Source organism: Paramormyrops kingsleyae, chromosome 14, assembly GCF_048594095.1.
Source record: "Paramormyrops kingsleyae isolate MSU_618 chromosome 14, PKINGS_0.4, whole genome shotgun sequence".
NCBI classification, from domain to species: Eukaryota; Metazoa; Chordata; class Actinopteri; order Osteoglossiformes; family Mormyridae; genus Paramormyrops; species Paramormyrops kingsleyae.
In genome coordinates, this window is record NC_132810.1 from 1,687,979 (window position 1) to 1,832,157 (window position 144,179).

Sequence of the window (144,179 nt, forward strand, 5' to 3'; positions counted from 1 at the left end):
TGTCCATTTCACAACTCACTACGTCATTTAACTGAAAAACTGAAGGTTGAACAAATATGTTTCATAATGAAAGAAAGAGGGTTAGGATAATAGGTTCACAGTGCCCTCTAGTGCAGAAACACCTTATATTACACTGTTAGTATTGAAAGGTTATCGTTAAGGCTTCTTAATTCCATGCACTGAGATGGTCAGCAATTAACTAATGCTGTCAGGGTTGGACTAGGTTTGAAAATCTGCCATAGACTGTGTCCCCCACAATGCATTTTGCCACCCGACGTACTCATTACCCCCCCAGCATGCCAGATGGCCAGTCCAGCCCTGAACACAGCTTAAGCCTTGATAAATAATGGTTACCATCCATAGCTGACAATGATATGTTTAATTAATAAATGACAACTGAAATGAGAATGCGGTTTTTAAAAATGAGATTTGGGGTTTTGAATTGAATAAAGATAAAGATGCTTTATTGTCCTTGTAAGTACAATGAGATATAGTTTGGAACGCGCCAGCAGATGCATAGTTAAACTTGTAATTAAATAAAATCCGAGGCATAAAACAGAATCCGAGAATAACATATGTACACACTATATATATATATATATATATATATATATATATATATATATATATATATAGAGAGAGAGAGAGAGAGAGAGAGAGAGAGAGAGAGAGAGAGAGAGAGCTTGGTGGGTGAGCAATTCCACAGAGGTACAGTTTATCGAGTGGTATAAACACACATTAGGGTATAGGGTATACATTTGTGTGGTCTAATTTAAAAATATTATTGCTTACGACCCAGTTTTGTGGTAAAACATCCATTTTCCAAAAAATCCGAAAGACCAGGAACTCGTAATCTTATCTCTTTTTCCTGGTCCTCGTTGAAAGAAACCCTCCACATCATTGATGACAGAAGAATCTGTTCTCATCTAAAAGACAATCCTGGGGGAAAAGAAGAAAAAAAAATAACATTTTAAATTGTACTTTAGCCCTGAGATGCAGGAGATGTTGAGCTGGTCTTTTGCCATCTGAATACCAGTGACTTACTGTACATCTATCAATATTTCAATAGCCTGGACATGGAAGAGTCACATGGATGGGGAGCCTGGAGCCAATCACAGCCTCATATTAAGGGCAATTTAGGGATGCTAGTTTCCCTACTTGCAGGTCTCTGGACTGCGGGGGGAAGCTGGACTATGGGATGGATATTGGGACAGGAGGAAACATGCAAACTACACAGCAGGGTAGAGACAGGACGCCACTCCCCAGCCCCAGCTAGTGCAATGTGACAGGACTGCTCTCAACGTGCTGCCCCTTCTGGCAAATTGGCCGACTTAATCTTTAGCATACAAATGATATTGTTTTGCTTCAAATTGATAAAAAGCAAATATCTAAAATGTTTGTTTTTTTACTTTATGAATGATTACTGACTGGGTTGTTAAACTGATATAAACTGCATCCAAATCAGAGTAGGGAATAACCCAGGGTGGCGTGCTAACTCATTACCCCAGCTTTCCAATTACCACAAATTTCTACACATATATTTCTACACATAAATCTATACATAATCTATACATATTTTTCACATAAATATTAAATGATATATAACACAAGACACAAAAGAAGATATTAACCATTTTATTCTGTTTTGTTTTTGTTTGTATTGAGAACAACCCAGTATGGAAAAGGCGTTTGATATTATATATTATTAGACATTATATTTCATGTACAAAAACTCTGCTTATTAGAATGGTACATCTGCATTGCACAAATATATATATCATATTATTTAAAGATTGTGGAAGGTATGTATCAGGTGTTCTAAGGATAATAATCCATGCAGCATTTGTATTTTCGCTCAGTTTTCCTGGCTCTGCAGTGTATAAAATCTAAGAGCAATCAGATAAAATTTGTGCATTACTGTAGAAAGTGCAATAGTGCTTAGTAGATTCAGTGCCGGTTAACCGCGTAGCCAATGCGCCGAGTTAGCAATCCAAATTCATTTTGTCTCAGGCGGGGGAGGCCGGGTGTTTTGACGATTTGAGCTACCTATCGAGACATGCTATCGAGCCTTTCTGCGCATGTGCTGTTCCACCGTTTTAAGATTAGGGTTAGGTTTTAGGGGTTAGGGTTAAGGTAAGGGTTTTCGGGGTTTTTTTGGGGGTGGGGTATCGATTAGCACTACGGTAGCCTAACTCGACAGAAAACCGGCAGTGAAACTCGCCGAGGACGCTTCATGGGCTTCGGCCTGTGCCTAGTAGACTTTCTTTTTGAACGACTCTTAAGGGAACGAGGTGATCTCGCTCACTGGCATAATAATCTACAGATGCCTGAAAGATTCAGTATGGTTAATGTAATATGTAACACGTAGGCCTAATATGCCCCCCCGCCCACAACCCCACATTTATGCATGGGATGTATGTACGGTATTTTAATTATACATATAAACCTCATGCCCCCCCTCCATGTTTGACCCAAAGTTACGCCCTTATAAATACTGATTATGATTTATAACTTCTAACGTATAATCTGAGTACCGAAATTTAATGGAGTGTACGTGTAATTAATTTTAATGCATGTTTATTAGACTGTTTGAAAGATAAAAACCAAAAATTGAACAATTCTTTTAGTTGAACGAACTCAAAATAACCAATCCACTGGAAATAAACCTCCTTTCCATACGTTGACCTCACCAACATGCCGATGAACCCGCCCTGCGTTGCGCGACCTTCTTCCCCGGAGGAGGCGGCGCGAGGTTATTCTAGGTTAGCTGTAGTGACCGGTAGGCATATTCGGGCAAATTAAACAGGTGGATTTGTTTTTTAAGTCGGACAGTTCGAAGAAAAACTATAAAACTGAAAAAAAACCGGAAACAACTTTTATCCGGATCGGAAAGAGGCGTAAAGGAAGCTGACAAGATGGACGTTGTCGCCGGCGCGTTTGCTCGCTGAAGGGGGACGCGTAACTGAAGGCGTCCAGTTAGCCATCTTCCAGGGTTACAGCAGCTCGCTGTCGGCGGGGAGCGCAGGAAAGCCCGAAAGTTAGCGGTAACTGACAAACTGCGCGTACTTTTTAATCGTCTAAATCAGTCTCGTTTCTCTGGGGTTCAGAGCGGGGGTCCCTCTGGCGCTTCGTGACACGTTGAGAGTCCGTATCCTGCTTAGTTAGCCGGTTAGTTAGCGCATCCGTAGTCCGCTAGTTAATCACTTGATTTAGAATGACAATCTAGGTTGACAAGCGTAGAGCTCGATAACAGCATGTCAGGCTTAATTACAACTAAACAAAAGTTAAAACTCGGAATAAGGACCGAAGCGCGAAGTATTATTTAATTTGCTAGTCGGACCAGCCCCCGGAGACAGGCGTACGCATAGTTTTAGTAGCAAGTTGTTGTATATATGGTAAATTCGCATGGAGTCGTTATTTTAATGAACAGATAGAGAATAAATTTAAGAATCAAGAAGTTAATACAATGCGAATTTAGAATTGTCGGGTAGCAGGATACGCTATATAATATATTTAACTGATGCAACTTGCAAAGCCACTACATCTGAAATAATCAGCAACTTTTTAGTTACGTTATGGGCACGCCATTAATGCACAGTGGCAGAATCTGAAAGCTTATTGCTGCCTGTGTTTTTTTTAGGTCGAAGAACGAAATAGGTGTTAAATATTTATTTCCTTTTTCGTGGGTACAGTCGGAGACAAGCTCTACCTCTATTCATAAAACTGCTAAAAAAAAACATATTATCGGGACGAACACAAGAAGATAAGCTTTAAAGTTAAATGTCCTAGATTTGAATGAGAAGAGTGACAGGGGTCAGATCATTCCCAGCGTATCACGACTGACTCAGGACACCATGGGGGAGTCCCACCAGCCTGACTCCAATGTGAAGGTCGCCGTCCGAGTCCGGCCCATGAACCGGAGAGGTGAGTGAGCTGGGACGCCGCTTCTCAACGGCCAACCTCCCTTTATTGCCTCCTGTAACCAAAAATAATTTTATAAGTAACTTTATGCATATATTAAGGCCATAATTGTTTTTATGCATAACAAGCTGTCGGATTTCTGTAATACCAGCCACCTGTAATCACTATAATCACAGTCCAATGAAAGTATTTACAACTTGGATTGCAAATTCATTAAAAAAAAGAGCCCCTCTTTATGTCAAATATGCATTGTAAATAGTATTTTTTGATGTTTCACTTTAATTTTTTTTTTTTGAAGAGTTTATGTAAATATTTTGTGTTGAGAATCAAAGTGGAACTTCCTACTGTGCCCCATACAACAGAACAGTTAATTTATTGCTCATTTTAATGTTGGGTATAAACAGGACCGAGGGAACTGAAATTTCATTTGTTTCATAATGAACACAGGAGCATGCAAACATTAATCTGATACTTCATTAATGATCATACTATAAAGAGACATGGCTGTAGATCTGACTGGAAAATATTAAAACAATTTAACATTTTATTTATGTTACACTGTACTTTGGTTTAACAAGTCTGACATAAGGGTTCAATCACAATATCAGAAAACAGAAGTGACATTTAAAATTCATTGCTACCTGTTACAAAATGAACCATACAAGTGTAAGGAAGACCAAAGATTGTCTAAAGGGTTTCTACCATTTCCTTGGTTAATGTCATAATTTATGGAGAGAGTCACCAGATTCCGTTAGTAATTAAATATGAGTTACTATTTTAGACTGTCATGTGCTTTCAGAATGTAAACAAATGTGTTACCCTGTGATGTGCCTTACAGTGCATTCATAGAAACAGAGTGTTGTAGTAGCATTAAACTTCTGGTGTTACTTTGTTTGCTAATGTTTAATGGCCTCTGTTGGAGCTGGTCTGCCCTGTGCAGACAAAGGCAGGAAGGGAGACGGAGAGCTAAGGGCTAACATTGCATAACTGAGCGTTTTCCCATGTCCACAAAGCTGTGGAAAGGCAGCCCTTCGGCTAGCTGTCTTCTTCCCTCAGCCCTTCGTTCCTCTTGTTCTTCAGCTTAATGCCACTGTCAGCTTTGCAAGGTGTATTTCTCTGATTCTGTGTGTGGGATTTTCCAAAATCGTCATGTGTATATGGATATTAAATTGAAAATCATAGTGGGTGGGGGGGGGATACATTTGCTTTAGCTGCTGTTTATAGAAATGGACGTAATTCAAGTTATGAAATGAAAGCATGGTGGCCTTTGCCCCCCTATATTTTTGACTTGTAAATAAGGGAGTTCTTTGGCTTCGTGGTGTATGGAGGAAGCCTGTGTTTCCTCCGGCAGCCAGATTCGCTGCAGTGGCAACTCACCCTGGTCACATGACACGTCCTCTTGAGGGGGTCATGATTCAGTCTTGTTTCCCTTCAGCTAAATTCTCTTTGTCACCGGATTTGTAATGTGGAGAAATCATCACAGGCACTTATTGAAGTGATAGTTATTGGTCTATGCACCATCTATATGTTTTATCATTATAGTCAACTAAGGTGAAGACACAGCTGCACTCAGACCCTCAAATGTATGTGGAATACAGTAAAGCTGTCATAAATTAAGACATCGTTTATTACAGTAATATTTTTCCATTTAGCAACAAAATACAAAGTCTTTTTGGGTGGAAAAAATGTATTAATTATGCTTCAGAAGTAGGGCACTTCACGCCATATTCTAAAAGAAGAGTTTGTATCTAGATTGATTCCCCCTGTACCCATCGTTAGGCTGTTGGTAAATTGTTCTAAATTGCATCCAAATCAGAGCTGGACAGAAATGTATCATAGTTTATTAATGTATTAAATTTAGCTTTGTCTTGCTTAATACATATTTTTTTTTATAAGCTTATATTGAAAAAGTGATCATATAGGTTAGCACTGTGTGCCAGGTAGAGGTGTAACGGGATATAAATCTCACAGTTCAGGACAAACCTCAGTTTTGTGTTCATGCTTCAGTGCAGTTTCAGTTCTGCAGTAAAAACAGAATTTGTTTTGAAATGATTTATTATTCAAACTGCAAACACAAACACAATTAGGAACAATTGTAAACCAAAGGCAATGCATCCGTCAATGTAATTGAATAACAAAATGCAATAGACACTTATTTGTACATTTTAAAAATAAATATGTAAAGCAAAAATTCAAAAATAAGTCTGCATCTTAACAGTCATAATCTTTAAAAGCTTGAAGCTTTCGTTGTCTGACTGAAGAGATTTTCCTCAGAGCGAGTCTCCCGCCGTTAGGATGGCACATAGGCTGACGACATGTGACCTGACAACCCTTGTGTCTGCATTTTCCTAACACGTTCTTTGGGGTTCCTTTATGTCAAGGCATAGCTCTGGTGGCTACGCCTTGACATAAAGCAAATAGAGCAGTGTGGCGCTTTTTCTCTAAAATGATGCATTTTGTCTGCTCCCTTAACACAGAGAAGGACCTGAATACGAAATGTGTGGTGGAGATGGAGGGAAACCAGACCATGCTGTACGCAGCCAACATCAGCAAAGGAGACAAGTAAGCAGCGTGCTGGGAAGCTCGGACAAGCGGGTCGCTACTTAATAAATGCTAATAGCAAAATCATCTTGACAAATATATACAGTCATCGGCGACGATTGTATGATTCTGACTGCGGACTTTGTTTTCCTTTCCTGTTTTTAAGTTCGATTTCTATGACAATTAAAAAGTGCATCTGCTCTAGTGCTACTATTAACCAGTGGAGGGAATTCTCCTTTTGGCCTCCGGTTTGAGCTCATTCTCACCTGCTGAGTGTGAGACAAGGGAAGGTGGCTGTGGGACAGTGATGCGTTTAATTGTCCACCCAATTGCCTGCCTGCTGTTTTCCCGCCCCTTCCCCCATGCTGTGTGTCGGGCGTAATACTTCTTCGTCTGCCCCCAAACCTCCCCAGCAGACTTCAGTTGCCATAGAAACAAGGAGGTTAGTTCTAGGTCATCAAGAGCTATAGGACCCTGGTCTATATATTTAAAAAAAAAAAATAAAATGTATCATCGCTGCACGAAGAAAGCACTGGTGCAGTTTCATATGTAGACCTGCCATATTTGGGTTAGGCTGATGTGTAGATGTGTTTAACATGCTGACAGTAGCATAGTTGACTAATAGGAGGCTGACTGATATTCTTGTATGTGTGTGTGGCGATCCGTTATCACACAACTAGCGTTGTTTTTATAGCACATTCTGTAGTTCTGGATGATCATTTATAGGATCATGCTGTGACATGCCTCTTGTTAACCCCAGACAAACATCCATTTTGTGGTCCTGTGTGACCTACACTGGTTAAATTCCTAAGGAACTACTGTTCTAATCTTAAGCCAAGTGCTAAACCCAAATTATTTTGATCAGTTGTCTATTGTATGTGTGTAAAAGTGTAGTCTTGTGGCTGTTTTGCATTTACATTAGTAGTGAAAGATAATGCATATATTTGTGCTTCTACTGCAGATATCAGGTAGAATGCCTTTGTTAATGGTGCAGTGTCAGAGTCGTGCATTCAGAAAAGACATTCTGCACACTGCTGTTGTGCTGAGCTGTTATTTTTCCACTTGTGTTTACATTATGAGCTGCCCAAAAGCCACAGCTCGCTATTATGCTTTCAGTGATTTTTATATGTAGAACTGTACCTTAGTAGGTGCATTGGAATAAAGTGTTTGCTGAGAAAAATGATATGGGGAGGAAAAAAAGAATCCATCTTTTCAAGGCACCTCATAGAAGTGCAATGGGCTGAGCAGGAAATCTGGGGGTAAAGGAGTCTTATCTGTTGTGGAAGCCACAGCTAAATAGGCAGAACGGGGATGAATGTTGTCATGGTCCAAGCTTTCAAGAAAGTGAAACCACAAAGGCGTAAGGTAGATAATCTCCATGGAGAAAGAACTCGGAATGTTAACCAGATGCGACAACTGCATGGCCCATTGTGATTCCTGTAAATGCATCTAGTTTTAGAATATTTGTTGTTTTATTACACTGAACTTGTAATATATATCTTTTCTAATGGCCAGTTTCTTGTTTTGTGTGTGTTTGTCTACATTTTCAGTTTGATTATAAGATTCAAGATTTTTTTATTATCAGTACAACAATATACACAGTATACAGTGTATTGAAATGTCGTTCCACACAGGTCCCCCATGGTCTGTTATAAATATTAAAAATACATACAAATAATAAATTCTAGCTAAATTTTTATGAATAGAATACAAAGTGGTCATGTGCAATTACAGTGCAAATGAAAAAAACAAAGATGTGCCAATTATAAAAAGTGCAAATTTGGCATGAGGTGGACATGTTTGGCAGATATTCAATTGAGGTGTGCAAATAGGCATAGTGTGAACATCCAGAATAAGAATAATATTTTGGGAAAATGAATAGGTAGGACAGAAACTGTTTTGTACAATTGCAGCTATATACTGGAACAACAACTAATCTGGTAATTACCTTTAACATGATTGTGTTCATGGAAATCAAAACATTGGTGCTTCATGTTTTAACCAAACACACCTTGGTTAGGTTTGTGAATAATGCTCTGATGTTGATTTGTTAGTGTGGTTTGACACACAGAAGAGGGAGCTTGTCTGTTCCCCCCAAACCTTACAAAAATGTTGCAGATCTTGAAGTCAAACAATTCCAATTTTTTATTTTTTTTTTTTAAAAAAGATTAACATTTTAAAATATCTGTTTGGTTGGCCAGACCTTGACCTAACAAACTCTCCTTCCAGCCCGTGCTGCTTATCTTTGTCTTTGGCTTGCTAAGGGTGTTTCTGTTTGCTTGCGTAAATGTGTCATGCTTGCTAATTCATTGTGAGTGCTTACAGCATATTTATTTCGTCCCTCTCGCTGCAGTAGAGAAACAGCTGCCTGTTAAAGATTTAGCCGTTTCTTCTTGTGGCGTCAGAACTACTGTATCTCGTGGCTCAGTTTTCCGGAACTTAATGAAAGCATGAATTATAGATGAACTATAGAAACTGTTTTGAGCTCAGTGTTGGTAGGAGAAGCAGACTCAGATATGCGTTTGGCAGTCCCTAATATCATGCATTTACTTCATGAATAAGTTCTGATAAAGCATTTTATATCATTCGTCAGCAGCCTCTGATTCATACCAAATATATCCTAAAGGGAACATCATAGAACCTTTTTTTTTTTTTAGTTTAAATGCCTTTAAAAAAGGCAGATGTAACATGAAGGATAAAATATTTATTGGGGGGCATTAGTTCCAGAGTCCCAAATTTGCCACTGGTGATCAATAATGATGCTTTTTTGGGGTTTGATCTTACCCATGTAGGATCATAGTATTACAGTCACACCTTGTGTGCCTCTCTCTCGTGCTTATGAGTCAATTAAGTATGATATACCCAGTACTTTAATATAGGCCATGGTTTGGAACATAGCATTGTTATTTGTATTGCCTAGTCATTGATGCAGAAAATATATATTTTTAACTGTTTTGTCCAATTGTCCAACTTTAATCTTGATCCCCTTTGTTTCCGTTGGTTGCTTTGTGGCCCATGTATCATATGGACAGGTAGGAATTTTATGGGTACTACATCACTATTCGTTAGAGATGCAGCGATGCGATATTTGGATGGGTATTGGTGCCGATCCGGGCCTATTTGACGGATCGGGTATCGGCTATATGTGACCGATCCACGTCCGATACTTACTTATTTAGGTTTTGCAGTCTCTACAAAGATAGCTCTGATTTCCTGTACAATCAATCGCACGACAAGTCTTTCCCGTTTTAGATGTGATTTTGTGGCATTCAAGCTGAACGTTAATGCTGCCCCTCAGTTTTTCTGCCTCTCAGTGGGTATAAGTGCAGTGACGTCCGTCTGCTGTGATGTCATGCGCATACCCTTCGCAGTAGGGGGAGTGTAAGAACATCAGATAAAAGGGTGACAATCTGGGGGTATTATATGCTTTTAGCAGCAACTAGTAGCACAGCGATTTGCAATCTTTCCAGTACCGTTTACTGGAAAATCCCACTAAACAAAGCACGAGACAATGCGATTAATATGAAAAATGCAGTGGAAGATTTGGGAGTCGTTAGGTTAGCCAGTTGTTTTTCTGCCTGAAAGTTCTACTGTGACACTCTTGATATAACTAGGTATGTACCAAGTACAGCTGTGGATCAGTCAGGGTGTAAACTGGCATGCACTGATATGTTTTGTTATGAGTGTCGCTAATTGTTTAAAAACCAAAATGCTTGATATGGTGATGCTGTGAGTTCTCAACACAGGCTTTAGAATCTATGGCTGAGTGTCATAGGGATCAGTGCAGTGTGCCCTTGAATTAATGGGGGCCTTCATGCAGATTAACACAAACACTTTAGGCTCAGATGTTACAGTATTTGTCAGGAAAATCAGTCATGCTTAGTCCTTTCGTAAATAAAGCCTTTTGTTTCTAACTTTTAACTAGAACCGAAATAGGGTTATGGTTTTACACTCTTAAGTATGAAAGGGTCTTGTGAGAGTATCTAGCTTATAGTCCGAGAGTGTAGCATTATGGAGGGAGGACAGATCCGGCGGCGTGTGGCAGAGAGCAGAAATGGCTTTTGATTTGCACTAGTGCCCCTTTATTGTGGCAGTTCACAGCAAGGAAGAGTTTGCCGGCATTTCCTTGTGCCTGCGGTGTCAAAGATTTTCAAACACATCAACCTTCTCTACCGTTACATTCCAAGTCATGCTAGAATCAATAAAACCCAAAACTTCATAGGACATCTCATTATGTTGCTGTAAGAACTAGGTTTTGTGAAATAAAGTCAACAAATTGAGAAAATAGACTTTCTCTGCCTTGGGAGGGAACATAACGTCCTGCCCCAGGTCACCTCGCCTATGAAAAGCGTGGATATCTAACAGAAACCAAGAAGTCGTGTCCAACATGGTTTCAGAGGGACACTTATACTTGCCTTCAAAACCATCGAAATTCAGTGTGGTTTTTGTGCCCATTTTTTTTTTCACCCTTGAACTAGTGTAAATTATGAAATTGAGATGTTGGCAGCTTTCTGAAACCTTTCAAGTTGGAACTAATTGTATATGTTTTTGTGTTTTTGTCTGTGTCTTGTGCTTATGCATAAGTTTCAAATTCTGTCTCTCACCCGCAAACTTGACCCCCCATGCAGACACCCCCTGACTGAAGTTCGCCCAGACAAATGCCACAGGGGGCTAAATATCTCTGTTATTTCTGGAATGTGACTGCAGGAGACCCCATAGCTCCATTACTATACACTGAACACTTTGTTTGCTGCTCCCCGACTTTTAGTTGAGAGGATGGGATTTGCTGGAACAGAATGGACATATTTTTCCTGGTCCTTTTTCTCTGCTGTTCACAGTAGCGTCATGAGGTTACGGCCACTTTTCTGTGTCTGCGCTTTTGTCATCTGTGCAATATTTGCCCTCGGGCTAGTCGTCACAGACGCTGAATGTGACATGTTTATAAAGCATAAATAAAATTGCTATAATTAGAATTCACAGGGGATGTGATGGAGGGGAGAGAGTGGTCTTTTATAAGAGCACTATGGCTGATTGACTAAGGTGAAAGAACACAAAGGAGTATATTTTAGTGCACTTTCTTTTAAAAAATGGGGCTTTTTATAATTTTGTCTTAAAGAAAATATCCCTATTCTTCAAGATGGTTTTGATAGAAATAAGAATATGATTATGACTATTGTCCATTATGTATTATATGAATCTGGTATTCAGGGAAAAAACTGCATATAGGAGAATTGTTCTGCAATTGCTAGTTTGTGTCACTGGAGGCTCATCTTTGCATTAGCTTTGTTCTTTAGGGAAATACTTATTCATATCAAACTGTACAGTTTAACTAAATCATTAAAAGTCACTTCTTTTTTGCCCATAATTCATATGGAATTAGGTAGGTTTTTGATTGTACATTGAAAATTTGGTGCTTTATAGAGCAATTGTAATAAAAAATAAATTAAAATGCAGCAGTCTTGTTTAAAAGCTTTTCAAAAGTTTATACTGAAGGTCACCTTCAGGAAAAACACAATTACAATTATAACAAATCAGTATTCATAAATAAAGAAAAGCAAAACATGAGCCATTCCTGCATAAGTTTAAATCTGAACTGTAATTATGATTACCACTTTTACACGTAAGGGGTGATGTGTGAAAGGGAGGGTTTTATTGTGAGGGAAGGGGAGACAGTTTCCAGTTTCTGGCAATGAGTAGCGTAATGCAGAGCTCCCAAGTAACACATTATTTTATCAAGCTACTGGCAGAGGATAGATGCGTGCCGTTTATTCCTCCGGTGTACTAGAAAGCTCTAGTTACACATTATTGCTTACAGCACAATTACATTTCCTAACACTAGGTTGAATCTTGAATAATTATTTACCGTGTCATCCGAGCAATTGAGCAAGCTCTTCTTATTGACTAATCGCTTGTTTGTGTTCAGATTCGGCAAACAAAGTACAGTTGATGACATGGAGTTGGATGGCCCGTTACAGGGTCCTGGTTTCTACTTCAGCACATCCTTCCTGATTAATTCTCATTGCAATTTCGAACAGCAATTCCACACAATGCATTGGCGTGCTCACAGACAATGGAATCTGATTGTTAATGAACCATATTAAATGCATGTATTTCTGAGGACATTCATTTTAATTTAATGTAATGTTTTGGATATCTTGTATAACATTTGAAAATGTATGTATTTAATTCTGAGGTGAAAAATGCATTAAATTTCCCCCTCCCCTTTTCCCCCCATTGTGTGCCCTCCTTCCCAACCACACCAGGGGCCAGCCTAAGGTGAGGCCTTAATATTTGCAATTTGAAGTAATGCATACTGTAATTTTTAAAAACAGGCTTTGGTTATAAAACTTGCATGCATTTTATGAAGCTGCTAATATTTGTGCTTTAGTTAAACATGTCAGTTTTGCTTTAATCAGCCTGTCCTTGCATGCATTTGGTTAACATATCCTGCTATAACCTTGTGTTTCTTCTCTGTAGGTTTTTGCATACGACCACTGTTTCTGGTCTATGGATGAGACAGACACAGATAAATTTGCAGGTCAGCTTTAACACACCATTTGTGTTTTATATTGAGAGGGGATGCATTACATTTTAGTTTTTTTCCCCCTCTGGTATTCTCTTCAAAAAATATGGCTTGCACTGTTTTTGGTGCTGTAGCTAGTGGGTAATAATTAACCAGAACCTTACCTGGAAAGGCTGTAAAATGTTATATATGCTTAACTATTAAGGTTATATATTAAAGTTGCATAAACATACAGCCAATGTGGAACATCTTTCGAATAATGTATTTCTTCACAAAAACAGTTCATGATTTAGTTTTGCCTAGGGGTGGTGTTACACAGTGAAATGCATACTGCACATCACCTTGGCTTGCTTAAATATAACCAGTGTACGATCTCTGCTTTAACATTGGCATTTGCCTTATTTTGCAGGGCAGGATGTGGTTTTTCAGTGCCTTGGGGAGAGTCTCTTGGACAATGCCTTTCAGGGCTACAATGCTTGCATCTTTGCATATGGACAGACTGGTATGGCATGATCGGTGGTGGTGGTAACCTCTGTAGATCTGGTGAAAAGGCTGTATATGAGAACGTTTGCATGCACACTAAGAAAATCGAATTATTGTGTTAGTCTGACTAAAACCTGACTTTTAAGTACTTATAAATATGTTAGTCCAACTGAATTGGAACTAAAGGGCGCTTTTCCACCGCACCATTGTACTTCAAGGTCTTCCAGTGGCGTAAAAACTAGTACATCACAATAAGAGCCGGGGTTGTTTTGTAGAGATGCACCGGTCCGATTCTATGATCTGTATCGGCACTGATCCAGACCGATTTGACGGCTCGGTATCGGTGCCGATCCAGACCTATTTGGCGGATCGGGTATCGGCCATGCATGACCGATTCACGTCCTATACTTATTTAGTTTTTGCAATCTCTAAAAAGATAGCTCCTATTTCATGTTAAATCTATTTGCACATTCAATCGTAGGACAGCTCTTTCCCATTTTACATGTTTCTTGCGGCATTCAAATGGAACGCTATCGCTGCCCCTCAGTCTTTTTTGCTACTCAGTGGGTGTGAGTACAGTGACTTCCGCCTGCTGTGACGTCATGCGCATACCCTTCGCAGTACGAGGAGCGTAAGATGACACGTGACGATCTGGGAGTATTTTACGGTTTTAACAGAAACCAGTAGCACAGCGATTCGCAATCTTTGTAAAATAAAGTTTTGAGAAGTGGGAATAGCGTTTAATGGACAATCCAACTTAACAAAGCGCACGCAACTGCGACACAAAAAAAGCAATGGATGATTTTGAAGTCGCTAACCTGGACTGTCTTGCGAACTCGCAGCAACTTGATACATGAGGGGCTGCCATCGCAACAAAGTGTAACTCAGCTGATGCCAATGGGAGAAAAAATGTTAAAATTTTAAGCATTCGCCACTTGTGTATACTTGTTTTGAAGATATTTATATTGAACTGAAAATGCCTCAAAAACGCTTAAAACAAGATGTACAAACAAGGTGGAACAGTACGTTATATATGTTTGTAGTAGCGTAATTAAATATTTTTTGTCATACATTTTTTCCATCTGTATTTACTAGCTTAAAAAATTTAATATATAAAGTATAACAAAGTAAAAAGTGTTCTTTTATCGGAATCTGTATCAGTATTGGCAGTATCGGAATCGAATCGGAACTGAAAAAATGTAAATCGGCCCATCCCTAGTATTTTGTACTGAATTCGAAAAATGCCTACAGTATATTATAGGGCTGGATGACGTGTGATATTAATGTCATCATCGCATGCTGTACACATCCAATTCTTACATCGCTAGTCAACTAGATTAAGATCAAGCTTTTTCTTACCTTCAGTTTGGTACAGATATTATAGTGCAGGGAGTTTGTCTCGCTAAAATATTTTTACTCTGTCATAGGAACAAAAACAGCAAGTTTTGCTATTTTAATGATTATTCCTGTTCAGGATTATCCAATATATGTTTAAAAATCAGTTTAAAGTTTACCTCCGCTGCTTTTGCATGAGACAATCATAATCATTTTTATCCTCGATATTTAAGTCACTAGATGGGTTCGTGAAAAATATGCTGAACTCCTTTTTTTGTTTCATAAATACCCCAATATTTGTTACATCAATATCTCATTGCCATATTTGAAAAATGACGAATACTGTGCTCTCATAGCATATTATACAAAATACTTATTTCTTGTTATGCTATCCAGATTTTGTTGTATCCGTTCTTCCGAACAGATCGCAATTAAAGCTCGTGTCACTTCATTTGTCCATGCACCCATTATTATTAATGTTTTTTTTTTTTTTTTTTTTTACGTGACGTAATAGGTCAACCAGAAAAAGCCCAGTACTAACAAGCTGAAAGGAGCCATATCGCCACCTATTGTAGCAGAATCAAACATACTCCAGTCAATAAATCGATTCCCCTCCCATGCATGTATACTGCGGCAAGGACAGTAGTCCTATTAAATGGCATAGTTAAGCTATAACCGTGACTCGACTTAGCTGTGCATGTAAACGTGCTGTATGTTACAGATTCTGTATTTCAGTGTAATCCCTGGATTTCCTTCAGGTTCTGGGAAGTCTTTCACAATGATGGGCTCTGCAGACCAGCCAGGCCTGATCCCGCGCCTCTGCAGCTCGCTGTTTGAGCGCACGTTGCAGGAGCAGCGGGACGGCGAGAGCTTCACCATCGAAGTGTCCTACATGGAGATCTACAATGAGAAGGTCCGCGATCTACTGGATCCCAAAGGGTATGAACTTTGTGCTGGTAGGACAGACCTGTCATGATCAGAAGACAAATATCTCCAGGAATAAGTAAATCTATTTTAAGGCCTACAAATGTAGTGAATGTAATGACCTGGCTTAGTCTTCTGGTTTGGGTTTGCCTGTTTGTGGCTTGAACTATGAACTATCCATCCGTTATGTGCATGCTAATCGGTGTAGGAAAGATTTACAGAAGGTGTGCATGAGTTTTGTAACCAGACAATTAAATCTTAGACAAGAATATATTATGTATTAGTTTGTATTTGCCTAAATATAGCTTCTTTCATAGCTATGAATAATGGAAGGAATTAACCTAAATAATTGCATAGGGAATGTATGATGATGATGTTTAATGTGGGTGCTAACAGCTGAATTTAGGTGCATCCATCTTCTAACCATGCATCCTGGTCTGGGTCATGAGGGGACCTGGAGCTCATCCCAGGCAGCAGAAGGCACCAGGCCTGGGGTCCATCCTAGACAGGGTGCTTGTGCCTCACAGAGCACATACACACTCATTTGGAGACCACAGATAGCCTAACTGCATGGCTTTGGACCGTGGGAGGAAACACGGACCATACTGGCCGAACATGTAAACACCACACGCACGCGGCGGAGGTGGGATTTGAACCCACAAGCTAGGATATATTAACAATGCTGCTCTATGAGCTTTAAATGTTTGTTATGCAAACTGCTAAATACAGTGAGTGTTCCACTGCACATATATTAAAAGATTTTAGCACATTGTATGGTAAGTGGAAATAAAATATTGCAGAATTATTTATAATGCTTTGCTTCTGGAATCATAGGTCATAATAGGGGAATAGACAGCTGACTCCGCATTTGCTATACAATCTATCAAATTTTGTACTGTTTAGTATTTGGCCTGATGATAACGTTATCTCTAACCTTAATGTGTTTCCTGTGCTTAGTTTTCCTGCAAAGGTGATAAAAGGGGTACATTGCCATTTGTTTTCATTTAATTGTAGGGTACTATGGCAACAGTTTGCTCAGCAGGAAGGACTTAGGCCTCTTCCCCAACAAGATGGGTTTGATTTCTCTCCAAGCTGCGTCTGCAGAGTTTGCATGTTCTCTTTGAGTTCTTCTGAGTTTCCACTCCACTCTCCCATCACAGTCCAAAGCATGTAATATACGGTGTATAGGGTGTTTCCCTTCATAAGCTCCCGGCTCATTGCGATCCTGTGCCTGACAAGCGGTTATCAATGATGTACGGATGAACAGCTAGCTGTAAATATCGTCAGTGGCGTCTTAGCTACGGTAATATGGCAGCTACTTTTGTCACTGTTTAAAGATCTCTACATACACGCTGCTGGCAGTGGTCATAGACATCCTGATTGTGGCTTTTTGTGAAGTTGGTTTCCAAACTTCATGGACCGTCGAAGGTCAGTAATTTCTTGAGCACTTGAGGGCAAATTTCACAAATTAACCTTCCTTGTTTCCCGCTCTCTTGCCCCTTCGTAGAAGCCGACAGGCACTGAGGGTGAGAGAGCACAAGGTCCTGGGGCCGTACGTGGATGGCCTTTCCCGTCTGGCAGTGGCCTGCTTCAAGGTACCGTGGTCTGGTAACCGTGCTGAACTGCTGGCTTTATGCTCCTGCTTGCTGTTCGATCCAAAGTCATGCTGGAATGCTTTGGTGTGGGTTAGGGAGGGTTAGGGTTAGGGAGGGGTGGCATTTCTGTTAGTACACATGCTCAGGAACCAGCCTTTTCAATTACCCATGAATGTAATTCTAATTTCGCAAATGTTATTTTTCCTCAATCAGGTTCCTGTTTTTCATTGCAGACAAAACTATAGAACTGACTTCAGTGTAATTGATAGGCTTGAAATACTCCGTAAAAATATTGTCGGAACGAACTCGTTAATTATGATCATGAAGTAATTAACTTGTTGGTCATATAACATGCCCTATAATAGTATAATTGAATGGTATTGTAATTGAGTTAGCATTATTAGTAGTAGCAATAGTAGCAACATGGTATATTAAGAGTTGCATTGTTCTTGATTGTAATTACACAGCTAAATATCAAATTTGGACCAAGTTTCAGAGTTTCACCTGTTCCCCACTGGCCCACTCTCGTTTCCTCGCTGGTAGGACATCGAGTCGCTGATGTCAGAAGGGAACAAGTCGCGCACAGTGGCCGCCACCAACATGAACGAAGAGAGCAGCCGCTCGCATGCTGTCTTCATAATCATCCTCACTCACACGCTCAAGGACCTGCGCTCTGGGGTGAGCAACAAAATGGGCTAACAGACCAGTCCTCGGGGCACACTGGACAAATCCACATTTTTGTTTTATCCCAGTTCCCAGAACACCTGGCCCAAGCAGTCAGGAGCTTTAAACTGGGATAAAACAAAAATGTGGATCCATCCAGTGTGCCCCAAGGACTGTTTTGAGAAACACTGGCCTAACGTAAAATTGTTACATATCTGAAATGATAATAATAATGAATAATAATGTAACTAATACACTCATGGTAGAGACACTCAATGGGTGGCATTGCAGTGTTGCTTTCTTGAGAGTTTGATTCCAACCCCTAGGTCTGTGCATGTGCATGTGGAGTCCTTTCTGCAGGTTCTCAATTTTGCAAGGGCTTTTATTTCCCCATTTTTCTCCCCAGTTTCCCCAGTAGTCCATCAAACATACAGTTGAGTGAACTGGCATTTCTAAATTGCCCTGAGTACATGATTGTGTGCGTGACTGCGTGTTCGGTAGTAGATTTTAGTATATGATTGTGTGCGTGACTGCGTGTTCGGTAGTAGATTTTAGTATATGATTGTGTGCGTGACTGCGTGTTCGGTAGTAGATTTTAGTATATGATTGTGTGCGTGACTGCGTGTTCGGTAGTAGATTTCAGTATATGATTGTGTGCGTGACTGCGTGTTCGGTAGTAGATTTTAGTATATGATTGTCTGCGTGACTGCGTGTTCGGTAGTAGATTTCAGTATATGATTGTCTGCGTGACTGCGTGTTCGGTAGTAGATTTCAGTATATGATTGACTGCGTGTTCGGTAGTAGATTTCGGTATATGATTGTCTGCGTGACTGCGTGTTCGGTAGTAGATTTCGGTATATGATTGTCTGCGTGACTGCGTGTTCGGTAGTAGATTTCGGTATATGATTGTCTGCGTGACTGCGTGTTCGGTAGTAGATTTCGGTATATGATTGTCTGCGTGACTGCGTGTTCGGTAGTAGATTTCGGTATATGATTGTCTGCGTGACTGCGTGTTCGGTAGTAGATTTCGGTATATCATTGTCTGCGTGACTGCGTGTTCGGTAGTAGATTTCGGTATATGATTGTCTGCGTGACTGCGTGTTCGGTAGTAGATTTCGGTATATGATTGTCTGCGTGACTGCGTGTTCGGTAGTAGATTTCGGTATATGATTGTCTGCGTGACTGCGTGTTCGGCAGTAGATCTGCATCTCATCCGCAGTGTCCCCTTCCCTGTGTTCTGTGCTTCCTGCGATAAACTCTTCGCTTTTCATGTCAGCTCCTGGATAAGCATTTATGCAAAACAGGTGGGTGAATGGCTGCTTTAACATGCTTAACTGCAGCTCAATATTCACTGGCACTTGCTGATATATTATTATTTTTCTCATTTATTTATTTTTGTTGCCCTTTGACATTTGAGAAAATAAAGGTTTGAATCCATTTTCTGGACATTTTGTGTGAATATGTAGACCATGATGCAGCTGCCTGAAGAACAGCAAGGTTAATTAATAAGTTATATCTTCTCTCTTTCCGCTCAGGTGATTGGCCTCCTTTGTTTCTGTGTTCCATTTCCATCCTGCCCCATTGAGTCACCTGTTACCAAAACCCGTCTCGCTTAGCTCGACCTGGAGCTCATTCTTGTAAATAATTAAAGAGGCCGGGTTAATTTCTTGCGTGCGGCAAGGGCTTTTAAACCTCCTGAAAAGCGTCAGACAAGCTGTGATCATTTAAGCTGGAAAGCTGTGGAACTCGGCTTAAGTTTGGAAGGAAGTTTTTTTTTTTCTTTCCCCCTGTGACTGGAAGCCCTATCAGCTACGGCTTAATCCCGAAGGCTGTTCTTTCCTGCACGATTAGGGCTCAATGCCCTTAAGACTTAAATGCTGGGAAGACAAATGCATTCTTTGTTGGCACAAACCCTGCAAGGCCCTCGATCCTCGCTGTCATTTTCTCCCCATTTGGCTGCTTAACTCCCAGGGAGCATTTATCCGCATGTCTGTGTTTACAGCCTTTTATATGTAAATGAAAAGAAGCTCATAGTAAATCATGTCTGATCTATATCCAACTAAATCAGTCTGTATTACTTCAAATGCTCCATGTTTACCCCACCCCGTAAAATTTCAGCAATAAATCTGATCTTAGAAAACCAGCGTGGCTTGTTTGCCTAGGTTGGAGTCATTAAAATGGCTGCTGTTCTTGTTCTTTATTGGATCTATATCACTAAATTCATCTTAAACAATACATCTTCATACATATGCTGGATTTTTCCCCTCATGGGATGAATAATATTTGTTTTTGCGTTAATAGCACCAGGGTTTACATTTGCATTTACAAACCCTGGTGGTACAATCCTTCATGGTCCTCTCCTTCCTCCTCTTTGTTTCCTCTACAGACCAGTGGAGAGAAGGTGAGCAAGCTGAGCCTTGTGGATCTGGCTGGGAGCGAGAGAGCGGCCAAGACGGGTGCTGCCGGCGAGAGGCTGAAAGAGGGCAGCAACATAAACAAGTGAGCGCCGGACTGCTGTTGCGATTCTTTTGACTGTCCTGATTTTCACAAAGTTGAATCTTGAACATCATGTAGGTGCCCCCCACCGATTGGTGGGCATGTGGCCAATGAGAGTGCTTTGGGGTGGTTCCTGTCAATCATAGAATGCTTAACATATTTTTCCTAAAATCATGTTTGTGAGGCAAGCATCATTTTAATAGCTCCCAGAATTTTATAAATTGACATGCACGTTAACTTTTTCATGACTGGAGGCTTGGTGACTCCATTGATGCAGGTGGCTCATTTGAAGTTAGTTCACCGATATGTAGCTAGCTAGCTCCTAGATAAAAGCTCTCCAATGAGAGCCATCTCGAGGCAGGTTCATACTTCTACGCATGCGTACTGGAGAACGCGTCCGCGCAAACTTTTACGACATATTTGACATCGTCGTGTGTCTCCGCAGACGAATGTGCGCTGCACTTCAGATCGGTGCCGTGTGCCGGTGTGCGTGCAACTCTGGACACGCTGTGCACGATTGATTTCCTAGCATCCACTTTAAATACCAATGGATGCTTTTGACGAGCGTTGGGGTAGTTTACAAACTATACAGACTATTTGCAAGGTAATAAAAGTGTTACATACATGTAAATGCATGTGCGTGTGAGTGCAAACTTGTCTCAAATTGAAAATCTCATGCCACCCAGCTGACCAGAGAAGGAAAACTTACAGTATGAGCTGGCTCCGGGAATTTGTAGAACATAGAGAAACGGACACAGAGTTCGTACCACAGTGGCTGTGGTGCGTGTGCAGGGAATATCAGAATAATAATCGATATTATTATTATTAATATAAATACGACATGCTGTATGCATGTGCAAAGTATGCGGCTTGACCGGAGAAATATGAATGTTTCCGTTTCTGCATATGTGGTGTGGATGTGCGAGTTGTGCTTGTGCAGAGAAGTATGAACCAACCTTCAGGCGAACCTTCCAATCAGGGCCATGTCAGGCAAGCCTGAAACTTGTTGTTTTTTACTGCTTCTTATAAGTGTCATGAAAACATTTCTAAAAAATTTTGTGCAGTCTTGTGATCTAAGTTAATAATAATGTTGCAAGTAATTGCTTGCTTTTTAGTTTGTCTCTGGTATTCCACTGTTTTCATTATTCTGGTATCAAATTTTAACCCTGGTCAATAAAGTGATTGCGTTTAACTCAGACATGAATTAAGTTTTGCAGAATGATTGTGACTTGGTACTTGTGTGGAGAAAGGACAAAAGAAGACATTAACACAAGTGCTGTTTAGTAGCTGGCATGGAAATAAGACAGCAAATCCTGATTATTGTGCTGTATGCAGATTAATAAGAGTGCAATGTGTATTGGGAAAATAAAATTTTGAGGTCATAAACGTCTAATTTGTTTTAGGCCTGGACGATATGGGAAAAATTTATATCACGATATATTTCTTAATTTTGGTCGATACGATATAATTCCGATATCGATATGGGTAATATTAAAAAGCCTCAGGAAAAAACTGCCGAGGACACGCACAATGGTTGTCTGCAAACTGAATTTGCAAAGTCTATAATACCTCCAGGCTCCTCCTATTAAAATTATATAATTTTTTTTTAAAATAAAAACAGTACAAAAAAAAAAGGTTCACTTTTTTTTTGTATTTAGCCTTTACAAACAAGAAATGTGAAATAAACTATCAAATAAATAAAACTCTCAGACTCAGCTTATTAACAATAATATATTTCCATTTAAACTAGAACAGGCTGATTATTCATATACAGTCGAACCCGGTTATGTCGCCGGCCTAGGGGGTTGCCAAAAAGCGTCGAGATAACCGATGATCGAGATAACCGAAAACCAATATGGCAGCAATATATTAGCATGTGCTTGAAATGTATTTATGTGCGTTAATAACTGAGAATGTACATGCACGGGTTTTTGGCATTGCCGCGATTTGTTTTACGCGATCGGCATGCTATAAATATGTACATACATCGGGGCCGGTTCTAGACATGCATATATGAGGGGGCAGACAGAAATGTGAAGGGGGCACATGGTGGCGACAAAGGCGGGAAAGGGGTGGGGTGGTGCTCTGGATAACTGTTTTTGTCATGTAATTGGATTGCACTTTGTCAGGCCTCTGCCCTAAGACCTGTCCAACTTGGGTGTCCCACCTGAAGGCTAAGCTTCTGCTGGTGTAGCTCTTAGGGTCACTGAGGCACGCAAAGCCCCTGACCACAGTAAGGTGGCAATCCCACAGGGGGAAAACTGAAAAGTAAAACAAAAAATAAAATAAAATATTCCTCATCAGATTAAAAACAAGACATTTACCTTAATTGGATGGCCTATATCAAACATATTTGAACCCAACAAAACACTTTTCACTATTGCCAATATTACCAAAACTAAAAAGGGTAGGCTAAGTTATGAAAAAGAAAAAATCAATTCACCGAGTCTTGAAATATAAAACTGAAAAATAGGATCGGTCAGGGTTCATTTCACTACATGTTGTACTTGTTATAACTATGTATGTGACGAATAAAGAATCTTGAAATCACAACGAACAAGTCGCTCAATGAGAATGAATGACGTAACCGACTGGCTAAGCTGCTTCTAGCGCCAAGGTGGTTCAAATGGTACGATCCACACTAGGGGTGTCTAAAATCGTTTTACATAAAATTTTCCTACAAGGTGAGGTTCTTTCTTAACATTTTTCTTGTTGTTTTTTTTTTTTTTAATACCCCCCCCCCCCCAAAACTGCTATTTTTGTCTATTTGGGGGGGGTCTTGATCGGGGGGTACTGGGGGGTACAGTACCCCCCGATCAAGACCCCCCCCAAACAGACAAAAATAATTCGAACCATGATCTCACTAATCACTATGATTTTGACGAGAGAGATTGCTGTTTCCTCCAAACCTTCCGCAATCACGCAGCTCATTTCGCTTTGCCCTGCCTACTGAGAAACTGGCTCATTTGCATACTAACAGTGATTGGATGTTTAGCTGGGGGGAGGGTGAGTGGGGGATCTGCCGAGTGCTGCGTGAGCCCGCGCACAAACAGAACGCGGAGGGAAAGAGCGAACAAGAAGTGAAACTTATCATCTCGTTTGTGCCTTTTTCAGTGGATTTTTCAGCTACTGTAGTAAATCTTGTCCATATTCAGTTTGTGGGTAATTATTATTTTCTTCCTCAACTTCTAAAAGTTTGATTTAAGGGGGCAGGACGTTTGCTTAAGGGGGCGTTGCCCCAGCGTAGAGCCGGCCCCGACATACATGTTGGCTAACAAAAGGCATACCACCAACTAACAGCAGAGATTTACCAGTAAACAATAAAAACCACCGTCGTTTCTTGATACAAACCTTTAATTATATTCTCCAACATTGAAAACACAAAGATCGCTCACAAAATCACAAAAAACCTGCGGGGTGTACTGTAGTTCGTTTTCACAAAAAGCTAACCAGTGTCAAAATTAAATTCACGAGTCATTTCCCTCTGACGCAGCTCTGAAAAGTATCATACACGTGGTTACTATGGTTTCTTTACAAAGTCTAAAATGCTTTGTTGCTTTTGCTTTTAACAGTCTGCTTAAACAAATGCTTCAATATTATTTATGCTGTCTAAAAAAGTTTTACCTGGATCACGTTTCACAGCTGCGTTGTTCAGCAAATTACCATGCAAATGCGATTTGAATACGCGCTGTTTAGCACTTGTGATACATGTAAATGTATATCGAAATATCGGAAATGTGTTTAAAAATCGTATCACCGTTATCGAAAAAAAATATATCGCGATATATATTGATATCGAATTATTGTCCAGCCCTAATTTGTTTTAGTCAAAGGTTAGAAGAAAATAGCAGAATTTTCTGCTGGACCTGTGATCAGGTGGCAGTTAGAATTCTGTGGTCGGAAGAATAATCACATCACCAATGATCCTTTGAGAATGACCCTTAACCCCCTAAAAAAATGCTCTTGGAGCACCAGCTGAGCCTTTGTTCTGATTCTGGACTTGCAGAGGTGGATAGTTGAGGTCCAGAAAGTAAAAATCCAGACCAAGATCATGTTTCAACCAAGCAGTTGAGTATAAAATCACAGGCTGTTTTTGAAACTGCAAACTATACTTATATTTACTGATGTACACCAAAAAAGTAGTATGTCGTATGCAATACGTGAAAAATATTAAATTTGCAATATCCAGATGTCATAGTGAATTAGAAAATTTCCCGCAGTGCAGCAGAACGTGACAGCGTCGTTTAGGCTGTTTAGTTTGTGGGAAAATTGCTGGACCTGAGAACACCAGGAACGGCTCAGCCTCAGAATATGAATAATTTGAAACTTTTATTCCTTTTTTCTTTTTTTATTTTTATTTCCAGTTTTAAATGGGAGGGCGAAGAACAACAAACAAGTCGGACTATTTGGACCATACAAGTTAGCAATTCTGCATGTATCAGCTAACCAGCTAATGTTAGCTGCTAACATTTCCCTATTACATTTCCCATAGGAAAGGCACAGGCTATTTAGCTGTCAGCTATGCACACAGGACATGGGTGTTGGGATTTAACACCAAATACTGCCCTCTAATCGCTGACTGCAAGACGATGACCTAAATGTTACTGTCTTTTTGATTAATGTATCTAGGTCTAATTATAATGTATAGCCTACTTTCAATTTATAATGTATTTATTAAAGTATTGCATTCTTTCATAGTTTGTCTATTCATAGTTGTTTGCCCTGATGGCCTTTGTAATTCTATTCAGTCATGTAAATGACTGCACATCTCAATTTACCTGTTCTTTCAATACGCGTGGGGTTTAATAGGTGTGACGCCTTAGGTAAGCTAACTGTTTAGTTATTTAAATGATTGTATTTGTAATAAGCTTTTTTGGCAGAATTTGATCATTTTCCTGGGCACACCTGACGAGTTATTGCAGTATACCAGTTGAAAAACTGTTTTAAACGATGCCTTGTCTGTGAGTTGTTATGGATTTAAGAGGTCGCAGGGAACAAGACGTACCTAAAAACGTGGCATTCCACAAAACTCATACGAAAAAGTTAGCATACTGAATGCTTCACTGAGTTACAGTATGCAGTATACAGTATATACTGTTTACAGTACGCAATACGTGGTTGAAACAAAATCTGGATTTTTACTTTCTGGACCTAAAGTATCCTTCTCTGCAGGCTTCGCTCACACCTGTATACGTGTGATTATGTCTCCAAGTAGAGCAAGATGGGATACGTGAAAACTAAAAGATTGCAATGTACATGTGCTTGTACAAATAACATGTTTCATTTCAAAATTGTGTAATTTCATTAAATAATGTTTATGCATATAATAGAAAAAAGTCAGTGACAGTCTCCGTATTTATTTCTTTGGATGGCACTGCTATTCTGCTTTTTCCTCAAACCGCTTCTCTGAGAATGTTCTGGAGTCTCCCCTGCCTGCCGCTCAGTCCATCAAGCTGCGGGTGTGATTCCCAATCCGGTCCTCGGGGACCTACAGTCGGTCCATATTTTTGCTCCCTCCCAGCTCCCTGACTGTATGTGGGTCCCCATGGACCGGACTGGAAAACACTGCTCTATCCCATTGCATGACAGCGCTTTGGCCTGACTGTGATTACTGCTTCTCTCCCACCTGCACAGGTCACTCACTACGCTCGGCCTGGTCATCTCTGCGCTGGCAGACCATGGCGCAGGCAAGAACAAGAGCAAGTTTGTGCCCTACAGAGACTCTGTGCTCACCTGGCTGCTCAAGGTGATTGACTCTGACACATGCTTTGCAAGTTGGGTGTTATTTTCATTCAGAATTATCAGCCAGTTATGTTTCATTATTTGATCTGCCCGGCAGAATGGTGGCTTAGTCGTTGGCACTAAGCCTCAGCGCTTTAGGGTTAGGGATGGAGTTCCTGCCTGTGTGGGCGTGTATGAGGTATTAACATGTTGTCTTCGTGCTGTTGACTTTTCTCTTGCAGTTCAAAGATATGTAGTTCAGATTAGGGGTTCCCAGCCCCCGATCCACGGAATGCTGGAGGGCGTAGTCGCCACCCGTTCCATACTTTACGGGATCATTTCATACTGAAAAAGAATAAGTTGTGATTTATGGAAAAAACGTGATTTGTTCTGTATTTCCATACATATTTCGTACCCGAATAACTCTGCAAAAGTTTGGGTACCCATAGTTTAGATGAACTAGTGTCTGAATGTATCTGAATGTATATGTCCCATGCGATGGACTGGCATCCTGTCTAAAGTGTTCCCGGTCTTGTAGCCGTTTCCTGATATAGGCTCTAGGTTCACCGTGACCCTGTACTAGATAAATAGTATGGAATTAGGATGGAAATCTTCTGTCTTTCTCTTTCAGGACAGCCTTGGTGGAAACAGCCGGACAGCAATGGTAGCCACCATTAGCCCAGCGGCTGACAATTACGACGAGACCTTGTCCACTCTACGCTATGCTGATCGGGCGAAAAACATAGTCAACCATGCCGTTGTCAATGAAGACCCCAATGCCAAGATTATACGAGAGCTCCGTGTGGAGGTGGAGAAGCTGCGGGTGCAGCTCACTCAGGCTGAGGTAGGCGATTTGAATCTCTGGGCAAGACATTTAAAACGTTCTTTGTAGAGAACAAAAACAGGTAAAGTTTTATGTTCAATGTCCCATGCATAATCTCAAATACAATTGCTGCTTCCATGCAAGCATGCAGAAATTAGCCTGTCAAAAAATAGAACAAGTCTTCTATTGTAGCTTTCATGGAGCATAATAATTATTTAAGAATGGCCCTTGCTGACATGGTGAAGCTCAGATTTGGCCCTTCGCAGAAGATAAATGCCCCGGCCTGCTGTATTTAATATCTAAATTATCATCTTCAGTAAACTAAATTGTAAATCAGTGGAACATCTTCAGCCCTCGTCGTCTCAGCCCTCATTTTTTATTTCTCTCCTTTTTCTCTTTGTTGATTTCAGTCCCTGAAGGCTCCTGAGCTCAAAGACAGGCTGGAGGAATCTGAGAAGCTGATCCAGGAGATGACGGTGACGTGGGAGGAGAAACTGAGGAAGACTGAAGAGATAGCACAGGTAGTCACTGTCTCACTCACCTACTTTATTCTGTGAGCCTGTTCTTCATTAGCCGTTTGGAATTAACTATATTTTTGCAATAGAATGTCCTCTGATTAAGTCGTCTTAATAGAGAAAGAGATCGTTAGAGACATCTACTTTTTCCATGCCTTTGTTGAAATTATCCCAGCATTTACTGTCTATTGGCAAACAATAATTTCGCCTCATAATCGAAAGCTGGCGCTTATTTCAGCAGCAATGACTCAAACCAGACATTTTCTATAGCATTTGATCAGTCCTGCTGATTTGGCTTGGAGGTATTTAGCCTATTCTTTTTTAGAAAGCTGCATTGACTCATTGGTCTTTTTGGCTGTCTTATCTCAAGACTTTCCTTTAGGTCATACCATGACGTTTGAATTAAGGTCTGGACTCGGCCATTCCAGAGCACAGAATTCCGTCGGATTCAGCCATTCCGTTGATTTACTTCTGTGTTTAGTTTCAGTTTAAGGAGAGATCCCCTGACATTCCTGTATAATTTACTGGTACAATTTGGAATTTAGTGTGTTTTTAGCTTATTTAGTGTCAGTTTGTGGAATTTAGTCTCTGCTGGTAGTAAAATAGCTGCAACATTTAACAGGTTGGTTGGAGACTGTTGGTCACTTGCAGTGTACATTTTTTTTTTACTTTTCTTCCTTTGCCTTTTAGCATAAACATCTTGTTGAAGAAATTAATCTATTTTTATGAAAATAATAATTATTACTATAATTTTGTGTGAACAGCTACTCCTAAAAAGAGTCACGGTTTGAATGATGAAGCCATGTTTCCGACACGATTCTGCAAACTTTAGTGTCAAAGCACAGATTATAAACACTAAGGTTATTGCACCCCCCCCCCCCCCCTCCACGGGGGTGGGTCCGTTTATTGTCCTGTTATGGAATGTAAAATGTGACTCAAATCATTATTATACTTTACTTCAGAGGACATCGCTCCAAGTATGAAGAATTTTAGATGTTAGCTTTCTCATTAAAATGACGAGGTCATACAGATGGACTTTGCTCAAATTTAGACGCATGGTTTTATATATCTGAGTGATGAGTGACCACCAGTCTTGCCAATATGTGTTGATTATGAGCTACTGAAAAGATGCTGTAAAGATGCTTGTGTGGTGAAGGTTGGTTGCATTTTGGCTTTTTAGGAGCGACAGAAGCAGCTGGAGAGTCTTGGTATCTCCTTGCAGTCTTCTGGCATCAGGGTTGGAGAGGACAAGTGCTTCTTGGTTAACCTCAATGCTGACCCTGCCCTCAATGAGCTGCTGGTTTATTACTTAAAGGTACAGTACCTATATACAGGGTATCATGTTGTTGATTGTGTGATGTGCTTTCTACTGTGAAACCCAAAAACGCTTGAAAATGTGTATATAGATATGTAACAAATCTTAACATCTGCAAAATTGTAAAAAAGAATGTCATTGGACAAACATTGAATAGTCATGTGCATTCTTAAAGGAATATACTTCTGCACTTGGCAAATAAAATACCTCCTTGTTCTTTTATTGGGAAATGAATGTAACCCCCCCCCCCCCCCCCCCCCCTTTATTGTTACTACCATACATGGTTGCAGGAACACACCCTAATAGGCGCAGCCAACACTCAGGACATCCAGCTGTGTGGAATGGGTATCCAGGCAGAACACTGCATCATGGACATCACAGCCGATGGCGGTGTGATCCTCACCCCATACCCGAAGTCCCGGTAGGGCTGCATGTAGATCCACACACTATGAGTTACATTTCAGCAACTTGAGTGAACCTTTATAATGATCTCTGTACTGGGCCTCTCTGCTGACATCTGTCTCCAGTACGTGCGTGAATGGCTCCCCAGTGACAAGCCCACTCCAGCTTCACCATGGAGATCGCATCCTCTGGGGGAACAACCATTTTTTCAGGTCAGCATCTGTCTGGGAGGGGTTAGGGAGCAGGTCCCTGTGGCTGTGTGTCACGGAAGATTAATTTGAAAGATTTTATAGGAATATGGGGATAAATGTCTATTTCCTCCGCAGGATCAACTTGCCTAAGCGACGGGCGCGTGGTGAAGTTGAAGATGAGGAAGGTGACGGCAGTGTCATGAAGAACAGCAACAGTGGCGAGCCACTGGATGGCGACGGGGACACTGGAAGTGAAGTGTCCAGTGAAGTCAGCTTCAGTTATGAGTTCGCTCAAACGGAAGTGATGATGAAGGCCTTGAGCAGCAATGGTGAGTAAGAGCAGATGTCAGGAGGAAGTCGGGGTGGGGGGGCTGGGGGGGATGGGGGTAGGGATGTGGTAATGGCATTTAAACCTGCAGCCGTTTTGTATTTGTGTTAGATATACACTACATTTGAATTTACCTTAAGGGGATGGCAACCCAGACATTACATTCATTTCTTTAGCATGTATTTTATTTACATTTTTTTTGGCAAAACCCGGTCTGTACTGGGCACCGCTTTACATTAACTTCCCCTTCACAATGCATTCATTAAACATTCATTGCACTTTCGTAATGCATTCATAGAACGTTCAGTGCACTTTCGTAATGCATTCATAGAACGTTCAGTGCACTTTCGTAATGCATTCATAGAACGTTCAGTGCACTTTCGTAATGCATTCATAGAACGTTCAGTGCACTTTCGTAATGCATTCATAGAACGTTCCTCCTCCACACCAGGTATGATACTTTTGAAAGTGCCAAAAATATTGTACTTCAAGGTGTTGATTTTCCACTGGTGTAAAAACTGGTATTGGTGCGGAATGACACCACAACTGGGCTATTTTGTACTGAATTTGAAAAATGGTTGTAGTACATTTTAGGGCTGGACGATGTATGATATTAATGCCAACATTGCATGTTATGCACATGCAATTCTCACATCACTAGTCAGCTAGATTAAGATCAGGCTTTTTCATACCCTCATAAGGACATTATAGCGCAGGCAGTCTGTTTCGCTTAATCATTTAATCTTAGGTGACTTTGCAGTTTTACTTATTGTTCCTTTTACAGATGATCTAATGTATGTTTTAAAATCAGTTTAAAGTTTACGTCCACTGCTTTTGCAAAGTGCTGCATGTGTTCTCTCAGACAATCATAATCATTTTCATCCTTGCTGTTTAAATCATTCCTAGACGGGTTTGTGAGAAATTAATGAATTCCTTTTGGTTTTATAAATACCCCAATATATTTTTTACAGCAAAATCACATTGCTGGGACAGCATGCTATATGCAATATCTGTGCTGTCCTAGTATATTAAACCAAATACTTCTTAAATTTCCTGTCATGCCATTCTGATCTTTTTGTTGTACTATAAATATTAATTATACTATTTTAATGTTTATCATATAATGTTTGTTATTAATGTATATTAAAGTTAAGGTATGTTAGAAAGTTAAGGTATACTTATATGCTGCTTCTGAATGTTCACTGAAGGCATTATGACTGTATTATGAAGGGGCAGTTAATGTAAAGCGTCATCCTGCATTCTGGTTTTCGTAATAAATCGGGTGATTTCCCCGCCATTTTTGGCTGTGTTGGTTATTTCTCATGCATCGATAGCTCATGAAAAGGTCAGAGAGGACTCCAGGTACAGTAACAGATAATTGCTAAATGTTATCTGAGAGTTTAAGATTAGTTTTATGTCATACTACCACTAACCTCAAAACAGCAGAAAAAGTACTAATTAATATCTGAGGAAGCAATGGACTATTGTGTACTGTCATACTGTAATTAATAAGAGGAATAAGATATGAAATGATTGGGTTTTGGTGGAATTGTTGCCTGTTTGTGTAGAGCCTGGCTTTAGTGTGACCAGCTTCCTGTCTTGAACGGCACCACTTCCTGTGAACCCTGCAGACCCCATGCAAGCCGTGCTGCAGGGCCTGGAGCGACAGCACGAGGAGGAGAAACGCTCCGCCCTGGAACGGCAGCGGCAGATGTACGAGCAGGAGCTGCAGCAGCTGCGCAGGCGCCTGACGCCCGACAAGCAGTCGCTGCTGAGCCCGCAGTGGTCGCAGCAGCACTACCGCAGCATGGAGAGGCTGAGCCTGGGTGGGGCTTCCTCTGCGTCATCCAGTGCACAGCAGCGCCTGCGCCAGTGGGGCGAGGAGAGGTCAGAGGTCGTGCTGGGCGCCACTGACGGACAGGGCAGCATACTGACGTGACGTGGGTGACGTTGACCCTGTGATTTGTGCCCAAACCCCTCCAGAGAGGCGGTGTTGACACGCAGCCTGAGGAAGTTGCGGGAGCAGATCGTGAAGGCCAACCTGCTAGTGCAGGAGGCCGGCTTCATCGCCGAGGAACTGGACAAGAAGACCGAGTACCGCGTCACTTTGCAGATCCCGGCAGCCAACCTCAACGCCAACCGCAAGGTCTGTTCCTGCTCCTCCAGCTCCCACGCAGCATGGAGCAAGCCTGTCTGACAGTCCAATCAATATGTGTCTGATCTTCTTCATCCCAAAACATATTGAACTTTACTTAGTACCTGTAATGTTTTCTGACATTTCTCTGTTTCTCCATGATACTGTCTGACATGCAGTTTGGATACACCTGCTTTTAATGCATTTGTCTCTCTTAGGTATGTTATTCACAATACAGGAAAAGGCCTAGAAGCAATTAAGTACATATCAAATATTGCAACAACATCTTCAATATCTCAAAATTTTCACAATTTTTACATTCCTCTAAATAGCCCCCCTTAGCTTCGATGACAGCGTTGCAGGCTCTCTTTCAGACAGCTTACAGATGTAGCCACCTGGAATGCTTCTCCAACAGTCCTGAAGGAGTTTCCACAAGTTCTAAGCACAAGTTGGCTACCTTGCTCTTACTCTTCAATCTGACTCATCCCAAAGTAGCTCTATAGGGTTTAGGTTGGGGGATTGTGGGGGATTGTGGGGGGGGGGCAGGTCATCTGTCACAGCACTCCATCTCTTTGCTTATTCACAAGATACTTACTACATAACCACAAGGTGTCATTAGGGTCATTATCTTCTTGAAAACAAAATGATGTTCACTAGATGTGTCCAGGCTTTTAACTGGTACGAACTGTGTGAGTGTGTGTGTGTGTGTGTGTGTGTGTGTGTGTGTGTGTGAATATAATTTAAACAATAGTCCACCGCATATCTGGTGGTGATACGTTCCATGGATAAGATAGATAAATAAATATAACAATTTAAAACTTGTTATGGATGGGTCAAGCTTACATAATCTGAATAAAATCCTGAGTTAAGCTTGTATGTCGTGTGTGTGGCAGGTGTGTGTGTGTGGCAGGTGTGTGTGTGTGGCACCCCTGCCTTTGGCACACATTTGTATCCTTTATTTACATATATTTCCAGCTTTACTTACCACAGTCCATCCAATTTCCCCGCCCCCTTTTCCTCTGGCAGCGTGACGCGGTCTTGAGCGAGCCAGCGGTCCAGGTGCGACGGAAGGGCAAGGGAAAGCAGATCTGGACCCTGGAGAAGGTGGAGAACCGTCTGGTGGACATGCGGGAGCTGTACCAGGAATGGAAGGACTTGGATGAGGACAATCCTGTCAGTTCTGTTTTTTTGAGTATATTAAATTGATTTCTGGTCTGTTTATGACCCTTAAAGAGAACGAAAACTCTCCTAACTACAGTGAAGTTGGCATTCTTGGGATGAGAATTCAGAAGCTATCTGGTGATTTTATTTAATTTCTGTCATAGGCTTGTATAGGCTTTCAAATTAATAACATTTTGAAATAAGATTATCAACTTGTAATAAGCTGTCATCTACTTTAATTTAATCCCCCCATTATGGCTGAGATGATCTGTGCTATTACTTGATCTCTTGCTCTCTTCTTTCCCGTTCTGCCTACAGGTGATGCGTTCTTACTTCAAACGAGCGGACCCTTTCTTCGATGAACAGGAGAATCACAGCTTGATTGGTGTAGCCAATGTCTTCCTCTCCTGCCTCTTCTATGATGTCAAACTGCAATACGCTGTGCCCATTATCAACCAGAAAGGGGAGGTAGGGACAGACAGAATGTTGGACTTGTGTGTGAAATGTGTTAGAACTGTTGGATAAAATCCTTTGGGCTCTATAATACATTTTTTTTATTCAGGTTTAAAAATTAGTATTTTACCTATTTTTACAAATTGATCTTTGGTTCCTGGGTCTTTTCCCTAAAAGCTGCCCATTTTGTTCTTGTTGCTGGGCTCACAATATATATATTTATGTCAGTTAAGATGGTGTTCTTCGTAGTCTGTGAAATGTGACCATATTGTAGAATTACACATGTATCCTCTGTTCCCTGAGGTAATCTCACATCCGCGTTAATAGAACGTAATTTTGGAAGTATAAATTCAGTGCGATTAATTTTATACAGTGTAGCTAATAGGAGAGGAACCCCTGGCCAAATTTAACAGGCAGTAAACCACACAGCAGACTGGGTGATGCTAATGAAAATGCTAAGGCTGGTTAGGTAGCCTTGTTTGTCACCTTCCATGGGCTCGCCAGCAAAAGCAGAAATTAGCCCATTAAGTCAAAGGCATGTGTTCAGCAAGAATATCGGACTTAATTTTTAAATAAAATGACATCATACAAATAATAACTGCTAATTTTGCAAGTTTGTTATTCACGTGTCACAAAAATGCCAACTTATTGGCACAACCCCTTTTTATCTGTGGAAAAAAATCTGTATTTGCATTGGTATGAATGTGGCATGTATGACTTCTGGCTTCTGGTAGGCTGTATTGTAAAAGGGGAGTGGCACCTTTAAGCGAAGACCATGGTGACTGACATTTTGGATACAGTTTTGGGCAATGATGGTGCAAAAAGTGAGGGAATATGTGGAGGATATTTCAGTTTTTATGTATTCATAGAAGTTTTCTTTGTTCCGTGTCAGCCCATAGAAGAGTAACTTTAAAGAGGGTCATGGAGCTCTGCTGCTTTTGTAAAGAGTGCCTGTTAAAAATAAATGAATTAATTTTGTGCAGGTTGTTTACCATGTGCATAATATGGTCCTTATGACTGGCGAGTGCTTAGGATCTGCCCCTTTAATTCTGCGTGTGCTTCAGTACAACCTTCAGTCTAGACGCCCCTAGCTGATAGTGTTCACAATATTCGTAACGTGGGTTGAGTGTGGCTGAATCTCATTTCACTGGCATGCTATTAAGGAATTGCGTTTCTATAATTTCCAGTTCAGTTTTAGAATATACATGTTCATTATGTGAGAGAAATTGAGTCCTAAAAGGTTCTTTCACAAGTAACACTTAAGTAGATCCACTTCTCAGAAGCATAAAATGTAACCAGTTGAAGCTCTATAAAGTTACAGTTATATAGAAGAGTTAGTTATTTACGGACTCTAGACTGTAAAATGAGTTTGAAGTTAGACTGAGTAAAATGTTTGGCATTCAAGCTATTTATTTTGCTAGAAAAATACTTAACTTTCATAATTTATCATCTTAATTTATCCATCTATCACTCTTCCATGATTGCTTTGCCAGTACAGAATTACAGTGAACCTGGAACTCATCTAGGTTATATATAATATATAGTTGTACGCTTAATTTATACTTGTTTATAAAGTCACAGCTGTTAGGAGAGAATAATTCCTGTGGATGTTCAAATTGAGCAACGATTGCAGTTGATTAAATGAAGCTGTGAATTGAGAAGATATGATTTTGCAGAGTGCAAATGCTTTTGCAGAGATATGACTTTGCACAATGTAAATGAGTTTCCTTTGTGTAATAGTCTTATTCTCTTTAGCTGTCTAGTACCACTGTGTGTACAGGTTTGGTAGTGGAGGACTGATTTCGATTAGCTAGGTAATATCTTGACTAGTAGCGGCTTGTTTCTTGCATACTTTACAGTGATTTTTTGCTCTGTGTGTGTTGTGGCATTGGAGTGACAAGCTGATCACTTGCCTTGTCAGGTGGCAGGGCGCCTCCATGTGGAAGTTTTGCGCGTCAGCGGCAGCTTCCAGGATGATGGCGAGGACTATGTGGAGAACCCTGAGGGGGAGATGCTGGAGCGCAAGCTAGTCTGCATGGTGAGTGCTATTTGGGGGGGGGGGGGCATTCCTTTGCAGCAAAAGTTCATGTGTTTTGGTGTAGGTTTACATAGATGAAATCTGTTGTCCAGGCTTATTCCCGTTTATGGAATTGTGAAAACCAAGGTAATCTGGGTTAGGAACATTGGCAGATTAATTGAAGAGACTGGCTGACTGGACTGTTAAGCCATGCCTGAGTTTGTGTGCTGCAGTGGTCTGATCGCCCTGTCTGTTTGCCCCTATGACAGATAAAGATCTTGCAGGCTACGGGGCTGCCCTGGCACCTCTCCAACTTTGTCTTCTGCCAGTACTCCTTCTGGGACCACTCCGAGCCTATTGTTGTGGGGCCAGAGATGGACCCCTGCTCGTCCCCCAGCATCAAGGACCCCCACTTCATGGTGGTGTTTGACAGCTGCAAGGTGTGTAGTCATAGACGGACTGGCAGGAAGTCAGCTGACAGGCTTAAGCGGCGCTAATTTGTGCCAGATGTGCGATCTGTAATGCTTTCTCTTCAAGCCGTGTGGAGTCCAGAAAGAAAGACTGATATGGTGTGTTTATCTGTACGCAAACTTGACCTTTGTTGTGCTCTCGCGTACTTGTATGACGTCATCTTCCATTGCCGAAGTACAGTTCCAATACTGAAGGACAGTGATAATCCCCAGATGGTGTCCTTGCCCTGCCCCAAATACCAAGTATGCATCGGTTACATCCTCGCCCACAAGAACTATCTCATTATTCATTGCGTCCCGAGTTCGATCTTGGGAGGCAAGTTAGCAAGACCTCTCTTGCCAACAGCGCAAGTACATTCTTTGCGTTCTTGGTATTGATAAACACCCTTGCGTATTTGTCTGTGTGCATCAATACCTGATTCATTTGTCAGTTCTCAGTCCTGTGTTCCTCTGCCTGCGGCGGCTGGCTTCCTGCAGGAACTGTCTGTGTCGGTAACTGAGGACTTCATTGAGTACCTGACAGAAGGCGCGGTGGCTATTGAGGTCTATGGACACAAGAAGAATGACCCGTGCAGGAACGCGGCTCTTTGGGACCTTGGCGTCATCCAGGCCAAGACCCGCACGCTGAGGGACAGGTATGCCCTCACAGGAAGCGCTGGACGCACTCTATCTACAAATGCATGGAGGATATTGTGCCATGTGAAAGTTAATGGTACTTTTTTAGTTTTATTTATTTTCAGTATTCTGCCAAGGTAATCAGTGTAAAGTGATCTTATACAGCAGCAGCTAGTTGTTTTGTGAAACTCCAACTGCAGTTCACCCTGTTGCCCCGTATAAGTGATTCTGGACCATTACGAGTCAGATTGTGTTTGCAGGTGGAGCGAAGTGACCCGGAGGCTGGAGATGTGGGTGCAGCTGCTGGAGCTGAATGAAAACGGCGAGTACATCCCGGTAGAGGTGGTGGCCGCCCCGGATGTGTGCACCGGCGGCATCTTCCAGCTCAAACAGGTCGGCGCGCGGGTCGACACGCTTGCCCGCCCCCCGAGGGCTCTCTCTGGGAAGCTCGCAGCATGACACCCCCCCTCTCCTCCCCCACAGGGCCAGTCCCGGCGCATCCAGGTGGAGATCGTCTCTGTGCAGGATTCGGGCACCATGCCCCTGGTGGTGGAGACGATCCAGGCCGTGTCCGTGGGCTGTGTGGAGATTCGCCAGGCTCACACCTCCAAGGTGTGGGGGGGCATGTCTTTGGGGAGTTATTTACCCTGTCAGATATTTCTCTGCTATAATATATTCAGTATGAAAACCTGGACACAATTTTTCATTTGCTTTTGCCAGTACAAAAGGATTGTGCTTTTCTTTAAACCTGACATGAGATTTTCTTTCCATTGAAGGGTGACGGTGATGACATGGACAGCTATCAGGTATAGGAAGTTTATATGATGAATTATTGTCATGACCGCTGAATAGCAGTCTTCTTTATAAATTTTAGCTTTTGTCTTTTTGTTTTTAATTTTTGTGAAATGAATTGTTCTCATGATGGATTTATCAGTGCTTAAAGGCTGGTGTGTTTGTTTCTGTGGTTCCTGTAAGGAGCGCGGTTAATGACCTTTGCCTTCTGCAGGAACGGGACTTGGAGCGACTTCGACAGCAGTGGTTAGCGGCCCTAACCAAGCGACAGGAGTACCTGGACCAGCACCTCCAGAAACTAGTCAGCAAACCAGGTAGAGTTTGATCAGAACCTTTTTCAATTGAACACATTCAGAAGTAGAAGTACATCGTCCAATCTGGTTGAGTGCTTTTCTTCTTACAGTCCTGGCAAATATCTATAAAGCTTTTAATTGTGAGTTGTCTTACTCCTGTTTTATCGTAAGCAGAATATCTATGAAGTATCTATGAACACATTCCTAACACATTATAATGCATTCATAAAGCATTATGAACATGGCTATAAATATTTATAAAATGTGGCGCACATTATACCCATGTTTATTATGCAATATGAATGCTTTATATGAAGCTCTCATCTGTAATGCACTAGAGATTCCTTCATAATGCATATAATATATATGATTGTCAATAGAGGATGCTCTAATGCTTTATTAGGTCTTATACTGACTTATAATGCATTATGAAGGCATAAGCTATAATGCATTATAGATGACAGCTTCAAGCAGTGTTGCCGAATATTTTTGGTGAAGTTATCCAGGTTTTAGATTACATTAAGGTCTAGAGGGATGTGTCACAAAGTTTTCTCTTGTGCTTGTCCAGCTGTCGAGCACTATCACAGCTGCAGCTTCACTTCGGGTTAGATATATTAGCTTTCTATGTCTGTGGGGTACTAGTGCATTTTTCCTGTCTCTTGAGGAAAATGAATGCCATAGGTTGCTGTAGTGGGAAAGATGGATTGTTACTGATATGTGAGGAACCACTGACTGCTTCAGCTGATGGTTCTGGTAGCGTTCAGCATTTCAGTGCGTATGAGTCATGATGGAAATTGCCATGAAATGTGCAGTGATTTGAGGTTATGCAGAAGTTCCAGGTTTGTACTTGAATCATTGCATTTTTCTATTAATATTCTCTTTAATCCATTGAATTTTAATGGCTTACATTTTTGGCATGTCTTGTGAGGACTGGCCAGTGGAATAGCTGCCTTTGATTCATGATCTCACTCTTTCACATATGACGATTGTCACATTTTGAATATTTGTAGGTAGAATTAGTTTTTCCTTTTAGTTGATGTATAAATGGAATAAAAGAATCGGCATGATTTTTTGCATTTTAATAGTGTAATGGGATGCTATAAATAGTGTCATATTTATCTTATTTGTTCCTTTTAGGCCTTCATGGGGTAAGTTTGCTATGCAGGAATGAGATGAGCTCATAGAGTTCAGCTGTCTAAATTGGGTGAATCTCCATGTACACAGACAAGACCGAGGATGACGTCGACCAAGAGGCCCAGCTGCTGGAGTGCCGTCTCACCCTGACAGAGGAGCGAAACGCCGTCCTGGTGCCCTCCGCTGGTAGTGGCATCCCTGGCGCCCCTGCAGAGTGGTGAGTTTGCCCTGGGATTACGGTCGTCCCAACTTTCCTTGCCAGGACACTTTGAGTGGAGAGCACCCTTACATATGCGGGCCACCTTTTAGAGCTATGGTGTGTGTGTGTGTGTCTGTATGTGTGTGTGTCTGTCTGTCTGTCTGTCTGTCTGTCTGTCTGTCTGTCTGTCTTTCTGTGTCTCTGTGTGTGTGTGTGTGTGTCTGTGTGTGTGTCTCTGTGTGTTATTGGTTCATGAGTTTTGAGGTGGAATCGCTCTGTGGATCTTGGGTCCCCAAGGTGCTGACAAGCCGGCTCCTGTTCCCACAGGGTTCCTGTGGCTGGGATGGAGAAACACAGCCCGGTCCTCTTCTTAGATCTCAATGGTTCGTTTCCTCCTCTGTTTATCCAGCGTGCGCCGTATGTACATTACCGGAAACAGATGGCTTATGTCCTTGCAAAGGAGACTGTGTGTGGTGATTCTGTCAGCGTGACTTTGGAGTGATGCAAACCCCCACCTCCTTCTCTCCCTGTGTCCAGCGGAAGACTTCAGTTCCCAGGACAATCTGGACATGGCGGAAGCGGGAGGCTGGGACGCCACGCTCAGCGGAGAGGACGAGGATTATTTCTTCGACCTACAGATTGTGAAGCACGATGACAACGAGGTGAGGGGGGCAGTTCTGGTGAGCGAGGGGCAGCCCGACTTTTCTCGGCTCTGCCGACCCATTCCACTGTATACTGCCCCCTCCAGGTGAAGGCCGAGGCTTCCTGGGACTCGGCCGTGCACGAGTGTCCCCAGCTGAGCCGGGGGGGCGCGGCACAGGAGCAGCGCGTCTACCTGATCGTGCGCGCAGTGGTGCAGCTCAGCCACCCGGAGGAGATGCAGCTGGTCTTGCGCAAGCGCATCTGCGTCAGCGTCGTCGGCCGCCAGGTCCGTCCGCCCCTAACCGTGCTGCGAATCACTGATTCTATGTTTGCATCTCTTCATAGACATTTTTAAGATTATTTAGTCTAACAGCATGGGAGAGAGTTTGATATCGAGGGGGGGGGGGGGTTGCAAATTAATAAGATAAATGTAATATAGAGGAATATTTTATATTTATTATATAATTATAATATATTTATATTATATTTAGCCAAATTAAATATCAGGGGTTACACATCCTCCCTGGTTCATTCGCTTCACTGCTTATTCTATCCCACTAAAATGTTCTAATGGATTTTTTTTAACCCCCCCTTCCCCCCCCACAAAATTGCTGGCCATTTGCATTTGTTATACAAGCCAGATTTAAGACCTAGTTACATCCCAGGGCTCTTTGTCGTTTTGTATAGAGAAGCAAAACCTTCACCAATTAGTGGATCTTGTAAATGAATCTTATTCCCAGTGTGGTGTGTGTGTCCATAAAGGGTCTTTGGGCCTTAATTAGCAGCCTAGCGACCTGTTGAGAGTTGCCTCAAAAGCTGGAGAGTAGCTGTGAGACCCTGGGGCGGGGGGGTTTGGTCCATGAAAAGCGGTTCACTTTTTCACTTTTATGGCTGCGGACACGGTTCTGTGATTGCAGGGTTTTGCCCAGAACTTTCTGCGGCGGAAGTCCCAGCGGAGCACCATCCCTGGCTGCGGGGTCACCTTCGAGATCGTCTCGAACATCCCCAGGGTGAGGGGGGGGGGGGGGGGGGCGCAGCACACGACAGCCGCAAGACCGTCAGCTTACCGTTGGGATGCCGCTGCAGATGTACAGGGGATGGTTAGCTATTCATAGCCTTATTTTGGCCTTTGGCAGCTTGATATGGTGATGTCACATTAATTTCCCCGCCTCATCCTTTACAATCCCCACTTCTTATCAAATGGACTTTATTGTCATAACATCCATATACAGCGGCTTGAGATAGTGCCAGCAGACTCTCAGTAAATCAACGGTAAAGTGACCAGGGCCATTGAGGGGGTATTTATAGGTTTACCGCTTAACGATGCATATACATGTCAGGATGCCCAGAGCTCCGAAGACCGGGAGATGCTGGCCCGGCTCGCCGCCAACACGGAGAACCCCAAATCTGCCGACAGCGAGGCAGCCATTGAGAAGTACCTGCGCAGCGTGTTGGCCGTGGAGAACATCCTCACGCTGGACCGCATGCGGCAGGTGGGCCCTGTCGGGCGTCCCGATGCGTTCATTAGCATCCCCCATCGGCCTGCTCCCCTTCCCTGCTGTTCGTCACTCTGCATATTGATGTTCATGTCCCTGTGTCTCTGCTTGTGTGCGTGTATGTGTACAGGAAGTAGCTGTGCGGGAGCAGTTTGCAGTGAAAGGGAAGGGGAACAGACGCAGCCTGAGCTCCCCCAACGTAAACAGGGTAAATGCACATGAATGCGCGGTTATAATGCTTTATGAATGCATTATAATGAACACCCCCTTATGCACAGGATCATCCGTAATATAAACACGGTCAAATGTCAACGCTCAACAATTATACCAGTTGAAGCAAAACAGCAGTATCTTGGCTTCGTAGTGTGCTACATGTTAGCTACATGTTCTGTGTTCTACATATGTTCTATGCTCTATTTAGGAACAGCTTTGGTTGCACACACACTTGGATGATGTCGTTTCAAATGAGTTAGCACGTTCAATGTGTTTCTAGCAGCATATCGGAGTTCGGTATCACACAGCCGACAGAGTGTCTTGGTCTCACCAGCTTCTCTCTCTCCAATGCGGTATAATTTATTGGGAAACAAAAATGTTCCAAAATGGGCAATTATGACTGGCAGTAAGCAGCTCACAGCCACAATTAGCATAATGTTTTCCATCTTGAATATCTACTTGTGAATTTAGGTTCCGCCCGTGTCAATAAATGTATTCATTTGTTTCATTGTGCATACCGAACCGAAAATAATGTATCGAACAGTACACGACAAATACGTGTACCATTACAGCCCTAATCCTGATGATATATTGTGTGTGGCAAACCTTTAGTGGCATGTATTCCTGAATAGAACATGATGTTCTTAGCTTGTCAGCTGAAAGTCATCTAGTTAAAAGCATTGATCTTGAGTGTGTGAAGCTGGAGATGCTGTAATTATGCAGAGTGCTTTTTTTTCTTAACAAGGACTGCCAAGGAGACTTGCTTTAAAAAAGGGATATGCACTTGTTCTTGATGTTTATTGGTCGAAAAGTTCTCAGCCGTATGAATTGGTGTCTAAGTTAAGAGAACACACTAGAATATAATGGTCCCCTTCCCACCTCATCTTTCCATCTTATAGTTGACTGGGAGCAGACAAGATCTTTCCACAAGTTGCTTGCTGGATGACAAGGTAAGACCGCTACCTTTTTTTTTAAGCCTCCCCACAGTCAGGTTTCAGTACCAGTGATCCAGTAGTTTTTAACAAGTCATCTGTATCGCTGGTCTTTCCTTCAAACCATCCATTCAGGGCCGCTGGGAGAGTCAGCAGGACATTTTCAGGGCTTCCCCTCAGCTAAGCCGCCCCCCTCCGCAGCCCTCCCCTGCAGAAAGCCAGGAGCCAGAATCAGGTTCGCATCTTATCTAAACCACCTGTGTATCCCCATGGTGACCTATTCAGCCAAACTCCTACCGAAGCCTCACCATCGTTTGTCCTCCTTTTACTTTCCTCGGCGTCATTTGCAAATATCTCATGCCACGATTATGTCTCAACCACATATTTTTTTTCTTAACTGTAAATGATTGCTGCCATCTCTTTATTTGGATTTATACATGCATAGCTCCTTATTCAAGTGCTAATAGTTTTGTTGCATCTGTGAATTATATGCACTTGTGTGGTCTTTTTCTATTCAGTCTCACGACTGTCCCAGTATTGTAATTTGTTCTTATTTACCAATGCTGTCAAATTCTGCTCTTCATTCCTTGCCAGTAATGTTCCATAAATGCAAGACTCGGAATTATTCAGCTTTAAAATTCAGAGGATTTTATGGTCTTGCACTGTTGAGCAGCAGATGAGACGTCAGGATATAGAATATAATACACGCCCAGACACCGTTTAAATATTTATGTAATATCAGGTCCTGCTCTTTATCTTATTGTCCTTCATCCAGCATTTTGCTCAAGTCAGAACACCCAAAAGCTACTGAAATGTTGTTTGCTATTAATGATCATGTTCTTTAACAAAGAACAAATGCAACTCAATAAGAACAAACGGCAAGTAAAGTCCATGTAAGCTTTGGCTGGTAATAGACAAATGGGTTTAGCTAGGCATCTGTATTGTTCAGCTTATATACACTGCAGGAAAAGCGCATCCTACTATTCCACTCCAGAAGGACACTGCAATGGAAAGCTGTGATATATATTGTTTCAGCTGTTTCTAACACCTGCTCGCTATGCTTTATTACTCGGTCTCGCTGAAAAGTGGGCCGAGTCCGTAAAAAGGGCTGATCCAATTTTCTTAAAACATGCCCAGGGTTGGTGAGCTGAGGGTAGAGTTGGTGAGCTGAGGGGAGAGTTGGTGAGCTGAGGGGAGAGTTGTTGGTGAGCTGAGGGGAGAGTTGTTGAGTTGGTGAGCTGAGGGGAGAGTTGTTGAGTTGGTGAGCTGAGGGGAGAGTTGTTGAGTTGGTGAGCTGAGGGGAGAGTTGGTGAGCTGAGGGGAGAGTTGGTGAGCTGAGGGGAGAGTTGGTGAGCTGAGGGGAGAGTTGGTGAGCTGAGGGGAGAGTTGGTGAGCTGAGGGGAGAGTTGTCCCTGCCCCCTTGTCAACATCCGGAGATAAGAGCTTGATTGAGTAAATCCTAACCCATTGCTGCTTATTTAAGCTGTGGTTTTTCTACACAGTTTATTTTCTTACCCTGTTAGTTTTAGGATTGCAGCCTTTATAGGGGTGTGCGAGGGAATCCTCTGAATTTTACTTTGAAAGGCTTTTGATAGTGCCTCCTTCATCTAGCAACGTCTTTCTGTATTTTCTCTCATGTCCTCTCCTCTCCTGTCTTCTTTCTCTTCCCCTCTGCTTCTTCCACCTTCCTTCTCTTCTTCTTCCTCCTTTTCTTCCTCTACCCCCCCCTCTTAGGTATCTCAAGACTGGCTGCCTCTTGTCTTTCCCCAGTGAAGGCTCTGGCTCCTCAGATGCCTAAACTACTGAAGTCCCTCTTCCCTGCCCGGGATGAAAAAAAAGACCTTCGCCCATCACCTCAAGCCCAGCAGGTGGGAGTGCCCCCCCCCCCGACTCTCCACAAGACCCTGCGGGCCCCTCTTTATAGTAACACCCCTGCTTTTTCAAACATACTTTTTGTGCATCACTTCCGTGAGGATGTTTCTGAAAGAATTGGAATGAGAAACGACTGAGATGGAGTCGTCTGAGGCAGTTTGCATGCACAGGAGTGAAAGCCTGCAAGTGTAGGCTGTAATAGCCTGCCATGCCCCGAGCAGTGGGAGATCTTCTGAAAGGGATAAATTAGCTTATCACACTTTTAAAAAGGCAGAAAGAAAATGCAATCGGCATCAGCCTTGGGATTCTGTAGCTATGGCTGCAGAAGTTTTGGTAGGAAGAGAAAACTCAAATTCTAGGTCATGGTTGGAGCTTTTGTGTTGCCAGTGATTGCCCTTCAAACAGCCGTAATCCTTCTCGAGCGAGCTATCCATATATAATATTCATTTATATCAGGATTTGGTATTCATAATTGTGAAGAGAACCTTAAAATATAAACTCACGTACAAGTGTTCGCAAAGCTAATTCTGTGTTTGTCATCGAGCTGGTGCGTTTTGCGTAGATTCGTTCTGTAAACTCTTGCCTTGTACGATGAAAGCTTCTGTTCATTCTCTTTAGCCTGTTCCTCGCATCATGGTACAGTCCATTCATGAAGGCCCCATTAAGCCAGAACTGGTAAGTCTTCTACATTAAACAAGGCAGAAATCTGAGAACAGCCATGAATATTCCATTGTCACTGCTTGCAGAGCTACGGCTGGGGCTTCTGTTTGGCTCCCAAGAGCCTGACGGTCTAAAAAAAATCCCTGCGTGCCTGATTGTAACATAATGTTTTGTTTTAACCTGTCTGCCTGGTTAGTAATGTATCTTTAATTATTTAATCCATATGGACTTTGGTGTAGTAAAATGGAGTTTTACTTACTGTAACTCTTTTCTGTTGTTATTAAGGCAGGGCGATTAATCGAATTTTAATTGCAATTATGATTTTGGCTTCCAACTATTATCAAAATTGAGAGAAAACTATTATTGTTCTGCATTTTGTTTTGCAAAAATGCTTCCATTATAAATCCCGTTAAGTCTAGCACATCCATTTCCAGCTATTTTTTTCCCTCAGTTGAATTATTTTCAAGTAAATTATTCTTTCTTTTAATTTCAATAAATGTGCGGTACTTCTCAAGTCAATGAGTAGTCGTCTTAAATAATCGTGGTTATGATTTTTACTATAATCGAGCAGCCATAATTCTGAAATTTTTTGATCTTTGAGTGAAGTATCATGTTGATTAAAAATAAAAATAAAATTGTTGGTTTAAATATTCTGTTCATTTATGGGGTCTCGCGTGTTTTTATGAGAAAAGCCTGTGTTTCCGGTTTTTGTGATGCACTGCGGTTGCTATGGCGAAAAGTAATGATCCTGCCATGTGCATGTCTGCAGGTCGCCACATCGGGTCACAGTCCTTCATTGGAGAGATTCTCGGACATGCCAGATTCTCCACCTCTATCTAAGCACGAAACGCATGATGACACGCTGCTCAGCCCTACCAGTGAGGTGTCAAGCGGTTATTTCTCTACCAGTGTCTCCATGGCAACCCTGTCCGAGGTGTATTCCACTGGTGGAGAGCCTGGCGCCTGCCCGGGTACAGCTAGCATAGCTACTACGCCTAGCATTGACAGTGAGGACACCGCAGTGAGATCGCTTAACTCCACCGCTGTAGTGGATGGGGGGAAAGATGGATTTCGAGGCACTGCTGAGAAAGGAAAAGGCCATCTAAGAGCAGTGACCCCCGTGGAGCTGAAAGCTGCTGACAGGAACGGTCTTGTGTCGTCTCAGCTAGACACAAAGCCTGTCCTTCCTACAGCAAGCCCCCTTCCAGCATTACTATCTGCTGATGGCTCGACGAGGGCCGGCGATTCCCACAAAGCCAAGATGACAGCGACCCCTGATGTTAAGCCCTTGAAGAAGTTTATGGACGAGGTGGAGAAAACAGCTTGGCCTGAAACAGGCCAGTCAGGGAGCCTGGAGAAGCTGGAGATCACTTCGGACTCGGATGAAGCGCTGGACACCACGTTGCCAAACTGGTTGAAGGGCGGAGCGCGGGTGACTGTGGGCGGGGGCAAGTGCGGGACAGTTCGCTACGTTGGGACCACGGATTTCGCAGACGGCATCTGGGTGGGGGTTGAGTTGGACAGTCCGTCAGGTACGTTTTCATTCCTCTAGCTACTATTAGCTACTAGCTACTATTCATTTATAATTTACAGTTTTCATCTTTTCTTAGCATCCTCCTGAGGTCTGTGGGGGTTTATAATTTTATGATCTATTTTTTTTACTTAAATTGTGTTGGGATGGTTAAGAGCACACCCCCATACATGTGATGTCATCTTAAACCCCTAATTGTCCTCCTTAATGAACAAAAGGACTTAATAGACTGGCTTGTGCAGTACGAGAGATATGAGCAAAAGCACAATGTCCTCTACAGAGGACAATGATGAATAGCTGGATCTCATGAGGATATTAGATTAGTCCTCAAAATAGTCGTAATTTATCAAACATCATTACCAGCTTAACTGAAATTCAACATATCAGTAGCTGATTGGCAAATGCCTGATATTGGTTCATTCTTGCAGGAAGGACACTCAGTTATGTACCGTCACTGTCCTATCTGTCCTCTGCAGGTAAAAATGACGGCTCTGTAGCCGGTCGTCAGTATTTCTGCTGTAACCCTGGTTACGGGGTCCTCGTGCGGCCGGAGAGGGTGGGTCCTGGAGCAGGTGCCAAGTGTCCTACACAGGACCGGCGACGCAGTGGCTTGTCTCGAGGGGAGAACCGCAAGTCTTGGACCAGCTAAAGGAGGCTGTGTCGACACCCCCTCCCCCCACACTGGCTCACACATCTCCTGTGGTGTTGATATGTGTAGAGCAGCTCCACCTTTCCTGACAGACACTGCCCGGTGGGTTGGCTCCCGCTATCTGCCTGTGAGGATGTACGGGCGACACGTGATGCGCGGCATGACATCAAGAGCTGGTTTATCCGCAATTAAATCGCTTTGCCCAGGGAAGCGTGCTCGCGTGTTTAGAGAAGTGGCAGAATCGCTGCTTTTGCTGCTGAATCAGAAAGTGATTTGCGTCTGATTGATTTTCCTACCCCCTAACACTATTTAACAGAATGCAGTATTCTACAGCAATATTTTCCAAAAGCCTCTGAGTGCAGCTGCTCTCCTTTCGGCTGAAATTATCCTAAATGGTATAAGAACTAAACAGATCTTGTTACTGACAAAATGTTGCAGTAGTGTTGGTTTTATTTATATAGCTAAAAATCCAGATTCGTGCCTTTAAGAATCAAGGAGGGAAAGGAAAAGTCTTCTATCTGCACAGAATGCCTTTTTAAAGACAGAGTCTGTCTCAGGGATGGTTCTGCAGTGCCTTTCCGGACCTACATGACAGCCTAAGCACACTGGAAGAACAACAATTCCCCTTCCACTATCAGCTTCCTGCAAAAAAGCTGTTCCTGTTTTTATGACATTTCTGAAGGCATATTTATGCATACACATAGATATACTTTTATTTTGAGGATGCGCAAAGACAACCGCGCTTTTGATTTTACTGAAATCGTGGATTAAGATAAATCAAAGTCCTGTACCGCTGATTTTAAGCACATATGCCATCCTACTGGGATGGATTTTAATATATACATTATGGTAGAGAGACAGTCGGCGTGTGTCCTGGACCTTTGGGCATTCGTTTACAGTCCCCATTTCCCCTTAAACTGTGATTATTATCTATGTCATCTCATATTGAGTCTGACTGTAGAAGCTGTATAGATGCAGAAGACTATAGGTCACCTTGTCCCAGAAATAGACACAAAGTGCAGATTATCATTAAAATGTTTGTTTGAAATCAAAATTAGAAGTGGCCCTTTAAAAGGGTTAATATATTTACTTCCTTCTTGTGTGAGGGTCTCTGCGACTAACGCGTGCTGCGAATTTGAAATACTAGCCTTGATTCTAGCCCTTGATTCTCTCTAGCCTTAACTTTTGCACAGGTCGCGATTGCGGAGCATCGACAGCAATCCTTTGTTTTTTTGAAAAACGGCCCGCGCGGAATAAAAAAAAAAGTCAGCATTTCAAAAATATGCAGCATTCTCACAGTGTGGCGAGGGGCCGCGTTCATCCCCACTGCCCTTTCAAATAGCTGTCTACAGAGCATTTTAAATACTATCATGCCTCGCTTCCAAATAAGAATTTCATAGCTTCAGTATTGCATTCTGTTAACACAAGCAAAATGTATCATTTTAATCTGTTTTTTTTTTTTCTGTGCTGAAGTCTAAAATAAACACAAACCATACAGACTTAGACTGTACATATGAGGTGGTAGTTTTGCTGATAGAAATTTTTACCTATTAACCCTGCTTTTATAAACTCAAGTCCTGTTTCATCGTTCCATCATCATATGTGTTGTGTATATACTACTTTTTTTCAAGGCATGGATTTTTATTTTGATTTAATGGCACTATAATTCTATTAATGCATCCAGTATCGTAATGTATAGGAATGACATTAAGGACAACAAATAGGTTCCAGACAAACGTGCTTGTTTAACACTGAATCCAACTTGTGCTGCATAGTATTTTGATACAGCAGCTCTTACTATAAACGTACAGTCAGACACCCAGATCAAAGAACCTGCACTGCTGCTGTACTGCACGGTATGTAGGTGCATTTTGCTGAGGGATCACAGCATGCTGCTCTACGGAATGCACAAAGGGCCAAAGCACCTTTTCTGTTTTGAAACCATCCATATGATGATTACCCGTAGCTGGACAGTGTTTGTATCCATGTTGTCATTCCCTGTTTCCGTATGTATTCTTGTGGGACCTTTTAATTACCAGTTGCAATCTGCAATGAAATGTGTGCAATATAGGGCTCCCTACCTCTGACTGTTCATGTAATGACTAAACCGATTCACGTGTAGGTTAATGTCCTTTTTTGTAAAAAATACTTTTGGGAAACGAAAAAAAAATAAATCTTTTTAACTCCTAAAATTAATATTCTTATCTAAAACATGTTCACTAAACATATGATTCCTACTGCCTGTTTATACTTATTAACACTCAGGTTGTAAATATTTGGTGTAAGTACTGTATGTAAACATCTATTATATGTAAACAGCCCTGGAATGCCAAGCAGTAGGTTAAGGACAATGTCACATTGTCACAGAGGAAGTGGAAGTGGCCTTGAATTGAGTTGCTCTGACTAGAATGAGCTTTTTCATGCCGAAGGTGCTGTGATACTTACCTTAGACGTTTACCATGTGACCCAGACAGCGGGAGTAAAACGGTTCTGAACGGATCGCAGAAGAGGTCGTGCTTTTTAAGCTGTTGCCTGCTTGATCCTTGAGTGAATGGTCTGTTCTGAAGACCTGATGCAAATTCCGGCAACCACCCCTATCCTTGTCACGGCCCCCATGTCATGCTGCCTCCCTGACTGCACTGATGTCCCTGCTGAAATTACTTTCCATCTGTGCCTCATTTCATAATCGTGTTGCTGTGCAGCCAGTTGTGTGATGTGTACTATAGCTGTACCTACTGTACATCAGCCATTAGACAAAACATAGGTTTAATATTATTGTATACATATGCTTCATATTAAGTGTATAATAATCTGATGTTCCCATTTAACACAATTTGTTGTAAACTGCGGATGCTTTTTGTCTGTATATGTACATGGGAGTGCATGTACATATGCACAGAGTCACAAGTGAAAGGCCCTAGTCTGCTAACTGAACTGTTAACTGATTATTCTGTGCTGAGACCCAAAGAATACAATCGTGTAATACTGTGCATTTTTAAGAAATCAGTTCTTCTGGTCACAGGTTAATAAAATTTGTTTTTACAGAATCTCTCGAATTGATTGTCCTGATTTATGACTGTCTTGGGCTGCTGCTGTTAAATCATTTTTTTGTGACAGAACTGTGAACATGTGAAACGAAATTTTCTTCTTTTGTCAACATGAATTGATAGTTTAGGGAAAAAAAGTTGCATAATTAGTAATATACTGGTTAGGGCTCTACAATTAATCATTTTTAAATCACAATCTTGATTCATTCCCCTATGCAATCTTATTCTAGGGCTGCGCAATTAATTATCAATGCATACCCCGGTCTCATTCTTACATGACACCGATTTTGCTGGGTTTGCATTAGCAGAGAGATCTGTCACTTCAAACCAAGCACTTCCTTTTTCTGCCGCAGCATCATCACCATGCAGCAGGGAGAGGGGGTAGAAAGACGGGTCTGAAATCACATGCTTAGACATCTCATGCTGAATCTCATTAGAGGCAGTCTACTTGACTGTTAATGTAGCATGTACTGTACTGCATGCATATTCTTGTATGTAGTGATGTCGCCATCTCACAAATTACCTGATTCGGTAGTTTACGAATGACGTAGCTTTCCCCCCATAGAAGTTTAAAATCATTGAAAACTATTAATGAAATGATGCACCAATTAGCCATAACATTAAAACCACCTGCCTAATATTGCGTAGGTCCCCCTTGTGCCGTCAAAACAGCTCTGGGGTGAGTTTCCCGAAGCTTTCTTAACACTACGTTGTTCGTAAGTTCCATGTTAAAAGATAGAACTCTTAGGGAAACTCACCTCTGATCTGTTGAGGCATGGACTCCACAGGACCTCCGAAGGTCTCCAGTTCTATCTGGCAGCAAGACGTTAGCAGCAGATCCTTCAAGTCCTGTGTTGCAAGGTGGGGCCTCCATGGGATGGACTTGTTAATCCAGCACTCATGTCCTTCAAACTGTTCTTGAACATTTTTTGCAGTGTGATAAGGTGCACCATCCTGCTGAAGGAGGCCACTGCCATTGGGGAAAACCACTGCCATGAAGGGGTGTACTTGATCTGCAACAATGTTTAGGTAAGTGGTCAAAATAACATGAGTGCCAGGACCCAAGGTTTTCCAGCAGAACACTTCCCAGAGCATCACACTGTCTCCACCAACTTCCCTTCTTCTCATAGTGCATCCTGGTTCCATCTCTTTCCCAGCTAAACTAAGCAAATGCATCCGACTGTCCACATAATGTAAGAGAAAATGTAACTTATTAGACCAAGCCACCTTCTTTCATTGCTCATTGGTCCAGTTCTGATGTTCATGTGTCCATTGTAGATACTTTTGGCAGTAGACAGGGCAGCATCCCATCTCCCGTGGACCGGACCAGACGGGCTTAGCCATTACGCCCCAGACGCATCAATGAGCCTTGGGCAATCATGAACCCATCACTGGATCATCAGTTCGCCTTCCTTGGGCCATTTTTGGTAGGTATTGACCACTTTATACCAGAAACATAAGACCTGCAGTTTAGGAGATGCTCTGACCCAGTCGTCTAGCCCAGTGGTTCTCAGTCTTGTTCCTTCAAAACCTTGTCCCAAAATGTTTTCATTCCAACCCAGTCTGCAACCTGCTGCTTTCATTATTAGCCTATTAACAACCATCTGAGCCTTTTCCTGTTTCCAACACATCACCTTCAAGAACTGACTGTTCCATTGGCCTAATATATAATGGCACCCATCACATGTGCCGTTGTAACAAGATAATTAATTACATGTCATTGGTTATAATGCTATGGCTGATCGGTGTACGTATGAGTCAACTTATGAAACTGGGTATTGTTTTCTACTTAAACTTACACGGACGGGACTTCCTGTGCCATCAAGTTGTAGCTTCACTTGCCTTGTGAGGTGCCGTAGCATCCGTCGGCTGTACACTTGGGAATTTTGAAGAAAGTAGTATGTCATCTGGGTGCCATTTGCCTAGTGCCTCATCCATACTGAGCGTTCAGATATGCCTGGGGTTTCAGTTTTTTTAGTATGTCTTGCATTTGTAAATGAGTGGAGTGTGCCCTTTATGTTCTGGAAAGTTGTGATTATGTAATTAAATAAATACATAGCCAAAAATTATATTGGTTTTATATCACCAATACCGATAACTGGCTAAACTTAACCCTGTAAGAACTAAGAGAAAATCACAATCTTAATTCTGAGTGGAAAAAATGTGACTGGTGCTGCCCTAATACATTTTCTGTTTTTTAAATTCAGAAACCCATTTAAGGATATAAATATATATCTACAAAGGCCAAATATAATGTAAAAAGTATGAATGTAAAATTATGTAGTTTGGTCTAGGTGAGATTCTCTTAAGTATTGTGAAGTATAACAGAAATGCAATGGTAACATTCAAAAAAGACAGTCATTGTGGCTTAGTTTATCATTGATATAGTATTTTTTAATTCTATAATAGGTACAATACTAAAATAAACACAAGTTAAATTTCAAAAACAAAAGTAACAAAAGCATATATACCGTATACTACATTTTAATTACAGAACAGTCTACTGTCCAAAAAAGGCACTAAATTCTGAAATAGGAGATACAGAACTTTTTAAAACTATTTTAAATTGATACAACAATGATTCATTTGATCTTTTTTTTGTTATATTTTTATATATTTACGTTTCCTTACACATATTCAACAAGGACAAATGGCAGGGACAGGAGAAGTCTGAACCCTGGGACATTAACGACGACGTAACCCTTCAGAGGTCAGGGGTTTCCATACCTTCCATTTCCCATCCCCCCTCCCAGAAAAAAAAACAGCCCTTGACCTTGATCACAGAACATCAACCCCTGAGCCAAGAAAGACCCCAGTGACTTGCTTACTCTCCTTGTCACACATTTTAAATACACACAAAAGGTCTCATTTGGCGCAAGTGTAATGGCATCTATCCTATCATTCTCTGAAGCATTACAAGGGGGACGCTTTATGTGTTCATTTATTCAAAGCTATCCTCAAAACCTCCAGCCTTCTAAATGGGTTTCTTGTGATTTGATTGCATTTCTATTTTTGTACAAGGGCCTGTGGACTGCATGCCTAAGAAGCAGTTTTTTTTCCCCCAAGAGAAGGGGAAAAAATGTTCTTGTAATTCACAGACTGAAAGCAAAACAGTCCTTTAGCTAGACTAAGCACAAAGGGTGGGATGTGCTGTCTTAGTGAAGAGGGATGAAGCACATGTGTCAAAGGAAAGCCTTAAGTATACAAGAAGCTCCAAGTACTGAATTTCTGCACAAAATAGACACCACCTTGTGCTGCATCCCAGCCACAACACACTTCTTGGCAATCATGTTCAAGCAGATCTCACTGCATGCATTCTGTAGTATCAGTCACATGAACCAGAAGAGCTTTAGTGTAGCTTGGCTTTTGGGCACTTTCGGAATCTCCGGTCCGCTTCCAAACACCCATCCAACTGCGACTCTCGTATTGTATGTGCCAGACAAAAATGAAAACCTTATCAATATGGCTTGCTTGACACCAGAAACAGTACAGGGAACTGGCCCAAGTCGGTGGGTCGTGTAGCGATGTGTAAGAATTAAAGTGCAGAACAACATTAGTATTTAAAAATAGTCTTTAAGCACCCTTGATCTTTTTCATGGACGTGTCTCCCCTCATTAGCTTAACAGTGGGAAGGGACGCCACACGTGTCAGCGTTTCCGTACCTGGAGTAAACCAATGCATGAGCCTTATACACGGCAGTTTAAAACTGCATACACACTGCTGCACTGGGAGGACTGCTACTTTTAAAAACTGAGGTTCCCCCCAACCACCTCTTGAGCTAGGTGGGTTCTACACTAAGTCTGGTCAGGGTCAGGCGTTCTCCTGTGCGCTGAACCGGATGCTTTATCATTAAGCAATCAATTACAATTAAAAACACAGATGGATTGCCATTACATTAAAATGGCCGACAAACAGATAGGAACCAAGGCAAAACAAAATTAATCGTAAACAAAAAAGTGAAAAACAAAACTTTAAAAACATACTAAAACATAACAAAAATAGAATCGAGAAAAGTGTGTCATTTCATTCTATACATTTCTGCTTAGCAGAATTTTACACAGGAAGAAAAAAAATTAAATACACTTTGTCAGGTTATGTTCTGGAACAGTCTTTTTTTTCAGAGGATACATGATTGATATAGAACCAAGCGCTAGATTAGTCAATAGCAGAGCTTCAAAGATTCCCAAGCCCTGAAGCAGCAGAGAAGATTTACTAGTCAGCTTAGCTGTCATTCAATAGCTAAAACATTAGGTTAGAAAAATCAGTTAATTTACATTAAAAGCAGCATCCTAAGAGCTAAAGGATCACGGTTTGTGGGGGTATGGGCATTTTTAGAGGGTCTGCTCCCCTGAATCTAGAGAAAGCTGGTCATCCGCAGTCTGTCTCAGCTAGTCTACCTCATGCCCTTACATCTACCTAACAGCTCAAGGGGGCCAAACTCGACTATGGAGGCGCTAATCTAGGTAATTTTTGTTTTATTTTTTCATTTTTAATCACCCTTAACCTATTTCCACAGAACATTCAAAACCATGTAGAATATTCTTAGCTATATTTGACACATTTTCAATAACAGTCACTGATTCACAGATGACAGTTCAAAAAAGGCCACCCAAGGTGACATGCTACATGTTAATTGGCCTCTTCAAGGATTCAATCTGGCCCCCCAGAGCCTACGTCCATTAATGAATCCAAGTGACCAATAAGCTTTGAGGGGAGGGATTTTGAGCACTTTGGCGTGAGATTTCTTCTTGACTAATACCTTGGCAAAAAAAACATGGCGTGTAATCTAACACTCCATTTTAGTGACACAAGCATCAGTCTGATGACAGCGGATGCAGCCCCACACTGAAGTTCTGTGTACGTCTTTAAAAAGCTGGTCAGAGAGAGTGTGTGGCTTAAGGTCAGAGGCATCCACCGGGGAACACACCGTCTGCGGTCGCCTCAGCCTGATGGAGTACACAGCGCTCCTCCTCGGCCTGACTGAGTACACAGCGCTCCTCCTCGGCCTGACGGAGTACACAGCGCTCCTCCTCGGCCTGACTGAGTACACAGCGCTCCTCCTCGGCCTGACGGAGTATACACAGCGCTCCTCCTCGGCCTGACGGAGTATACACAGCGCTCCTCCTCGGCCTGACGGAGTACACAGCGCTCCTCCTCGGCCTGACTGAGTACACAGCGCTCCTCCTCGGCCTGACTGAGTACACAGCGCTCCTCCTCGGCCTGACTGAGTACACAGCGCTCCTCCTCGGCCTGACGGAGTACACAGCGCTCCTCCTCGGTCTGACGCAGTATACACAGCGCTCCTCCTCGGTCTGACGCAGTATACACAGCGCTCCTCCTCGGCCTGACGGAGTATACACAGCGCTCCTCCTCGGCCTGACGGAGTTTACACAGCGCTCCTCCTCGGCCTGCTGGAGTACACAGCGCTGCTCCTCCTGCCGCTGTTGCTGCAGTGGCTGTGACAGATGCAGTCGCCTCCCTGCCCAGTGGCTTCACTGGTCACACCATTATCTCTCAGTTGGTGGACTCTGCCCTACCAACCTGACCTGATATTCTCTCACAAACCCACAGATCCTCCTCCCTGCCCTTTCACCATTTCACACCAGGACCTTGCTGTTTCTTTAAAATACACTAATTTGGGGATTGGAGTAATGGTGAACAGCTCTAGTCTGTATTTTGGCAAATCAGCCCTGTAGTATTTCACAGGTTTTGCTGGATAATGGAATGCAAAATAGGGCATAAAAAGAAATGTTAAAGATTTATAGTGCTCACGTTGTTTCCTTACAGACAGTCGACTAAAAACGCATTAATACACGAATGTGTCCCTAACCTCTGTACCAGGCTATTCTCCTTCCCCCTTTGGAGACCATCTGAGATAAAGGCTGCCCCACACGCACCACACCGTACCGCGTCCTGTTGAGATATGACGGTTGCCATCTTGTGTCTAGTATAGCTAGCACAGCACTGAGGGGAGGAACGACAACAAATAATACTGCTGCTCTGAGAACAGGAAGAGAGGTAGAGAGAAGGGGCGTTCTCCCTTAGCCCCTCCCACGCAATGGGGGGGATGGGGGAGTGGAATGGGTTTTGGGGACAGTGACAGGGGTGCGGGGGGGGGTCCACAGTTGTTTGTTACGCCAGGCATTTGGGTAAGGAGAGAAGAATGAAGAAGGCATACAACCCATTGCCTAGGGGAGGTACGGAGGAATTCGTAAAAACCTAATATTCGTTTAGTTAAAACGCACACAAGCATATATGTTTCTGTTTTACAGACATTTAACCTGCAGAGGGTGCCTGCCATGGGCAACTAGGGGCACCTTTGACATAAAACAGGGGGGGTTAATTAAGGATTGACAGCTTCTAACATTTAAGGATTACGCATAGTCATTTGGTCATTACAGAATGCGTCTGCCGTGAGGCGACATTGCACGCTCGCTCGACCTCGGACACTGTCGCACGCACACATCCACACCACACCCCTCCCCACCCTGCCCACTCCACTGCCGGGGCCCCTTCAGTCATCATCCAGGACCTCTGTCTTAATGTCGCCAGCGCCGCCGCCGCTGCCCCCCCCCTGCCGGGACAGCGCCAGGATGCTGTGGTTGACGGCAGCCATCTCCACGGCGAGCGTGATGGGGTCCTGGTGGTCGCTGTGGCTGGTGCTGTCATCCTGGGGGAGGGGGGAGACCAGGAGAGAGCGGTCAGTCTGGGGACTTCCGCCTGCCCTGCACCCCCATCACGGTGACCCTGTGAGGCTCCCCCTTGCGCGTCCACTAGGCCAGGCCCGACCAAGCCGGCAGCCAACTGGGGGGCAAAGCAGACACCTACAATTGCAAGAAGGGTGGTTTGTTTAGACTGATTTCCTTCCTGTGATGCCGTGGCTGTTCACTTGAGGTCTACGTAGCATTACACTAAAACACATTTCCCGTTACGGCCTTTGGACATTCACACAAACGCCAGGTGGCAGCTCTGTACTGTACAGCTGGGATGAACATGCCAAGATTCAGGGAGCAGAAACTCCAAAGTTTCTGAGCGTCGGCCTAATTAACAACTTGTCCCGCTCACCTAATAAACAAGTCAGGAAATATAGACCAGAAGCCCTGGAAAACTGCTAATAAAATGATTCAAACCTCAGTTCATTTGACTATTGTTCTCATTTAATTAAAATACATGAAGAGCTATATGAAATGATTTAGTTTCCCCAAATGCAATGCAACAAAAACTTACAAAAATGAATGAATGCGCGTTCATAGTTATGTTATTTCAATATCCACCCCAAACGGCTTCTTGCAGGCAAGAGAGAAAAAATTCCAGATACCATATCGTACAATTAATTTAAACTTGGGAAATTACTGAAAAGAATAAAATAATCCTAAAACCTAGTGGTGCGATGTCAAAGCCCACAAAGGTATGCAGTAGTCAAACTCAGTTAAGAGTCCAGTCTTAAATAGTTAACCGACATTCAATTATTAGTCAGCATTTTCCGTGTTAATTTTGTGATGTTTCATTTTCGGTTTTGGCTTTATGCAGTGATTAGCACAGTGTGCGACGACGGCTCTTATGGGTTAAGTGTTTATCTAGCATACCTGTGTGGGTGATGACAGGTCAATTCTGTTGAAACCAAAGGATCTGGGGGCTGGTCTCTTTTCAAAATAGGTGACATCGCAGCCCTGCAATAGTTTCATGAAAGTCACATTTGTTTTCCCGCAGTTGTCAGGAATCACACCTGTGGGTACACACCCCCCAGGCCATCTTGGGATCCCCGCCCCGCCCCCCAGTACCAGTGTCCTCCACCCCCCTCTCAAAGCAAAGACTCCAGGGACTGATCTGCGGGCTTTGGGTTTTCAAGAGGGGGAAAATGTGAAAGGTTAGGCTTCCGTGTGGTGGACACTGTTATAATCAGTACATGTTTTGACCCCACCCAGCTCTACCCCCACCAACACCTTGCTGAACCCTTGTAGCCATAGCTACCTGTTCGGAGTAGTCGTTGCCATCGATGTCATCGCTATTAGAGTGACCGCCTGGACTCTGCATATCTATCCCATGGCTCTCCAGGATTGCTGCTTCTTCGAAAAAAACAGACCTCGCCATAACATATCTGAGGCAGCATGCAACATCGCAGACTCACTGCCGGACGACTTGCTCAATTCTGCTGGCGATCTGACGTCTCCGATTCTAAATTGCGTCACGTCTACTTCCAGATGCCAGAGTCCTTCACTAGAGAACCCTCGAGGTTATAATGGAACGCAAAAGCAAACTTAGCTGTGGTACACTCAAAACACGAGGAGTACTTTGCACAATCAAGGAAACAAAACAGTCCAGTGCACTCTGTATTCCAAAAATAATATCTGCCTTGGGCCTATATATAAGGACAGATGTTACTGTATCAGATCAAGCTCTCTGTCTTCCACAGGCAGCCCCTCCCCCAACCTGAAACATTACCAATATTGGCTCTCCTCTTGATCTCCTTTCGCCGATTGGCAAACCAGTTGTAGACCTTGAGGGAAGTGACTCTCTCCAGGTCAGACAGCTTCTTCCCTGGGGCAAGAACAGATTCAGTCAAAAACATGCATTTATGAACATAATTTTATGGTGAAAGGGGTACTATTACTACTGCTGCTGCTGCTACTACTACTACTGCTACTACTACTACAAGACGTGGTTTAGTCTATGTAATATGAACTGGACAGAATATAAAACAGGCCTGTTAAATCTGACTTTTGCATTTTGGTACAGGAAAGCGAAGAAATTGCTGAGCACTGACAAAAAACGGCTCAGCTTGCACAAATTCCCTGACAGATATTCATATTTTCTCTCTTTCTCTGTCACCCCCCGCCCACCACCAGACACACACAGATACAAAAACCCCTCGTTCATTTATTCCCATCATTGTGGGGGGACTCCATTTCTATGGGCATAACCCAAATCCTAACTACAGTATAGTACCCCTAACCCAGAACTAATTTAACGATAAGTAACCCAACAAAATACAAGACTTTTGGTTATTGTGATATGCAATAATGGGACGCAGTAAAGAGGTGTTTATAAAACCTTGTATGGCTAAAACATTTGTACTTCAAAGAACTATTTTGCTGACCATTTTGAAGCAACACTTATAAACAACGGCTCAGACACAGTTGTTATAGCTACGATTTCAGAAACACTTTTATAATCCTTACCTGGTTTCTGAATGACGGCATTGCAAGCGTTGGCGATCTCCTCCCTCTTCGCTTCATCGGGGTACTGATTCTCGTTGAAGTAGCTTGGTGACAGATGAAAGGCCAGGGATAATGTATCATCACAAGTTGCAGACCGGAATAGCAAGCATCAATCTTATATGTGTTGGGTGGCTGGCTGCATCTGTGCCTGCACCCCAAGTGGAACAATGCTCACAGTGGCAAGAACTGAGCTTGAAAGCAATCAGGCCACTGAATACCCAGAAGTCAAGGTCGCAGCTGGTGCTACAGGCTCCCCTTTTAGTCAGAACTATCAGACCTTTTCATCAAATCAAACACGGCTCTGTAATTTGCATGATTTAGTGCTAAAGTACTGGCTGACCTTAACAACTGCTGCACTCCCTCTTTCCCATCTTTGTCTCTTTTATTGTTTATTCCCTTGTCGAAGGCGACGTTCTCAGCTGTAAATTTTCCATTTAAAACATTTACAACTTCATGGATTTTAAAACAGTGCAGCTGCTTTTACTGAACAGCTCAGGTTAAATGTCCGACCGACAGAAGATGACCTGACACTAACCAGAACGGGCCATCCTCTACCCACAAAGCCCGCAAACCTTACTTGGCAAATAACCCCAACCCTCAGATTCCCCTTGCACCTTGGGCCACCGTACCGTGGCTGCCCCGTTCATCTCTCCACGCCTTCTCACCTCTCCATCACAGCTAGACACTCTTTCCTCCAGGTGAACCGGCTTCCCCTGCGCAGGCGGAAGCTTCCGGGTGTGGAGCTGATTGGGGGAGGCGTCTGTCTCCATTCTACCTCGTCCAATGCCATGGGGGCAGGCCGCATGGTCAGCGTGGCCCCTGGGGTGTGCATTAAAAGCTCATATTCCGGCAAATGACACACTCATCCGTAGCTTACGCACACCAGACAACAATCACAATTGGCTGAAGATCCCTGCTGCAGTATGGACATCACCATAACCGGGTTGTTAATGTACAAGCTACCGGGCTGCTGATTTACTGTTCTGTGTCGCACAAACTCTCACCATAAAAAGCTGACAACCTTCCCTGACTGGGCTTTTATCTTGATTTAACTTGATTAGTTACTTAAGTGCTTGTCAATTAAGACTTACAAGGTTGAAATATAGTATTCTCTATTCTGCCTCTCTCTGTTTGTGCTTTAACTATTGGATTATACGCTACAGAGTCAATACATCAAAAGATATTTTTTTTAATAAGACTTTACTGCATCTGTATGGGGGGCGGGGGTAGCCCCCAGTTGCCGGTTTTCACACGGCCCCGTGGATCCCAGTGCCATTGTGGCCCATTAACTCGACTGTTTGAACAATCCTCTTATTCAATGACCCGTCAACTGTCAACAGAAACCAAACCCTGGACAGAGGAGACTGAGTACTGTGAACCGGTGGGCTTTGTGAACCGGAGGTGACCCCCGTCACTCTCGAAGGAGGAAGGGGAATGGAAGCAGTCTACCACCAGGGAGTTTGGAAGGAAACTTGGCCGTCCTTCATTAGAAGGAGGAAGAAAAATGCCTTTGCTGGTTTTGGCTCAGTGCCAGCACTATGAAGCACAACTACGTGGGGGGAGGTACGTGGGGGGAGGGGGGAGGATCTATAGGTGCACATACACATCTGATGGTATCTCCCCTTGGCCCAATGACCTTTGTATGTATACGGACAGACACAGAAAGCTGCAGCACTTCTTGAATGTGGTTTATTAAAAATCATACTTTCAAGAGAAAGAAAAGGTTTTTTCGACGCCCAGACTTCAAAGCACGTGTGCATGGCCAGCTGTGGTATGGAGTCCTTTCTGTCTGGTCCACCAGCTTTCAGCCCAATCCAATAAAAAATTATGAGCCTAGCTACACGCCTCGCCTCCCACCAGAAGGAGCCCTGTTAAGGGGGTCTGCTTTCCACCCCCCCACCATTCAACAAAGACTCATAGTGGGGGAAAAAGAAACAACAACAGACAATGACAGAGAAGTCATACTTTCACGCTTTCGTGACAGACCAATAGAGTGGAACAGCAGTAGGGGGATGGAGAGCGGAGAAGCCGAGATGTCCAGGAAAAGGCAAGGGGGTGCGAATTACCGGGGGTGGTCTTCTCCATCTGGTACCAGCGAAAGAAGGCCCTCTTCTTTTGCTCGCTGAGGTCTGAACCCTGCTGCAGTAGCCAGTGGGAGATCCGACTTTGGCTGATACCTTTGGGGTGGGGGATCCAGCAGACAGCGATCAGTAAATAACCAAATACACATCTGAGAAGAGACAGAGGTAGACACACACAGCAGTGCTGGTCCGCTAGCTCAGCATACACAGGGCACCCAGGGATAAAACACATTTACAACTCAAAAGAAGTGCTATAAAACTGAAAGTTATCTGGCTTAACGACGACCAGCTTAAAGGCAAGTGCAGCCAAATTATGTTTTACGCAACACTTTTACTGCAAGATGTGCATGATTAAAAAAATAGAATATTAAAAAGAATCTTTAATGGAAGTTCAATGTGCTTTGGCAAAAAACAACTTTAACACAAGGACCCCAGAACAGCACTTGGCAAATCATGCATTCATCTCCGTTCTGCCTTTAGAAAGTCATTCTACAACGTGATAACTTTGCGATAAAATACTTGCTATAAAAAAAAAAATGTAGCTACGTTTGATATTCGTGTTTGCGGCTACGGTTTCTGATGTCAGAATGTGGACAGGAACATGCCGCTGCACTGTATTTGGGGAATGCAACACGAGCAGCACACACGCGGTCGCACGTCCAATTAATCCGTACGTGTACACCCATGCCGAAAGGCACGCGGAACGCAAGCACGGACGACGGGCGACTGCCTGTACCTGAAGAGCGAGGCGAAGACAATTGGGTGTGAAATTGTAACAGTGCAGAAAGAGAGCTCATAATCAGAAGGTTGCTCTTTTTGATCCAGCCAGCGGCCCTCGGGGCTAACCTAAATTGCTTCAGCAAATATCCAAGTATATAAATGGATAATGTGAAAATATGTGAGCCAAGTAAGCTGCCCTAGATAGTGCTGTCTGTTGAGCAAATAAAAACAATTCCTGCCGGGACCAGATTACCCAGACTTTTAGAAAAGTGGGACAAACACGGGCAAACTAATTAAACTATATTATCCTTAAAGCGGGTGAAGCTGCAGAGAGACCGACTCCATCTCGCACACACACCTGTGACCTGGGCCACGACCGCTTGGGAGATCCGACGATTGCCCAAGAAGGCTTTGATCTCCTCCTTGATAATGCTACTGTCCCTCCTGTTGGGGAAAGAGGATGAAAAAGAGGGGGGGGGAAATTAATACCAAAAAAATGGAAGTATTCTTTGATACGATCAAGACAAGCTGGGCCAATGTTCTCAAGACCTTTCCTCAGGCAGGGGTGACCTGCAGCTTCGCTTCTATTCTAAGGTCTTTTTTTTTTTGTCATTTTCCAAAAGATGAACAAGACAGAGACAAATGGCAGGTTGCTTCTCCATTTCGGAGACGGAATCCCCTGGTGCAGACCGCCGCGCCCATCTCTGCTGTCACACTGCCACATGCTCCTTGTGTGATGAACTTACATCACAAACCTCGATGTGCAACAACCTTTTTGCTCAAAGTTTTAAATAAACAAATTTAATAAATAAATGGATAAACAGGCAGGCAAGCTAGGCTCTCTCATTTACATTTATATTGATTTTAATTAACAGCAGCCAGGCCTAAAAGTGTGCTTGCAAAATGCAGTCAAAATCTGACTTAAGTCTCTCCCCCCAACATAATCAAATCAATACCCTATGCATAAATGAGCCTGGGGTGTAAAGTGCCCTTGAAAAAAAGAACAACTCTGCATAAAGACACACCTCAGCCTGCTTTTTCTGGGATATTCAGATCAGCACCACACAAGCAGCAGACGTTAATAAAATGATTACCCCAGAATCTTACCCACGTTTTTCTAAACCTTTATAATGGAACTCACTATAGGTATGTTTTCATAGCTTTTTTTCTAGAATAATTTTCATCATTTCTGAGCTCTGTGTGGTAAAGAATCTAAACGCATTAGGCAAAATGATTTATTTTACTTTGTACCGACCGAAATTGTAACATTTTAATAACTTTTGAAGATGAATATTTAAAATGAGATCAGGGAGGAATTTGTTTTGCATGTGCAAACGCTGCATTTTTTTGTCCAATGAAGCCCATTTAAATGCAGCCAAAATACATCTATGTACAAAAGTTGCAGCAACAATGTAAACATCTCCCTGTCTGCCTCTTTACTCCAGAGCTGTGGGCACCTGAGCTGCGGTGTGATTGTGGGTAACAGCTGCCATCTGGTGTCACGAAAAGGAGAGAACTGTCCAATTAATTATAAAAGAAGGAGACAAAAAAGGTAGCTGGGGACAGGATGGAGGCCAATCCGAGAGAAAGAAACTTTAAGGTTCAGTACTTTCTGTTCAACTCCAACTACGATTTTATGAACACTGAAAATAATTTGATGGCAGACACAAAATGGCATTTAAATATACAGAAAAAGCGTTAATGTACATTAATTAATATAAATAAAATATGATCACAGAAAGTTTATCAAGTATACTTCAAGCCTCACATTTACCAATATATGAATTTTCTATATTATATTTGACTACAGTGGTCAAATAATCATTATATCTTGTTAACTGCTCCTAGAAAAGAAAAATTCATAAGTACCACAAATGCAATAATGTATCATTTGCAGTAATACAATATAGTTCAGTGTCACTTTCCCAGCAATGGTAATGAATTTATTAGAAGATTTATGTGTTATATTTTTGTGAAAAGCTCTTTCACCATAAATAGTATGATTGACCGCTAGGAGACAAAGAAACTGTGGATATGAACATCACGTCACATCAGATCACGTCACATCCCATCCATTCACATCCATCCACATCCATTCATCCAGTGCAGGGTCAGGAAGGCATTCTGGCTGTGATGCCAATCCATCTCAGGATACACCCACACACAACAGGTTTAGAAGGGATTCTCCTAACCACAGGTTTTTGGATTGTGGGAGGAAACTGGAGTGCTTGGAGTAAATTTACAGGATTACAGGGAGAGAACCCTAACTCCTCACTTATGGAGTCGAGATCAGGAATCGAACCCATAACCCTGTAGGCGAAAAGGGCTTAATGTCGTCACACTTCCAATTCAATGATTAACAAATGGCAATTAGCACGTTCTCTGTTAGCGAACGCTTTGATTTTGTCCCGCATCCTTCACACTGACCTCATGAGCTCCTCCACTTTGTCGTCGATGTCCAGCTCCTCCTCCGTGGCCTCAAAGCCGTAGCCCCGCGCCGCTGCACTGTTGACCGGGTAGCGAGGAGGGGACAGCTTCCCATTGGGGACCGCGGAGATGGCGTCGCGGCCGTTCTGGGTCACCACGGCGAGGGAGACGGCGGCCGGGGCCGGCGGCGGGGGTGGCGAGGTGTCGTAGCTATTGCTGGGTGAAGGGGAGAGGCTGCCGGCGCTACCGCGGTACTGCGTCTGCGTCGCTGCAGTGGCGGTGGAGGAAGATGCCGGCGTATTATTTGAGGATGGGGTGGCGGACGAGGTGGAGGCAGCGTTGCTGGCTGCTGCGGCGCCCCCGCCCCCGCCCCCGCCCCCTCCATAGGCGGGCCGCCGGCCAAACTTCTCCCCATGTTCGCGGTCCAAGCGATCCAGGGTATCGAGCGCGTGCAGGATCTCCTGCTTGGTCATACCGGTCCGCCGCAGCCGCTGCAGCAGGTCGATCTGCTCGATGGTGAAGCGTGGCTCGTCCGTGTAGTGTGACATTCTGGGTACAAAGAAAGGAGAGAAAAGGAGGGGTATGCATTTATTAAGCTGCACCACCAACGACTAACGTGTTAACGGCTTGGCCGTCCATCGACCTCACGGATCTCAGTGCTGCAAGTGCTATGGTGATTCCCCCTCTGGTGTACCATCCAGCGTTCATATCGTTATTCGTTTACCTGGTTTTAATACCTATTAAGTTCCATTTGTTTTATAATCTTATCAGATCCCATGGCAGGTGGTCATTACAGGAGAGCTGATGCAGGTAATTTAGGGCAGAGACGAGCACTAAACGAGACCATTTTGGTTTCCTTCACAGAGGTAAGACTGACAGTCTAAATATAACAGCACTACAGTAGAGAGGCAAGGCTGTAATACTGTCAGTTTTTCTCCCGTTACTAGAAGAACTGCCAAACACAAGAGGAAGACATGGCATTTTTGTGCCTGCAGATGTAGACAGAGGGTCAGTGTCGAGAGAGCGCCCCTCCACCCCGGTGAGCCGCAGCCCCTCCACCCCGGTGAGCCGTAGCCCCTCCAGGCACGAGCAGTACAGAGACACTTTGGCAGGAGGCTTCCACACCAGCTTTCACACACCAATAGCCTCAGTAACTTTCTCCACTTCCCTTTCTTAAGAATATTTGAAAAAAGTCATTTCTGTCCAAAGCCTACTGGAGATCTTCCCACTTGATCATTAGCTATTTTTGGAAGGCACCAAATGTGATGGACTGGCATCTTATCCAGGGTGTTCCTCACATTATGCCCTGGGTTTCCTGGGATAGACCCAAGGCGCAATACGATCCATCCCTTGATAGAAAGCACCAAAATCTAGGGGTGTAACGGTACACAAAAATCATTGTTCAGAACACACCTCGGTTTTGAAGTCATGGTTCGAAACATTTTCGGTACAGCGGGGGTAAAAGAAACAAAATATAAATTGCTTTTTTTCTTTTAATTTCTTTTTATTAAACAATGGTTTACTGAACAACGTATGACTGTCTTAAATAAAAAGTGTCTGTCAATATTGCTTCAACCTACTAACAAAACACTAAAATTTAAAGTAATTCAAAATAAATATTGTCTCAAGTAAATAAAAATAAATATCCATTAAGGTGCACATTTAGAAAATTAACTGTACCTGATCTGTAGTGTATTCACATTAGCAGCTTTCAGCTTCATATTAGAACTGTGCAACACAAATATTGTCTCAAAAAATACAAGGAATAACAAAATACAAATCCATTATGGTGCAGCATTTATAAAAATACCTGTGCTCTACTTGTATTGACATTAACAGCTCGCAGCCTCACGTTAGGATGTACGCGCGCATGCATAGTGGCGCGGCTTCATCCGCCCCTTCCAGAATGCTGCTCGGGGGAAACGCACCAAGGTTCTGCATTTGCTGCATTTTTTCGATACATATGCGTACCGAACCGAAAGACCCGTAACGAAAATTTTTGGTACGATTATGTGCACTATTACACTCCAAAGACGAACGGAAACGTGGGGCAGCTCAGTGATATACCTTCAAGCACATGTCTGTGATCATGTGAATTTCCAACAATTTCAAATAAGCATTTTGGCATTTGGCCACCAAACATGCATTTCAGCCCCCCCCCCCCAACATAATTTGTTTATAAAGCTGACATTTACAGCAACAACAACCAGTCTTGAACGGCCATTACATGAACAGTCCATATGCCTATTAGGAAGAAAACGTGTCAATCACATAAAAATATACTGATAGTGTATCTGTACAATTGGCCTTCATTTCATCATGTGTTTTGATGATAATCTTGTTCCATAAGGAAATGAGACTTTAGCCTTTGGCCCCAGGACCATATTTTTTTCTACCATCGACGAGGGAACAAACCAGTTGTTCCATATAGTGGAAGAGCTGCAGGCAAAGACACAAAATGGATTTATCTTTCAATTTGTAAAAGGCTTTTATTATAGTGAGAGAGTGAGAGTGAGTGAGTGAGTGAGAGAGTGTGTGCGTGTGTGTGTGCGAGAGAGCAGGAGGGTAGAAGAGTGGGTGAGCAAGCGGCAGACTCTTGAGGGAAAACTGCCAAGAAAAATTTCCATCTGAAGGAGCCAATCTCCTTTAAAAAAAAGGCAGAAGATGACTCACAGAGCACAGCCGATGCATTTGACAATCGAGTATATAGGAATCGGCTCAATGAACGATCACACGGCAAAGCCAGACATGGGTCCCAAACTCTGCACAGACAGCACACACATCAATGCATTTGGTTTTTATTAAACTTTTGATAAAGGCATATGGGCGTCTCCATACACAAGCCATCCAGTGCTCGAGTACAGAGGGTGAACATTACTTATTATGTAAACGACGGGGAAAAATAAATCAACCCCATCCCCTTTTCACTTTTTACACTTTCAGCGTTATGAAACATATCAAGAGGTAGACTAATTTGTTATAGTCTGTTCCAGCATGCTTCAAGGTTGTAAGCCATTTAAACATTTTAATGTGGGTAATCTTCATGGGGGGGGGGGGGGGGTTCAAGGTTCTTTCCATTATCCACTATTCAAGATTCCACTAGTATGGTCAGAATAACCAGTTTGTCCGCAGCCTGACAATCAAAAACTGAAAATATTTGCATTTCTCTGGAAACCACTAACCATCAGCCAGACAGACTAGTTCCAAGAACTGCCATTTGTAGACAACCTAAGGAGTGGAGAGGCAGGGCAACGTTCAGGATAAAGCAGGGTTACTGCGGAAGGCAGTCTGAAGCATGTGTACTGCTTCACTGCCATTCATTAATGGTTGCATATGGAAAGTTGGGATAGTATACATTAACGATTTCCAATGTTGGATTCAGCATGACCGAAACCTTCCTACAATGACACCGTCCTGGAGAAACATCACAGTCATCATTATTTACTCAAACTAAGAGGAATAGAATTATTCATAGGGCAAAGAGGAGGGGAAAAAAATCTTTAAAGTATTATATTTGAGCCAAAATTTTGCCAGACGGCTAGCATAGAAAACAAACATACTGAAATGTACTTCACCTCAGTTGTATTCCAAACCAATATACTGGCCAATAAAAGATGAACAGAAGAATGTCAGCACTGTAACTGAACATACCAGTTTTCAGCCTGCTGCTATAATTGATTGATATAGCAGAACAGTAAGAACATGCACATTTCCAGCCGGTTGGGTAACAAATTAAGAAACAATTGATTACAGGGCTACACACACTACAATATTCTCACATAGATTTTTAAAATTTATTTTATTGCTGGTATTGTTTCTATTTTATCTCTTCTAAAGGCGTTAAGCAAGACTGCAAAATATCATTCAGTAGGGGTGTAACGATATTACAAACCGAACCGAAATATCGCGATACACGAACCACGATACGTATCGCGAAACTCTCGTGGTGAACCGCGGTACTCTCACGCCCCCTGCTGCCCATTGTTGAGGTTGACGTCACTTGTCTCTAACTAATTTAACCAATTTAAACACATCTTTATTTTATCACATTTGATTAAATTGTATTAGTAATGATGAGCTTTTGTTCTAAATTTTGTTCTAAATATTATATTCTAAAGTTAGTATTAGAATTGTTTTTTTCTGACTAGTCTATATTGGAGGTATTTATTTAATTTTTGTTGTTTACTCAGGTATCCTGACTGGACTAAAAATGTGATGGCAAAGTTAATAAAGAAAAAGTTTAGTTGTTCTTGTTATTAAGTGAATCTATTGTTCCTTAGCATTGCTGTTAAGATGACATCAACCCTAACCCACAGCAAACAGAAACCGAACCGAACCGAACCGAGGCTCCAAAACCGTGAACCAAACCGAACCGAGGCTCCAAAACCGTGAACCGAACCGAACCGAGGCTCCAAAACCGTGAACCGAACCGAACCGAACCGAGGCTCCAAAACCGTGAACCGAACCGAACCGAGGCTCCAAAACCGTGAACCGAACCGAACCGAACCGAGGCTCCAAAACCGTGAACCGAACCGAATCGTGCCTTTGGTGTATCGTTACACCCCTATCATTCAGACATATCTGGTGCAAATAATTAACCTGCACCCGTGCATGAGAGTGTGAAAAAGTGTCTTGAACCCTGCAGGGTGCAACTTCAGCGCTCTACTAGTGCAAAGGGGGAAAAAAAACAGTGCAAAAGAAAGTTTGTTCCAAAAACCACTGCCTGATTTTATTTTTAGTGTTTTATGAAACAACCCCCGATGCCATCCTATAAAACAGTTATTTTGACAAGGGTTTGAATGAGGTTTAAATTTAATTTAAATGCATATTAAAGATGGACAGAGTAGGAAAATGTGTCATGATCACAGAATGAAGCCTCCTAAATTCAGCCCCAGGGAGGCAAAAGAATCAAAACTGGCCACTGTTGCATTTTAAGTAGTAATTGGGCAACACTGACTGCACCTTAAGATATAGATAGATAGATAGATAGATAGATAGATATACTGTTAATACTAGAATATTGCTGAATAAAACAAGTCTAGAATAAACATATCAGACATGCTCTGTCAGCTGAACATGTAGCACAACAAAGAAAATAAATCACATCTGGATGTGCTTCTATTTTAACAGCTTGAACATATTAATGGAACTTGAAACATGCTCCAATCAGGTGTACGTATGTATAATTTTCTAACCAAAACCAAGTCTTGAGTCACATGCGCAACAGTTGTTTAAAGACATCATTTTTATCGATGAATATTTTGGTCAAATTCAGAAGTCTAAATTAATCCAAAATAAGTTACTTTAACAAAACTCCACACAGGTTCCCTGCTCCTATCATTAAGCGATGTATACCATCCGTTGTTGCAAATGTAAACATTTTTCCTCAAAGTTTACTTTTAATCAGGTAGTACAACTTGCATTTATCATGGATACCAACTCAACTATCTTCTGCAAGATTTGCCAAGTGTAGTGAATCGTTAGAAGCCACAAAGCCATGTATTTTTTGCCCTGCCCTCTAATCAACCTGACTGCTAGTTTCCAAATTTCAAAAGTTTCAATAAGAAACATCTTAACAAAAAAAAATTCTGGCCTGAAACAACTTAATTGTATTAATATACAAGTTTCCAACCATTAAAATCTAGACATAAAATCACTTTGATAAAAATATTAATAACGTTTGTTAGCATTTCAGTACAGTCGATAGGCATGCCAAGACATTTTGACAATTCTTTGCTTCCAACTTTGTGGGAACAGTTTAGGGAAGACCCTTTTCTGTTCCATCATGACTGTGCCCCAGTGCACAATGCAAGGTCCATAAAGGCATGGTTGGATGCGTTTGGCGTTGAAGAACTTGACTGGTCTGCAGAGCCCTGACCTCAACTCTATCGAACATCTCTGGGATGAACTAGAACAGAGATTGTGAGTCAGGCCTTCATGTCCAACATCAAAGTCTGACCTCACAAATGCTCTTCTGGATGAATGGGCAAAAATCCCCACAGACACACTCCAAAATCTTGTGGAAAGCCTTCCCAGAAGAGTGGCAGTTACAAAAGGGGGCACCAAGTCCGTACTGATGCTGAAACTGAAACTGATTTAGAATAGGAATGTATACAAGTTCCTGTGGGTGTAATGGTCAGGTGTCCCAATACTTTTGTCCATAGAGAGTAGCTCTCGTCTTACTGCATTCAGGCATATCCATTCAGTCTACTCTGCTTTCTAGCAAACCGTCATCCTGGGCACTACAGACCCTCCCTTTTGACAGATGAGAGAATGACTTTTGGATGAGAATGACTTTTAAAACTTATGGTACAAAGCCAGGAATGGAACTAGACAAAAGACATGACAATTAAAAACAGGTAAAGCAGTTTTTTTCCACACTTTATTTGCAGTTTTTATGGGTAGGTAAAGCAGAGGTAGCGTGGGAAAAGATGCTGACATGTTGCAGTCCCTGAACAGAGTGAGAAAAGACTTGTATCGATTCTTCCCAAGAGTCAGCTTTCAAAATAATGCGTTTGATCAAAGTCTCCAAAATGCTTATGTCAAGGAAAACACATGTATGCATGTTAGTGCAAGTTTGTTTATAATTCGAGTTTATCCATAAAAGCAAAACTTTTGGAAATTGGGTTCTGTTTGGTTAGCATCTCATGACTGTAAGGATTTAAACTAGAACATGTCTGTGAAAGTTGGTTAGGTGCTTAGGCTTAGGTTGCTAAGGGCTTATTTTGGCAAGGTCCAACCGCTAGTGGCATTTTCAAATAGGAGGCACGGGCGAAAGGCAAAAAAGAAAATACGGCAACCCCATCCCCCTATCCCCCACCATAAATGATAGAAAATAGCAAACATGCATATCATACAGGACAGCTTTACACCAATAGGAAAATAAGCACACAGGTCAAGTTCGAGACGCTTTAAGAAATATAGCCATTAAATGAGAGGTACAATTAATAATGTTACAAAGACTTAATAGTTTGCATGTGCAATCTGTAAATTTTGTTTCTTAATTATTTAAAGAAAATCAGTTGTAGAAATAGAATACAGGCAGTCCCCAGGTTAAGAACTTGACATTGACCAATATGGATTTTTCAATGGCTGATGCTGCTGCCGATTTTCTTGGGGGTGAGGCAGGCTGATGGCCAATATTAGGCTGATTTTTTTTTAAGTAGAAAAATAATAAAAGGGTAATAAAACTGTCTGTCTATCTTTAAAATATTTAACATTAATAACATACAAAAAACAATAAATTGAATATTAATCACACTTTACACATGGGTATGGAGCATTTTAAAAGTAATAGATAATAAAAACAATTATTTAGCCACAGTGCTCTCTCTTTAGCATTTCAAATTTCAATTTATGAGAAAAGTAATAAAACGATGGTTTTTCAAAACTGAGATCGTTTTGGCTTTGAGGTGATCTTATTCATCAGCTGAAACTGATTTAAGCATGAGGAAGGTAAAACTCTTACCTTGGGTCATCATGCAGGTTCAGCACTGTAGGTGCTGATGAACCACACAACAGTGACATAGTCAGTCACATGCAGCCATCACTGTAGTGGCCATGCAGTCTGATTAATCGGCTGATGCAGATTGCCATAAAATACTGTTAAAAAAATCAGCCGATTTTTTTTCCTGACCGATTGATCAGTTAACTTATGGACAACTTGTCCTCACATAAAGAACGCCATAAAACCAGTTTTATTAAAAAATGTGGGTTAAAAACAATGGTTCGTAATTATTATGTGATGTACGTTGGCTCGAGGTTATTATTATTATTGCATAAGTATAATTATGATGACATACTTCATTATTATTTTTCCAATTTTCCTACAAATTTGACTTAAAGACAAACTTAGGGAATGAGTCTTGTTCGTAACCTGGGAACTGTCTGTACTGCCTGTTTAATTAGATTTTTGCCTCCTACTTCAGGGAATCCGGACAAGCCAGTCCATCTTGGAATTTTTAATTTGTCATTTTCTCCATTCCTAACTGGTTCAAGCTGATTGCAAGGTAACAGTAGCTCAAATAACCACGTTTACAACCAAGGTATGCAGAAGAGCGTCTCTGAACACTCAATACATCTCACCTTGAAGCAGATGGGCTACAGCAGCAACATACCACAGTGGGTACAACTCCTCCTGTCAGCCAAGAACAGGAAACTGAGGCTATAGTGGCTATGGACAATGGAAGATTGGAAAATCGTTGCGTGGTCACATGAGTCTTGCTCTCAGCTGCATCATTCAGATGGTCGGGTCATAACCTTACATAAACAACATGAGACTGGATCCATCCTGCCTTGTACCAGCAATTCAGGCTGGTGGTGCCGGTGTTAATGGTGTTGGGGATATTTTCTTAGCACGCTTGGTTTCTCTTAGTATCAACTGAGCATCTTTTAAATGTCACAGCTTACCCGAGTAGTGCTCCTAACCATGTTGGGGGGGGCAGACACACACCAACAGGATTCATGGAGTTCATGCGTTTCTTTTAATGACAGTTGTCAATATAACAACACAGGTGTCTGTGCGCACGTGTCTGTTAGCGCATCGGGGTGGAACTCCGCCATGCGCGATACAGAGAGCAGACGAGAATTGTAAACACGCAACTGTGTACAGACAAAAATGACATCTGTTGTGATCTGGCGCTGTATAGAAAATACAATTAAATGAAATTAAACTTGACCTTCAAGGGAGGGTGGGAGGTGCCGTTGGGGGGGGGGGGGGGGGGCGCCCTCCTAATATAACGGTAGGGGAAACACTGATGTCCATCCCTTTATGACCACAGTATACCAAGCTACTAATGGCTACTTCCAGTAGGATAATGAGCCATGTCACAAAACTCATATCACCTCAGACTGGTTTCTTGAACATGTCAATGAGTTCACTGCATTCAAATTGGCCTTCACAGCCACTGGATCTCAATCAAATAGAGCACTGGAGGGATGTGGTGGAACAGGACATTCGCATCATGAAGATGCAGCGGACAAATCTGCAGCAAATGCGCAGTGCTTAGGGCTGTGCATCCCCAGGCCTTGGGCAAGACGAACCACATCATGATACAACACAGCAGTACACAAACCGGTTCACAAGACATAAAAACATGTATGTAAAGATTCTCTCATTATTTTGAAATTTCAGATTTATCAGCCGTTCAAATCTGTAATAAAACACTTTAGTTATCAGCAGTTTACAATTGCATTAGCACACTGCTGATGTCCTTATCATGATTGATTATTTTTTTTTAATTTTAGTTTAGCGTATTAATATCTATATACAGCAGACCAAGTAGGCCTAGTTCCAAAACACAAAAAGTTCTCAATAATGATATTAGTCTTCATTTTTAATTTAAGATTGGCGATTAAAGTTCAAATAATGACAAGTTCCATATCATTACATTTGTTTGACAATAAAATATCTTTTGAAGAGTTATCGTTTCTGAATAATTGATGGAAATGTTATACAAAACGACACAAGGTTGTGTGAAAGTCCAAAACTTGACATTGAGGAAATTCTGCTTAATACGTAAAACTAGTTAGCTGTGCAACACATTAACTCTGCAGCAATTGAGTTTGCGGTAATAATAGCTGCTGAAAAATGAAACAAGGCCAATATATAACTTATATCTTTGGTTAAACCCTAGGCATCCAAATAACAGTAATTGAGTTCATGAAGATTTCTCATATAGCAGAATTCAAATTTTTATTTAAATAAAATCTAATAAAAAAATTGATTAATCTTTAAGAAATAAATTATCAGATATAATGAGTACTTAATCTCCCATAGTAATTTCGTAAAAATAAATAAAAATACATGATATTAAATAAAATACAAACTTGCAGGAATAGGCCTACATATTTTTTACTTTTAGTTTTGTATGCTACATATTTGGGATAATCATATAGACGATGTTTAAAAACAAATGTTTTGTGAAAATCCAGAATAATGAACAGGCAAATTATAAATAAATGGACACTGCATTAATTTTGCAAACCCTCTGATGTTTTCGGGGGCAAAAATTTGTGCTCTAATTTTAAATATGGTTCACAGACTCCCGAGAGTCGGGATTTTCGTTACAGCCCTTGTGATGCTATCATGTCAACATGTACCACTGTCTCTGAGGAATGTTTCAAGTATCATCTTGAATCTGTACCACAAAGATTTAAGGCATTTAAGGTTCTTAAGACAAAAGGGGGTCCAACTTAGTAGTAGAAGGTTTACCTAATAAAGTGGTGAGTGAGTGTATATTTCATATCTAGTACAGAAACATCACAAAATTTTCAGGATAATAGCTTTAACTTTGTTTGAATGCAAAGTTAAAAAAGAATATATGTGGATTTTTTTTTTGCTAAAACAGATACCAATTTTTCAACTTTATCAGACAATTTTAATCCACATAACTAAGCACAGAAAATATGTTTGCACAATTATGGGGTCATCAGATTGTGAACCTTAGATTTCCTTCAGTGTCACGCATGTGGCAGTGTTCCCCAATTAAAGTCACATAGGACACACTACAGCACCTGGAGAACTTGTAACTGGTGCACCAGGAGGTCGCATCCACCGTTTTTAAGCACCGTCGTTGACAAGAGCTACAGCATAGAGTGTAAAAACCAAAGAAAGCACTGAATGGGTAACAAGGAATATGTGACACCCCCAAAAAAGGCCATTTACATTCACACAATGCAGTGGAACCATGATTTCACACATCAGCACATTAAAACCTGCGGCTTATTAGAAAAACAGTGCTCTGAGCAAACTCAGCATTGAGCAGAGTAATAATAAAAACATCACATGAAAAGCCATAGAGCATTCATGTTCTGTTTTAAACAGACATTATCACACCCAATCTGACAATAGAGAGGCAAACCAACAGCCTAGCTTCTTCTTAAAAGGCAAATAATACAGCAAAGTGAAGAAAAAAGCAACTGAGTAAATAGGGGGTAAGTAAGTAAATAAATAGCAATTTCAGGCAGGCTGTCATGAAGCAGCCAGACTGGAAACCCATGGTATGTGGGTTCACAGCTTGTCTTCAGAAAAGGGGTGAGAACATCTGTGAACGGGAGATGAAACAGGCAGGGGGGGAGGAAGCTGTGGAAGGAAGATTATGCATGTGGATGAGTGCAAAAAGGAAACATAATGTCAAATAACAGGAGAGTAAAGCAGGGAAGTAAATGCAAAGGGGGAGAGTTGTTTCTGTCCTCAGCTCTTCTAAACCAACTTGTCGTGACACGTTTTGTGGACAAAGGGTGTCAGCCTGACATTCTAATCAGTGATCCCCTTCCAGACCAGCTTAGGTGAGACTGTCTCAGAAGGCTGAACACAGGTAAATCAAGGCAAGCTTTCACGTTAAAAGGTTTCGCACGTCATAAAACATCCAGAGTGAAATGGTTCAAGGAGTTATACACACACACATTCAAATCTACAAATATAGACTTAGTTGAGAAACCAGATGACTAAGACAAGAACTGCACACTTTTGTAACTCGCAACACTGGCTTTCCCATTGACAAATAAAGGGAATAACTTTCCATGACATTAAGATTATGTTTAAACCTGACAATTCAGGGTTACGATTCCTAACATAGGTAGTGGAACAGAAAACAAATTACATGTGTAAGCAATGATATCCACAGGAATCCAAAGCAAATGTGCTTCAAACATCTCTGATTTGAACTGTGATGCAGCTGTTTACCATTGATTAAGGTTTGTGTGTTACTTCTGCTTGGGGAGGGGGAAAAAGTGCCCCACCGCATCAAATTCTCATCAGAACAAACGAGCTTCAGAAAATACTTCCTATCACCAAAAATGACCCAGCCTGCACTGCCTAACAACAACATATCAGAGTACAAAATGACACAAGGTTGTGTGAAAGTCCAAAACGTGACATTGAGTAAGTTCTGCTTAATAATATTTGGATTGTGTAACTAAACGATTGAAATGACCTACACTTCATTATGTCATAGGTAAAGCCAATTTTATGGCATGTTTCTTTTCTCCAATCATTTTTGCCAAAACAGCGCCATACAATCCCATCCGTTGGCCCTGTACCATATTAAATCAGGGTCTATGTTCTGCAGTCTATCCTAGAGAACATACAGTGTGTACAGGTTTGTCAGGACATCAGTCAATTTCAGGCCACTCGACCCAAAAAGAATGAGACGTATAAATACAAAGGCAGCAACATTGAATGACACAGAGGTAAACATTGGGTACTATTTAAAATCATAGTAACAGAGCTGGTCAATCAAAAAGCAAATCAACCCACAGTTTCACTATGTCTAAATGTGTAACAAGGTGAAAAAATACATTAAATGGCAAATGATATATTAATACATTAATTAGCACAATTAAGTAGCTTAAAGGTTATACAGTCATCTAAATACTACTTATTGATAAGCTATCATTGTAAGCTTTGGTTGTCAATTAAACACGACGAAAATACAAGATGAGGTAGGAAATTTCCACACCTATACAGAGTGTGTGATCTTCAAACTGCAATAATACCTGCGTAATCTGGGCCAGTAACCAACCTTGAACAAGTGTCCCAACGGAAAGCTTAAAGAAACTGCATCAAATGGCATTTTCATCGCGTCTCACATTCCCTTGGTTATTCATGACCTCCATATTTCCCCGTACAATATCAGCCACGGAAAATTAAAATCTATAGAGCCTCTTGATAGCTGCCTGTCAGTCTCTTTAAAATTCTTCATAAAATATTTATAACATACGTGTTCTATGCGTGTTGTTCTTTGCAAGTCCAAGTTCTGTGATTATTTAATGCCATCAGATTTAACACATGAAACAGGGCTGTGAATGGTGCGATATTTAGTTCATAACTGATTTGAAGATCAGGGTTTTTAATTATGAACTTTCAGGACTCAAACACCTCAGAACCTAGAATCGTAACAAAAACGAGTGTCCTTTTAACCGTGACATGATAGTCTTATTTATCCTAATGCTACTTCAATGATCAAAAAAAGTATTTACTGAATTCCCCTTCTTTTCTGAAATGCAGGGTAGCAAAACAAAATTGGCTATATTTTACACTGGTAGATACGTATCTATGCATATTACACAAATATACACATTTGTATTGTCACATATTTCACCATAATGGCACATACTGAATATGAATATGAATGTTTCCTTTCCTTAACAAGGAGCAGGACATGCCCAAACGTCTTTTGCTGTCTGGTCATTCCAGGGAGATGGGCTGGCTTGCCAATATTATAATGTCCCTAAAGATTACATTTTCTAAGTTCAGCTGCGACTTTGCATATCCTAGCCAGACCACAGTGAAAAGCTGCACAAAGACACTGGCGAGAACTGTCTAGAGAGTAATATATAAAGTGGTGAAGTCTAACGTACTGGCACACACCCTCTGAGTAGAGAATGTAACACAGTCACAGATTTTACATAAATATGTTCTTCTTCAGCTGCCTGATAGGCATTTCAAGCATTTCTTTAAATAACTTCAGCAACAAATACAGTTCTCAAAAGAGATGGTATTTAGACAATGAGTGCAAACACCTCATCACTTGTGCATTGGCGACTTTCCACATTTTTGAGACTCATAGCAAAATACCCAATTAAGCTGTTTTGCAGTGTGTTTCATGATCCGACAACTACCTTCCGGCGAACAGTTGTCACCTGGAACTAAAAATGTAAAGGCACCTCTAGTAAACTTGCTGTAAAGGATAGATTGAAGTGAAACATTATAAAATTATATATATATGAGTGGCTGGATAGCTCAACAGGTAAGACACCTGACTTTCACATTGGGGACCTGGGTTCAAATCTGGGTTGGGGCAACATCCAGTTCATCTTAGGCAAGACCCATGACGCAACCAAAACGTACGAGATGCCGGCTCAGATGCCGCCCGCTCAAACAAGGTCTGTGTCAGGTGCTATATTCACTATATATATATAAGAAATAGTATATATGCTCTACATTATATATATATATATATATATATATATAATGTAGAGCATATATACTATTTCTTATATATACATATACAGGTCAGTGAAGAACATTTGCATATAACAGCAGTCAGAACAGACAGTCCGGATCCTCATCAAGGGCAGGTTAGGCCATGGTTCTAGGCACTAAAAAAAAAAAACTTCTAAAATAACGGTGTACTTTAGTGCAGCCAGCAATCAAACCGTGACCTAAAACATGTACATTACTGAGGTCCTGCAAAGTGGCAGGTACATCATGAGATACTAAACACTGCCTTTAAAGGACTCAGGTGTAAAAAAATAACCTTTACGGCTTCTCTTGCAAGGAAAATGGTGCCTAATTCAGTCAAACTGCGAGTAACGTAAGGCACAGAGTTTAAATTGAAAGGATGTGCCCAAACAGCATCGGGAGCTATACAAAATGAGACAGTACTTTCTCATGCTGCATGATTAATGGGAATGTCAAAACAAATACAAACAAATAGCAATGCTTTCAGCTAGGCAGAACCATTATGGCCTTCATATAATTCTGATCTGTGTCAGCTGATGTTTTCAGTTTCCCTCCAACCATCTAATTTGGTTTAAATGTACTTCTAATAATTATATTTTTAAATGAAAATGTCAGAAATATTTTATATTGTCAAATTTAACATGGGGACGGCATGGTGGTGCAGTGGTTAGCACTGTTGCCTCACACCTCTGGGACCTGGGTTCGAGTCTCTGCTTGGGTCACATGTGTGTGGAGTTTGCATGTTCTCCCCATGTTGTTGTGGGGTTTCCTCCGGGTGCTCCGGTTTCCCCCCACAGTCCAAAGACATGCTGAGGCTAATTGGCGTTGCTAAATTGCCCTTAGGTGTGCATATGTGAGTGAATGGTGTGTGAGTGCCCCCTGTCCAGGGTTGTTCCCTGCCTTGTGCCCATTGCTTCCGGGATAGGCTCCGGACCCCCCGCAACCCAGTAGGATAAGTGGGTTGGACAATGGATGGATGGAAATTTAACATGCAAAACAGAATTAATATCGTCTCTTACATGCAAGAACCAGGCTTAGTTGTTATTCAGAATATACCATGGTCATTTGATTTTAAACATTTAACATTATCTTTACAAAACCTACTAGATACTTAGAAAGAAAAAAATAAATAAGGGTTCAACATAGCCAATGAATCTGGTCCATATTCAGACCTTTTTTAAAAATTTCTATTTATGCAGCAGACTCCCTTGTCCGGAGCAATGCATGGATGTGAGGAAAGTCTGGGTCAGAGAGCAGTGCCAGCCAGCATTCCTGGAGTAGTTGGGGTTAAGTGCTTTGCTTGAGGAGCTAATAGTGATATGATTGCTCTGCCAGTCACAGAACTCAAACTCACCACCTTCTGGACTCAGACATATATCCCAAACCCACAGATCCCTGTTTAAAGTGCTGCCTGAAATGTTGTCACTTGTGATGACCTGCAGGAAGTTTATAACATACTCTGATCCATCTCTGAGAAATATTAGCAAGGGCATTTAATAATATAGTGGGGGGGGGGGGGGGGGGAAACAGGTCACATGAGACATATCTACTTTTGCATGCAATTATCAGAAGTCTTAATCATCCAATAAATCAAAGTGCATATAAATACAAAAACATCTTTCCACGTTGTGTTTTTCAGTTATAAAAACAGAACATTGTCCTTACAAATCAGTGCCATGAAGTATGAATTGAAACAAGGGCACATTGCTATCTTAACATATATGGCTCGCAAATTACACAAAGCAATCATAGACACGGACTGCAGAATCATTTACAAAGTGACTTTCACCCCTCACATTGTGAACTACAAGGGTTTGCATTCAGCTACTTGTTCTGTGCAACATAAGTAAACCTTGTAACTATCCGTCTGCGATGCAGAGGGGCAATTTAAAATGTTCAGTATAACCGACAAGTAGCTATCGGACAAGGGAAGTGTTCAACCTAGTTTTGCCTCCAGATAAGTCATTTCCCCCTCAAATCTTCAAGTTTGAATATTCCCAACGGTACACACATTTAAATGTAATGCAGCTCTTCTAAAAGATAATAATAATAAAAAAAACAGGTTATCCTTATATGCAGTTAAGACAGCTGCATGTGGCACAGACATTCAAGTCCCCACCCAACAAACAAAGCTTTGAAGTATTCAGGTCAGCTCCACTTATGTCTCCGGCAAGGGTGACAACTGCAGCTGCATTTATCATTTTCTCATAGCCTTGATCTAAACAGAAACAACACTTCTGATTACCATTTCTGTTTCCAACAGAAAACATGAATGGAAATACAAAAGAAATTAAAATGCAGCATTTCTATGAAAATGAAAACCTTTTTAGCACAAACCAGTTGTCCAGATTTTAAGCAATATTGCAGTATTTATGCAGTACTTACTAATAATATGATGTTGCATACATTGTAGAATCCCAGTTTTATTGCATTGGTCAGCAACTGCAAGAATCATTGTGATTTAGAATATCGTCACTTTAGTCCATCTTTATAGACTTTAGCCTTCCTCTTACCATGTTGGCTATTGATTTGTTTCAATAACAATCCGACCAGCCATTACAACTCTGGGATATCTTTTTTTTCCCCTGTCCACATAAACTTGCATCAACAACAGAAGAGGTCACACAATGACATCCCTAAGCTAAAGAAATAAGGTGAGAGATAAAGCCGCCACTTACTAAAGGATAAAGAAGTGAATTTTAAATTGTGAAGCATTTCGATGCCGTATAAAATATACAGTACATTGCATCTACAGTGGTTGCAGCTAGGAAGTGGTCATCCCAAAGACCACAGCACAGAGAAATAAGTATTTTTATTCAGTACGGTGCTATAGCATACATAGATGTCTTCAAATAGAGCATTTACACCAACAATGAAATGTAATAGCATTGAAAAAACACAAGAGCAACAACAGAAGAGTAAAAATCAAAAAGCACTAAATACCACCACTGGTATATAAAATATCTGCATGTAGATTGTATAATAATACTTTCAAATTACACTGCACATCTATAAAGATGTACTGAAATGATATACATAAAATGAGAATGCATTCTTGCAAAACAAAGATATCCGCATGCAGTTCACATGTGCAAACCATGAGGTTTAAGCACAGTTTCAAACACTTATTGCAATTAAGATCAGTCACTACGCATAATAGACATCCCATTTCTCCAAGGATGTTGGCAACTGGCCAGTAGTAAAATGGGCGGACTTTGTCTCTCACTTCAACCTCTGTGCATAATAATCAATTTAATTACAGTTATTATAATTCACCACTTGTATTTATGCAGGGTATCTGGAAAAGCAGGTGCTGGTTTTGAGTTAAAAACTGCATCAAAAAATATGTCCAAATATAACAGACAGTAGATTTGAAGATACAAAATTCACGGTGATCTAAAACAAGGATTGAAAAGTTAGAATAGAGAGATTCTGGGACCACATGCAAAGAAAAGGCAAATGATATAGCTGCAGAAAGAAATACAATGCATACAAGTTGATCTTAACCGTCTTTAAAAGATCATGTCATAGAAAGATTGGTTGTTTTTTTGGCAGGTATTTTTGCCAATGGGGAAATAAAGAAAATAAGTATGCTGATTTAGAGATAAATTAAAAAAAATAAACAGCTGCCAATGGAAAACAACAAGGCTAAACATAAAAAACCTGGTTACCCTTAAGCAAACTCTAATTTACGCCTCCTGTCCTATTACAGTTAGCTAATGGATTACTTGGTAACAGTGGGGAAAGTTTTTTAGCTCTCTAAAACCTCTGGGAGAGATTCTTGAGCAGAAAATATATTTTGTAATTAAGTGAAAGAAATATACATCTGATCAAAGACAGCATTTTTCTGTGAAGTATAAAAAGTATAAGAACAATACTAGATGCTTAACAATAAAGCATCTTTTGAGAAGAACTTTGGTTTAAGTTTTTCAGGTTAAACTTCAGCCTAGCCTTTACAGATTAACTGCAACTAGAGAATTTAAATTAATGATCACCGTTCAAATTGGGACATCCAATTGTTAGTAGATGCGCAAGGCAAAGAACGAATACCCCATAACCCACACTCCATATCAAAAACAAATGGAAGGGTCTTCATTTATTGGGTCCAGCCCCTATCCTAAAGTCAACATGGGTGCTGTACGTTGTTCAAAAGATAAGTGCTACTTAGAAAAACAGAGTCTGCCTACACACCAACCAAGCACAGGTCTTCATCAAAAACATTTACCCTGGGAAGCAACAGACTGGAGCTATTCAACGTAGCGGTTACTTTTAAAGTGCTCCAGTAAGAGGAAGAGACGACACTTTCCAGGGTAACTTTTAAATAAAAAAAGAAGCAGAAATGATGAGAATGAGGATGCGAGCTCGCTTTTATCTGACTGTGTCGGCGGGGTATCCGCGCAGTAATGTAATCCTTACGTCACTGATTTAACAAGCTAAGCGGCTATCGGCAAAGGCGGAACGCCCAAACTTACCATTACTAGTTACACCTTACCGGCAGCCTGTTAATAACAATACGTCCCACTGACATGTAACTAACTCAATATTAATATTTAATCATAGTAGTGAAATAAACATTCGGAGCAAGCTGAGAAACAAACAGCTACCCTGACGTTAGACATCGAGCTAATTTAAGACCTGGAGCTAACGCCCTCTGTGTCCTATTTGACTAGTTAGCTAGTCAGCTATATTTCCCATAGTATTTATTTCTCTGCTTTTCAGCTGTATTTCAGGAAAAACAGAATATATGAAACCGGAGTAACATGATTACGGAGTTAACTCCACGAGCCCTTCTTTGCTCGGAAATATTTCGTATCAACTAGTCGGTCAGTCAGCTAGATTTCTGCGCTCCAAGGACAGATGTGGCCACTGCCAACTACTCCACTAGGAAATAGTTAACTTCCGACCCCGCCAGCTAGTCCCCTCGATAGCGATGGTTAATGCAAAAAAAATCACGGTGGGAGCCTCGCCAGCCCGTAACTTTACCGACTTCAACTGCAACACTTGGGACGCGATCTGGGCGTAAAAGCAGCTTGTGTTCAGTTTTAACAGCCAAATCATAATGCGGTAGACAGCTGCAGACTTTGCATTTATCGACAACTGTTTTGATAGCTCGCAGGGTATGTGAGCAATCAGTTAATGTTATTCTATCCCTCATTTAACATATGTGTATATTTTGCATTCGCCCCGTGCATGACATCTGCAAACCCAAACTGATAACTACCCGACCTAACTACTCTGGGTATGTGAGCACAGATGTGGCTAACTAGTTAGCCACGTTAGCGACAAATTTCTTACCTTGGTCTGTGGATCTATGGCCTCCGTCCACCACACCATTTAATAACGGGATAATATATTAGTCCTAAAGTAAATCCGTTCGCGTAGTCCCGACACTGAACATGCGCCAACTGTTTTACAGCCTTGCCGCCTTCTTTTCGCCACCTAATTTGATTTCGCTTGGAGACGAGACTGACTTGCCTTTGTCTGTCTGACAGCAGCCATATTGACATTAACAGAAAATTGATCGCAGTTCCACGGGAATCGTAGTTCTTTTACGCAACAGGGAGCTCGGGGAGGGGGGCTGCTAAATTGTTTTCAAGGGGGGGTCATAGTCTCGGATAGGTCTCAAAAACACTACAAGTCCCGTGGACGCCGAAGGAAAACAGACACTTGGCCATGTTTGTTAGCATCACTCTCCGCTTCGGCCGCGAGCGCAGCGCAAGCGTTGACGTAATGGTCAGACGCTGCGCGAGGATGGAGACATAGCAAAGACGGAAGCATGCATGCCAGGGGGCAAAAAGGGTAAACGTGTGACTGTCGCTGTGCAGACATGTCTGGAGCGATAAAAGAAACACACGCTCTGGACAAATCATTCATGCAGTTAATCAACCAGTTAGGTCTTTTTCTATACTCCTAAACGGTTTTAGATGTTTTTTCCCCAGTGCAAGTCACTGCATCTCTTGATATGATAGATATTTAACGCAAATTAATGCAAAGAAGAGTAAATTAACTTGAATTTTAGAACCTGTATAATTAAACCAATGCATAGAAACAATGATGTTGAATAGATAACAATAGTTTATTACATTAAACTGTGTACTTTTCTGCATGGTCGTACCTTTTACAGAGGTCCTACTCGTTTCCATTGTGGATTCGAGCTGTAAAAAATGAACATGGTACATATTTTCAATGAAAATCACTATAAATGTGTCAGCAGTAGCAGCATTTGCACACATCTAATTGTAATCTTGGCCCAGCTCTCCCCATTTAGCGTTCCATTTGTCCCTCCACCTCACTGAAGAAAAGGCTTGAGTTTATTGCCGAGGACCCTCGGCTTCATTGTGCCACCTGCTGTAAAACTGGGAGTCATTTAATTTCTTCTAGTAATATTACCTGACTTATAACTGCTCACATTCACTTAACAACCCTTCCGTTTCATTCAGTGCTATAGGTGACACCATATATTTTAAGAAGTAGCACGTAGAATTGCTTTTTTTTTGGTTATCATTAGAAGTAAGTCGCAAGTGGAGTTTTGTGTACAGAATCAATAGTATAAGTACCATTTATATATAGATAGATAGATAGATAGGCTCACCCAGTTTATTGTTGGCTCTCAGTTTGACTCACAACATATTTTAAACATGTATGAGGAACCTCACATTAAAACAGGGAGAACTTAACGTATATAGTTCTAGGGGTGGGAATCAACCCCGCAGCATTTAAGATGAAACTTTGCGCAGTGGTACCCAATGAGCTATCATGCCACCTCGCTTTATATCAATATGGCCATGTGATTGCTCCGTAAATCTAGCCTGAAACGCTACCACAGAGGTAGGGAAGAGTAGCCCAATAAGACAGTTCTGTTGTTTGGCACAAATTTATTTGACAGTAATACATCTCCAATTTGCAGCACTTCTGAAAAAGCAAAACTTATTCTTTTTTTTCCCTTCACATTTTCCAGGTTGTCAACTTCGGTCAGCCGGCTGGCGTGAGATTTTCAATTTGAGACAAGTCTGCACACACATTTACATCTATGTAAGAGTTTTATTACCTTGTAAATAGTCTGTAGGGTTTGCAAACTGTCTGATGCTTTTGATGTAGCTAATTTTAGATTCATAATGGAATAATATAGATTTGCCGTAAGATTTCTTGCATGAGAGTGAGAGTCAGACAGTGTGAGTGTCACGCCAGGTGTGTGTGGGTTGGCAGCCCTGCATTTTAAGGGATATTGCCTTCTTTTCAATTCATTTGAAAGTCTGTGTGACAATGCATGTTACGGAGGGGCATGACAATGGGAGGGCTAACCCATGTAGCGGCTCTCAAACAAAGTTTTATTACACAAAACAGAACATAATGGGAGAACCAGAAAAATAAGCGAGAAGACACATGAGACAAGGCCAGACAGTACAAACATATGATGAGAACAGAATGACGATGGATTTGGTTATTAAGGATGAATGGGGCTGCACAAATCTGCCTGCCTTCATAACAGGAAGTGAGTGTCAAAAGCTTCCCATCTTGCACTCATTGCACCACATGGGAATGAGAGATATCACCTTCAAGATCAGGTGTGATATGTGGTTTGGCAGTAGATTAGAAGAAAGGAGAGCGTAATTAAAGTTTTTGTTCCATGAGTTGGCACAATGTTGCGTAGAGAAGGCTGCTTAATTTTAATTGCTCCTTATACAATTTCTTAGCAAAAATAAAATAACATGAGAGAGTCGAATGATGCCAAGTAGTACTGGGAACACTAGATGGCGCTAATTTGTCGGAGATTCTCCGATCTCAATACATTTTTATATAATCATAAAGTAAGGTGCCTTTCTTAAGTCAAAATTGTTATTTTCTGTTTGTATTAAAGAAATTTGGATAGTAGTAGACAAATGCAGAATAAGTACAGAATGATTTTTTCCCCCATCTAATATTATTTAAAGCAATCATCCTTAGTGTTTAAGCGCTTCATGAATGCAATTAGACATTTCAAATTCAAGGGAGCTTGCATACAAATGCCCATATAATTGAATAGAACATTTTGTGATGTAACTAAATTCTGGTGATGTTATTTAATAACATAACATGATGTGCCCGTGTATCAGGCACCAGCTTAACATTGTACATTTCTCTAATAAATTTTGAACCCCAGAATCAACAGATATTCTTTTTTTTCTCAAAAGTAGCAATAAACAACAACATACTATTGTTGATTTGGCAAAGTACATTGAATAGAATGTGATGGAAGAAAGACTGATCAAGAAAAAACAAAAAATATGCAAAAATGTACCCTAGATTGAGACTGGTATACTTTCACAGGAAATGTGAGTACTGATAAATATCTCATCACACGGAATAATATGCATAAAATGCTTATTATTTTTTCAGCTGCTGAGCTGGGATGCAAGTTCTGGCATGGTTCGAATAATGCTCTAATTTCAGGAGAAGTTTTGGATGTCTGATTAAATGTTTTATTAATTTGGATACTTATAAATAACCTATATAGGGTCTGGTATCAAACACTGTAGCAATAACTGTCTGCCCCCCCAAAAAAAAGTGACATTCATTAACATTAGTCACCTTAAAGCTAATTCCAGTAATTAAAGGAAAAGAAATGTTTTTAAAACATTCCTTTTCATAGGCCAATGCATTTGATTTCATAGTATTTGACATGTTATGCTTTTTTATGATTTCTGGTGTCCACAAGAGGACATTTAGAATTCAAATATATCAAAATAATCATTATTCATTCACACATTTTAAACACATAGTATTACGAATCGACCGACGTGTAGTATTTCAGGTTCCATGATTTTATAGACTCTGGTGGGAAACTCTCCTATAAACCACAGATATTTTCTCTTAAAACATTTATGATGAGAACATTAGCTCTCTCGAAGGAGAAAATGCCAAGAACCTAAGCTTCCTTAGCACTTTCAGTCTGAGATTATTAGTAAATGTTGCGGTGCAGATCAGAGTCAAGCCGTTACAGAATACATGTGTGGTTATTAGGACTGGGCAATGTAAATATCCACATCACATGTCATGTACAAGGACCACAATAGTCAGCTGGGCTGAGATTAGGCTTGGGTGGTAATTAATTTTTCATAGCACCCAGACATTGTACCACAGTATACATGTTTACAAAAACAACGCTACTGTGGCATTTTAGAATGGGATCAGGGTGTTGCCAGAATACCCCTGTATACCATATTCTCATAATGCCACACAAGTCTGGTTGACTATCAGTAAGTTTCATCAAAACAATTTTGCTCTGTCATAGGTAACAAAACTTAGCAAACTTGGCAGTTTTAATAAGTATTCCTTTTCAAGATTATCTAGTATACGTTCAAAAATTCAGTGTAAAGTTTCCCACCACCACTTTTACATGAGCTCTGAATGTGCTCTCCGAACCAATCATAATAATTTTCACCTTTGGGGTAGTTTGCAAACCCTACAGACTATTTACAAGGTAATAAAACTGTGACATACATGTAAATGCATGTGTATGTGGGTGCAGACTCGTCTCGAATTGAAAATCTCAATCCAGCCTGCTCACCAAAGTTGGCAACCCTGATTAAATGTTACTATGTATATTTGTTGAATGTACTGTTCGTCAGGTGTTGTAAAAGATAGTTTTCCATAGACTTTAGTTTCTAATTTAAGCACAATACAGATAAGAACACAAGAACATAAGAAATTTACAAACGAGAGGAGGCCATTCGGGGAGAACTTAACTAATAGCTCAGAGTTGTTTGGTTTGAATTCTTTTGAAAATCTCTGTGACAATACATGTCTTTTTCTCCCAGGTGACTTCAGTAAAAATAACAGACATTTATTTGATACATCTTATGCACATTTTTTGTCATTCAATGGTTTGTAAGACACAGTCTGTGCATGAACAAAATATGTTGACCTGACCCAATAAAACCATTTATTTTGAAACATTTCAGTTCAAGACTGTAAATTGTAAAAATGTAATTTAAATTAAAAAAAAAAAACTGTCAACCTGGATTGATCACTTTTTTTGCCCTTTGCAGCTGCCCAGATTCAGCCTTCTGTGCTAATTTACCTGGCAGTGAAGTTTTGCCATAATTCCTGCAGTATTTGATCCTGCATTTAATGTTATAAACCTTTTATACACATTTGCAGGACAGACGGAATGAGGGTGGTTTAATGCAATGGCACATTAGCAGTCTCACTAAGGGATGTAAACTGTTACGGGACACTGTTAATTTCCAATATATGTCTAGATTTCCTCATGAACTTTCCACATACGCTGCATAACTTTCTTGACAACAAAACCCGCAGAGCAGGAAGTCTTTAATCATGGGTGATGGCTTTCGCAAAAAATAATGATTTGTGCTTCACTATATTAGGTAAGTCATTTTGTCATACAGTTAATTTAGCAATGGCTCACTCTGCTGTGGACCCTATTCTTCCAGCAACACACTTTTTATCAATGTTAACAGTTTCCTAGGTTAGATGAGCAGTTACACTATAGAGACAAGCAACATCCAGTTTGTCTACTGTACATTCTTCAGTGTATCACCGCATGACAAACATTAAATGAAGGAACCAATAGGAAAACCCAAAAATAAGAGCCTTAAATAAGCATAGCTATAACGTGCTAGAGCACGTCTTTTCAGGAATGGGAAAACATAAGCTTGTTTTACAGCTGTTATCACACTAAGGAAAACATCCCTTTAAGGCACAAAGTGAAGTTTGCATACAAGTATGCGACGGTGGTCTATTTTTTAAATGTTATTTATAATAAGTCAGGCTTGTCTGTATTTTTCATTCAGGAATTTACACGGCCTCTATTGGCCTAAACGTAGGTGGGGCCACCTCACCCACCCGGCACCCTGAATACAGCAAGGTACGCTTCCTCTCGCCGCTTTCCACAAATATGATACAGAGCAGGGCTTTCTTTTTATTTTAAGCCTATAAGCCTGGAACGTGAATTTGGTCCAGCCATTTATGCGTATTTCACAGGGATTTGGAGGTGGGGCTTGGACTGTATCCCAGGCAGCAAAGGGCCCAAGGCAAGACACAGACATGCATATGCAATCACACACAATCAAGAGACACCAATTTAATTAACTGCATGTCTGACTATTATGTGAATTTGGTTGTTTAGGATGTTAAATGATAGGGAGGCTGTTCTGTAGACATTGGACATATAACAGGAATGTGAAACACTTCAATCCTAGTCAAAGAATGGACATTTATATGCCCAATATAAGGGTTGTTTTGAATCTCGTAGTAATCCTGGATGGGAGGAGCATTAAGGATTGCAGTCAAACGAATAAATGTTGACATTACTGCTAAACATTACCGACAAGCTTTCTAGCATTCACATTACAAAGCAGAAAATATATTTCAACAACAAGACCCCCTAACCACAAGAACAGCAACAGCCCTGCAGGATTCCAGCTTTCAGTGACAGTCGTGCATGTGATGAGATGCCAGGAGGTCGTCTTTGCAGATGATACGCGCGTCTGCCGTCCTATGGATCGCCCGCAGCTACTGCCGGGAATACAAATGCAAAGGGCAGGAAAGTGAAGTCATTTGCAAGTTCCAACTAGCATGAGAGGCTTCAAGGGGGGAAAAAAATCCTCTTTCAAAGGACAAGTATATTAACCGGGTTAAAATATTTCTGACAGCTTATTTTAAGTATACTTTTAGGCAGGTAATGAGAGGGTAATATGAAGGGCTCAAATATGACCAGTAAGATTGCTAGGTTTAAAAAAAAGACACGTTTTGAGTGGTGAAGGGCATGTTGGGTTTTGAGTAATATTTCAATGTATCCATGTAGGACAGCATTCAAATGATATCATATAGAAAACAAGAGATCTGGTTCTGCGTATCATTGGGTGGGGGGTGTCACATCTACCTTGGTACCAGACATTTATTATGCCTTGTGATCAAGGATACATTATCCCACACTGCAATTTCAATGACAGATTGTAAAAGGACTCTGGCAACTGCAAAGGTATGAATTTATGCATGAATCGGATAGCTACATGCTCATTTCTTATTTATTTCTGAGATGTGAATGATTCTTAAACACTTAGGAGAGAGAAATAGTATAATTCGCATTCTTTCTTAGAAAACATGGGTCTTCACCTGAAAGTGCACATTCAAAATGTGCAGCAGTATACAAAGCATGAATTACTAGGAGAACTGTTAGAAAATGGGCCCATCTGGTGCTGCTATATTGTAGAGAAACCGTGAGCTCGACCTTAAATTGAATAGTAAATAACATAGAACCATGTTATTCAGTTTCTCTAGCTGACATGTTTTACCCGCACAGCAGTTATACCATAAATACCCTCAATGGAAAAACCATTTTGATAAGAAAGAAGAAGCTTTATTTTTTTGCTTCTTCACTACGCTGATATCACATTTTTACATGTAAATGTAGTGCTGCCTGTTTTACTGGAGGGAGCACATGCCTTCACAGCTTTTTTTCAAATTAAATGTACAAAGATGGTAAATTAAAATAATAGCCCTTTTATTTTGGATTGAGTATTTGTTCCAGCCTTGATATGATAAGTGTTTATATGGCGCCTTTGTAATCGGGCATCGTAAAGGGGGCAAGATGTTCCTTCACAACTTGTACTGTGCAGCTAGCTGGATGCTTTTAAGTTTAACTGGAAAACTGATGCAACATTGGCATTAGAGGAGAAATAGCTCAGAAACTGATCAGCTTCATAAGCTGTAAAATTGAGTTATACTCTATAACAGACACAACTTCAAAGCTAAAATATAAGACTTGTATTTGACACTTGTATTTTCCTGAAGCAACTAAGCTCCAAAGAAAATGTAGATTTGTTACAGCAATATAAATCTTAGTAATACGAAGCAAACGTTACCATCCCTCTGACAATGTTTTGTGCATGATGTCACTAGTAAATTATTAACATATTTAAAATTGTCAGTTTTACAATGTACTGATCAGCGGCACGATTTTGTATAAACAAATTTGCTGATTGAAAACAAAAATGAGTAATTTCATAATTTTGACACATGCTTTTGAACTGACTTCTTTTAACTTATGGGGGAAAAGTACAAGGTTTGACATATTATGGCACTGAATTTTGAATGGCTAGACTGACAGACTTACCATGTTTTGTTACAAACGTATTTGTAGATAGTTATTATCTTTAAGGTGTCTTCACTGTGAAGATGTGCATCGTTATTAAGCCTTTGATCTTTAACATCCTCTCTGTCTTCAACTAGAAAACAACCAATGTTTTGTTTTTGTTTTTTTGCTTTAAACAAAGTGTATGAAATTGAAATGAAAAAAGTGGATTTCTCTTCTAAAATGCCCAACAGCTCATACAGACAAGGAAAAACATCAACAGGATGAGGGCTGAGGGGTTAGGTGTAGATGGGTGAAGAGAAAAATAAAAAACATAATTGGTTGATTAATGAGTTAATTCAGAGAAACGTAATGTGCTTAGTTCTGCTGACCTGCTTTGTTAAGCATTAGTCTGAGATCAGGGCTAAGAACTGGAGGCATGTCAGTGCATAACAGGTGATAAACGCAGGACTGAGGCAGGTTTATGTGGCTGTAAGAAACACTTTAGTGTTGGAGTTTGCTGGTGCTAATGAATGTGACAAAGAGCATTTGGAGTTCGGATCTGGTGGAGGGGAACGATGTTGATTTTTACATCCTGTGAGAATGGTTGTGTCCTGGAGCCTGGTGGAGGCTCCCAGGCTCGGGGAGGTTGATGAGACATGGCTGATTTAGGAGGAGAGTGATGCAACAGCCAAATCATGGGAAGTGGAAGATCTCTTCTCCGTGTGATTGATCCTCAAGGTCATGGGTCTTGTTTACCGCTGAACATATATAGGTAATTGAACACATATGGCAAGGTCAACTTGCATAATAAATCTCAACTCAAAGCTTCGGTGCTGTGTAGTGTAGAAGATCACATGCTTAGCATGAAGGTAATTCTGTGTTGCATAAGTGTGGGATTAGTCGCAGAATAAACTGTGGAGTTTACACCAGCCAGAGGGATTTTCATTACAATGAAGAAGCCTTAGAAACAGCCTGTATAAATGTTCTTATGTTCACCTTAGGGGATGAAGAAGTAACTTACAGATTAAATTATTGCTTTAGTACTATCAGGAGACTCGGAGATTTACTGTTTCTCATTGCAATTTGACAGATTTATCATTGAGTTGTGTTCTGGGATCAGCTTCTTGAATCCTCCCCTGTTTTGGACACTCTGTGCTGTTCTATAGCTATAGCAATTAAGAATGTATATGTATAGTTGACATCTTCCTGGGACGTGGTGAAGTCAGCAAATATTATGAGTACCATGCAAAAAAAAAAAAGGAATCTGCAGTTGACGTCCGGTTTCATTTTTGGTCGCAAGTAGGTAGTTTAAATAGCCGCAGTCCTAAACTTGATAAATGGAATATGAAACAAACACCTAATCACAGTAGTCAACTGTCTGTGCACAGCAAGTTGTCTGAAGGTGATTTGTGGAAGACATATATCATCACAACCTTGAGGTAGAATAGTCCATTAAACATCTCCGTTCCTATGTTTTTTAACCCCACGGTCATTGCACATCAGGAAGCAAACCCGTCCTTGCAAAAGTGATAATCCGGTGCTATCTGTCTTTCTTAATTTCATAAATACCATCGCTAATTATTAATTATTATGATTATTATTTTTAAGGAATATTTCCTTAATATTCATATATTCTGTTTTTTTAGGATATACTGTGCTGTATGCACACAAATTTCCTCCTGGTATCGATAAATCTCAAATTATTCTTAAAACTTTCTCTTGAGTGACAGTAGCAGAAAATCCACAGTCGGTGCAGAGAGACATAATTCTGAGTGAAAAATAAAGTCTAAGAAAAGTGAGGAATTGGATCTTTCAAGATTCTACACTCTGTAGGTAAAATTTTACAGGTACTGGGCTGTTTTATCTAGGGTGTCCACCCTCGCTTCCTCTGTCCCTTGAAGTTGAACTCCAGGGCAGGTTTAGACGACATCGAATGGCATTTATCAGGATTTGTGCCCGGGTTGCCAGTTAAGAGGGTGCTCATAGGGCTTGCTGTGGTTACTCACCCATAGGAGAAGTCCCTTGTAGCACACAGCTGGCATGATGTTCATAGAGCTGCTGCAGCGAAAGAAAAAACCCCAGATCCATGTGTCACATTTGAGGCCCAATATTATTGGAGAGATGAATAGGAATAGGGATCACACGCGGGGACTCACTTTCATGTTTCACACCAGTATTTTTAGAAAAACATTATTTTTATTATTCTGGTGAGAAGCTGAAGCTCTTTGGGAGCTAAGATGGCTACAGCCATAGTTTTGGGCAAGATCACACATATTAAACCATAAGCCTAAATACTTGTGTGTAATACCCATGCATTCTTATAAATACATGAAACTTCACGTTGACACTCTTAATAATACCGATATAAATTGAACCACGAGGGGCCCGAGACACACACACACACACACGCACACACACACACACACACACACTGATAGCTGCATTCTTCCGCTTGGCGGTTTATGCATTGACATCCATAGCTACAGTCCTTTTCATCACCATTTCATTCTCCCTTTTATGCCATGCAATTACGTAACCCTTGATTACAGACAGCTGGTTGCCATTTAACGAAGGCAGTTAGCACCAAGCTGGAATTAACTTGGCATGCAGGCAGTAGAAGGTCCTGCCTTGCGCTTCTGATATGTACAATGCCACCTCAGAAAGTTAATACCCAATAATTAAAAATGGACTTGTAAAGCTCATTTTTTTGTTTTTTAATTTTCTCCAGACTTTTAGTGGAAGAAGCAATCTTTGGTATGCGTTTCTGCAGCACATACTGTAAAAGTGGAGTTTTCATGTTTACATTACACACCCATACTAGGTATCTGGTGCTTATGTGAGCTTTTCCCTGGGTACTCTGGCAACCTGCAAACTGGTGTTTCAAAATTGCCCTTGATATGTGACTATGTATGTAGCATTCAGTCTAGGGTAGTGTTTCCAAACTCAGTTCTTGGGAACCTCCATACAGTCCTCATTTTTGGTCCCATCCAACTCACAGCCAATCAAGAACACCGAATTCCTGGTATGGGTGTGTTGGGAGCAAGGAGAGAACAAAAATGTGGACTGCTGGGGATCCCTTAGGACTGGATTGGGACTTGAGTGGTGAACCTGATGCATGGAGGGCCACTGTGGGTGTGGGCTTTTGGAATGACCTCTCAATCAGCCAATAATAAAGCAGTGGTTCTCATTGTTATTGGCTGATTGAGAGGCCATCCCAAAAACCCGCACCGGCCCTCCATGGATCAGATTCGCCACCCCTGACCTAGGGTGTTCATTGCCTTATACTCTATGCTTGTTTCTCAAACCAGTCTTCCAAGGACAGTGCACATTTTTGCTCTCTCCCAATTCACTGGGTGTGGGGAGGGAGCAAAATTGTAGATCGTCTGGGAGTGGTTTGAGAAACACTGCCTTATGCCTCTTGCGATAGGCTGCAGGCTCACCAAGACCCTGTAGTGGTTTTGCAATTATGGAAAGTAGATGATAGGATTGATAAAAAAAGATCTAAATTTGCAGGAACAAAGCAGAAACTGTGATACTTTCAAACAGTAATATTGATTATTTAGGCAGTTAATTTATTATGTAATATTCCAGAATGTTGCATTTTAAATATTAGACATATTTTGAAAATATAATATGGAGATGGAAATACAACTACAGAGGCCAAAAATTGAGAAAAATCTTAGGTACTTACTCTTAAGTGTAAATGAGGACAGAACTGAGAGTGATATTGTATCCAAGATATTTATATGTCTATGTCATCAGTGAGATACAGACGTTAAAATGAGTAACTTCGCCCCATGCAAATACAAATTATTTTCCAGTTGCACACTTCAGCTGAAAAATATTTTCAGTATAGTTTGAAAACATATAAAAATGTGTCTGGATGAGCAATTATTCCATGAGGCATAGAAATGATAATGTAGTATTTAAGGATCTTTATTAAATGAAGGTATGTAAAATGACAAGCTATGTAATTCCATTTGGATAAGGATTCTTCATAGATTCATTTTTCTTTTTTACACCTCGCTACATCAGTTACGAAAATGAATTCTGAGTAAACTTGGTGCCACTCTGGCAATTAAGTTCAATATTAGGAATGATTCTGAGCTTCCTGTAAAAACGTAGATGTAAATCCTAAAATATATGAACTACGCATTGCAAGAATACATCTTCAAATGTCATTCTCTCATTGTTATCGCCATATATGTGCTATTGTCAACCAAAAGAAAATTAAATTAAAAACTAGACAAATAGGATCTCTGAAGAGGTCTTTAATTTAAAAAGCAGCCAAATTAACTTGAGATTGAATTTGCTACACTTCTACACTTCCAACCTTCACAAAAAAAGAAACTCCATCAGCCTTATATTTCGGTAATGTTTGCATATACACTTCCGAATAATAGCATGCACCTGTAGCTAAGGCAAGGACACAGCTAGAGCATGTAAAGCCCAAACTGCTGCCCACGTAAGGTCACATCACGGGCATCAACCGCTTTTTGCATCCTCTGCTGCGGCTGTGCGGCAAGCTTAGAAACCGGATTGGCTAGAGGTAACCTTGGGCTACTTAAAAAAAACAACAAAAAAAAACGTACACTATAAACAACATTTCAAATTCAGGTACAAATCCTTTAAAGTACAACAGATTTTGTTCATTTTCTATCCTGTGATAAGTTTCGAATTTTGAAATAGGGTGACCATTGCATATAGAGTAAAGGAATTTTGAAAACATATATAGGGTTTGGTTCCTTTCACTTATAAAAAAGATGTTTATTTTGTGAGAAATTCCACTGCAAGACCATGGTAGTCAAAAACTAGAACCAGTACTTTTCAGAAAATTCCACTATACTAAATTTTGAATAAACTTATACTTTAAACACATTGTTTCTGGAAATGAGTACATCACATTAGATCACTTAATTTATCCACTATAGAATTTTACCCTGGAACATCCATCCATCCATCTTCTCTAACCCCTTATCCTATTCAGGGTTGCGGCGGAGCCTATCCCAGAGGCTATGGCAAACGTCAGGGAACAACCTGTGTTTCTTCTTCTTCTTCTTTTCTTTTTTTTTTGAGAAGTTATCCCCAAATAGACAATCGGTGTTCTGGGGTGAGATCAGGTGCATGTTTTTATACAGAGCTGGGTTGCGTGGAATTGCAGATCATGCCAATGGATCAACTTGCCAAGAAGAAGCATGTGAATGATTAACAGTCAAAGTATGACCAGTAAGCCCGGACTCCCCCAGGGAACAGAGCCACTGGAAAAGTGCAGAGGCCCAGGGAGCCACAGATTGCTTTCTGTCTGACACATACAAAGCCACCCAACAGCAGAAATGAGGTCGCCATTTGAAGATGGCATGCATTCCAAATGCAGTTTGGTACTTACTGTATCAACAGAGTATTTATCTCCAGCAAAATGAATACGCTTAACATACTAGAGGCACAAACCAAGTACTATCACACAATATGGGAAAGAAAAGATTATTCAAGAGAATTTTCAAGCGCGTATGTATAAAAATAGCCAGTTCTTAGCATGTATTCTCTTAGGTTCACTTACCTTCAATTAACCATCGATGCCGCAAAAGAACAATGTTTTGAAATAGTTACAGGTTTCCCTCCTCTACTCCCCTATGCCAAAGCCATTTGGGAGATGATTTGATTGTATAGGTAGCTGAAGTGATGAAGCCCTGCAGTGTGACAGCTGAAGGTCACTGACATGTTATGAGGGCTCTTCCACGAATAAACCCAGCTAAATAAATCCCCTCCCTCATGAGGCTTTGATTGTTTGTTCTGAGAGGTCCTGCTCTCAGCACATTCTAGCAGCAAAATCCAAACAAACAAGAAGAAATCAACCTCTGCAAAATCAATTAGGTAGTTTTCTTCTACCTCATTTACTTTGGTTGACTTATTACTTGTATTTCCTGATGGCTCATTAGTCATCTTTAACATGGTATAGTGAAATATGCTCTTTAAGGCATAATCGTTGATTTGATTTTTCTTAAAGTTGCTGTTATTGAGCAACTAATCTGATTTGCTCTATTTCTACTATGTCTGAACTGAAAATACAAAATAATCTATTTTGTGAAACATCCCTAGCAATTCAATTAAGACTTCTTCAGGTAAAATATTAGTACAGATGCAGATTTTAAAAAGTGAATTATAATAAATAATAAAAAAAATTTGCTACATACCCAGAGTAAGTTACACTATATGTAGCTGATTTATTCTTCCAGCCTATCACATTAGTTACATAGTCTACATTAACTACATAACTTTTGACCTTGACCAGTGGAAAAATGTATAAATGCCAAGTTGTTGTATTTTGTTAGATGGATAGGGAGGGTAGAGAGATTAACATGTACGGAAGTTAACTGGATTTTTAAGCAAAATAAAGAAACACACAAATGAAAAAATGATATCCATAAATATGTTATCTTAACTTCAAGATATGTTTCTGAAATATCAAAATTAAGAATGACACATAGTTTATGTTTTACATTGTATCAGGTTATTGACTTTAGTTAACAACTTCAGGTTATTATAAAATGTGAAAATATACACAAATTTGTTATCTTAAAGAAAAAACAAAAACAGAAAATAACATTTGACTCAAAGAAGGGTGACCAGGCCTTAGTCAAGCAATCAATCAATCAATCAATCAATCAGTTCAAAATGAATTCTAATCACAGATAAGTTTTAGAAAAAGTATCTATGTGAATTGAAATATAATGAACTGTAACTTGTCATTGCAAACTGTCACACACAAGCAACCATCAAAGCAAAAGTTCACCAGTAGATGGAGGTGTGTAACTATGAAACATTTCCTACCGCAATAGTCTCTCGTAAATGGGATAGTGGTACTTTTCCACTGCAGATTCCTTATGCGTTCCACAAGACAAGGATTCCATCTCCAAGAAACACATTCTTGTGGTCAAAACTATGCATAGGATCCACATTGATAACAATTGACCTTAATACTGAACAATAAAAACAGCAAGAAATGTAATTGTTTTAAATTCTCTTTTAACATTAATAATATGTGATTACATATTGGTGGTGGTTCTGTCATTTGCATGGTCACCTCTCACACTTTCTAAAAACAATATTAACAATTATTAATGAAATAATGTTTTCATTATTATTATTATTTATTTTTTTTATGCCAAGAGCCATGTTATTTCCTGGCCTATTGTGTTATTTTAAATTGACATTTTCCCATGATCTATTTTTACTTTAAAATCTGTGAATCACTGATCACTGATTCTGAAGGATTTTCTAACATCTGTGCCAACCATTGTTAATAAGGTTTGGAAAAAGATTTCTTACATCTTCAGTCTCATGTCTGCTTAAAAGGTTGTGCTGTCTCTACTTCGTATGTCCATCTTTATGACTTTAATAAGCATGAACAATTAATTTTTAGCTTCATTGTCAGTGTTTCCTGACTAGATACATACTGCTGCATTTATTCTGAACACAGAGGCAGAATCAGAAAAATTTATGTTGTTTTTGACTATCTAAGATAAAATATAGGTTTCATTTGAAAGGAAAATATCAAGGAGGCGTATATTATACTTTTTCACTCCGGGAAAGTATGTCTGAGCAAAGTATATTAAATTTCAAGAAAGGTACTGCTTTTCTAAAAGCAGTTATGTTACAGCTACAAACCTGCTAGAGCAGGTGGTCATAACTTTGTTACATAAGTCTTAGCAAACAGGAGCTAACAGCTTTCCATCAGTAACTATCTGAGAGAGGTGATAGACTACTGTAATATGGCTGCATACCTGAGATCATTTTTAAGTATGAGGTATGAAAACCTTACCCCTGAATGAAAATACCTCAATTTTTGCCTCCAGTAAAATCGGTAAGTATATACGCTTTGTCCTGTTCCTTACAGCACACAACCGACTGGGAGCAAAATCAGAGAACAAGCAGACGAATTAGTAAATAAATAGATAAACCATTCTTACTGGTTTGTGTGAGCTTGTGTTACAGGTCCTGAAGCACTCATCTGCATCACTGTAATTAATCCTCTTTCTATATTGCTATGCATCGCTGATATAGGTGATGGTTTTGCAAATTCCAGCGGGTCATCTTTTTTCTAATTTGGATTAGTCTTGAGCAGTGCTTCATTGCAGAACTGCGACACACTGTGAATGCATTTTCCTACCTTGGAAGGGAGCCAAGGCTAGGGGTAGACAAGTTGTGGGACGTATGCTGCTGCTCTCATTTGCATATGCACGTCACTTGTCCCTCACCTCTCTCACATCGAGAAATTATAGAAGCTTAGGGGAGTAAATGTTCAAGATGTGAGGGCAATGCATGCCTGGCTGTCCCTATTAAGCACCTGCCAAAGCTGATACTGAATGGAGCTGAGGTGGACTGATAGAGAGCTAGACGTGGACTGATAGAGTGGCTTTTCTCTGCGCTGCTCAAAGCACGTTCTTGAGTTGAGATCCTTGGTGTTCTTGTTTGTGAAAGGCTACCACTTACTTCAAGGTTCTGAAAGATTAGAGCCATGGGTATAAAGGAAAAAGATGTGTTTGCCGTTGGGGGGCGGATGTTACATGCTTGAATCTTCTTTAGCTTTACTCATGGCTTCTGTCACAGATCATCTGACTGCCACCACGACACTGACGCCATATTTATGGTCCTGGATTCCTAGTTGATGGAAAAGAAGTTACTTTTTCTGGCTAAGCTGATAACCATAGTGTCTTTGTTACAGATGATGCCGAAGGTAAAAAAATGTGTGAATGTCCACTGGGATGTCTGGGATTCAGGTGCCAGTAGATGTACAATTATTACAGGTTTTTTTTTGTTATTTGAAAATTAAAGGTGTCAGATAAGCTACATTAAGTAACGTTGTTGACGTAATACGCACATTAAGCTGGTGTGGTGCCTTCTAGCTTCAAATGCCACATATGTGACAAATGTAAACAAAATAAATAATTTACATATATTGTAGTAGAAGCTGCCAATGAACTGAAGCTCTGTTGTGTGTGTTTGCGTGTGTGTATGTGTTTAAGTTTTATAAGAGGGACATAAATTGAATATAATCCCTAAAAACATTCCCTAGAGTTTATTGGAACCTATATACCCTAAAGAATTTAGTAGATTGATAGACCAGCTGGCATTTTCTATTCTCATCAAAATTGATGGTTGTGTTTCCTTCTAATTAACGGATTGAAATTCATAAAAAAATATTGAGTGTCTTTTTGACATTTCCAATCATTATTGTTTCCTACGACTTAGTGAAATACTAGAGGAATGATTCTTGTTTTGCTTCTAAACACTCTACTCTAGCTACAGGGAGGTAATGACCAGTGCAGTCGACCACTGTGATCATACTGATTGACAAAAAAGTAAGCAAGTTGCATGATTGTCTTATACCAACCGTATGGAAAACATAACAAGATGGCCTCCTACTGTACAAACTGACATCTTGTTAATTTATTGACCATAACTCTGCTGTCCTACCAGCTAAATGCAAAACTTTGGCTTTAGGGCCAGTCCCCAGGCTATGAACGACATCCGTTCCCTGACTTTAGGTCACATTTGTAGGTAAGTAAAAAAAAACAATAATACACTACATAATAATAGAGTAATAATAAAAGTAACTACATATGGTGCTGTATGGTACCTTGAGTTGACATACCACCGAACGTGTCACAAAGTAGCGAGTGCATTCATCATTACGAACCATTGTATATAACCCGATTTTTTTATATAATAGGCTTTATGGCAGTCCGTTTGTAACTACGAGTTGTCCATAAGTGGGAGGTTCTTAACTCAGGGGCTGCCTTAATTAGAATTCTGGTGTGGTCCGGGAAGCAGCCATTTTGGCAATGAAAATGCTTATATTTGTATAAGTGCTTATTCCCCAACAATCACCCCACCATCTTTTACAAAATCTCCAACCCCTAAGCACCGTATGGTAATTACTCTGTTTGCGATCAATAGGTTAGGGACAAGTGATAATGATGAGGTTAAATACCCCTGGTTTAGATAATTTGGCAAATTTTAGTTAGCCAGTGACCTAAGTACCATAAATCATTATCCACGCTTCGTGATTCTCATTACACGAGAACAATGGTGCACAGTTTTTATTTAGAATTACGATCAGCAACTCGGAGCTAGGTCACAATCAAGCTAATTTTGCCTCGGAAGTAGTCAGATTAGTGCAATCATGAAATGTATCAAAGCCAAAAAAATATTTAGAACATGCAGGGAGAAGAAGGGCTACTGTGTCACTCTGCCAAGATTTTTTTTAATTAAAATTCCCTGAGCTGCAATACCCAAAGACCAATTACTTCTATTCTAAGACTGCTGCAATCACTGCAGAAACATCAGCATGTAAGTCCTTTGTGAGCACAAGCAAACATAATAAATCAGCAGTCTATATTAAGACAGCTATTTTGGACTTCTGCCCTTCCTTAAGTCTATTAAGTGCTTGATATGTTGGCATACATATTACAGATATTTATTATAGGGTCACTTTATTAATGAATTTACTTCTGATAATGTGGTGCAGTGATTTTTTGCATGGAGAAGATAATAGTTTATGTCTAGTCTCATATCAATCAATGACATTCTGCTTGTGTGGTCTCATTTTTCAAGTGCATCTCTTAAATGAATGTGTGGCTCGGTGGTTCGAATGGACAATCGGGCCACTCTCATGCTTATTCACAGTCCTGTCTTGTGTGAGGGTCACACAACTGCCTGTCACCCCCCAGATGAGAATTATGAGGGTACGAGGGACAGCTGTGCTTTCAGCAGGAGTGTGGCCACATAGGGAGACACGAGGGGGATGGGGGGGAGCGACTGCGGAAGATTTCTTTTTGACCTGAAACTTTGCTGCTTGAATTCAGTTGCTCCATGATTTCCTTGAAATGTCTTTTAAATGCCTTTTTCATGGCCTTTAAACTACTTCCAAAATTTGCTGTCTTAAATGGCTGCTCTTACCGAAAGTAAAAATTTTATTTTACAGCCTCTGGCCATTTGGCCTAGTGCGAAAAGTAATTTTCTGAGATTTGTGCTAGATTTATAACATATAATCTGCTAAATGTTCAAGGCTAAATTCTTATATATAGGACAGCAGAATCTGAATCTTTCCAATGACATTGAGGAGTATACAGCACACCAGATGATCCTCTGTACCCACAAATGGTTCAATTACTAATGTTATTTTTCCCAGAGGGAGTTTGTTCAGTGGCTCAGAGGATGTCACTGTGCCTTCATACCTCAGGAGTCTGATTTCTGTCCTCGCTGAATACTTGCCTCTTCTTTACAATGTCAAAAGGAGCTTTTCTTTGTAATCTCTTTGTACTTTTCATCCACATTCCAAAGAGGTGTGGTGTAGATTAATCGGTGTATATAATCACCCTGATTCTGTGCGAATGCTCGCATGTACTGGCATCCTGTCGAGGGTGGAGTGTGTCCTGAGATGAGCTTCAGGTCTGCCTTTACCGGGGTACACAGTTACAGAGGCATGACTTTCTTCCCGGAGGTGTCGAATGATGTAACCATTATTAAGAAGTATAAATAAATAATGACATATGTTATTATGAAAGTACTTCTGGAGGTAAAAAAAAGAAGTGCATGTAAATACCATGGGTTACCCAGCTGAAATGGAAGGAGGATTACATTTACATACATTTTTTTAATCTTTAATCAGTCAAAATACAGATCCTAATATAAAGAATATAATAATTCTTGAAATGATTAAAAAACTGAAACAAAATTCATGAATGAATATAAAAATATTAATGGCGATAGTTCTTCAGGTTTTCACTGTGGAGTGAAAGCCATAAGTCTCTCGTAATGTTGCATGTTTGCTGTTTTTATGCGTAGGGATCATGCAAATGGCTGCCTCATGCAGACACCGTAAAAGACGCAGGTTTAACTTCGCATGTTGTACACACTTTACCTTTTCTGGTAAGATCAGGCTGTACTAAGTTGCTTTACATATTTTTTTGTGAGACACTGAAAATAAATTTGATTTAAAACATTTTAAAATTAAAATGCATAATAAAAAGAATGTTTATTAGATGTAATAAGTATTGATTTTTGTCCTGTAAAGTGTTGGACGTCAATCTTTATTCTATCACATCTGTCAGGGAAAAAATGTTCGGTTCTATAAAAGTACATTTCTTTGACCTTATTTGCCCAGGAAGCGCAATTAGCCACAAATTTTGTACAAAGTCCTACATATATATACAGCAAACACATGCCTGTGTCTTCATTCAATGTCATTGCTTAGAGGTCACTCCATATGTGAAATATCTGGATGTTAACAAAATGTCTTGTCTTATTGTTTTCTGATTGTGTCTCGCTGTGAGTGAAGCTGGATAGTTTATGGCAGCCAAGGACATGGTCCTGCTTCTTCTCAACTACTCTTACATTTTATCGGTTTATTGCTTTTTTGCAGCTTAGTTGTAACAAAGCACTTTCTAGCTATTATCTAGAGGGTAGGAAAGTGTAATTTCAAAAAATGTTCCTTTACTTCTTGTTGCAAGGTGGTTCAAGAAATTGGGACATTATGATATATATAAGCAAAAATACAAAGCAAGGTCAGCATTGAAAGGGAAGTCATAACGTAATTCTAAAATCATGCACGCAGATATGGAGCTAAATTTAATGAAAATTAACGTAAAACTAGGAAATATTCAAGGAGCTGCCCATTAAGATATGTTAGGCTGCAACTGAGACCATGGATACCATATATAATATACACCATGAAAAAAATTACCCCATTTTGATGCAGATAGAGTTCGTGCAGTTTTACATAATGCAAATGCCTGATGTTTAGGTGAACTGGTTACTCCACATTACACCAGTATGCAACGGAACGTACATGTGTATATACTCTACCATACACATTATGGTCACTGTGGCCCTAATCAGGTAAGTGATTATGGAAATGGAAAACATAACGATGTATTATTTACATTCCAAAATAAAAGAGAGTCTGTGTCTATTAGGAGAGCACTCAAAGGGACACACAACCCCACGTGACACATTGCAATCACTGACACAGGACCTAAGGTGACGTTCATGTGCATGTTCACTGATTTCACTGGGAAGAAATTTCCTCTCAAAATAAAAAAGGAAAAAAAAAATCCAGTAATGAACGCAATAGAAAAAGCAGGTCCATGGGATGAATTCAATCACAGTGATGTACAGCCAGCCAAGAAAATTAATTTAGCTCAAATTAAACCATACCTAAACATAAAACTAAGATAAACTAGAAAAAAGTAGAACTGATCAATATGCATTTTATATGAACATCAATTATACTGTAAGCCTATATGAAAGTAGTAAGTAATCTCCCAAAAATGTGAAATATCTTATCTATTAAATTACAAAGACTTCAATTATTCTGCAGCTGAGGCAGTCTGACTGTCAGCATTATTTCTTTAAGGCTCAACTTTAAATAAAAGCCTGATACAATTGTCTCAAATAGAAAATAAAGTAGCACATTTTCTTTCTTCATATTTAATTCTTTGACATATTTAGCAGCCGCTTTTATCCAAAGTGACATACATTTTTAAGAAAAAAGGGTCAGGCGGAGGCTGGGGCCACTAGGGATTAAGGGTCTCGCTCAAGGAGGAAACTCTAAAATAACTTTGTCAACACTGAGGTTTGAACCAGCAACTTTCCAATCACAGGCATAGCATAGCTAACCTATTGGGCCACGCAGCACCTCAGCTCTTTTGATAGCCTTTTCACAAAGTAATAGAGAAGAATTTGCAACGGGCAATGACACCAGGTAGCTCAGTAAGAAGAACTATTGCCCCCTAACTCCCAGGTTTTAAAATGAAGTGTTTAATTCACAGGCTGCAGAGCTCTGGTTTAAGCGAAAACACCATTTGCCCATCTCAGCTCAGGGCACAAGGCTAAAGTAGCTACTTAGAAACATCAGTTAGCCTAACGGCATGTTTTCGCACTGTGGGTGGAAACTGAAGTACCTGAAAGAAGTCCACATATTATAGGGAGAACATGCCAACTCCACACACAGATCAGACATCCAACACCCCATCTCAGAAGGTGTCAGGCAACACTGCAGCCCACTAGCCTCAAACGAAATTAAGAAATGAGCTCAATGATTTTAAGAAAAGGTGCCATATCTGATTGTGATCAGGCTCAAGAATAAAAAAATCCAGGGTCTTACTCATTGGGGTATTTCACTTGGCTTTACCTGTTTTATTTACTTGGGTGACATTTTGTTTTCAGATCCAGGGTGAATCAATCAGCCTGCTGACCAAGTCAACTGCACATCAAAATGATTTAGCTGTGTTATTAAATGTTGCTTCTGTGTTCTTTTTCTCTCTGCGTTATTGATTGTTTTTATATTGTAAACACAAGTGTTACCAGCTTATGACTTCTTATATCTGTGTTCTGGTATTTGGGAATTACAAGCAATCTGCTCAGCTCACACCCATTCAAAAGCCTATATCCAGGGTGTCCATCACAGGTGTTATTACTGAATCTATTGGAAGTATGTACTTTCCCACCCGTGACTCTCGGTGCCGTGGCTCTGGCACCTTGAGGTTTCTTATTGAGGCCCACCTTCAGCTGCCAGTGCACTGGGGCTAAATTATTCACATTCCATCTCCTCCTGAGTTTTAACCTGTTTAACAACCTCAGCTTCATCCTGCTGGTCAGCAAATATTAATATTTAAATATTTAGACATTATTAGAAAAAAGCAAGAAACCACAGGAATCTTAGTTTTGTATCACAATAAGAAATGCTCTTGACTTTTAATATGAAATGTGACAGCTACAGAATATTGATCAAGAAGCTACAGTCTGGCCTGCTGATGTGTTAGATCATTCAGTGTCAGTGGGCAGGCTATTTCAAACAAGTGGTGTTTGTCTGCCAGGACAATAGAACAGATTGACTGGAATGCATCCCAAACTCCTCTCCATATATGGATAATGTTCTGGAATTCACATGTTGACTGCTGATAGGTTTTTAAACCTAGATAACCAGCAGACCAGAAGTTCTTGATTCAAGATGGACATATACACAATACTGTATATCATTCTTTCCCATGGTGCACCTGTAACCCAGCCAAAGTATCACTTTCTCAGCCAGAGGAATGCAGAACCCTTTGGAAGTCAAACTTATCAGGCTGGTTTAAGCAGCTCCAACTCAGGCTGCATGCCCATGTCACAGGGGTTAACTCACATCACATATTAGCATATAAACAAGCATCCGAAAAAGCACAGGGCACACAGTTGATGAGATACCAGTCCATCGCAGAACAGATATACACGCTATGGGCGATGCAGAGATGCCAATTAGCCTAAGTGCATGTGTTTGCAATGTGGAGGGAAACATACACTGCATGGCGAGAACATGCAAATTCCACACATTAACCAAGATGCTGGATTCAGCAGTTCTACCCAGTAAGTCATCGTTTCACCCCTATTCTAAGCTAAAGGTTTGTGTAAAGATAAGAGATTTTTAAGGACCAGTTCCAATTATGATTTATTATTTAGTAATCAATCAATCAATCTATCTATCTATCTATCTATTCATCAGAAAAGTCATCACAAAATAGAAAGTTAAAATGTGCATACATGTGACAAATATATGTGGATGTAAAAAACAACAATACAAACGCAATACTAGGTAGGGAAGGATTCATGGCACTAAAACAAGGAACACGGACATCAGAAGTTTATTAGAATTGATTGTTGCAAATTTCTACTCTTACTGATCACTCACTTGAAAACTGCAGTATTACCTCTTAAACACTGAATTGGCATCTAAAATCTCTAGTGCAGGGTTTCCCAACCCAGTCCTCAGGGACCCATAGATGGTTATCCACGTTTTTGCTCCCTCCCAAGTCCCTAGGGAGCAAAACCATGGACCATCTGCAGGTCCCCACGGACCGAACTGGGAAACACTGCACTAGAGGAGCTAAATTACAGCTGAAACCACTTGAGGAGAATATACGTTATTTGTAAAGCCAGTCAAGGTAAATTGTTGCTAACATTGAATCAATCTGGATTTTGCATGGCAAGGATATTAAGGGTTTTAGCAGAAATGTGCATGCATGCCCCATAATCACAGTGTGCCAGTTTAATCATGTCTTAAAAGAAGGAGACTGAATGTCACGGCAGGCCTAAACGGTCACAGGATGCATGTGGAGCTACAACAATTACAACAAAACAGCAGCACCTCTGGCCAGGGTGGCTTATTGTGCTTCTGTGTGTTCGCCTCTGCATTTTGGACTCTGCCATCTCAGCTTGACAGCATTATTGAAAACAGTGTCCTTTCCCAGAAGGTACCTGCCAGGAATCCAGTCACCTGGGACTTGCTGCACATAAATCCTTACAATACTCTGCTTTTTGTTTCCTGCCTAGTTCATACCCCATTTTCTTCTTGGGAGCTCGTGTTGTTTACCAGACAGAGGATATAATGTTTCTTGTCACATACCCGCAGGGCTTTGCATTCCATCTGGGTGCATAAGGACTGGCATTGGGAATATCCTGCTCCATTTTTATTCTATTGCACAAAAAAAGATGAGTTGATTCCATCCTTTATTTCGGCTGAATTATAGGGGACATACTAACGTTTAATCATGTATGTGGTTTTACAGGAAGTAAGTTAAAGATTTTTGCATTCACTGAAGATATTTATACAGTTCAAGGTCAACTACAACAGAGGGAAAAATTACCTTGTATAGAGATTCCTGCTGGAGCACACTGCCATATGTTCATATTTAGACACTAGCTGTCATCTGCCATCCATGTAAATTATTTATCTGAAAAAATCCATCTGTTTCTTAAGGCATCCATGAGCATGTATATGGGGCCTATCCCTGAATTATGCAAAAGATCATAATTTTTTTATTTCTGTGGGCTACTAAACGCTGACTGCGCAGACTCTAAAGCAAAATTTAGGCTTTCTCCCAGCTTCCACTACGCCTGCCTAAAACAACAGTCCAAATTACTAGGGGACGAAACAGATGTGGAACAGGTGCCGGAGCAACAAATCGATTCATCGATTAAATTACCTTGGTCACCTCAGTCTCTGGTGGCTTATTCATACAATAACACATTAAGAAATCTGGTAGGTACTGCTGGTTTTACATGGCAATTTTCTAAATATGTTATCAGCAAAAAGCTTACTATGAAAAAAATTGAAGTAGATTAATTAATATAAACGATTTTTTGGATGAATGTTTTACTGAAATTATTGTTTCTATGCTTCTAATATTCACTGTTGATACATTGAAATAAAAAGGCGAAATGAAGATATTTCTGTATGAGAAGGTCTTTTTCGTAATAACTTTGTGGATGTTAAAAGATAAAGGAAGTTTTAAAATCTTACATTTAATTAAGTAATATTAAAGCAACCAGGTTCCTTATATCAGTCTGTATCAACCTCAAATAAAATAATTCAGTCATTCAGTGTATTCCATCCATCCATCCATCCATCCATGGGGGACAAGAGCTTATTCCAGGCAAGTATGAATCAGTGGAACATTTGATGATTTTTGCATGTATACCATTAAATTACACTTACTATTGAAGTTAAAGTAGAAGTAACTGTAACTGTAAAAGCAAAACGATGTTAAGACCAGCCTAAGTTTGTCTGAAATCTATCAAACCTATTCTTGTATGTCAGATGATAATTTGGCTGGTCTGAGCATCTTGATTTACTGTATTCTTTATAAGATTGATAGCAACTGGTGAGATTTCTGGGACTACTACACGACTCCCTTCAGGAGGATGTGCTCTGCTTACAGGTTATGTCAGTGTCCCAATTCCCGAGAGTTCAAGTGCTGCACAGCACAGCAATATAACATTCTGCCAATACATGACAAATCTACTACAATGGGCTGCCTGAGATACAAACACAACATTTCAACATGAACCTCCATCTGGAAACGTTTCCTGTAGTTGACGTTTCAATTGGTTAATCACTAATTAAACAAAAAACTACAATTACATTTATGCATACGTGTACTTACATATATATTCATAGCACGTACACCTTACAAACATCAGTGCAAATGAAATTACAATTAATACTGGACATGTATACAATCTGGCCAATACATGTAATGTCAGTAGTATGAATTAAATCTACAAGTTACATCTACATTTTGTTTACAAGTGTAAACAAAAGACAGGCCACAAACAAATGAATCTGAACCCAGAATCTACCCTGAAAGCTCCTCGATTCCCCATTTCACCAAGTTGACCCGCTGTAAACACTAACTTGGAGAGCTGTCCAATCAGAGTCTGCTAGGTTTCATTACCTAGGGCATTGATGAGCAAAGAACTGGTGGTCATTTGTAATAGAGAAGAAAAAGCTAGTCTTTCCTCTGCCTCACACTGGGTCAAAAAATGATTGTTTTATTAAAAATAGTAGGAGTTCTAGTAACAATATATATATGACACAAGGTCCATTCTTGATTAATATTGCATTATGAGGGTAAAAACAGGTGAAATGTATATTTTATCACCTGTGGACACCCCTCATTACACTCCAAATCCCATTAGTCCTCCATAAACATTGTTATAGTGTCTGGTTCTTCTTGGGTGGCTCAGTATTCACTGTGGTGTCACACCTCCAGGGTTCCGCAGTTTGAATTCAGCCTTCAGTCTTAGCGTGTAGTTTCTCTTGGTACTCCAGTTTCCTTTCTTCGTCCAGTGATATGCAGTTAGGCTAACTGGTGTCTTTAAATTGCCTGTGGTGTGTTATGTCAGGGCAGGAAGGAGGAAGAGACTATCTACGTAGCGGCTCTGACAAGCAGAGTTGGGTAATTCAGGTCCAGAGAGTAAAAGTCCAGACCGGGATTTTGTTTCAACCAACCAGTTGAGTGCTCTGTGACTGTGACTCTTTGTGCTCAACTGGTTGGTTGAAACAAAATCCCGGTCTGGACTTTTACTCTCTGGACCTGAATTACCCAACTCTACCAACAAGACAAGGTTTTATTATGAAAACAGAAGATAAAGGGAGAAACAGAAAACTAAGGGACCACGAGGGGTCAAAACTACACAAAGGCAGGGAGCAACACCAGGAACAGGAATACCGAGGGTGGGTAGGAACACAGGGTAACTGTAACTAAGAAGCATACAGTAACACAGGGAAACAACAACAAACCACCGAGGAATAGAACAAGAACAGGCATTTAAATACACTACTAACCAGACATGACGAAGGACAGGCGAGAACCATAATCAAATTAACCAATGACTAAGGGCATGGGGCAACACTAGAGACTAGGAAGCTATAACAAACACAGAGGGCTATAAACACTATGAGAAATCCAGGAACACAAGTAAAACAGGAAATAAACAAGGCATAGGCAGGGTAACCATAAGACATAGCATAACCATACAGACACCAGGGGATAAAATAAAACCAAAATACAACATCAAACCAGCCTCAAACTTATGACAAGAGGAGTGACAGCCTCTAGGGCTGTATACTCAACCCACTGAGCGACGTGGCAGCCCAGAGAAAGGGGACACACACTAGGGGAACCAAATGAGACGACCGTGGGAGCAGGCCAGATGGGGAAAAGGCACTTGGGGCAGGGCTGTCAGAGGTGTATGAGTGTTAAATCACACCCATCCAGGGTGTGCCCCAGCTTCGTGCATGGGGTAGGCTCCAGACTCCCCACAAGCCTGACCATGGTCGGGGGTTAAAAAACGGATGGATATTTTTCACTCCCATACCTAGATGATTTTTGTCTTATCCATTCCACACTACAAGTGAAAGAAAAAAATCTGACAAATCATTTCTCCTTTCACCAGGACACCACTTTAATTGAGCAGAGTTTTTCGTTTTCATCATTATCTAGTTCATACCTAAGGCTTGGTTTCTGCTGCCTCTCATCTGGAGAGAGGTAGCTTGCTGGAGACAGAATAAAAAAAGTTCTTTTGGCCCTAACTTAAATAACGGGCTGCTACACTGTTAAAACTAGAAGCAACAATAATACTAGATCTTTATCATACTGGAGACGCAACATGATGTTAATGGTTCGTTAATTGTGCCATATCTCTGTAGCATTTGAATAGGGTTCATGATGCTTTTGTGTAGTTAAATCAGTGGTGTTTTGCTTTTAAGTCTCTGGCAACTAAATTCTGCTGTAAATATTCAATCCTCTGAATATCTCAAGGAAACGGGGAAAAAAATAAGGGATAATTTTGCTTTATTTCTAGAGCCTCAGCTGGCTCACACAAAGCTCACTCAGCTTTTACACGTCAGTGAACCTTACGAGATTCTACAACTTATTTTCTTTGTTCTGCTACTACTTTAGATGCCTGATGCACCACTGATGTAAGCATCACCATGAGCTGCTTGATGAAGAAATGCTGTGTAGGTAACTACCCTGGCTACATGAGGGAACGTTACTCGGATTAATGCTTTGATGAGAGAGGACAGTGGAGGAATCTAAGGTGTTCTGCATGCTTCTTTGCTGTCTCCCGAGCTGTCGGCGCTCTGAGGAGACAGCAAGCGCTTGATCTTGGCTCTCGCCTTCATGCTCTAGCCCTGGATTAAAGGCCGCGTCAGTGTGACAAGGGGGCTGCATTCCAGGTGAGAGACACAAGCGAGGAGCCAGCTTCAGCACTGACAGTGATGAGGGGATGGGTGGGGGTGCGTGTGGGTTGGGGGTGTATCTTCTCTTTCCAGGGCACCTTATCAGTCAGCTCTCAGGACAGAAATGAGAGAGTTATACTGTGTTTCTTCATCCTCTTCACGGCGTTAGATGATAATTTGTTGCGGGGAGGTAAGTGCTGTGGCATGGATGGAAACAGGGCCTGGTTCTTCAGAGACACAGCATGGGTAGCTGTCTGTGGGAAGCCTTGCTTGCAGCCGCAGCAAGTTGTGGGGAACAGCAGTGCTGCAGAAATCAAGCAGGGAGGCAAAGCCAGCAGAGCAGAGCGCATTGAGGCCACGGACGGCCTGCATTCTCTTTTATCCTGTATGATACAGGTAAGTACAGGAGCGCATTGAGGCCACGGACGGCCTGCATTCTGTTTTATCCTGTATGATGCAGGTAAGTACAGGAGCGCATTGAGGCCACGGACGGCCTGCATTCTCTTTTATCCTGTATGATACAGGTAAGTACAGGAGCGCATTGAGGCCACGGACGGCCTGCATTCTCTTTTATCCTGTATGATGCAGGTAAGTACAGGAGCGCATTGAGGCCACGGACGGCCTGCATTCTCTTTTATCCTGTATGATGCAGGTAAGTACAGGAGCGCATTGAGGCCACGGACGGCCTGCATTCTCTTTTATCCTGTATGATGCAGGTAAGTACAGGAGCGCATTGAGGCCACGGACGGCCTGCATTCTCTTTTATCCTGTATGATGCAGGTAAGTACAGGAGCGCATTGAGGCCACGGACGGCCTGCATTCTCTTTTATCCTGTATGATGCAGGTAAGTACAGGAGGGCATTGAGGCCACGGACGGCCTGCATTCTCTTTTATCCTGTATGATACAGGTAAGTACAGGAGCGCATTGAGGCCACGGACGGCCTGCATTCTCTTTTATCCTGTATGATGCAGGTAAGTACAGGAGCGCATTGAGGCCACGGACGGCCTGCATTCTCTTTTATCCTGTATGATACAGGTAAGTACAGGAGCGCATTGAGGCCACGGACGGCCTGCATTCTCTTTTATCCTGTATGATACAGGTAAGTACAGGAGTGCATTGAGGCCACGGACGGCCTGCATTCTCTTTTATCCTGTATGATACAGGTACCTGTAAGTACAGGAGCGCATTGAGGCCACGGACGGCCTGCATTCTCTTTTATCCTGTATGATACAGGTAAGTACAGGAGCGTACCACCAACTTTGCCACGGTCTTGATTAGCCAGAATTCTGTTGCTGCTGTGCTGCCAATCTGGTGTTTCGGGTTTGTTGTGGATGTCGCCTTTTAATATTTTACCCCCATTTCTGGGTCCCCATGTCTTGTCTCCTCAGGGCCATTCAAGGATTTTTTTAAGGTGGGAGGCATAGAAGGGGCCATAATTCACTTTATCAATAGCCAGCGATAGTCTGATTGGGCAGTTGGACTGTTGGTCACGGTATTCTGCCATGTGCTGTGCAATGGACTATTTGGCAGGAGACCTGCCTGTGAAGATGGGCGCTCAGTTCAGGATGCTCAATTTTGTAGAAAGTCAATAAATGTCTTTTAACCGAGCGTTGCTGGTCATGACACTTATATTGTGTTGTGTTGTAGATACTTTCACCTTCAATAAAAGAAAACTCTCAATAGAGAACTACAAAGCATTATGAATGATAGACCTGAAAGCTGGGAAAACGCAACTAGAGTCGGGTTAAAGAAAGCAAAGAACTCCAGCAGACACCTGTTATTTAGATGTAACATTGCATGTGTTATGTCATGATGCACCTTGTAATGACACCTGTTCTTCTGAGCTATAAATTTCTCCAGGACAGATAGTGAGTTTTGTGGTCTCCTGGTTAGACAGAAGCTGAAAAATATCTATTTATTTTTACAAGGTATTCAATGCCAGCTGGTGTTTTGTCCACCCCTGAAACGAGCAGATTATAGTTTCATCTTCCCGGTTCATGGGAAGAAATGTCCAGGCAATTGCTGTGGTCTGTAGGGAATCCTCCGTCTTTTAGGCTAAAAGTTTGCATGGCTCAGACTGAATGAAATACCAAAAGCTACACAATAGCATTTGGAAAGACTTTCTATGAGTGCCATGTCTAAGAAAATTTAATAATATATAAATTTGGTACAATTGAAAATCTGATAACTCGACTCGGTGCTAATCCAATGCAGACCCAAAGTATGGAGTAACCTGGACTGGGTGCTAATCCAATGCAGACCCAAGGAAGTTATATATACAAAATATATATTGGAGTTATATATACAAAATTTAAATAAACAAAATATTTTTTCTGCCTTGTGTCACTTTTTTTTAATTATCAGTGCAAAGAGCTCAGAAAATCCCTGCATGAAAAACAGGCATAGCAGTGAAGTGCAGCTGATCCTCAGTGCACCCCATGAGTATTTCTGGCAGTCAGGAATAAAGCGCGAATGGCTAAATTATTAGCCCAATGTTTGTTTTGAACTTCTGTCACACTGTTCTTTCAGAAAGTGCGTGTCTTGAGACAGTGTTCTTCTGCAGTGAGTTCAGGAACCCCAGAGAGGAGTGTTTCTCAACTAAGGATTAAAGGTTGTGTCATATGAAATTCCACTGAGCAGTCATCATTTATCTCTGCCTTGGATCTGTACCGTGTCAGTCGGCTGACACGCGATGCTCCATGATTCTTTCTGGGGCATACTGCCTGGGATGTTATTTCTTCTCAGGAACATAAAAATACGTGACCTGGACATAGCCTTAGGCTAAGCTGGATAGTCAGAGAAGAAAGCCATCTTTTCTGAAATGATGTAAATGTATTCTCATTCAAACACACATATATATATATATATATATATCCATCCATCCATCCATTATCTATACCACTTAATTCATCTGGGTCACAGGGAAGCTGGAGCCAATCCCAGCATCTTCTGGCGAGAGGCAGGGTTCACCTACTGTACACCCTGGGCAGGCCGCCAGTCCAACACAGGACCAACACAGACAAACAGCCACACACACTCGCAGCCACACCTATGGCCAATTTAGAGTAGCCAGTTGACCTAATCTGCATGTCTTTGGACTGTGGGGGGAAACCAGAGCACCCAGAGAAAACGCACGCATGCACGGGGAGAACATGCAAACTCCACACAGAAAGGCACCCAGCTCAAACCCAGGACCTTCTAGCTGTGAGGCAACAGTGCTAACCACTGCACCACCGTGCCACCCCATATATATATATATGTGTGTGTGTATGTATATATATATATATGTGTATGTATATATATATGAAATTGGTATATAGATCAAATCTGAATGTGTTTACATGCGTGTGCACACAGTATTCAATTTTACAATTTGATCGATTACTAAAATGGAGTTGAAAAATTAAATGTAGAGAGGGATATTATTTTACTTCTTTTCATAAACCTTTTCAAAAATCACAGATTAATTTAATACCATCCTCCGTCACAGACTGGTGACCAAACTGCTAGACATAGGACTTCCACACTCCCCCTGCCTTTGGATCAAAGACTTCCTGAGTGACCACACAGAGGGTTAGAGTGCCCCCCCCCCCCCCACGTCTCCACACCCATTAGGCTCAGCACTGGCTCCCCACAGGGCTGTGTGCTGAGCCCCCTGCTCTACACCCTCTACACCCACCACTGCATTCGTACCCACCACAGTAACACTATTGTTAAGCTCGCTGACGACACCACGGCAGCAGGGCTCATCTCTGGGGGGGTAAGTCCGCCTACTGGGACGACAGCATGGTGTACGAACAACGACTTGCTCCTCAACACGGCCAAGACCAAGGAGCTCATTGTGGAATCCAGGGAGACAGCAGACAACAGCCACTCATCATCAACGGGGACTGTGTAGAGAAGGTCTCAGATTTCTGCTTCTTGGGGGTCACCATCAGGGAAGACCTGACCTGGGGAACACACACCGCTGGACTGGTGAAGAAGGCCCAAAAGAGACTCGATAATCCATCCATCCATCTGTTGATCAATTCATTTTCCATCACTGCTTATCTAGTATAGGGCCACAGTGTAATAACAAACATACAGTGTAATAACAAACATACAGTGTAATAACAAACATACAGTGTAATAACTGAAAATCTCACATGTGGAATTTGTCACATCCTTTAATTATATTGCTAAATTTTTTGTATAGCTTTGATTCCCATAACCATTTTGCAGGTGTAACTGGTTACACACTGGAAGCTTCGTCTAGCAGCTGTGGTTGGCAGCGGATAGCTGCCTGGAATGTGCTGTTTGTCTCACTCATACACCACTTTGTACGAAACATCTGCAAAATAAAAAAGTATTTCATTTAATTTAAATATATTTAAATTAGACTGAATTATTTACACAGAAATGAACAGATAACCCCATTTCATTTCTCTCTATAAAACATTAAATAAAAACATTTAAACATTAATTTGCATTATTGTAAGTTGACATTATTTATGTGCCAAATTTAAAAATTGGCATTTTTATGGAAAAAATAAAAACAGTAACCCATCAATACCATCAGTAACCCTACACTTAAAGTGGTACATATGTTGAATATCTTTTCTTTTGAGATTACTTCATAAAATGGCTTGTTTACTTTTGCTTGCTATTTAATACATTTTATAACACTATGCATTATGTTAATTCTGATGTATTTATGTATTATGACCAAATGCTGTGGTCATGTGCAGAGTCGGGGAAGTTACTCACAAAAGTAATCCATTAAAGACCAAGGTTTTGTTTCAACCAACCAGGTGAGTATAAAGAGTCACAGTCACAGACCTTCAAACTGGTTGGTTAAAACAAAACCTTGGTCTGGATTTGTACTTTCTGGACCTGAACTTTCCACCCCTGACTTCAATGGGTTACTTCTGTGAGAAACTTCCCCAACACTGGTTATGTGATCAATGGAGTTGCCTTGGCTGTGAAAGCTGTGTATTCAATGTTTTCCTGTGAGTTTTATGTTTTAAGGATAACTGTTACCTACAGTATGATTGTATTATGTCATGCATGATAATGCATTAGCATGGTCTATATACACATAATAGGCTTTATGACTGCATTGATTTGTGCCATTTGTCAAAATTCACCGCCTTGTTAATGTAGTTATGTAGAGCTTCCATGGAACTTCCTTCTGTAGATTGGATTTAATGGTATAGTAATTTATTTACTAACACGGACAACTGTTATACCACTAATAATGCATGGGGCATCTAGAGTTAATTAGTTATATTTTATTGAGATAAGTGGATGTATGATCAATGTGTCACACTTGCATTAATACTGGCACTTGTAGCTTAGCCTGGGATGAAGACAGACTACGAAGCTGCAGTCACTCGGCTCTTAATACTTCATAATGACTTTAGGCTCACATGAACAAGCAGTTGTTTGCCTCAGAGAACTTGCCCTCCTCCTGCACAGAAAACCTCACAGATGAAATCTCACAGGTAATCACATAAAATTTAATTAAATTATACTTTCACTGTTGTGCATTATTTTTAATTATTTTTGGAGTGATTTCATGCATTTTGTAAAGTCTGTGCCAGTTCTGTTTACGAGCCAATAAGGTTGCACCCTGTTACCTTCATGGTTCAGTTAAGTCACCCATGTAATTAATCTGCAGTGTAATTAGGGAGATAGCGAAAGTCGATAACATTGATCAGTAAACAGATTTCACCCTATTTCACCTCCCATTTTATTCTCACATGTATGAAGCCAGTTCTGAGCTCTCAAATGGCATTTATGTTCCCTAAACAGGTAATGCTTTTCATTTAAAACCAAATAGGTTTAATTAACACTTGCTGTCGAATGATCATAATCATTAAAAACATTAGGACAATATTAGGCTTTACACAACTGTAACTGGTCATTTTTATTCCAATATTTTGATACGGCCCCTCTGCTCCAGAGCGAATACTTCATTTGCTTATGACATTTTGCCCAAAACACAGAGCAAAAAACAAAAGCTGCACTACAGTTTTTACTATGATCATACCTCATAATCAAATTTCCTGACTTTAATGAGCTCATTATTGCACCAAGTTGCTGGCGAAATGAATGCTCATGGTTTTCGCCTTGGCTGAGCACACTGACGCACCCAGCTCTCTTTGAAGTGTGAGGCCATTAACAGCACATTAATGTTCAGCTGTATTCTTCCACAAATGGCCGTTGGAATGTCCTACAGTGGGATTTCATTCCTAAAGCCTAAAATGTGGATGAACCCCAGACTACTAAAAGATTATATTTCACAGTTGGTTCAGATGCCTTACATCAAACTGTACTCTTGCACCCAGATAACAATTTCAGTATTTTGTCGGAGAATGGCTAATAGACTTACGTGAAGTAGATGGCATGACAAATCACTTGGAACACTTGGATGAAAAAATTGATGGTGGTGCAGGAGGTAGTGCTACCGTTCGGCAACCGGAGGGTTGTCGGTTCGAGCACCGGGTCCTCCTGACTCCATCGAAGTGTCCTTGAGCAAGACACTGAACCCCAAATTGCTCCCGGTGAGCTGGTTGGGGCCTTGCATGGCAGCCTCCGCCCCCGGTGTGTGAATGTGAGTGTGGATGGTGAATGTGAGGCATAGATTGTAAAGCGCTTTGGTACTCGTAAGAGTAGTAAAAAGCGCTATATAAATGCAGTCCATTTACCAAAAAATGAGTCTGTGAAACAATGAAGGCATTGTTTGGTATGAGATTAAAAAAGATGAACTGCAAAAGGGCAAAGGAAGCCTGGTCATCCCTAGCAGGAAGAAATCTTAACTATGGTGGGTAATACAGTCATATGTTTTGACCATCTGGTCTTACACAGAGTGTTCATAAGAAGACACTCATTTTTTTTTTGTAAAATTGTTTTGTCATAGACGTTTTTGAAAATTACATTTACACATTAATTGTAGCCACTGCTTTCTTTCCTTCTTGGCCTACAGAGACTTGGTTACTGCAGTGTTTCCAATCTGAATAACCTTCCATGGCAGCAAATGTAAGTGATTTGTATTTACTTGAGCATTATGTAAAACTTCAGCATGTAAAGGTGTTACTGTAAATAATAATATTGTTCTGTGACATTGAAATGAAATCATTAAATGAAATATGGTACTTAAAATATGCTTTAGTGAAGAAAAGTATGCGTTAATTATACATCCTCAATATTTTAATAGGTCCATATATAATCATCCATCCATCCATCCATCCATCCATTTTCTGTAACCGCTTGTCCGATTTAGGGTGGCGGGGGGTCTGGAGCCTAACATGGAGGCTACGAGTACAACGCAGGGAACAACCCAGTGAAAAAACTATATGTGTCTGAAACGCTATTGGTGAAATGTGATGCCACTCTTCAAGAAATGATATCATTTGGTGTTTTGTTCCTGGTATTGTGAAATGTGGAATTACACAAATCCACCACAGAATCCTTCAACAGGCTTGAGATTAAGTGAATGCAGCAGTCATTACATATGGTTATGCTGCTTTTGTGCTGCGTAGCACAATGGCTCAGTAGGTATCACTGTCACCTGACATCCTTAGGGTTGAGGTTTAAATTCCAACTCTGTATGTGTGAGGGGAGTTTGCAGGTCTCAGTACAAAGATATATAGTTAAGCTAGTTGTCTTTAAATTGCCTATTAGGCATGAGCCCTGCCATAGACTGGTATGCAGTCCAAGTTAAACCACCGCCTTGTGTCCTGTGCTGCTGGTATGGTCTCTAGGGCCTCACGTCTCTGTCCAGGATAAGTGATTGGAAGATGGATGCAATCGCTCATGTCCAATGGTTGAGTCTAAAGCCGTCCTGAGATTCCACTTCCATCGGGATAGAAATTCTTGTGCACAAGATGACCATGATCGCTGTTGATGTTTTTATCAACGGTCATATTGAGTGTGTCATATGTTGAGTGGATCTAATTATGCCAGGAAAATGCACCCCCCCACCGTAACAGCTCAAAGTGAGAAACTAGCACTTGAGCCCATCGGATTCTTTTTGACATTCACTGCACATGTGCTTTTTTACTTGTCAAGCACAAATATGACTCATGACTATATGAGGTTTTTTTTCCATTGGGTAAATTCACAGACCTTGCAGTTGACACGTACACACCTTTCAGACATTGCAGTTGACACGTACACACCTTTCAGACATTGCAGTTGACACGTACACACCTTTCAGACATTGCAGTTGACACGTACACACCTTTCAGACATTGCAGTTGACACGTACACACCTTTCAGACATTGCAGTTGACACGTACACACCTTTCAGACATTGCAGTTGACACGTACACACCTTTCTCCATAGATCTACCTAGTTTCTAATGTCTTTCCCTTTGTTATCCATAACAGCCTGACGTTATCCATTGTTCTCATGAAGCACTGGCAAATTGAACAGTCTTTCTAACTGAATCTACTGCCAAACAAGCCTCAAATTTTAATCTATCTATTTCTATCGTAACCAAACTAATTTGCAACATTCTTACATACAAGAGTAAGCATGCTGGGATGTAAAGCCCCTATTTTTTAACATTGCTTGCATCTTTGTTTTAGTTCAGTGTTTCTTTATTTTGTTGATCGTCATATGTTGTATATGTTTTGTACTGAATGAACCACATGTGTTATAAAATCAGTAATTCAAATACATGCAAAGGCAAAATAGAGAAAAATTGTGTTTCTTGTATGATACATGGGAACATAACAAAAGATAAATGGCAGAGAAGATGCCCTACAAGACAGTCGATTCCATATCATGACATCACACATGTGAAAGTGGGGATCACATGGTCGGGGAGAAGCCAGTGCTGATTGCTTGGTAGTATTGGTGCATGGGCCGGTTTTTCCACAGCATGCTGAGGCAGGAGTTTGGTGACACTGTTTTGCATGTGTAAGAGAGTCTTAAGCGAAATCCTATAAAGGGAACCTTTTACTGTTGGCAGAGACACCAAGTTATTTATGCTAGTATCAGCAGAAAAATAGAAATTCCAATTCTTTCTGAGGTCTAAAAAGCATATGACGTGTCCTTCTTTTTGCAAAGAACTCAGTCAAAAAAAAGTATGTTAATCTAAATCCTGTTGTTCCATACACATTATTTTTAGGATTTAAATATGTTGTGATATTACACTAAAATTGACTTTTGATTCTCTATTATGATCAATGTTCATTTACACTATACTTTTAAATGGTATTCAAAAAGTGCAGCAGAAGAGAGGCTGAAGAGCATTGAATCCTGCTGAGAGCCTGAGGCACTCCACACCTGAATAAAGTACAGTATTACAGGGACTCATTCAACCAACAAACTGATAACAACCCAAGAGAGCATAATATAGGGGCAGAATATCAAACAAATAATGATTTGCGAGATAAATTAATTGATAATATCTATCCTGAACATAACAGCATTTGTATTTACATATACATATTTTTTAGTCTGTATTTGTTCTGCCAGAATGTCATATTTGAATAAATCCATAAGATCCTAGTCATTTACTGGGTGCTCTTTTGCTTGTGGTATAAATGAATGACCTACTTTGTTTGGTGACATGGAGATTTACTGAAGTCAATTACCACAAGATCACCTTGAGATTACTAGGATAATGAATAAATTCATCAACCCCACTGCCTTTGGAAACAACACTATTGCTTGTCTCAAGCCTTCTTTTGGTTCAAAGTGCAATAGGTAATCCCGTTCTGGGCTGTAGACATCCTTTTCATTTCTTAAATGACTGTATTACATTTTTTTCAGGTTTACATATTTCACAGTTAGGACAAAGTCGACAGAGTAAGATACCTATAGTGTTATATGCCGCTGATTATGAAAGTGCCAGATGTGTGAGGTGCCACCCCCCGCATGTAAATAAATACCATAAATAGTTATGTTAGTCTAAATATAGGTTTTAACATTTTCTCATACTCCTTAGATGACTTTTACATTAGACCTTTGAGCTAATCTACTGTATTCCTCCGTATCATGGGATGATTTACACTATAATGCTCTAATCTTGGATGTAATCCCACAGTGTATCAGGACAGCATGAGCTCCACCCTCACTCTTTATATCTTTGTTTTAATCATTTGCATTTAAAGGAAACCTCACTTTATCTGGACAGAAATTGAACAGAAGTTAATTAAATGATTAGGAACAAATCCTGAGAAAATGTAAAGTTGTAACCTTCACTCTTGGTACAGAGAGATAGGTTCCAAAGCCCGGGAGAAAGGACTGCTAATAGGCAGCATGCACACTGATTGGCTGTTGCACTGCTACCCTTCTCCATGGCTTATTGCTGCTCCTGTCCGATGATAAGCAGTGATTTTCTCTAGCCTGCATTAGTGGCCCCTTTCCAAGAGTTCAGGCTTCAGTGGAAGGTTAGGGGAAAATAAATCACTGTAATAGCAATGATGCATTCTAAACACCGGCAGACACATGCCAAAAATATCTATCCCTGCCCATTGTATCTGACAGCATGCAGCCTATTATCTCGTGTTATGGTAGGTATGAAGTTCAGTCAATAAGCATTGAATCAAAGTGTATGAGTTTGTTTACTTCTTCCCTAGAAATGTTCTACAGCAGTCTCCATCAGAAGTGTATTTCAAAAAAGTATATAAAACAAACATTGATTAGGCGATTACATCAATCTGATATAATGCAAAAATTGTTGGGAAATGTTACTTTTGCAAAGTTTCTCCCCTCTGCTTTCATCCAATCAGAGCTCAAGGCTGAAAGCTTTGCCAAATACCTGACAGGTACTGTATATATAAGAACTAAATTCAACTTCAATTTGCTATGCACTGATATTCTGCAAAACCACACATTATGAATAGCAATTACAGAAGACAATCAATATTTACCAATTCTATGCCTCATATGTACTGAAAAACACAGTACTACTATTTAAAAGTGTAATTTAAAAGTGTAATGCCCCGCTCGTCCGCTTCTTCCGTGTCTCTTCCGTGTGGATTCCCCGTGTTTATCAGCTGTTTCTGGTTGTTGTCATTAGTCCTCTGTATTTAGTCCGCATTTCAGTTTGTTTCCACAGTCCGGTCATTGTAATGTCAACCTGCGTTGCTGCCTGTTCATGTGTATCGATTAAACCCCCAGAGGAGGAAATTTCAGGTCCAGAAAGTACAAATCCAGACCAAGATTTTGTTTCAACCAACCACTTGTGTATTCTATGACCGTGACTCTTTATGCTCAACTGGTTGGTTGAAAGTAACTCATGGTCTGGATTTGTACATTCTGGACCTGAAATTGGCACCTCTGCAAACCCTGCATTTCCCCGAATCTCGGCGTCCATCGCTTCTGTCTGTGCTCCAGGTGCCTTCCTGCATGACAAAAAAGGCAAATACTGCTGAAGTTGGGGATATGGTAAAGTGTCAGACATATACTCGTGAACCATTTATTGACCAATACAACATAAAATCAGTAAAATGGCCTGGTTGGTATAGGACTCATTATAGGGCGATATGCTAGCTTAGTGGAAAGTGGATTACCTTACACCTATATACTGAATAAGCAAATACTTACTGTCAACTTCTTGTGTTTCCTTAAATAAAAAAGATGATAAATATTGATAAAACACAAAAAATGTGCTTGAAAATGACAGTGAAGTAATTAAGGTGAAAAACAGAATAAGAAAATACTAGGTTGAACATGTTTGAAATACTGTTCACCATTTTTTCCCCTAATTATTCATGTTTTTTGGTCCAGTCCAAAGATTCCCACAATATTTTCATGTTCAGCATGTTTTGCCGTTCCATTTTGGAATCATTCCATCTTCTATAAGCATATATTAAAACAGCCCACTTGGTGTGTTCTTTTTGTGTCTAAAAGCTGCGCTGTTCTTTTAAGGGTAGAATGAAGGGGTAATCATCTCCTCAATGCTGCCAGATAATGATACTCTCACCTTCACGCATCCATATCTGCTGCTGCTTCCTCAGCTTAATTTGTCACCTCGCAAATCACAGACTCCTATGGTTACTGCTGTTGGCAGCCACTACAAAAACAAAAGGATAATAATTAATAGACATAAATTGCTTCTTTTATCATTAAGAGAGTCGTGTAATTATAAATAGGTGTGATGCTGTTAAGGACGTGTTGAAATAAATATTTGAAATTTGCATTTTGGCTCCAAATGAGAATTGCTACTGTGAAATTGGCGGACAGAAGCATGAGATACAAGGCTGGGATAAACAAGTACGATGTGTACCGGGGACAGTGTTTTTCTTTTCAGGGGTTGACGGATGGGGGCCTTAAAGTGCTCTCCATGACACAGACGGGAAGCATGGAAATAAAACAGAGCCACTTGGACAAGGAAGGAAGTCAATAAAAATTGTATTTGGGCAGTGGTGTCAGAGAGAGAGCTGTGACAGGAGGCAGGGTAGGAATGGGGATTTGGGCAGGTCTACTGGGAGATAGAGAGAGAAAACTAAGCAACAAAACAAGGAGCAGGTGGACAGCATAATGCTCTACACCTGCGTCTGCCTTCCTGAGATGGTCACTCTCCTCCCCAATTTCATGAATATATCTTCTCCCAGCCAACTAATTAGGCAGCCTGATCGGCACAAGGGGGCCCAAACAGAGTCATGAAAATAAAAGAAGAGAGGTTGAAGTCACATTGTTGTTATGTGTGCTGAGTTGGTGGAGCACACACCCAAGTCGCACCCATCAGCCATTCACATCAGAGAAACAAACGCAATCGTAACCAATCTTGTTGTAGCCAGCTAGGGACAGCAAACACAGTAAGGTTAACTGAGTCGTCGGAGCGCTCCACATGCTTTTGGTTTGATAATACGTGGCAGAAATAAGCACTCCCTCACAGGAAACTTGGTAAAGAAAGCAACAGGAGATATTGCGGATATGTCGCGTCACTATCGACACCCAACCCCCCCGTTAACTAACCTCCCGAGCCTCAGACAATACAACAGGACAAGCAAATGGTACAATCTTTTATTAAAGACAAGAGACTTCACTTAATATACAGGGGAAGCAGAATATCAAACACCGCCCTACGTACACCTTTTCCACCGAGTACACCCCCACAGATTCAACACTCCCGAATTACCATGAGAATGATCACACTACACAGCAAATGAGTACAACCCATCAGAGCATTCTGGCGTAGACATGCACGTATACCACACCTCCCAAAACCTTAGATTAGTATCAAACCACACACCCAGTTACAGACAGGCGACCATAGCGGCGACAGCCACACACGCCCCCTTAGCGGAAACTTCCCCCGCCCCTTTCCCCACATAAAGCAAATAAATAAAACAGTACTGGAGGGTGTTCCACGAAGCAGGATTTCTCAGATAGCTAGGTTAACTTAAGCTAGAAGTCATGACAGTCCAATAAGAGTTTAAGTAAGGAGCATTCCTATTAGGCAATCATGATTTCTATCTTAAGTTAAGCCAGCTATCTGAGAAAACCTGCTTCGTGGAACTCCCCCCTGGTTGGCAGGCCCCTCCGACCCGGATCCACCCCTAAACCAACCTTGATTCATACAAACTCATGTCCAGTTGCTAACAAACCAGGGAAAGTCAATACCGGCATTCTCCCCCTACAGCGATGGCGTCATCAGCGTCCTACAGATCCAGCCACTTAAAATTTCCCCTCCAGTCTGGCTGGCAGCCAAATCCCAGCCAAGTTCCTTCCAATTACCATCCGAAAGGTAGAGCCCCCCTTCTTCTAGGGGTGGGCCTATATTTGACTATAAACCCGCCCATTCATTCATTTGCAGGGTGATACCATTAGATGGCGCTGTCTTTACAAAAACTTTACTTTTCTTTTTACAGGGTTAAATGATTGAATGGTCTTTGCTATGACTTAAAAAAGCTCATTTTTGTTTTGATTTATTTTATTTACTTATTTTATTTTAATATGCTTTATTGGTTTGTTTATTGTCTTATTCTTATTTATCCTTTGTACAGCACTTTGGTCCTACAGTATATTGATTTGTTTTAAAGTGCTTTATTTTAAGCATAGTCCACAAATTTTCAATAGGGTTCAGTTTGTTGGCTTTGGGAAGGCTGTTCTGATGTGTGTTGTGATCATTGTCCCTGTATCAACTGTCCAGCCATTGATTGTTGATACTGTAACTGTTGATTGATTAAAGAATTTGTAGGTCATTGGGAGTTCATGATCCTCACCTGCTGCAGCAATCAGAATCAGAATCAGCTTTTATTCGCCAAGTGTGCTGGGGCACACAAGGAATTAGTTTCCCACAGTTTGATACTCTCTCATACACAAACAATAAGTTAGAGCTGGGCGATAAATCAATTTAATTGATTAATTCGAATTTACAGTTCAGGACGATATGTTTTCATGAAATCGATTTTATTACTTTTTTTACACACAAGCGCCAAATGCGGAACTAATGCGATGCACCATTCCTCACGGGTAAATTAACACTGTAGCAGATTCACTAACAACATGGCAATGACAGGGGAAAAGATGGCACGTGCCCAAAGAAAGGTGTTGCTACTTCTGTAATTTGGAATTGTAATTGTAATATAATATGTCAAACCCAATGGCATAAAGTATTTACTTAATACTAAGCTGACATGATAAAATTATGTGTTTTTTTTCTATTGTTATTACAATATTACTTATTACTTTTATTTATAAGTTTGAGGGTGTATTGTGTTGTTGCCAGTTTTAAAATAAGCTATAGAGAAACCTTTCTAAAAGTGTTCACAATAATAACTGACACTTTATTGATCCCCGTGGGGAAATTGTGTTTATGCCTCCCTCAACTTGATCTTTGAAGAATAAGTTGTCTGTGAAGGCCACCTGTTGGGGCCTTGCTCAAGGAGCTGCAGACATACTGAGGCTGGGCTTGAACCAGTGACCTTCTGATTACAAGCACACAGCTTAGCCCACTGAGCCACACACTGCTCCTAAAGGTGTGGTCTAAAGTAAAAAAAGCTAAATAAAGTAGTTTGATTTTGAGTAGGGGAGGGGAGAATCGATTAAAATCGGAAATCAGATTTTTTGTGAAAAAATCTGAGATTTTATTTTTAGGCCATATCACCCAGCTCTACAATAAGTGACACTATAAAAACAAAATACCGTATACAAGAAATACTGTACAAATACAGTACAATACAATACAAATACAATACAAATGTGAAAAATTATAAATATTATAAATATACACAGGTGAGTAACACTGTGCAATTTTAAGGTGCGAGGTAGAGTGTAAACAGTTTTTGTAAACAGATCTGTAGCGCCTGCCAGAGGGGGGTAGCTGGAGAAGATTGTGTCCAGGATGTGACGGATCTGAAATGATTTTAACTGCTCGTTAAAATCTATGCTCGTTTAGCCGAACTAAAGTCCACAAATCGGATCCTGGCATAAGTTCCTGGACGGACCAGATGTTGCAGGATATAATGCAGCCCCATATTCACTGCATCATCCACCGACCTGTTTGCCCGATAGGCAAACTGCAGGGGGTACAGCTGGTGTCCTGTAATGTCCTTTAGATGGGCTAAAACCAGGCGTTCAAAGGATTTCATGACCACAGACGTCAAGGCGACAGGTCTGTAGTCATTCAGTCCTGTAATGGTGGGTTTTTTGGGGACCGTGATAATGGTGGAGCGTTTGAAGCACGAGGGAACTACACACAGCTCCAGGAATCTATTGAAGATGCGGGTGAAGATGGGAGCCAGCTGATCAGCACAGGTTTTGAGGCAGGAGGGGGATACACCGTCTGGTCCCGGGGCCTTCTTGGTTTTCTGTTTCTGGAACAGCCGGCTCACTTCCGCTTTGTGTATTCTGAGTTCCAGGGGGGAGGATAGGGGGGTACGAGGTGTGATGGGGGTTATTGTCTCTGGAGTGGGGTGGATGGGGGGTGTGAATCTGTTTATCTCAAACCTGCAGTAGAAGTTGTTCAGCTCATCTGCCAGGTCTTTGTTTGCTTCAGCGGGGGGTAGGGGTCGTCTGTTGCTGGTGATATCTCGCAGGCCTCTCCACACTGATGCAGGGTCATTGGCTGAGAACCGTTCTTTCAGCTTCTCAGAGTAGCTTCTTTTTGCCACTTTGATCTCACTGGTCAGCGTGTTCCTGGCCTGCCTGTACAGGGCCCTGTCACCACTTCTGTAGGCATCCTCCTTGGCCTGGTGAAGATGTTGCAGTTTGGGAGTGAACCATGGTTTATTGTTGTTGTATGTGCAGAAGGTCTTGGTCGGGACACACACATCTTCACAAAAACTGATGTATGATGTCACAGTGTCTGTCAGCTCATCCAGATTATCAGATGCAGCTTCAAAGACAGTCCAATTAGTGCAGTCAAAACAGTCCTGCAGTTTCTGCTTTGCTGCATTGGTCCACTTCTTCACAGTTTTGACTACAGGCTTGGCACGTTTAAGCTGTTGCCTGTAAATTGGAATAAGATGGACCATACAGTGATCAGAATGTCCTAAAGCTGCCCGGGGGACAGAGCGATAGGCATCTTTTAAAATGGTGTAACAGTGGTCCAGTGTCAGTGGCGTGCACAGACATTTTGGGGGGCAAGTGCTCCAGGGGGAAAAAAGGGCACTTTTTGCATATGTGGAAAACCTTTTCTTTTTATAATAAAAAAAACGCACAGGTTAAATGCAATTTGACTTTTATTTCAAAACATTCTCTAAAAATAGACCAAAATGTATGAGAACGAATAAGACTGACTGTGGTCATTACAAGAACAGGGCAGAATGGTCGTTTTCACAGGCAATTGGGAACTGCCTATTTTTCCTTTAGCAAATTAATGTGTTAATGTTGCCAATATGTTACACCAAAAAAAATTAACATGTCTAACCAGTGCTTCTCAAAACTTTTAACATGCACCCCCAACACCGTACCCTTCAAACTACCAATAACAACGTCACTGTTCTGTCACAACCAGGTCACAACACAGTGCGTAAATGTCTGCGAGCATCGCTGAGTCAGTAACAACCAGTTAGGCTAAAGACTGCATCTTTAGACAGTTGGACGGTGTTCTAACTTTCTCACAGGAGACACCTACTAAAGACAGTCAAAGACATTAATTTCAATCTTACCAAAGTAGGACAGTAGTTGACGTTAGTTATGGAAAGGCTAATCCACAAAAACGGAGAAACGTCCATAATTCTATTATTCATAATCATGTCAAGGTTTTAGGTTTTTCTGCAGTTCCATCTCTAAAAAGTGTGATGTCTTCCCGTCACTGACTTCAGTTTGAAAACTTTGTATTTATTCACAGATTTCCGTGAGATCATCCTAAAATTTGTAACGAAAAATGGGCTCAAAAGAGCCCTCTGCCTAACGGCATGTAGCCTATAGCATAACGTGATATTTTCAATAGTGTATGCAAAAAGGTCGGAATTGATGGAGAGTGGGGTTGCCTAAATGGTTTAGGTTACATTTTAAATGTGTCGTTTTTTTGTTTATCCATATGGATGGATGGAGGGGGCAAGCTGGCAAAGTTTGTCATGTGCAGTTTCTGACAGGCTACTTCACAACAAAACAATTGCAGGTTGGTCTTAGAGGGCAAACAGAATAATTTCACTCGATTCATGGGTTACCTGACTGGTTGGGAAGGGAAAGAGCTGCCGTGTTGTCCGCCGTGGCTCCCAGTCGCTATAGTTAGCCTACTATGCCTACTCCAAGTAGTCCTATGTCATGCCGCTGCTACACGCCTCACAACAAATGAACTGCAAGCGTGTTCACGTGACACGGTGACAGTGAAAAAGCGACAGGGTTCGGGTGTCTTTGAAGAAGGGGCACAAATCAAGCCATTATTTTCACACCTTTTTAAATCGCGCAGCTTTAAAAAAAAAAAAATAATCACGTCTTTCAAAAGGGCACTTTTTTGGACTGAGGGCAAAAGGGCAAGTGCTTCAGCACCACCTCGTCTCTATCTGTGCACGCCAGTGTCCAGTGTGATGTTGTCCCTGGTGGGGCAGTCGATATGCTGTCTGTATTTAGGAAGTTCCTGGTGTAGATTCACTCTGTTAAAATCACCAAGGACAATAAAAGGGAATAGGGATATTTTCTTTCCAGGGGGGGTGATCTGGTCAGCCAGCATGCATTTACATCTCAAGCTCATTTACATCTGAATGTTGGTGGTGCTGTTAGACTATGAGAATTGTATGCTTTGAACTCTCCAGTGCTTTTTTAATACCATTCAGTGACTGATGTTGGGAAGACAATGGATATTTACTGTACACCTCCATGTCTCCTGGATTACTGACCCCAAGTCATTTCTGCTACATGGCTTTACACTGTACAATATTTATATTTACATTTAAAGCATTTAGCAGACTTATCCAAAGCAACGTACAAGGTATCAAGGTACAATAAGCTGGGTTTAGAGGAGCTTACAGTTTTGATGGCGAGTCCGGCTTTGTGATGGATCGAGGATGTTAAAGTGTTTTCTGTCTTGTGATTTCTTCTATTTCTATTTAGCCGTTTAGATGGTGGACCAGACTTCACGAAATAGCGCTCTAATGTGACTAGCCTTTTTCTGCGTATTGAAACTTTTCAGAAATGCAAGACTTTGCCAGTGCTTTTGTTCACCACCCGAGCGTATAGTCGTGAACAGATGTGAAATTTTGGCCAACTTTTTCATTGAAATTCGATTTGTATGTGTTCAGAAAAATTTGTGATCAGAGGCTTTAAAAGTGTTTATCCAAATAGGGACCTCAAAAAATGTCCCCAAAAGTAGGAAAATTTCAGGTTTTACTACACTTTGGGGGCAATTTGGTCCTCAAATGTGATCTATGCAAACCCACACACAAACACACACATACTACCAGTCAAAAGAGATGTTAATGACTTTCACACATTCAGTTGACCCCCCACCCCCAGCCCCCAGCCCCCGGCCCCACCACTTTTCTTGTGCTTGTGGGCAGTTCCTTGCTCAGGGTATTTGCTATGGTGAATTTTCATGCAAAAAACATTTGCACTTTCAGGGTCCCTGTGTGGCTCAGTGGGCTAAGCCTGTGTGCTTGTGTTCCCTGGGTCACTGGTTGTGTTCCCTGGGTCACTGGTTCAAACCCAGCCTCAGCATGTCAGTCATGACTATACAGTGTATAAATGTTTTTGGTAGACGATCATACTTTTTTTCCACTATAGTCTTCTGGTTTCTAATTTACATGCCAACAACAGTTTTGACTGGTAGTGTGTAATGACTGTTTAGTAGTGTTTATTTAACCGACTGGCTTGATAGTCAGAATATGGAATAGTCTTCCTGATAACATAGTGCAAGCTGAATCCTTGAGTTCCTTTAAATCAGAGCTAGATAAGATTTTAACAACTCTGAGCTATTAGTTAAGTTCTCCCTAAGCGAGCTTGATGGGCCGAATGGCCTCCTCTCGTTTGTATAGTTCTTATGTTCTTATGATCTGAAAGCAGTGTTTCTTATGTTAAAAAAATAACCTCACCTTGACCGCTTCAAACATCTGTCTCATCTGTCTCATTGTTTCATTGTGGCCAAGCAGAGAAGTTAATGACACATTCACACATCACCCCCCCCCCCCCCCGTGGATGTGCAGCCACCAGCAGCCTATCCGGCTGTTAGCCAGACAGAAAGAAAGAACACACCTTTATTCTCCACAGTCAACCTTATTACTTTGTTTAGACCTGTAATTAGTCTGTCACACACATCTTGGGTCACTCTCTTCTCCCAAAATAACTCTTGGACATGCTGCTGCTTTGTACCTGGCTTGGCCTCCTTGCGCATGAAATCTTTCATCTTGTGCCAAACAAGCTTAATGGGCTTCAAATCTGATTAATTTTCATATACCTCTCATTGCTTGACAATATCAGTCTTAATACTTTGTTTAGGCCTGTAATTATTGTATTGGACATATCTTGGGACCGCCTCATCTCCAAAGAGGGAAGTAAAATAAAATGGTAATTTCATCAATAAACTGACTAAAAACACATTTTGACAGTTTTAGGCCATCTTTGCCTCACAACAGAAACTATTTCTAAATTTCACAGGCCATTTATTGCAGTGTAGTAAGTTTATTAATGAAATTGGAATTTTGTTTAAATATAGGGAAATTGTACTTGCTTAGATTTTCATTTTTTGCAGTGGAGTTACAATACCTGATTCAGGTATCTTACCTGATTTCAGGTAAGTCACTTCAGATTACTGCTCTCCCTGGTGGATGGATAGATCATTGCAAGTACTTTACACACAGAGAGTTGAGGGGTGGATCATGCCGGCCCCCTTTTTCATTACATCATCGTGGGGGATCTCATTACAGTCAAGGACCAGCCAAGAGCCAGTCAAGGTCCTGTCAAGGACCTGTCATGGAAAGTGGGGAAATTTTAAGCGGCTGGATCTGTATGTCGTCTTTAGGGGAAGCAGGAAGACAGAAAATCCAGCTTTCCAAGGTCCCAGTCTGTGCCCAACTGCAGGCTCCGTACACCGCGGCTTGAAGCTTCACTTGGGATTTACAATACAGCCAGAACTTTCCCGGAATGATGGTGCTTGAGAACAAGAACACAGACAATCCCGACGTCACTCCACCCGTCCGGCCACTGGCACCTTATCACCTTGTCCGTAGCCGCTCACAAGCACTTGTCCACCGAGCTCATTCCATACCCCGTGTGAAGTTGGGTCCTCCCTCTCCTCCATACCGCACCTAATTTATAATAAAACACAGCCTATCCCCGCCCAGCACCCATTACTAACCCGTAAATTAGCAATCGAGATGTTCTTGGTGCTGGGAAGGGAGATTTGTTAATTAACAATCAAACCATAATAAACAGGGAAAAAAAAACATTAAATTATAATCCAACCAACAGCACGCCGCCAGCTTAAATAATCCCTCGATACCCTTCAATCAACACGACATTTCTCACCCACCCTTAGATCGATCGTCGTCCCGACCATAACTAATGTCCAAACCTAACTGGGGGAACCCCAATATTACTCCTAGAAGAACGTCTTGGCCCAACCATAGATCCTTGGGAGGGCCCAGCCTCAGGTTCACCATCCCCAACTTGAACCCGTGGGGACGCTGGCTGCTTACTACCATGGCCAAACCACATGGGCTAAAACCCTACTTCACTCTTCCGGTCTGAACCCCTTGAGCCTTCCCCCGGGTCTTGAACATCCCAACCCCCAGGGCAGGCATGCAAATTATTTCCATGAAGAGTCCGGACAGGCTCCTCCCTCCCTTCCGGATGCACAACATACACTGGCTGTTCAGAGTTAGGCCGAGAAACAACAACCCAGGGCTTGGGACCTCAAAAGGGCCCTGACTTTCCCCGGGCCCGCCTCCGAAAGTTCCTACACAACACCCGCTCCCCAGGCATCAAAGGACATGCCTTCGCTCACCGATTATAGTGCTACTGTACACCCCAACACCTGCTTATAAGCGACCAACAACCGTCTCTGATGATCCTTCACCCACTCGTCCTTAGGGCCCTGGGGTTCAGGTGGAGGAATTCCCAGGGCCACATCAACCGGCAATCAAGCATGCCGCCCCAAACAGAACATAGAAGGGGGCCAGACCAGTGGAGCTGTGAGGAATGTTGTTATAAGCCTGTAACAAATAAGGCAACTGCTCAGCCCACCGTACCTGTCCCTCCTGGTCCAAGGTGTTCAATAAACCAAGAAGGGTTTTATTGAACCGTTCACATGCCCCATTGCCCTACGGATGATATGGGGTAGTGCGGCTCTTAGTACACCCAACGGACAAAGCTCCCGCACCACCTCAGATTCAAAAGCACCACCCTGATCAGACAATATACGTTCAGGACACCCGAATACCTGGATCACATTCCTTCAAAGAGCCTTCACCGTAGTCTGAGCCGACTGGTCCTTAGTCGGGACGGCTACCGCATACCGAGAAAAGAGATCAGTAATCACCAGAATATATGGATAACAATCATTCACTCGTCCCAACGACAAATAGTCCATCGCCAAAATTTCAAAGGGATAACGACTCATCACAGGATGAAGAGGAGCCTTCTCTTCAGGCCCAGCACGTCCTAGCACACACTGCCGGCACTCAGCCTCCCAGCCCCCACCATTCCCTTCCAAAAAACTCGACCCCTAAGGGCCCGTACCATCCGTTGCCCTCGGGCATGACCCAGAGCCTGATGATAGAACCACACCTTATGCTGCTCTAGAAAAGGTATGACCACTGGAGACATAAGTTGCCCGGTAGCTGGATCCTGACTCTGCCGCCTCAGGACCCCCCCATACAAGCACAACCGTTCCCATTCCCCCAACAACCGCCTTCCATCAGGTGTAAGGGACTGGGGATCAACTAGCTGGGCCACGTCCCTTACTTTCCATTGTCGTATCTTCACTAAATCCGGATCCCTCGCTTGAATGCTTAGCCAATCAACTTTGAACCCATCCATCTGGTTCGCAGGGGACGGGCTCCACTTCAACCAAACCACTACTAATCTCCGTTGGCAGCCGAGACAAAGCATCAGCATTCTGATTAGTCGTTCCAGGCCTATAGCGCAACTGGAAATCAAAACTGGCCAGCTGTGCCACCCACCTCTGCTCCGTTGCACCCAAAGTAGCAATATGAAGGTGAGTCGAAGGTCGATTATCAGTATACACCTCAAACTGTACCCCCCACAGATAATCTTTAAATTTTTCCGTAACAGCCCATTTCAGAGCAAGAAGCTCCAATTTAAAGGAGCTATAGTTCTTATCATTCCTCTCAGCTGGGTGAAGACTGCGACTAGCATAAGCAATCACGCGCTCCTTCCCCTCCTGCACCTGAGCCAGCACAGCCCCCAAGCTCTCTGTAAGGCATCGAAAGCAACTTGACAAGCGGAGGTCCAAGTAATACTGGCCTTTTTTGTGCCTCCCGATCCTTGCAGTCAACTATTCAGCGGCCCAGCCACCTTAGAGAACCCCGGGACGAACCGCCGATAATAACCTACAAACCCCAGGAAGGAACGCACCTCCCTCACAGTTGTGGGAATGGGCCAGTCTACTACTGCTGCAGTCTTCCCCGGGTCCACCGTCACTCCCTGTTGGCTCACTATATGGCCCAAGTACTTCACCTCCCGTTGAAACAGCTTGCATTTCTGTGGATGCAACTTCAAGCCATGGTGCCCCAACTGCTCAAAAACCTGTTCAAGGTGCTGCAGATGTGTATCAAAATCACCTGAATAAACAATAACATCATCCAAATAGATCAACAGGAAGTCATTCACCTGCCCCCCCAAACACATCTGCATCAGGCGCTGGAAGGTAGCAGGTGCATTGCAAAGACCAAACGGCATCCATTCCCACTGGTAGAGGCCCTTGGGTGTCGTAAAGGTGTCTTCTCCTTATCCTGGGGATGAACTTCCACCTGCCAGTAGCCACTGGCTAAATCCAGCGTAGAGTACCACATCGCCCTCTTCATCCCTGCCAAGGATTCTTCAAGGGAAGAATCCTTATGCGTGACTGCGTTGAGCTTGCGGTAGTCCACGCAAAAATGCCAACTACCGTCCTTCCTTACAAGGACCACTGGGGCTGCCCAGGGACTGGAACTCTCCGTCACCACCCCGCTGGCCAACATTCCCTGCAGCAGGGTGCGTAGCTCTAAATACAAGCTTGGGGGAACTGGCCGGTAAGGCTCCCGCACTGGAGGGGCATCACCTGTTGGAATAGAATGCAACACAGCACTGGTCCGCCCATAATCTTCCTCGTGGGCCCTAAAAATGTGGGTCCATCTACGAAGCAGGTTAGTCAACTGCCTCTGTTGATCCCCAGTCAACCCCTCTCCTTGCAGGGACAAGGCTGGATGGTCCGCCGTCGGTTCAACACAGACTGGCCGGATATCCACTTCTACCTCCCGCTCCCCTTTAAACTGGAGGACCAGCTGCTTCTGGCCCTGCACATCAACAGGATCGATCTGAACCACCTGGGCTAAAGGTTTACGGGAAGGCAATTCGACTGGGTAAGGATGAGGGTTACAGACTCGGAGGGGCAGCTTGCCAGCCCGCATTTGAGCAACAGCTCGACCTACCCGCCACTCCTGAGCCTCCCCACCCAAGTCCTCCACCATCACACAGCAATCAGAGTGTCCAGTAGCCTGGGGAACACGAACCCAGACCAAAGTCTCTGTCAAGGGTGCCAATGAAATCGAATCCTGTTGCTGGAGCCGCGCCGTCCCTTGGAAGTCCACAGAAGATTGGGATGCCTGCACCCGACGGCACACCTGGAAGGCCTTCTCCCATGCCTCCCCCGCCCTTCTGGAAATAGTGGACTTAAAGGCAGCCAGACCTGGATGTCCATTTTGGAAAAGCCCTTCCCAACAGTAGTTAATCACATTCATTCCCAAAATCCCATAATCTTCCACAATAGCCACCCCCTTAGCAGGCACACAGATTCCCCCCACCTGAAAGTCCAATATTGCATAGCCCACATAAGGCAACTTAAGTCCATTAGCAGCCTTTAATGACAGCCAGGAAATCCCTTCCGCCCCATGAACCTCCTCCTGACACAACATTGAAATAATGTCCGACTGAACAGGGTCACCTGAGACCCTGTATCAAAAATACAGGGAATCATCACACCCTGAACTGTAACTACCACTTCAGGACACTGCCCAATCAATGCGGGCTTAAGGGAGGGTCCAGTTTGAATCTAAATCCTGGGGTGATGGCTGTTGCGAACACTCTCTCTGCATATGCCCTGGCCGGTCACAACGCAGGCAGATGGGTCGTCCATTATCGTCCCACTTTGGCCCCCTATCCCGATGGATAAACAAAGTAAGACGGTGGTGCTCTTTTTGCAGTTTGACACACAACACACTGGTTGTGTGAACTATCAAACTGGAAATGCTGCAAACTTATTTCATCACTTGAAACAATGCAATCCATCTACCGATTTTCTGAAACCACTTATCCTATTCAGGGGGGGTTCCAAAGCCTATTATAGAGGCTATGGGCACAAGGCAGGGAACAACCCAAGATCAGGCACCAGCCCATCACAGGGCACATGCACACTAACAATTTGGTAAGCTCATTTAGCCTCAGTATGTCTGAAGAAACAAGGGGCAAATCATTTACCGTATTGGTTAAAAATGAGTTGGATGACAGCTAACAGAGTCAATATCGCTATGAAGTGCCTTTTCTGTTTATGTTTTTTATGGCATGTTTTAAGTATTTGTTAGTGTAATGTTTTATACTGAGTCTTTTAAGTTTTCTATTCTTTTCCCTGTTTTACTTTGTTTTATTATTGTACAGCGCTTTGTGACTTTTTGTCTGAGAAAAGCGCTTTATAAATAAATTACTTACTTACTTACTTTGAGAGTTCTTCATTTCCAAAAGAAAATGCAGAGATATTCCATTTACCCTTAATTATAGCCTATATTAAGTTGACCTTATGCTGTTACAAATGCATGATAGTCAAGCACCTCTTATAAATTAACTGCAAGCAGACAATGTATGAGCAAATTGCAAAATATGCCTACCTTGTCATGGAGAAAGTAAAAGTACAGTAAATACATTTTCATTGCATAGTGATTATAAAATTTAATAAATAAAATTAAAATTTTCAGGAAGATATTTTTTCCCTTTCACAACACCATATTTTAGTTAATAGGAAAAATGTTTTCATAATCAAAGCAAAGTTTTTGTTTCCATCTGAAATCTGCAATCATAGCACTTTCTTTTTAAAATAAAAATTAGTAACAAATTGTCATGCCCTGCCTGCCTGCCTGCCCCTCTCGTTCTCTCACCTGTTGCTTGTTTTGTCTTAACTATCATTTCAGCTGCCTCTTGTCTGCTCCCTCGTTGGTGGTGTTATAAAGTGCCTTCCGGTTATGTGCTCCTCAGTCCAGTTGTTGATGTTGCTACCTGTGTATGGGCTCTAGAGTTTGTACCGAGCTTTCTGCCCTATCTGGGCCTCATCTCCCTGTTTTGATCCCTCGTGATCTTTTGTGTTTGCCCTGTGTTAGTTTTAGTTTTCCCTAATAAAGTCCCTTTTGTTCCTTCTTACATCCTACTCCTCCTCGCCTCCTTCCATATCCTGTTACACAAATATATCTGGTCAAACTTTCAAACAATACAATTTGTTTCTTACTTGTTTATAAAGAAATCACTAACTTGTGAAAATAATTAGTTTTTTTTCCATAAAGCTTGATGAGAGGGTGGACATTTTTAAAGAATTATAAAGGATAAAGAACATTATAAAGAATGATTTCAAGAAACATTTTACTACCAAGTACAGGTAACTCAAAAAAAAGCACATAGGTTACGGCAATATGGCATTTCTGTTAAAACACCATCTTCAGAACGTTGCAAAAAATACATCGTGCCACTTATTTTTTAAGATTAGCAGTAAAACAGTGGTTTTAACTTACAATGCTGGTAATTTTAAAAGACTGTAGTTTTCAATTACTGTTTTGTGGGTAGAATCAATTCTCTACATTGCTGTCTCACATTTTTCTAAACGGTCGGCTCTGAAGAGAGACATTAGGCAAAGTATCTGCCCAATACGGGAACCTGGTCAAAAGAACCTGTTCATGCCATTGCAGTTCATATACTTTCATACTTTGTCCTTCCACATCCATAATGACACCTGTGTGGCCTCCATTGTTGTAATTAACAACAAGTCACTCTCCAATGTGCTTCAACTCAATTATTTCTGGTCTCCTGTGGTCACCTGGTGTCTTTCCACATGTTGGGGACTGATCAGATGAAACAGGAACATCAGCAAGAGTGACCTCTTGAAGTCTAAAGCAGGGGCAAACCAAAACACCTTCCTCCATTTCACTCAGACACAAAATTTCTCTGTACTTCATCTGGCCGGTCATTAACCTGATGGCTTGATGGATTGTCATTATGCTTTTTGTGGCAGCTATTGCAGATACCTATAATGGGATTAAACAGAACACAACTCTTTATCTTTGATCGCAACACAAGAAATACAATCACACCTGAAACAGAATTTGAATCACAGTGTATTCAAGACAATCTGCAATACACGATCAGATTTTACCCCAAGCTCCTCTCTCCTGCCCAAAACAATAAACAAAACAAACCGGGCAGATGAACTAGGGGGCACATTTCAGCTCCACACTGACCCATTCCTCTGAAAAGTCAAATCAAACACTTCCTTACAATCCGCTGATCACTTTTATGGCAGTCTGCCTAAACTTGCCTTGCCAGGCTTGTTCATTTACATCTTAAGGGCTGTATTTTTTTTACAGGTAATGAAATTCATTATATGTACTTTGTTTTTAATCTGCTTTAATTACATAGGAAAAAGATAGTAAAATATAAAATTAAGATCATCAAAAGACCTACTGATTCCAGTATCACCAAAATAGTCCATATTACCCTCTCGTACTACAGTACGGTAAACTAAATCTACTGTTATATGTAACAACTGTTGTAATATGTGTGACATCAGTCAAGTACCATCTCCACCCTGTCATGGACAGATTGATGACAGGGTGGACCATGAAAGGGTAGACATTTCTCACTGAAGTTATCATTTAATGGCCACATGGTGGACCTTAAGTTAGCAAAGCGATTCATTTTCGAAGGTGACTGTGTGCTGTTTATCAAATATATTTTAAATTTTTTTAAGTTTTTATAGTAATATTTATACAAAATTAATACAAAAAAACACTTCTCACTAACATACCAATTTAAGATCACATGGAATATTTGTCTTATTTTTAAAGTTTAAATACATTATTTAAATATATTTCCCGCATTCTATATTAGCTATACAGTTTAAGCGGGAGTCAACATCATAGGTAATGAAAACCTGATATTATCCATTTTAAACATTCACTTGGTGAGTATATGGATCATTGACCGCTTTAGCAAATACGAGCAATTTTGTTTGAACTCCTTGCCCACTGTGCTGAATAAAATTAATCACTGGGAAAGTATACAGTAGCAGGAGATGAATTAATAAACACACACAGAGACACAGACACACACATATATATATAAACAGAATCTTGCTAACAATCAACCACTGGAATCAACTAGCTATCAGATAGTTGGCAGAGGTTTAATTGCATGGCATAGTGAACTTCTAGTGTTCTGGATAATATTGGCTGAATGTCATGTCATATTGTGTACACATTCAGAAATATTTGAACTGAAGGACTTTAGCTTAGATTAAAAAAGTGGATTCCCTTTTTCCAAACGGACTTAATCTAAAGCTTTGAAAAGACCCCTAAACCTAACCCTAAACATAACCCTAAACCCAGACCATAATTTTAACCCTAACCCAAACCTTAACAGTAACCCCTTTTCCCTAAACCTAACCTCAACACCAACCCCTAACCCTAAACAAAGCAACAAACAAAAAGCAAAAAAAAAAAAAAAAAACACAAACTACAAACACAAAATATATGTAGAGTGCTGGTTTAGAGGACACTAAACATGGTTACGGCAGCCTCCCATGTGACATCTTGTGGTGATATTACAGTGATCTTGGCTTTCCTTTGCTATGCTCGCATACTCAGTTCACTTGCTAAAGAGAACAAAGGGGCCAAACATTTTTACACAATTTTTGCACATTTTTTTTTTCTGGTGCTTGAATCACCACAGAAAGAATACCATTCACTCCCATTATATTCAAGAGAAGCCCAACATTTCTATGGGCGATTTGTCCAAAACGAAGTAACTCTCAGCAGAACAACCTAGATGGAGAGATAGCACTAAAGCCCCTGTAAAACATATCCTTTTCAGTTTTGGGGTGAACTGTCCCTTTAAGCAAAGCACAGGGTTCACCTTAAGAGTTTTAACCTCGGAGATGGTCGAGTTTGGAATGAAAGAGATTATTGTGACCCTGCAGGGTTAAGTTTACCATGAACATGAGTGGTCGATGGATGAATTTAGTTCATTTTCTGGACAGATCTGAAACTGCCATCAGGAAATATAGGTTTTCGCAATGCCAAGTGTAACAGCTTGGAGATAAAATGCAGGGCCGTCTTTGAACATTTGATGCATTCCTCATAAGCCTCAAAGTGCTTCATACTTTTACAATTACAATTTCAAGCATTGGGGATAATCAAACGGCTGCATATTATAAACTTCCAAATGCTGAGAGGAGCGCATAATCTTTATGACATTGCTCATATTGCACTTTCAATAGTTGACTACTTTCAGGGCATATAATGAATGCCATGTGCGTTAATTCTATTCTCCTTTGGCAGCTCCAGGCTATTTCTATTACATCTGAATTTTATGACCATCTGTCCTGTCTAAATTCTTAATTAAACACTGCATTCTGTCTTTTTCAAGTGCCCGAGTTTGAAGAGCTTAATTCTAACATATGAAAACAAAAACGTTAAACAGGATTACTATAAGCAAAAATCCAATGAGTCATTTGATACTTAGGGCAGATCTTATTAGTATCTCAACTCATAACCTTGAAATTATTTCATTTGCAGATTATAGCAATTTGTAATGTTTCCCCCCAAATCATATTAAAATGACTTTCATCTTCAGGGTCACATTTTTTTAAAGGAGCTTATTCAATCTTTCTGATATGCACGAGTCATCGCATGGACAGTAATCAAATTGTAAATTAAGATTGCAAAGCAGTTTAATCCTTCTGCACATTATGCTTGACAGTGACCTGAGGCCTGCATTAGGCTGTTTAAACGTGGCCCTTAAGAGTCTTGTGTACCTCACAATGGCTGCTTTCTCTCACATTTTCAGAAGGTTAACATGGCATTACTATAATACTTTACAGTATCCCAGCAGAGGGTAACCCAGAGAGGCTTCAGAGACAAAGTCTATTTGCCACAAAAAGGATTTACGATCTGTGGTTAGAAGCAGCATTGTGATTCAATGGGTAGTGCCAACAATTGATAGCTTTATAATGCATTATAAGGGTCGGTATAAGACTTAATGAAGCATTGCAGCATCTTCTGTTAACAGTCATAAGGCATTATAGTATTGATTATAATACTTCATAAGCTCCAATGAAGCTCATCTATAATGTGCTATAGATACCTTTATAATATGTTATGATGGTCGATATAAAATTTACGGATGCTTTGTACTACATTACGAAGATATTTATAGCACATTATAGATGAAAGCTTCATAAAGCATTCATAATGCACAATAAATATAGTAATAATGTGTTTTTATGCATATTTATCGTCATGTTTATAATGCTTTATGAATACATTATAATGTGTTATGAATGTGTTTGTAGATTGTAATAGATATGGCACTCAAAAAAAGTGTTACTGTATCTCTAAATTGACATTTTATTGTGACTTAAAAATACCATACATACAACATAGGGTAGGTCACATACAGTACATATGTATACATATGCATAAGAGCCTGTGTATGTCATGCATATGAACAGACATGCAAAAGCTTCTTTTTAAGCACTATCCATTGTTCTTTTGTGTGGAAAGTGTGAAAGTGGTCATCTCAGCAATGAACTAAGCGGTGTTGTCATACTCTAGGTGGAACATCATGCACAGGAACATTCTTGAACCTTGAAAACTGATACTAAAACTTCAAATTGATTTGCTCTGCAAAAACAAATGCCATAAAATTGCAACAGGTGCAGTTGATTTATATCGTGGAACTCATGCTTAATGAATTTTAGTCACCATTTGGTCTTTTATCAGCACGTAAATAAAACATGCGGATAAATTACAAATAAAAAAACACTGACAATTTTTTTTTAGAAGGTAAATCCAAAATTTAATCCAGGTCTTTTCTAATTTGCATTACTATGTGTTAAAATGTAGCAAACAAACAATGATGCTACAGTTGGATTAGGGCAGCTATAGATGTCATTAGCCGCTGGGCAAATATCCCTTTGTCTTTCATCACCATACATACAACATACATGTTAATCTCTGCAGTTAAATGGGCAACTTCAAGTAATTCTGCACCATGATCAAATGCGGCACCTTGCTCAGATGTTAGGGGTGTTAATTGTTTTATTTTCATTTTTGTGAGATTTTTCATTTGCTGTCAATGCCCTCAGTGTGTGAAATTAATAATTCTTTATGCTGCATCTTTATTGCAAAAACATATTAAAGACAGTTGGTACATATTAATTGTCCTATAAGATTTATTGTAAATTCCCTGTCTGCCTTCTATATGGAAAAATGTTAACACACCAATTACCTGACCCCAAAGAAGAATAAAATTCTGCCAAGCGTGTACCTAACCCTAGATTCCCAAGATGTGAGAAAGGTTACTCCTGAGCAATTGATCCCAAATTGGTGGCTTATATTTTTTCCAGATGAAGTAGATAAATAAAGTTTACACCATACACAGACTTTGCCATTTATCCCTGACTGCTATTAATGTCCCCACTCCCCTCTGATACTGCATTCATTAATCTCCATGATACAAAGTACTTCAACAAACAGTCGAGGGTCCTTGCCATGTTTCATCGCACAGAGGTATCACATCTTACATGGCATATGAACGATAACCTTCCTGGCTACACTGCTCAATGGGAAAAGCATTCGGGCTTTAAAGGATGTTTAGAAGAGATGAACAAAGCATAATGGTGATCTAAGCCAGTGGTGTTGCACTGCTGATAGGTTAGTTCTGGGAACAGCCTATTGATACCTCAGCAATTCCAGGAATCGTCTGTTTATGTGAAATTGATGCATGAGGACAGGTTTGCACACAGTTGCAGTAATCCAGTTGAAAATATATCCTTGCATTTTTCTCATTGATTAATCGGTCCTTTTACTTTTGTTATTTTTAAAACAGCCAGCTTCAGTGGTAGACATGCATGTTATGATTTGGAGAGTAGTTCTTTTCATTATGTTAATATTGTAAAACATAAATGTGCAAAATGTGTAAAAACATTCAAAATTTTAAGTTATTCCATTCAACCAAGCCGCTTAAGAACCCAGTCCTGAAACTTTTCGTACTTTTCAGATTTGTGCATAATGCTACTATTGTCAGCAGTGCAAATTATTTAAAAAATCACCAATTAAACAATAAAAGTAAAATAATTCAAGGATATCCTTATATGTCAAACGACGATACATAGGAATGTTAATTGTCTTTCTTATTGCTGGCTTGTTTATCTGAGTGACTCACATGAGTTGAG

The 144,179-nt window shown here is 41.1% G+C and overlaps 1 protein-coding gene and 1 pseudogene across 3 annotated transcripts; one reads left to right on the top strand and one right to left on the bottom strand.

Moving 5' to 3' along the window:
• Nucleotides 1-2,768: 2,768 nt before the first annotated feature.
• On the top strand, nt 2,769-50,086 carry LOC111850898 (kinesin-like protein KIF13B). Of its 3 annotated transcripts, XR_011982535.1 has the most exons (41): nt 2,769-3,924; nt 6,399-6,483; nt 12,726-12,738; nt 12,940-13,000; nt 13,395-13,487; nt 15,562-15,742; nt 17,235-17,322; nt 17,866-18,000; nt 20,372-20,484; nt 26,116-26,227; nt 26,834-27,046; nt 27,436-27,546; nt 28,721-28,855; nt 29,146-29,276; nt 29,383-29,469; nt 29,584-29,777; nt 31,408-31,663; nt 31,760-31,922; nt 32,937-33,083; nt 33,390-33,539; nt 35,446-35,562; nt 35,811-35,981; nt 36,489-36,646; nt 36,887-37,019; nt 37,110-37,238; nt 37,403-37,432; nt 37,633-37,732; nt 38,936-39,062; nt 39,372-39,427; nt 39,582-39,706; nt 39,793-39,972; nt 40,604-40,696; nt 41,027-41,179; nt 41,313-41,390; nt 42,295-42,345; nt 42,463-42,562; nt 44,062-44,195; nt 44,818-44,874; nt 45,629-46,391; nt 46,867-48,232; nt 48,339-50,086. XR_011982535.1 is itself a non-coding variant. In XM_072699040.1 (40 exons), exons 1-40 carry the CDS (start codon nt 3,855-3,857, stop codon nt 47,037-47,039), a joined length of 5,466 nt encoding a protein of 1,821 aa, XP_072555141.1. In that variant the 5' UTR covers nt 2,769-3,854; the 3' UTR covers nt 47,040-50,086. The 3 variants fall into 3 exon arrangements, 2 of the variants coding, with proteins under 2 accessions (XP_072555141.1, XP_072555142.1); XM_072699040.1 differs by having other exon boundaries at nt 46,867-50,086; XM_072699041.1 differs by having other exon boundaries at nt 44,098-44,195; nt 46,867-50,086.
• A 2,368-nt stretch (nt 50,087-52,454) lies between these two features.
• Nucleotides 52,455-84,211, bottom strand: LOC111850912 (homeobox-containing protein 1-like; annotated as a pseudogene).
• Nucleotides 84,212-144,179: the final 59,968 nt, after the last annotated feature.

Bases quoted from the DNA above. Each gene is read 5' to 3' on its own strand.
- LOC111850898 (XM_072699040.1), top strand. From the start codon at position 3,855: ATGGGGGAGTCCCACCAGCCTGACTCCAATGTGAAGGTCGCCGTCCGA. The intron at 3,925-6,398 runs GTGAGTGAGCTG...CCCTTAACACAG, and splicing joins CCGGCCCATGAACCGGAGAG to AGAAGGACCTGAATACGAAA. The intron at 26,228-26,833 runs GTGATTGACTCT...TTTCTCTTTCAG, and splicing joins TGCTCACCTGGCTGCTCAAG to GACAGCCTTGGTGGAAACAG.